Below are 125,816 nucleotides of genomic sequence, written 5' to 3' on the forward strand. Positions count from 1 at the left end.
CTTCTGGTGGCCTACCATGGAGCAGATCTTCAGGAGCTGGTGGACACTTACCTCGTCTATTCTCAAACTGCAGTGTCCCATCAGAGTCCTGCATATCTCCTCCAACAGCTTCCCACAATGCCCATAGTCCCACATCTCCTTTACTCACTGTCATTGTGAGTGTTGATCATTTTATGGTTGTTAACAGATTGGACTGGAAAAGAGCCTGAGAAAGAGATGCAGACAGTGACAGAGAGAGGGCTGGGTGGGTCGGTGGGGGAAGACAAACAGTTACAGACCATTATATGGAGATACATATACCAGGCTGAGGGAACTGAATACGCTGAGATCCGCAATTCAGCTCGAAAGCAGTGTGTGTGTGTGTGTGTGTGTGTGTGTGTGTGTGTGTGTGTGTGTGTGTGTGTGTGTGTGTGTGTGTGTGTGTGTGTGTGTGTGTGTGTTGTGAGAGTGAGAGTGAGAGAAAGGAGGGGGACAAAGAAAGAGAGGGACGTTAGAAAACAGGCAGAGAGAGAAAGGCATGCAGACTGTGGTAGAGAGAATTTTCTCCTCTCCTCCTTCTGGCCAGCTGCTGTCTACCCCTCTGTTCATCTTTCCATCTCTCCTCCATCTGCCTGTTCGTCCATCCCATCTCCTGCACCGCTGGTACATGACAGATCCACGGGAGGATGTTGAAGTTCCGTGTGGACAGGAGAATCAGGTAGGTGGAGGGAGAAAAGAGGAAGTGACATGCAGAGCTGGGGTTAGGATGAGATGCAGAGAAAAGAGAGAGGAGGAGGGGAGGCTGATGGAGGAGTGGACGGCCAGAAGCTTGGAGGTCAGAGATGACTGCAATGCAGTGCCAGCAGGAAACCTTAAGCCCTGCAGTGTCTGTATGGCTGGTGTGCTCAGTGGTATGTAGCATTCTGTCTGTTGGTGTTGGATATGAACTTCTGCTGTGGGAGAATAATCCTGTTTACAGTCACAATGTGAGGGCTTACCTCCCATATGAGGAAAAAAAAAAGCAGATCTCTGTAATGTAAATCATTTGGTATGAAGTCTTAATTTTGGGTTTGGGTAAGGTTAGAATCATTTTAGGCTCACGCAGATAATATAAGTCCATGTAGTGTACTGTGAAATGATTAGCCATAAATGTGTGTGTGTGAACCACGTGACAGAGTCGGGTGGTGTGTCTGGATGGTGTTTTATACAATGACTAAATAACCAGCAAGAACAGCTGTTGGATTTTGTTTTCTTTATGATTTTACTACCACATCCGTTGTCAGTAAGCCACTGGAATTAATGTGACTGCGTCTTTTCCTGTCATTTTCTGTTGATGCAGGATTAGTTTTTACCTTTTATCTTTTTGGCTGAGGTTGAGTATGAGGTTGATGCATGTGTAGGGTTGAACAGTTTGAGAAGAACTGTCTGGATAAATTTTCAAATATATTGCATCTTACCAATACCCGGTATTTTTGACCTTGTAGAGAGCTGAACTCAGGCTCCACATATTTGCTTTTTTCTGTACTTAGCTGCACAGTTTTATCAAATTATTCAGAAGTGCACATTGTTTGTGTTGCAAGTCAGATAAAAATCTCATTCATGTCTAGTTATAAAAAAACAAACCAAAACAATGTAGTTCCTATTTATTAAAGGATATGGACATTTTACAGTTATGAAAATTTAAAAGTGTTGTTGTGTTTATTGTTAAATTGTATTTTCACACTTTCATTTCTATACTTTCCCAACTCTGAATATAGGAAGTCCAGATTGAGAACCTTAAAAGTGAGGTGCATTGGGAGTTTTGATGAAATGTTAAAAGTCAAAATCGAGTTTTTGGAAAGAAAGACAAACACATATAAAGGCTTTTCGCATCGTTATTCTTCTTTACAATTAGTTTCTAGTTCAAACATACAGGGTGTCCCAAAAATATATACACACTTTAAATAATTGTAAACTAGGTGTTTATTAGAATTCGTTTAATTTTCAACATGTAAAATAATTTACAAACATCATTCTGTTGTTTTGTCACCACCTGTTCTCAAACTGATGTCCGTTCTGGTCCAGACACTGCCGACAACGTGAAGCGATGGAACAGCACACACCGTGAAACAGTTCCTTGGTATCTGTGTGCATTCACGTTCAATGGCTGCTCTCAATTCAGTGACTGTTGCAGGTCTCATTGGCAGACTTTGTCTTTTAGGCATCCCCATAAAAAGAAGTCTAACGAAGGAAGAAAGAGAACTGGAAATGTTCCAGCGAAGTCCAAGAAAGTCTGTGCGGCAAGCTAGTCGTGAGGTAGGCATTTCAAAATCATCTGTCCATCGCATCATGAAACGTCAATGGATAAGCTACATTCCAAGATTAGTCCATGCTCTTAATGATGATGATCCAGACTGAAAAGTATTGCGAGTGGTACTTGGAACGATGTACCGAAAATGCAGACTTTCCCACAAAGATTGTGTGAAGTGATGAAGCCACATTCAAATTAAATGGTTCAATTAACTAGACTTCTTTTTATAGGGATACCTAAAAGACAAAATCTACGCAATGAGACCTGCAACAATCACTGAATTGAGAGCAACCATTGAATTTGAATGCACGCAGATACCAAGGGTACGATGGCATTTTAGGGCCACATTAATTTTTTGTTTTTAGACTTCGAGAATAAAGTCGTAATATTATGAGAATAAAGTCATAATATTACGAGAATAAAGTCGTACTTCAATAAAGTCGTAATTTTACGAGAATAAACTCATAATATTACGAGAATAAAGTCGTAAAATTACGAGAATAAAGTCGTAAATTTACGAGAATAAAGTCGTAATATGAGAAAAAAGTTGTAATTTTACAAGAATAAAGTTGTAATATTATGAGAAAAAAGTCGTAATATTACGAGAAAAAAAGTCATAATTTTACGAGAATAAAGTCATAGTTTTACCAGAATACAGTGCCCTGCATCATAAAAATGAGACCTGTGGAGCGCTATGTGAAACTATACTTCGGTATAGGTTTTACAAACAAGGAGATTCTTCAACTTTTGGCCCACCTACATCACATTATTATTAGCATTAGAACTTTAAAAAGAATATGCAAAAAAAATGGGCCTATTTCGGAGGAAGAATCACACAGACTTGGAGGAAATCGTCTCTTTCGTCAAGGAGGAGCTGGCTGGTACTGGGCAACTGCAGGGCTATCGCTGGATACATCAGCGGGCTATTCAGAGGGGGTTTGTAGTATCTCAAGAAACCATCAGAATGGTAATCAAGATTTTGGATCCAGATGGAGTGGAGATACGGCGGGCAAGGCATCTACGACGTTGGCACTACACCTGCAGAGACCCCAACGTCATATGGCATATGGACTCCTACGATAAGTTCAAGCCTTATGGCATTGCTATTAATGGCTGTATTGATGGGTTCAGTCGCCACATCATGTGGATGGAGGCATAAACAACTAACAGTAATCCCAAGGTAATTGCTGACTATTTCATAAACGCTGTGACACGCATTGGAGGCTGTCCGCAGCGGCTGAGAGCTGACCTAGGTACTGAAAATGGACACGTCAGAGACATGCAGATCTTCCTGCGGAGAAACCACCCGGATCATCATGCGGGAGAAGGGAGCTTCATGTACGGGCGCAGCACAGCCAATCAACGTATAGAGTCGTGGTGGGGGCTCCTGCGCAAACAAAGCGGACAATTTTGGATGGACATTTTCCAGACCCTCAAAGATGACGGACATTTCAGTGGAGATTTCCTGGACAAAAACCTCGTACAGTTCTGCTTCCTAAACCTCATCCAGGTAGGCTACAGTGTTGGAAGACCTTTCACCTTTTACATACTGTAGGGTCTTACAAATAAACTTTGAGGGCTCTTTTCATAGACCTGGCATCTAATGGGTAACTCTTGATTACACAAAGACAAAGATTCGAATGCGTTTGATTAACTGTTTATTTGCGAAATAAGCAGCTTCTGCATTCAATCTCATGAGATGATGAGCTAGAGACTCAGCTGACCAGAGGAGGACGGCTCTCCTCAGGCTCCTTCCTTTTCCAAAAAGCAGTCCAAGCGCACAAGGAGGAAGAAGAAGGAGACGCATTTAAATAAAATGTATTTGTTTCATGAGTAATCTTGTATCTCTTAACTGAGTAAATTGTGGCCAGAACATGAACGAACTGTCGGCTAATACTCACATTTAAGGCCTGAGCTGTGCAGCAGGTGGTCTCTTCCGTGTGCTCTGCTGCTCTGTTTGCTGATACATCACATGCTGTTCAGCCTCTCTCTGTCCTGTAGTTTCTCCTCCGTGAGGTCAAAGTAACATCCACGGCGTAAAACATAAGAACTACATCACACTTCCAGCTGCCGTCAGGACAAACGTCTTTGATCTGACGTCAGATGTGACGGGACCATTAATATAGATGCAACTGTATACGCTGGCACCGACGGCAACGTTAAATAGTGGTTTCTGTCATTGTTTATCGCCCTGAAATGAGATGGCGAGCTTTCAGCGCACCTTCGGCGCACTGTTTTGGCACTAAATTTCCACTGCGCAGGGTGCTCAAAGCTGTGCTACCCTGAGCTGCGTCACGAAAATAGAGCCCTGGTTGTTTATTTTGGTAGCAGTGGTTGCATTGTCATTCGCCTGTCATTCTAATTGTCACAGGATGAACTTGATGAGGTTGTCAGAACATGGAATACACACAAGATAAGATCGAGGCCTGCACATGGTGTGGACAGTGGACGGCCCATTCTCATGTTGTCTATGCCACAACTCTACAGAGCAGAGGACAAACTCCAGACTGTATCACCTGAGGAAGTTACTCTGCAAGGAAGAGTGCACACCCAAGGGACAGTAACCCTGTGATGAGACTGTTTTTGAGCTCTGCATTCTCCTCATGTGTGAAAATGGTTGGAACCCTCCTGTGGATGCATACAGTGCCATTGATCCATACTCATTTTTAAAAAATGAGATACTTGACAATATTTAGATTCTTTGACATGGCATTGTAGCATTCCTGTCTGAATTAGACCAGCTTTCCAACTGATGCTTTTCTTTTTCTTTATTTTGATATTCAAACACATTGTATGAGTGGTTACCACTAGAGCATGTCCCATCCCATAATACTGAAGGACTCTTATTTAGGCTATGTCATACTACAGCAGCCCTACGTGTACAATTAATACCAGCAAAAATCATTTGCATTTTGACCCATAATGGAGAAAACAAACTGTCGTATACAATTAATACATCAGCTTAAAATGGAAATAGGCCTTCTCATGCAAAGAATGTCAGTAAGTAACAGAGTTTACGCAAACAAGTTAATGTATTTTTCTGCCACTACTGAGGGAACATTTGAAATGCTTAACAAATGCATATTTTCATTCAAAATAACTCAAGCACATGATGTCAGATGATGTCAGTAGCCTTAATGTTCATTGTGACTTTTCTTGTCCCTCCACCCTGTTTTGTTCTCACTTGTTTTGTCACATTATTGTCACTGTGAATCCATCCTATTTCAGTTTTTCTTGTCTGCTGCTTTGTTCTACTTTCTGTGCTGTTCGATGTCTCTGGCTCCTCATCCTCTTTGTCATTGTTCTTTCTAACTTTGAGTTTCTGTCTTAGTTTCTCAAAAAGACTCTGTTTCCGCTTTGATGAGTTTGTGTTATGCTTGCAAAAGTTGAACAGGGCAACCCTATCTCCATATGATGGAAGATAACTGGCCAGTTGTGCATCTTCCATGAGCAAGATGACCTCTCTGTCAATCTGTGAATAGGGAAGGGACAGGTCTGTTAACTAAAGATGTGAGAGAACAATGTGAGAAACAAGAAACTTAAATATGTCCAGTAAAAGAAAAACATGCATCAGTTGCTGTGCAAGTGTTCTGATGCAGAGTTGTATGGTATATAACGCTTGTTATCAGCATAGTAGTGATCACTCCAGCTAAAAAAGTCAATGTCGTATTATACAGCTCTCCTCAGTAATCCATTTATGTTTCATACTCCAGATAGAACAAGCATCAAGATAGTGCTTCAGTCAGCTTGTTTAACCAAACACTTTGAGCAAAGTTGCTCACAATTTGTTTTACAGATTCTTACTAAATCAAGTACTATTCATAATTACAACATAGAAACCAAATTCTATGATTTGGAAATGCTGCAATATGTCATTTGGAAATAACAAATATTGCTTTCAGTCTAGTTTATGGAAATCAAACTTCTTAAGGTTAATTTTCTTGGCCCCTCAGAGTTACAAAACAAGACTGGCTGTGGGACTGTTTTATTTTATAGTACTATCAGGACAGTACCTTTTGCTCTTCAATCAAATTGACTGTTTCCTCTGGAACACCTCGACCTCTCAAGAAAGCTACAATATCAGACTTCTCTGTCATCCTGGATTTGCAGAATAAAAAACAGGGAAGTTAAAATGAAGTAAAACAATGAGCAGCTTCCTGTAGGCTACTCTTGACTGACTTCTCGGAGATTCATTCTTATTCAATCAGGATAGTACGACTTTATTCTCGTAAAATTACGACTTTTTTCTCGTAATATTACAGCCCGATCTCACGAGGATTCGTGAAACTGTCACGTAAATTTTTGTTTCGGTTTCGTGCGCACCAACACGATTTCGTCATGTTTTTCGTGCCGCTCACCACGAAATGCACACCAATGTATTTTAAACGGCGGACTTTTCGTGCCACTCAGAACGTATTTCAAAAGAATGGCTATATTATATTTTTAATGTAAAACCGTGGCGAATCCAACGCTATATTTTGCATGACATCGTCCCTAAACATAACCCTAACCATAACCCTAACCATAACCTAACCATAAGCCGGTGGTACACTTACCAATTTGCATAGGAATTTCAAGAATGTCCGGCGGCCGGCGGCCGCAAACGCGATCACACAAGCAGTATACGCCGATGGACAGCTTAGATCGTCATGAATCCGCCGGTATAAACCACTTTCAGATGTGATTACCACAGCGAAAAACATTTCGTGGTGAGCGGCACGAAAAACATGACGAAATCGTGTTGGTGCGCACGAAACCGAAACTAAAACTTATGTGACAGTTTCACGAATCCCCGTGAGACCGGGTTGAATATTACGACTTTTTTCTCATAAATTTACGAGTTTATTCTCGAAGTCTAAAAAAAACAAAGAAAGTCAATGTGGCCCTAAGACGCCGTCGTACAAGGGAACTGTTTCATGGTGTGTGCTATTCCATCGCTTCACGTTGTCGGCAGTGTCTGGACCAGAACGGACATCAGTTTGAGAACAGGCGGTGACAAAACAACAGAATGATGCTTGTAAATTATTTTACATGTTGAAAATTAAACGAATTCTAATAAACACCTAGTTTACAATTATTTAAAGTGTGTATACATTTTTGGGACACTGTATATGGCTGATTACCCCAATATTACAGCTTTCTACTGCGTAGTGTTGAACACTTTTAGATTGCTTGAGCAAACCTGTAGGTGAGCTGGTGTGCTCAACCTGCAGCAACGTAATTTTGAGAGATGAATGTTCAGGGGTTTAATCAGGGACCACAGATGGACTGCAGGTGATATCAGGTTTTCCATCATGAGTTGATCAGTATTGATTGACTTAATAAATGACAGCACTTTAATAATGTCAACAAAATAACTAAATGTTCTTTATTTATTGAAGTAAGTGTACAGATCAAACATATAAAGCATATATCTGACCTTTGTTCAAGCAGGAAGTCCCTTATCAAGTTACAGAAATCAAGCATGAAAGAAACTGACAGGACAAAAGTAAAGAATGTTGGAACAACCAGGGAATTTAGATCCACAAAACAAAATTAGAATGCATTCAAAATGTAAAGGTCAAACAGTTTAATCAGTATTCATCACAAGAACAAGGTAGAATTTTTTATTTTAATGTGCAGCTTTATTTGGTAACCTCACTGATCTTTTAAAGTTCTCAGGCATCAAGCATCTACTGCTAAACATACTGCACATTATGATTTATATAAATAACAACAAATGGTCAACCAGATTAAACAAATCCAAATATAATGATGTAAATAGGGCTGGAAATCCATATTATCATAGTTTATAGTGGTACAAAGTCACATTTTGCATCACTGTCTTAATTTTTCAGTTCAGTAGTCCATTAGTACTGGTCCGACAGTTTTACAGAAGAAAGCTTTAGAAGTCCAACTTTTATCCCAACTGTTGTCCCAAGAGGTCCTCCAGGCAGATTCTCTACTAAATCTGCATCAAAGCCAGTCCTTGGTATGAGCCTTTGTTCAGTCTGGGTCTTTTACACGGTTTATAAAGGTCCCTAAACTTTCTCATATTCTTCCTGTTTGTCCTTCAGTATAAAAGTTACTCTCTCCAGTGGAAAGTTTGACATCATTTGTCCTATCCAGTAAGTAATAGTCGTGACTTTTTGCCAGAACAGAGCTGGCTTTTAGCATTTAGAAAGCTGCAGTTCATCGATCTTTGTTCATTTATATCATATTTATGTTGTTATGGATTTACACCAAGTAGAAATAGCTTAGCGTCCAATGAGATTCTGTTCATATAATCTAAAAATAGACCTCTTCCCAAAATGTTTTCATCTTACTGCACTGCCAGACACAGTGGAACATGGTACAGACAGACTGAAGACCAGCTGTCACTCTATGCTGACGATGTAATTTAGTTTATCATGAAAAACTAATTCCAGCTCTACTACAGTTAGTAACAATATTTGGTGATATATTGTGGGGGTTTATTTTACTTTATTTTTTATGTCTTATTTATTTTTTCTTTTACTGTTTTTTTTTAATCTGTGAAAGATGCTATATGAACTTTATTTACTGATTTACTTGATATTTCAGGCTATGCCGTAAACAAAACCAAATGGGTAATATAACTTTAACGTCTGTACATTTAGTGCATATACCTGGTATATTTTATTGAACTGATTTAGCTTTGAAGGAGTTGCGTAAGTTCATATTATCCAGTTCTGATGAATTCATCTGAGCTGCATGTTTGCTGTGTAAGTATGAGCTGCAGCACAGGCAGATTTCCACTCCTCTGCTGAAATGTCAGTTTCCACATCCTCGTTCCAAACACACAGCTTATTCTGTGAGCTCTCAGATGAGCGAGATGTTAGCACATTATAGAATTCAGATATGATGCCCTTTTTAGCTGTCCTTTGTTGTCCACGTTTCAACAAATGTCTGTGGGGGTTTGGAAACTATATTGTTTTGATTTGGATTGATTTTAAGAGGTGTTTTCTGTTCAGATGAAACCTGTGCTTCAGTTGTTGCAAAGACATCATGTCATCAGAATTTGATAGACAGAGATCTTGGATCTTTAGAAGCCCAGATTTTAAATGCAGCATCAGCTCTTCCTGGTGTGAATGACTGGTTGTCCCGTATTGGACTGTATTGTGACAAGGAATCTACTTCTTCTAGATATTTTCTTACATCATACCAGATTTTTATCATGTGTCAAACTATTAGTTTGCTGGTCTGTCTTTTTAGATTGGTCACTGTGTCAGAGTACAAGTACATGAGTACACTAGAAAAAATGCCCCTCTCAAAACAAGGGGAAAAAAAAACTTATTTCAAGGAACTTTTACCTTGAAATAAGTGAAAAAAAAATCTGCCAATAGAATAAGTGAAAAAATGGCTTGGTAAAATTTCTTGAGAATATTGAGAGCTTAAAATTAGCTGGGAAAACATGATTTAAGCTCTAGTTTACCAGGATTGTCAAGCTTAGGTGTCTTAAAATAGGCCAGATATGCAAAAGAAAAAGTTCACTCAAAAATAGATTTTTGCTTTCATGTAACCTCCTAATTTGAGATGTTTTAACCCTCCTGTTGTCCTCATTTACAGGCACCAAAAATATTGTTTCCTTGTCTGAAAAATTATTATTTTTAAAAATCAGCAAAAAAAAATACCTCAAATTTCTGAAAATTTGCAAAACCTTCAGGAAGAAAATTCCAATAATTCCTAAAAAAATTTATTTAAAAAAAAAGTCTCCCAAATTTGGAAAGAAAATTCTTGTAAATATTTTTTAAAAATGAGTAGAAATTTATGAAAAAAATTCTAAAAAAAATATCAAAGGTGATTACACACACACACACACACACACACACACACACACACACACACACACACACACATATATATGTAAAACTTCTGATATTTTCTTTAAGACTATTCACAAAAAAATCAACCAAAATCATCAACTTTTGCTGGATTTTGGTTGATTTTTTTGTGAATGTTCTTAAAGAAACTTTTTTTTAAACCTTTCTTGATTTACACCAAAAAACGTTCAAAAATGTGGGTTTTTTTTCGCATCATTTGTCTGATTTTTTGTCATTTTGTGTCTCATTTTTATTGTTTTTTTGTCTGACTTTTGTCATTTGTCTTGAGTTTTTGTTGTTTTGTTTCCCACAAATGTTGAAAATGTGGACATCAGAAGTTTCACTGTGAACATATATTTTTTTTCTCGTTTTAAAACTTTAAGACGAGTCAATTTGACCCTCAGGACGACACGAGGGTTAAACTTACTTCGAGTTTTCTTGTAAAATTCAACTCAAAACAAGATAATTTCAAGATTGTTTGACTGAACAAGATAGAAATGTCACTTGTTAAGTGAGTTTATCTTAAATCAAGGGGGATGAGACATTTTGACTAAAAATAAGACAAATAGACTTGGTAAGATTTTGAGTTTTTGCAGTGCAGGAGCAGGTGGATCCAGAGCTGCAGCAAAAGAGCACAACTGGAATGACTAGGAGATCAACACAGAGTAAAGACTGTAAAGCAGGTTGTGTCTCACAGCACTGAGAGGTGAGTGGCGTCCGGTTATGTTGCAGAGGGAGGAAGCTTTGATTGGCTGTGCTTCCAAGTGCTCCTGAACCAGCTGATGATTATGATGAGGAACACCTGCTGCTGCAGTGATGTCATGGAGGCACCTAGAAAGGAGAAAGGGGGAGGAGAAAGGGAGAGAGGGCACTAGAAAGAGCCAGCAGCTCTGACATCTATTCTGTTCTATTCTAATATATTTTGCTGATTTGAACACGATAAAAACAAAAAAAAGGAAAATCTTTCAGTCAAATACTGTAATAGAACAAATGGCCATTTATTAAAACATAGATTTTTGTGGACATATTTACAGCTTTGACATCTTTTTCTTTTTAAAAATCCTCGTTGTATTATTTTGCTGTGTCATTGAAAAAGTAAAGAACATTACTGAGGTCTAATCTGAGCCGCTGAGTTTCCAGACTTTATTTTCCATAAAGATGCAGCTTCAGGACATTTGCTTCATTCATTGGGTAACATTAGGTGGTTTGGGAATATTTCTGAGAGAATTTGGATTACGCTGTGAGGGAAGAAGGATTTAGAGAAATGTGAGCTGCTGCATTCACAAAACTCTGCGTTCAGCGCGTCATAATTTCCCTCCCTCTGTTCAGAACGGATCAATAGCTCCGTACAGATCAATAGCTCTCCATTAAAATGCAAATTCCAGCTGCTTCTGAGTCTCCCCTCATTCTCTGCCTCGGTGTGTTTCGGTTCAGGATAATCCATCGCAGGGTGAAACCGGAGTCAGAGCCGACGTCAGCAAAGAGGCTTCACTCCAAACAGGAAGCTCCTTATCATTTACTCTGGGATGTGACTTTTGCATTCCAAACTTTTGAATAAAAGCTAAACAAATAAGTACTCACTAAACTAGAATAAAATGAAAATATTCAGGAAAGATCTTAAGTTTGAGTCATTTTCATCAGTTTTGTGAGGAAAGAAGAACAAATACACCCTAAATTATAAGAAAAATAGCAATAATAATACTGAAAGAATAAAAATGCAATTAAAAAATCTACAAAATCAATCAAAGCCACTCTGGAAGCACGACTGAATTAAAATCTAAACTGTTAACTGATATTTTATTGTTCAATTTAGAAGTGATGCAAGTGTTAAGAGGTATACAATAAAAGGACACTCTGAAAGGTGCAGTTTTGTTTTATTGGGGGGGTCCACTCCTCTTCAATGGCTGTGTGAAGTTACTGGATATTGGCAGGAACGCTGTCGTATATGCTGATCCAGAGCATCCCAAACATGCTCAATGGGTGACATGTCCGGTGAGTGTCCTTTTATTGTGGGCAGTCTAAGGCACACCTGTGCACTAATCATGGTGTCTAATCAGCATCTTGATATGGAACACCTGTGAGGTGGGATGGATTATCTCAGCAAAGGAGAAGTGCTCACTATCACAGATTTAGACAGATTTGTGAACAATATTTGAGAGAAATGCTGATATTGTGTATGTGGAAAAAGTTTTAGATCTTTGAGCTCATCTCATAAAAAATGGGAGCAAAAACAAAAGTGTTGCGTTTATATTTTTGTAGAGTGTATTGCATGTGATCTTTCTATACGCTGAAAAAGGTATAAATTAGGGATGCACCGATGCATCGGCTGAACATCGGTATTGGCCGATGTTTGCCTCGTTAACTGCCATCGGCCATCGGCAAATAAATATTACATTCGCCGATGGCAGTGGCTGATGATTATATGTTGATTTACATGTGGCATGAACGCCGTGCTCGAGAGAAATTCTTTTTTTTTGGAGATGTAATACTCTGCCGAGACAGAAGAGGGCACCCGCACACTTTTCTCAGTAGAGTAAAGTAAGAAGATGGCGGTCGTGTGGTAATACTTTACAGTCTCGGAGAAAGATCAGCATTATGCAGTTTGCAATACGTGTTCCATCGAGATTTCAACAGGGGGGACTGTTAGAAAGTGATTTAACACATCAAATCTCATTGGACATTTGAAAAGCAGGCATGAGGCGGTGTACAGGGAGCCGCCAAGAAAGCGACCACCCCCGGGAAGATTCAGACTCTAATTGACACGTCGTTTGAGAAAGCCAAACAGCTGCCTCCAGACAGCGCCAAAGCGAAACAAATAACGAACAAGGTGATGGAGTTCATCGCTTTAGATGACCAGCCTTTCTCTGTAGTGGAGGACGTGGGTTTTCGAAGTCTGATGAAGTTTATGGAGCCACGCTACACGCTGCCGAGCAGACGTCACTTTGCCGAGGTCTGTCTCCCCGAAATCCACAACATTGTGGCCACACACATTCATGAGCTACTGGCTCGTGACATCACTGCAATCAGTTTTACCACAGATATATGGAGTTCGGATGTAAGGCCTGTGAGCATGCTTAGCCTCACTGCACAGTGGATCGATAAGGACTTCAACCTGGTGAAGGCAGTGTTACACTCCCAGGAGTTCACAGGTTCACACTCAGCATCTGCCATCTCAGAGGCATTTGAGAAAATGTTCGAGACGTGGAAAATCGACAAAACCAGAGTGCATGCTGTCGTGAGAGATAATGCTAGGAATATGACGAAAGCTATGATGGACCAGCCCGGTCTCACGGGGGTTCGTGAAACTGTCACGTCAGTTTTTGTTTCGGTTTCGTGCGCACCAACACGATGTCGTCATGTTTTTCGTGCCGCTCACCACGAGCGAAACCCGCTGTGGTAATCACATCTGAAAGTGGTTTATACCGGCGGATTTATGACGATCTAAGCGGTCCATCGGCGTTTGCGGCCGCTGCTGCGGCCGCCGTTTCGGCCGCCACACATTCTTTAAATTCCTATGCAAATTCGGCGGATTCATGACGATCTAAGCTGTCCATCGGCGTTTGTGGCCGCCGCCGGGGCCGCTGCTGCAACCGGATGTCTGGCGGCTGCAATGGCTGCTGCGGCGGCAGCCGCAAACGCCGATGGACAGCTTAAATCGTCATGAATCCACCGAATTTGCATAGGAATTTAAAGAATGTGCGGCGGCTGAAGCGGCGGCTTCTAACAGTCCCCCCTGTTGAAATCTCGATGGAACACGTATTGCAAACTGCATAACGCTGATCTTTCTCCGAGACTGTAAAGTATTACCACACGACCGCCATCTTCTTACTTTACTCTACTGAGAAAAGTGTGCGGGTGCCCTCTTCTGTCTCGGCAGAGTATTACATCTCCAAAAAAAAAGAATTTCTCTCGAGCACGGCGTTCATGCCACATGTAAATCAACATATAATCATCAGCCACTGCCATCGGCGAATGTAATATTTATTTGCCGATGGCCGATGGCAGTTAACGAGGCAAACATCGGCCAATACCGATGTTCAGCCGATGCATCGGTGCATCCCTAATTTATACCTTTTTCAGCGTATAGAAAGATCACATGCAATACACTCTACAAAAATATAAATGCAACACTTTTGTTTTTGCTCCCATTTTTTATGAGATGAACTCAAAGATCTAAAACTTTTTCCACATACACAATATCAGCATTTCTCTCAAATATTGTTCACAAATCTGTCTAAATCTGTGATAGTGAGCACTTCTCCTTTGCTGAGATAATCCATCCCACCTCACAGGTGTTCCATATCAAGATGCTGATTAGACACCATGATTAGTGCACAGGTGTGCCTTAGACTGCCCACAATAAAAGGACACTCACCGGACATGCAAATTCGGTGGATTCATGACGATTTAAGCTGTCCATCGGCGTTTGCGGCTGCCGCCGCAGCAGCCATTGCAGCCGCCAGACATCCGGTTGCAGCAGCGGCCGCGGCGGCGGCCGCAAACGCCGATGGACAGCTTAAATCGTCATGAATCCGCCGGTATAAACCACTTTCAGATGTGATCCGGCCGCTGTTGTGGCCAGATGTCCGGCGGCCACAATGGCGGCCCCGGCGGCGACCACAAACGCCGATGGACAGCTTAGATCGTCATGAATCCGCCGAATTTGCATAGGAATTTAAAGAATGTGAGGCGGCCGAAGCGGCGGCCGCAGCGGCGGCCGCAAACGCCAATGGACAGCTTAGATCGTCATAAATCCGCCGGTATAAACCACTTTCAGATGTGATTACCACAGCGGGTTTCGCTCGTGGTGAGCGGCACGAAAAACATGACGACATCGTGTTGGTGCGCACGAAACCGAAACAAAAACTGACGTGACAGTTTCACGAATCCCCGTGAGACCGTGTTGGATGGACAGTGGTCTGGCTAGTTTTGGCTGCATGGCACACACAGTGCAAATGGCAATCCATGACGGTGTTTTTTTGCCAGCGCAGCCTCACGGATGTTGTGGCTATTTGCCGAAAAATCGTCGGCCACTTTAAACACTCACCCCTCGCCTATTCGCGTCTCCAGGCTGTGCAGGTCCAGTTGGGAATGAAACCAAAAAGGCTACAGCAAGATGTTTCCACTCGTTGGAATAGTACATTTTATATGATGGAGAGCTTGCTGGAACAAAAGTGCGCACTTGCTACATATGCCGCAGACTATGACCTCCCGGCCACTCTCAGTGCACACCAGTGGCAATTAACTGAAAACTTTATAACACTCCTCTGCCCGTTTGAACAATTGACAAGAGAAGTTAGCTCATCAGAAGCATCAGCTGCCGACGTCATCCCCTCTGTGACAGCCCTGAGACGTCTTCTGAGTAAGCAGGCTGACACAGACCACGGCGTTAAAACAACAAAGACCTCATTATTAGAGGCTGTAAATAAACGCTTCGATCAAATCAAGTGTGATCCCATGTTCTGCATTGCCACCTATTTGGATCCCAGATACAAGGATCGTTACTTTGATGAGGATGTTAAACAACGCGCTCGAGAAATAGTTGACGCACACCTGTTGCCTGCTGCCGGTGCCGAGGATGGGACGCGCGATGGAGAGAGCGCATTTCTCCCAGAGCGCAAGAGGCAACGATCCGACAGAGCAGGGCCCTCCCTGCATGATATTTTTGAGGAGATTCTGGAAGAAAAGGGACCAGCGAGGCCAAGTACCTCTGTATCCCAACAACTGGATATTTTCCTGGCAGAGACCCCTATTCCCAGAGGTGAGAGTGCACTCGGCTATTGGAGAAATAACCACCTACGTTTTCCAGAACTCGCACAAATGGCACGCAAATACCTTTGTGCGCCATCCACCAGCACGGAGAGTGAGCGGTTGTTCAGCTCTGTGTCACATGTCTTGGATGAAAAGAGAAATAGGCTTTGCTGTGACAAGGCAGAGATGCTTATCTTTGTAAAGAAAAACATGTATCTTACTAAGAAGTAGGCCAGAGATACAGCAGGTGACTTATATGTCATTAATGTTCAGAAGTGGAGGTCCACTGTATGGGACTGTTTTTGTTTTATAAAGATGCCCCATGTTCCAGCCTGTGAGTTCTGAAACACCATAATGTTTTATTCTGTATGAGAAATACACAAGGTGAAAGATAGCCCTATTTATGTTTGTATTTATGAATAACAATTTATATATTTTCCATTCATTTACACTTGATGTATTTTCATTTTTCACAAAAATATTTTTTATTGGGTCATGAAAAAGATCTTCTCATTGAGTAAGTTTTTGTTTTATTCTGTATGAGAAATACACAAGGTGAAAAAGAGCCCTATTTATGTTTGTATTAACGAATAACATTATTTTCCACTTGTTTTTACATTTACACTTGATGTATTTTTATTTTCACAAAAACATTTTTTATTGGGCCATGAAAAAAATCTTCTCATCGAGTACGTTTTTGTTTATCAGGCTAAAACCACTCAAATAATTTTGTGGGCAATGTAAGTACTGAAACAGTCTTTTCATTGATTAGTTAGGAGTCCAAGAGGGTTTTTGAAAGTTATTTTTCAGAAAAGAACTTGTCATGTAAACTAAGGTTAATGTCAACCAGAAAGTGGCATTAAAGGTCGTTTTTGTTTCATAAATTGGTCTGATTGAATTTGTGCTCATTCAAGGATAGTGTGATGAAGAGCTGAAAGACTTGTATGTTTCTGTGACACAAAAGAAGGAATAAATAACAAAAAAAAAACATCGGCCATCGGCCAAGTTGTTATGTTAAACATCGGTATCGGTATCGGGCCAGAATTTCACAATCTGTGCATCCCTAGTATAAATGCAGTCATGTTTAAAAATACAACAGACAAACACTGCACACAGCAGATGATTCTCTCACAAAGTTTATATATTAAATCCAGGATTTATTAAGATGAATGTAAAAAAAAAAGGCTACATGTCAGATCAGAGCAGATTCTAATCAGCTCATCATGAAACTATCTAAATGTTCAGTGGCATTATTTTTAGGTTAAAGTGAGGGAGCAGGTTTTCATTCCAAATGACACACACAGAGGGAGACTTTTTAAATGTATTTATTGATCATAACTTGCTGAAAAGGTCAAAATGTGAAACAGTTAAGCAGCACTGTAATAAGAGGACACTTTGAAAATCACTGATCTGTTCAAATGTCCTGACAACGTATTCTAAGTTCACAAGACAAGGAAATACAAAACCCTTCACCTGACAAGTACAAACCACCAAATAAAAAATAAAATAAGAAAAAGTGCAACAGTTGTGACATTTACGTTTGAGCTGAAACTGTTTCTTGTAAATAAATCAAGTACAGAAAGTGCAAAAAGGACAGAACGCATCATTGGTTAGATATTTTTTCATGCTTGCTCTTGCAAACAACAAGCTAGGAACAAGTTAGTATGTTAGTTCTCACGAAAACTTCATTCACTGCAAAAAATGTCGCTCTCAAAACAAGAAAAAAAACTTATTTCAAAGAACTTTTACCTTGAAACAAGTGAGAAAAATCTGCCAAAAGAACAAGTGAAAAACGGCTTGCTAAGATTTCTTGAAATAAGATATGATATTTAGAATATTGAGATCTTAAAATTAGCTGGGAAAACTTATTTTAAGCTTTATTTTACCAGGATTATCAAGATTATCAACGTTACTTTTTGTAACATTGTAATGTTGTGATGTTTTTATTGTGACCTGCTAAGGGACTGCAGATGGAAATTTGCTTAAAGCTAACTCTAGTACAATGCATTAAATGGAAACATTCATGTTTAATATTGTACATGGTCCCTTTTTAAATAAACTGATAATAATAATAATAATAATAATAATAATAATAATAAGAGGATTAGGTGTCTTAACCCTGCTGTTGTCCTCATTTATGACACCAAAAAAATATTGCTTCCTTGTCTGAAAAAAAATCCAAAAATTCAGCAAAAAAATTCCCCAAATTTATAAAAATTTGAAAAATCTTCAGGAAGAAAATTCCCCAAAAGTTTCATTTGGCAAGAAATAGAAATATATAAAAAGTGAACATTGTAAATATTTTCAAAAAATGAGTAAAAATCTTCCAAAAAATTCTTAAATATCTGAAATGATTCCATATATATCAGTAAAGCTTCTAATATTTTCTTTAAGAACATTAAAAAAAGAACATTCAGATTTTTTTTCCGAATGTTCTTAAAGACACATTTTTGAAACATTTTTTCCATCAAAAAATGTTCAAAAATTTCCCAAAAAATTTAGAAAATGTGGAAATTTTAACTTTAAAAAAATTATATATACACACATATATACATATATATATATATACATATATATATATGTATATATATATATATATATACATTCCACATTTTCAAACTACAAAATGGGTTAATTTGACTTGCAGGATGACACGAGGGTTAAATTTATTTGGAGTTTTCTTGTAAAATTCAACTCAAAACAAGATAATTTCAAGATTGTTTGACTTAACAAGACATTTAAGATGCATTGTCTTAAAACACGTCCCTCTATCTGCTGAAATGTCACTTGTTCAGTGACTTTATCTTAAATCAAGTAGGATGACACATTTTGACAAAAAAAAGACAAATAAACTTGGTAAGACTTTGAGCTTTTGCAGTGTTCTACAATAACATCACCAGAGGAAACTTTAAATGTCACTGATCCATTCAAATGTTCTGACAATCTACACTACTGGTCAAAGGTTTTGAGACACCTTCTAATTCAAATAAATGAGAACCTGTCTCAAAACTTTTGACTGGTAGTGTATTCTAATTTCAGTCACACAACAAGAAACACACAAACCCTTCACCTGGCAAATACAAACCACCAAACTGGAAAATCACTGATGAATATGGTCTGATCACAGAAAAGCAAATTACAACAGACAGTTTAGATGAATTTCTACAAGTATGAGTATGTGTTTAGGTTGATCTGTTGTCTCTCCAGGGTGTGTCAGACGCAGATGAAGTTGAGTTTGTCTTGACAGTCCCAGTTCTCCCACAGTCCCTCTTTGGTTAATGCTCCACAGCGCTTCCTGACTGGACAACGGTGGTCCTCACCTCCTTCTTGGGACCAGGCCTCATATTCCAGAGGGTCGCCGTTCACCCACATCCAGCGGTCGCCCAGGAAACGCAGACCCATCCACACCCGCTCACTGACGTTCTTGTGCTTGATCTCATTGTTGTCCAAAAGCCCGTCGTTCTCAGAGAGCAGACTGGGGAGATCAGTTTGCTTCTCCCTGCAGTGGCTCAGAGCGTCTTCCCAGGACATCTTCTCCTCCACCGCAATCACATCAACGCAGTAGAAACTGTCAGGGAATATGCTAATGCGATCAAACCATTTCCCATTCGGAATCATGAATCCGTAGTTCTCAAAGCCCGGGTTATTTGGTTCTCCAGCATTCCAGTTGTCGAACGTCACGTGTCCTCCTCCTGACCACTTCCATGCGGTTCTGTTGTTGGGATCTTGATAAAGGCCGATCCATCCTGGGGCAAGTTCTCCTCCTGCAGCTCCTACAAGCTCGTCTATCTCACTCTGACTGTTAAAAAAAGACAGATCGGTGTGATGTTGCCGACAGTAAGCCTGAGCTTGAGGCCATGTTTCAGGCTTTTTGATAAAAACGTGGTTTCTGATATCTCCCTCAACGACAACACAAAGGCAGACGAAGAAGAAGAAGACGATTCTCTCCATGGCTGCTGCTCTGTAACTCAAACTGAGAATGTTATCTGTTGCTGTCGCTTCACTAAGTGTCATTCAAATCAGTTCAGTAAATGACTTTGCATGGCTCCGTCTTGTTAACACAAGCAAAACATATTCATGGTTGACTTACAGGATGAGAAACCAGACTTTGAAGTGTGTACTAAGATAACAAAGCTGCGTTGGAGGTTCATCTCCATTCTGACAGAAATGCATGTGGAAAACAATCTGGATGTCCCTCGTGTTGTCAAAAATGACCCGGCCACTAATAGCATAGCAATAGCAATGATTCAAAAGATGTGAAAAGACATGAATTGTGTAGCTTTCCATTCTATTTACAGTATACACTACTGGTCAAAAGGTTTGAGACACTTTCTAATTCAAATGAATGAGAACCTGTCTCAAAACTTTGGACCAGTAGTGTACAGTACACTGTTGTTTCCCATCAAAAATGCATTTCAAGCTACTTTCTGTACCTTTCTTAGGATGTACAAGTACTATCTGTTGCTGAACAAATAATGTTTACACACTGCAAAAACTCAAAATCTTACCAAGTTTATTCGTCTTATTTTTAGTCAGAATGTCTCATCCCACTTGATTTCAGATAAATTCACTAAACAAGAGAAATGTTGGCAAGATGGAGGGACTTGTTTTAAGACAAGTCAAACAATCTTGAAATTATCTTTTTTGAGTTGAATTTTACAAGAAAACTCAAAATAAGTTTAACCCTCATGTCTTCCTGCAGGTCAAAATTGACCCATTTTAAAATTTGGAAATGTGGGAAAAAAATTTAAAATTCACAGTGAAACTTCTGATGTCCACATTGTCAACATTTTTGGGAAATTTTGGAAAATTTTTGGTGAAAAAAAATGTTAAAAATGTTTCTAAAGAACACTTACAAATCTGAACGTTCTTAAAGAAAATATTAGAAGTTCTACTGATATAGATATATATGTAATCACTTCAGATATTTTTAGGATTTTTTGGAAGATTTTTCCTCATTTTTTGAAAATATTTACAAGAATTTTCTTGCCAAATTCGAGGGATTATTTTAAAATTAAACCTTTAAAGGAAACTTTTAAGGAATTATTGGAATTTTCTTCCTCAAAGTTTTGCAAATTTTCAGGAATTTGGGGATTTTTTGGGGTTTTTTTTTTTGCAGAATTTGTGGATGTTTTAGACAAGGAAGCAATATTTTTTGGTGCCTGTAATTGAACACAACAAGAGGGTTAAAACATCTCAAATTAGGAGGTTACATAAAAGCAAAAATCTATTTTTGAGTGAAAAAAATAGACATGCTTCTTTTTTAGCATGTCTGGCCTATTTTAGGTTAAAGCTTGACCATCCTGGTAAAATAAAGCTTAGAATAACTTTTCCCAGCTAATTTTAAGATCTCAATATTCTAAACATCACATCTTATTTCAAGAAGTCTTACCAAGCCATTTTTCACTTGTTCTTTTGGCAGATTTTTCACTTATTTCAGGGTAAAAGTTCCTTGAAATAAGTTTTTTGGTCTTGTTTTGAGAGGAGCATTTGTTTCAGTGTAGAGGGAATTCCCACCGGCTGCTACACGTTTAGGTCACGTGATTCCGTGTCCGTACGTAACTTACACATGTAAATCACACACTTGTGCTCAGCGAAAGTTTAGGGAATGAACGGTCTCGACAGAGTACTGCCCTCTCTGACTGCTTTACTTGTTCTTATTGCACACTACCTTAATGTTACATCTTTTTGTGGTTGCTCATTTGGAGCAGTGCTGATTGATCCTAGTTTATCATTTCAGTGGTTGTATTAGCACAGGTATTGAGCTAAGGACATAGGTTGCTTATATTTGTGCACTTTAAAATGTTTCCTTTTTTTGCACGTCACCTCAAGCCTGAAGCATTGTTTGTAGCTCAAAGAAACATGCAGTTTTCAAAATTGTACGGTATAATTGCCATATTGTAATAGACTCTTTGTAATAAAGTGTGAACTGTTATCTAAAACAAAATATACTGTATATATTGCATTTTTTCCATGACTTAAGTTGAAGTAATTTCTTATTTTGCTCAGACAATGTTTACATTTGAAAGCCTTGTTATATTAGAGAATGCATCCAATGGGGCATCACAATAAAATCAGGCATGATGTGTTAATTCCACCACAGGAGATATGTGATGTTACCTAAAATCAGTGTCCTCCAGCAGGTTTACCAGCCTCTGGTTATTTATTCGCAACATCATCTCCAGATCTGACGCTTATACTTCAAAGCATCGTTGGATGTCTCCAGTCTTTGTATTTTAGCTCTCAGTGTAGCCGTCTCATCTTCCACCATCGACATCCATAGCTGTGTTTGTGACACTCTTTCAGCGCAGTTCTGTATCTCACCTCATTTCAGTAAAGACCATCATTATTCAATCAAATTTAGAGAAAAACTCAGATTTCATGTTGTTAATTGCCGTCAGCATGGTGTCGGTTTCTACACCTTGATCTTCTATCATAGTTAGCTCACTGGGCTCCACTGCTAGTGCTAAAGTTAGTTAGCTTTGCTTGCTTCATCATTTTCCTTTGGCTGTTTACTTCAGCTCATTGTCTTGCTGATACACACATCTTCCAAGTGGATATGATGCAGTTTTCTTGCAGACTGCATCATGTTGTCCAACAGGATTTACTTTGCTGCATTTGTTTCACCACCTAACTTCTGCAAGCCCTTTAGGGTCTGCCACCAAGAAGTGGTCTCACATCTAAACTGATTCCCTACAAGCTTAGTTTTCAGTGGCGGTTTTTTGCACAAGCCAACTAGGCGGCCGCCTAGGGCGGCAAACTCAAGGGGGCAGCATGATGAGGGGGGGGGATCATTAAATACAATTCCCTTCATAAGCACGCAGCTGAGTAAGCATCCATTGACACTCTGATGGTGTCACGTTACATAACAAATGGCGCCCTCTTGAGGTCAAGACTCAGAGGTGCACCCTCTGCTCTCTGACCGACGAGACCGTCCGCCACCCTCTGGCGACAGGTGGTGGGGGGTGCGCGGCTGCGGTGGAGACGGCGAAGACGGCCCGATAGTGTATGTATTCCAGTCCCCCCCCCGTAAACAGGAAAGGCGAGAGGGGTGCGTGTTTACCGGTGACTGGCCGCGACAGACTGACTTGCCTAGGGAGTCAATAAGACTAGAACCGCCACTGTTAGTTTTGGTCTCATCAGACCAAAGAACCTTCTTCCACTTGACTTCAGAGATTCATATACGTTCTGGTGAACTCTGGTTGAGATTTTGAACAAACTGTTCCAACACTGGCTGCCTCTTTGCCCCTCTCCCACAAAGCTTTGGTGACTAGAAAAGACTTATGGGTGTTTTGGTGGCCTCCATCACTAGTCTCTTTTTTGCACAATAACTCAGATTTAGAATTAGGTGAGTCATTTTGAAGAGAAGGATATTCATTTTATGTTTTCTATTTATAATTTATTGATGTTACTTTTCAGAAATGTATCCACTGACATTAAAGAGTTTCAAATTAAATTGACCACGATTCAATGTTTAACTGCAATAAAAGGTGAAAAAATTCCAAGAGAGTTTACTGCTTTTTAATGAGCCACGTACATATCTATTCAAAATAAATATCACTCCTTTCTAGTGTCAGGTGGAGTTTGTGTCCACAATTATCTGTAACTTTTCTAAACCAGTGAAGCAACATTCACTCTCTTTGCGCTGTGATTAGCCAGTCATTGTCCTTATAGCTGCTGCTGTTCTGATAACAGAGGAATAGAACAGTACAGGCTGGAGATGGAATCTGACGTTCTTATAAAGACGCATAATTGTAATTATTGAAAGATACAAAGTTCTGCATTGCTGGCAAACAAATACTTTTTGAGCAGTTCATACCGAATGTTTTGAAATATTCATTTTTGCATTCTACTTTCTATGTCAGGTGCAAGTTGTTGTCAGTCATAAAGGAAGCAGCTTTAATAAACACTTTAACTTTAAAAATGGAATGATGCTGTTTCTTTAAGAAGGCAATGTAAAACTAGATACAACTGTTCAGTTTTTTTTATTTCTTTCACTGGTCTTGAGAAACTTTAATTAACTTCAGTTAGCTGCAGTAAGGTAAAGGCCTTACTTAAGGTCTTTTATGAAAAATGCTAACAAAATATGTTTTGCCATCTGTGCAGTCTCATATCATCTCTACTTGCACTGTTCTCAGTAGTTGTGACACTTTCCATGTTGAAGAATTGTGTCTCATTCTGTTTGAATTGTGGTTAATTAGATGACAGACGAGTGTTTTCATTTTGGATGCTCAAGGCTATTCTCCATGCACTTAAGAGTATTTGTTTCACTATATATCAAAGTCATTCTGACTGTTTGCATTTACTCTGTGTTCTGTAACACATTCTACAAATGTGATGCTGGAACTAACTGGAACTGCCTTGTTTCTCTTTAACATCTTGTGAAATTGTGGTTAATTGAGTTCCCTGAGTGGTGGAAGAGTTGTGCATCTATTTTTACTTGTATTTTACAGGCTACTTGTAGTGAATCAAACAGAACCCTGGAGCTGTCCTGTTCGTCCTACCAGTAGTAGTGGATCATCCTGCCTGACTTTCCCTGTAGCATCCACTGCAGTACAGACATTTATAGATTATCCTTTAGCAGCCAGGCCTGATCCAACCACACACAGTGACACAGACACATGCATGCATGTTGTGGGAATTCAGGACATACGGTACACATTTACAATCAATCACTGGTTTCAAACTTGTACCATAACATGGACAAAATATCTTTATCTTCAGTGTAGACGAACTGAACTGAATCACCTCCTGAAATGACCTGTGCTGATAACTGACTGGTCTTGTAGCAGCTCAAACTGCTGGGTTCAGGCAAAGCAAGTTCAAGAGTAAAGCCAAACAATTAAAACGATCTAAATGTCATAAAAAGTCATTTTTACCTCCAACATTTAATGAGGAAACTTCTAAAATGTCTGGGATGGTAGCCCAGGAGTCATGAAGAGCATACACTGTTCAGTCATGTATGGCTTCAGTGATCATGCGTGTGGCCATGTACTAAACAATTTGGTTAAATTAATCTTTTGAACAAATCATTTTAATGATCTGCTTCTAGAGATTCAGGGCAGAGCTGCTTTTCACATCATTATTTCACATTTTAACAAACATAATATGGAGGCATTCTGTCAATACATTCTACATGCAGATTAATTGAATGTGAACATCATTTTGGGTTGGATTAAATACGCTCTGTTGTGTTTGTTTCAGACACTGTGTGATGATTTAAATAATTTTCTAGTGATTCTTGATAGTTGTTTATCAAATGCCATATTGTAACCAGATGCAAACAAAGGACTTGCTTGTAAAAACCAACTAGAACGTCACACATTCAAGCTAAAAAAAAAAAACATCAATTCCTGTTTGTCTGATTTTTCTGAGTCATTCTGTTGTCCACTGTCATTGCACAAAATGCTCGTCTTATTCATGTGTGATAGAGAGGCAGATGCCACACAAGACATGCCAACTTACACACAAATATACACAAAAGCACACACACATCCAGAGAGCCTGCGGATCCAGAGCTGCAACACATGAGGCAGAAGGAGCTGAGAGTTCTGTATGCTGTAAAGTCAGTGAAGTGAGGACTGAGCTGAGGCGGGCAGAGAGCTGCAGTGCAGTGATCAGCTCGTCTGGTGCATCACCATACTTAGCCATGTCATCAGTAATGAGGCGGCTTGGTGAGCTGTCTGACTGAGAGCAATGTCAGGTCTTTTCTTCTTTCTTAGCAATTGTCAGGCAACTTAAATATTAATATTGATAATCAATTAAAAAAAACTAATTATGAATGAAGTACTTACATGAGTAGTTATATTAACCAGTAAGAAATACAATAATTTATAAAGAAATTATTCAAATTCAACTCTAAAATACTGACTTATTATTCTGGCAGGGTAGTTTTTATTTCTAAATGGCAATTCGGAATGTCTCTTTTTGTATGTAAGTTTTTTAAGTGGCAGTAATTTAATAATGTCATTTTTCATGACTGCTATTGTCACTGCCCTTTCGGCCAATCACACACCCCTTACTTAAACTAGCACGACTTGACTTCAACAATTTCATAGTTTGACACAGCTACAAGGGACTGTGTTGTTGGGGGGGGGGGCAGTCCTGGACAAATTATGAATTTGTGATCTGAAGCACTTGTGGATGACTTTCCTTCCAGAGGATTGCATTTGTTAAATAGCTTTTTGAATCCCTTGTTAGGCTTGCATAGACAGCCAGTTATTTCTGGGTTTTGTTTGTTTGTTTGTGTGTTTGATTGTTTTTGTCCTTAAGGCATTACGAAGACCACACATTTCAGTAGCGAAGAGAAGACAAAGTTAAATGCAAAAAAAGGAGTGATGTCTTGAGGTGTTGTTAAATAGAAGTCTGATGGTGAAAAAAAGACATGTTCATCATTAACTGATGACTGAAATGGTAGATAAAGTTGTGAAGCTGTACTTACAAAACTGATATTACCTCCTTCTCTGTTGGTAATCCAAATCAAAATTTGAAACATTTTAATGACACCCTGTGGTGTCATCTTGAACTACTTCCTCCTAAAAATGTTAATCTTATAGGACAAAAAGGGTCCAGTTCAAGGATCAAACTCTGGACCTTGTGGTTAGCTCATTATGATCCACTGTATGGTAACCTATCCCTTCTTTGTTCTTCAGTCAACATGACCCCAGTGGACCAGCTGGACCAGCAGTGAGCCCAATCCAGCTGGAAGAGCCTACACCAGTACACTTTTATCTACAGTAAGTGGTCTTTAACCAGAACCAGAACCTACCAGCAGTTATACATTTCAGTTATTAGAAATTTACAGTTTGCTACATTATACTTCTTATTATCAAGTATATGATTTAACTAAGTTTAATCTTAAGTTAAGCTACTTAAGTTAAATGACATTCACCAGAGTTAAGCAGTTTGCAGGCAAGTACCAGAGCTGCACCCACTCTGGCAGCCTATTGATGGCATTTCTTTATGCCATGGTAATTATTTAGCTAGAGGACAAGTTTTTACTCTGCAAGAGGTTACCAACTGTCCATCTCTGCTGCGCTCGCTTGTGCAAAGTGTGTTTTTTGTGTGCTCAACTGCGTGTGCACAGTTGTCAGGTTCATTTATGGTTGTAGAGTAGAGTGAGTTCTCTCCTCACCATCATTGGGAGCGAGAGTCTAAAGAGAAGTTGAAGAAGTGTGTGAAATGTTCTGTGGAATCAGAGCTGAGTTTTAGTGTAACCAGAGAGCCCTCACCAGATTCTTTTCCACCTTTGAAAAGTAAGGGCTAGATTTGTGATGTTTTATTTTAAACACTGTCAATACAATATTTTGTGGTATTTAAAAGCACTGTCAATGCCACAGAGTCCCAAGGTACTCTAGAACAACTTCATCAAACTTTAAAATCCATGTTAAGAAAGTATTGTCTTAAATCTGGTTAGGGGACAGTGTGATGGGTTCTTCCATTTCAGGTGTTTGCCTTGAGAGAAATCACACAGAAAACTGACCCATGGTCTTCCTCATCTGAACCGATGTGATGTTTTGTTGTTGGACCTCTGAGCTAGTCATGGATTAGTCATGACCAACACTACGTTCAAGTATAAAGTTGGCCATCAGTGGAATTGGTAGCAGAGTGTCTTAGGTCAAAGGTTGATGGTTGACTTTGTGGTCATATTATGGGACCTAATGTCTTGGATACTTGAGTGAAGAGAGGAGCGGAGCTGTCAAAGGATCAGATGTGGTGAGTTGGATCAGACGGTGGGAAGAACTGTTGAAACAGACTAGGGTCTTGTCAGACAGTATAGGGAACACTTTGAGGAGCTTCTAAACCTGGTCACCATGCCCACTTAGGATGCTAGACGAGATTCTCCTGGAGATGCTGGAGGCTTTGGACACTGGTTTGCTGTCATGGTTGACATGCCTCCTCAGTTTCACATGGAGGTCAGGGACAATGTCTGTGGAGTGACAGATGGAGATAGTGGTTCCCACTTTTAAAGAGAGTGTCCAGAGGGAGTGCTTCAGTCATCAGGGTATCACACTGTTCAGCTTTCCCAGAAAAGTTAATTTCAGGATGCTGGAAATGAGTCAGAGACCAGTTGGTGAACCTCAGATGCAAGAGGCAGAATGCGGATTCCATCCTTACCATGGAACAGCGGACCAACTCTTTATCACTGCAGAGTTGTTGAGGGGATCAAGGGAGCTTGACCAGCAAGTCCACATGTTTTGATCATAATGCCTCGACTTCCTCTAGGGGTTTGTCTGATGTCCTACTGGTAGGAGACCCTGGGGCTCAAACTCATTAGAGGCATTACACACGTGGACAAAATTGTTGGTACCCCTCAGTTAAAGAAGGAAAAACCCACAATTCTCACTGAAATCACTTGAAACTCACAAAAGTAACAATAAATAAAAATTTATTGAAAATTAAATAATCAAAATCAGCCATCACTTTTGAATTGTTGATTAACATAATTATTTAAAAAAAACAAACTAATGAAATAGGGCTGGACAAAAATGATGGTACCCATAACTTAATATTTTGTTGCACAACCTTTTGAGGCAATCACTGCAATTAAACGATTTCTGTATTTGTCAATGAGCGTTCTGCAGCTGTCAACAGGTATTTTGGCCCACTCCTCATGAGCAACAGCTCCAGTTGTCTCAGGTTTGATGGGTGTCTTCTCCAAATGGCATGTTTCAGCTCCTTCCACATATGTTCAATGGGATTCAGATCTGGGCTCATAGAAGGCCACTTTAGAATAGTCCAACGCTTTTCTCTCAGCCATTCTTGGGTGTTTTTGGCTGTGTGTTTTGGATGGTTGTCCTGTTGGAAGACCCATGACCTGCGACTGAGACCAAGCTTTCTGACACTAGGCAGCACATTTCTCTCCAGAATGCCTTGATAGTCTTCAGATTTCATCGTACCTTGCACACTTTCAAGACACCCTGTGCCAGATGCAGCAAAGCAGCCCCAAAACATTACTGAGCCTCCTCCATGTTTCACCGTAGGGACAGTGTTCTTTTCTTCGTATGCTTGGTTTTTGAGTCTATGAACATAGAGTTGATGTGCCTTACCAAAAAGCTCCAGTTTGGTCTCATCTGTCCAAAGGACATTCTCCCAGAAGCTTTGTGGCTTGTCAACATGCATTTTTGCAAATTCCAGTCTCGCTTTTTATGAGTTTTTTCAGCAGTGGTGTCCTCCTTGGTCGTCTCCCATGAAGTCCACTTTGGCTCAAACAACGACGAATGGTGCGATCTGACACTGATGTACCTTGGCCTTGGAGTTCACCTTTAATTTCTTTGGAGGTTGCTCTGGGCTCTTTGGATACAATTCGAACGATCCGTCTCTTCAATTTGTCATCAATTTTCCTCTTGCGGCCACGTCCAGGGAGGTTGGCTACTGTCCCGTGGGTCTTGAACTTCTGAATAATATGAGCCACTGTTGTCACAGGAACTTCAAGCTGTTTAGAGATGGTCTTATAGCCTTTACCTTTAAGATGTTTGTCTATATTTTTTTTTCGGATGTCCTGGGACAATTCTCTCCTTCGCTTTCTGTTGTCCATGTTCAGTGTGGTACACACCTTTTCACCAAACAGCAGGGTGACTACTTGTCTCCCTTTAAATAGGCAGACTGACTGATTATGAGTTTGGAAACACCTGTGATGTCAATTAAATGACACACCTGAGTTAATCATGTCACTCTGGTCAAATAGTTTTCAATCTTTTATAGAGGTACCATCATTTTTGTCCAGGCCTGTTTCATTAGTTTGTTTTTTTAAATAATTATGTTAATCAACAATTCAAAAGTAATGGCTGTTTGTGATTATTTAATTTTCAATAAATTTTTATTTATTGTTACTTTTGTGAGTTTCAAGTGATTTCAGTGAGAATTGTGGGTTTTTCCTTCTTTAACTGAGGGGTACCAACAATTTTGTCCACGTGTGTATATATCTCATTTTGCCTGGGAATACCTTGGGATTCCCAAGGAGGAACTGGAAAGCATTGGTGGGGGGAAGAACATCTGGAATTTACTGTGTAGCCTGCTTCCATCGCAATCCGACCATGGATAAGTGGAAGAAAATGAATGAATGGATGGATGGATGGATGGATGGATGGATGGATGGATGGATGGATGGATGGATGGATGGATGGATGGATGGATGGATGGATGGATGGACATTTAGCCCATTTCATCTAGAGTCCCAAGGTGCTGTAGAACACTTTCATCAAACTTTAAATAAGAAAGTATTGCCTTGAGTCTGTTAGAGGGTGGAATGAGGGTCTTCCATGTTTGTTTGCTTTGAGAGACACCACACAGGAATCCACCAGCTGCAGTCCTGCTGATATGGTCATTGGTAACATGTTCTGTGGTCTCCTACTCTTCCTAAAACGGAGAATAATTAGCAGAGTCACCTCAAATTGAACATAACAAGGAAGGTTTTGTCAGCAGTTTCCTAGAGCATGAGAGAGAGCCTGAGCCTGAAAAGTCTTGATTCTGAACTTTTAAGCATCTTCAGTTTTGGTGCTGCTTCCATTAGTTGGATACAGCCTACAGACTGAGTTTCTTGACAAACACACACAGGAGTTATGTAATGCAAACCCCTGACAGAAAGAAAAAATCTTGAGTCTTCCTGCAGCGTTTTCTGTGTGAAGCACCTCCCCTGTGTTATTCGTCTGATGATGAACTGTTGGAAACAAGTTGTTCACTACAAGTCGCTTGCTAAATAAATTCAGATGTGTTCTGTGAATTTTATTTTACTTTGTTTTTGTCAAGTCTGACTTGTCTGAGTCCATTTATGCAGACATTATCCATTTGATAGAGATTTTTTTTCATTTTTTTCTGATCATCCTTGTCCACTTTAGTGCTGTTTTCTTCTTTTGTCACATCTAACCATTTCCTCCAGTACTCAATCCTCCTGCAGTGTTTGCATTACTTTCAAGTGGCTTATGTTTCATGTGTTGGCTAAATGCCTATCAGGTGACATGGTTACCTTCTGTTTGACATGGTCTGAGCTCTTACAAACACTGTTCCTCATTTTCAGTTGTCCCTGTGAGGCCTCTCTCACTGTATATCTCTCCCAATGTGCATTTGCAAAGCTACTGTCAGCTACCTTGGTAAGCAGGTTGGCCAGAGGCCGAGGCAGAGGGGGGTGCTGGTGCATCCATTAGCAGCTTAAGTGCAAGAGGTCATTGGACTTCCAGTTGCTTTATCAAAAAGGGCTGCTTTCTGGGAATGTGTAGATACTGCCATAGTTACTGTAAGAGCTCTGAAGTGGTGACTCCTTTCACAAGTTTATTTGGCTGTCTGAAACTATTTGTGTATTCTCCTGTTCTCCAGGTTCCTTTTGACTCTGCTAGGATGTGATTGTTTAGTGGGCCAGTCCTTGCTGCACTGAACTTTTCACATCCTTTTAAATTTTAGGTTGTTGCTAGTAGCTGTGGTGCAGGTGCTGTTCCCTGATCAGCAGGGCATTGTCATAAGAAAGAACTGAAAAGGTTACTGCAGAAAATGGAAAATACAGAAAAACAATACGTAGACCATGATAGAGTAGCTCTGGTACCACGTGTAACATCTGTGGAGACCCTGAAGAAGTTCACTGACACTTAGCTTGAGAAGAAGAAGAAGAAGAAAGGGATAAATTGTCTGAAATCAGATATATGAAGCTTGTAAAAAGTTATCCAAGAATATCCAAAGCTGTCTTTGTTGCTAAAGGGGCTTCTGGTACTGAACTAAGGGCATAAATACTTTTGTAAATTAGATTTCCGTTTTGGAGTTTTGCTAACATTCTGAGGACAATTTCATTGTTGTTATGAGTTAGTAAGAGCAGATTAATGGTGAAAATGTAAATTTTAGTAATATAAAATTATTATTTATTGTATTTACGGTGCTATTAAGTTTGCAGAGCTGCAGGTCATTTTTCACATGATCAGTAGAAGTCCTTTGTAGTTCTGTTAATTGGTGCTTTCTCTGGTGATGAAGGTGTTCATAGGCTATTTATTAAACTGGAGCAAATTAGATTTCAGCATAGAGGAAAGGCTACACCGACAGGCTAATAGAAAATCTGTGTTATTCTGTTCAGGCACTGTGGTGTGGATATGAATGGGAAGGCAAACGCTGCTGCTGAGATCCTTCATTCCCAAAGTGCAAGTATGGTGTCAGATGTGTCTCCAGAAGCCCAGTCTTACACTCGGGTAAGACACACACACACACACACACACACACACACACACACACACACACACACACACACACACACACACACACACACACACACACAGGATTTATGCATCCTTAATGTTTGATAAATGTTGTTTAAATAATTGAATAAGATAAATAAGCTCTCTTCATTGACTTCTCTGCTGACCTGCAGATGGCTCGTACTCCCAGAAAGGCAGCCATGTTTGGAAAGCGCTCCAACTCCATGCGCAGGAATCCCAAAGCAGAGGTTACCAAACAGGGATGGCTGTACAAGCAGGTAAAACCTTTTGTTATTAAGATTTACACAAGTGTTAAGGAAATAATGGAAATTGTAGAAGAACAGGAATTGTGGAATTGTGGTATTTTTGAAGGTTCAGGGTCCTTTCAACACCTTTACTTTGAGCTCTTGTCCTTATCGTTATAAAAACTAGCCATGTCTGCTGTAATTAGGTTTTTGTTTGGGCTGTCCAAATCCTCTGTCATTTGGTTTAAATTTTTTTTTGATTTTAGATTAACTTATATAAAGGAAAAAATCATACAATGAATTTGTTTTTACCTTAAAATTGTGGCAGTATTTTTTCAACGTATATTTTCAGAACTGCATGACTTAAAATAAAAAAAAAACCTTAACTGAAACAAATATAGTTTTATTTGCTAACATATGCACATGCAGCAGCTTGGTGGCTGAGGAACAAACTGGACCAATGTTTTTTCCCACTCCCTGCTAGTGCATAAGAGACATGGGCATGGCTTGCCTTTTGACCACATGTTTTGAATCATTGCAGTGAAACAAAATTGGATATATCTTTTATGAAGCTACTAACTCCAGTAATTATTTTGCATACTAATTCAGCTTGAACTGCCAACAGTTAACAACTTTTTTACTTAATATTTTCTGCTACTCTATTCACTTTTGTCCAGTACTACACTGAGTGGGTACGTTCTTATGTATGTGTTTGCATGGCAGCTAACCAAGATGATAAGTAAATAGGACATTGAAGGTGGTTGGTTGTTCAGTACAAGTAGTACTGATGGTCACAGTCTTGTGTTTTTTATGCCTCCAACATGTAACTGTCACAAGGTACACACTATTTCACTGCAAATGCAAGGACTTTGATACAACACCCTCAGTGGCTTAAGGACTTAATCACCATTGTTTTGCTACATTTGGTGATAGATAGTGATCTAATAGACTTGCTCACTTTAACAAATAAATTAGATTTTTTTATGACTGTTGCAATGATTGTGGTGCATTTTCTGTATGTGGTGAAGGACAAGCATGACCCATAAAGTTTATTATTTGATTAAATGTGTTGCACAGTAGGAGGAAGTATATCACAGCCTGATTCTCACCTGTTGTAAAAGGATTTAAGTGTCTCATTCTGAAAAAATACTGATGATGTTGATACTTTGTGAGATTTAAAACAATGATGACAGAGGTAAAGATGATGACTACAATGCTGACACTCTGTGTTCTGTGTGTTTCCACAGGCCAGCAGTGGAGTGAAGCAGTGGAACAAGAGGTGGTTCGTCCTTACCGACAGATGTCTCTTTTACTACAAAGGTTTGTGTTTCATTCTGCTCCCCAGCTGCCTCTACGTCTAAGCTTTTCAGTTTAAACTGTTTTTCATACAGACCTTATCTATATACCTCTACTTTACAACATATGTCATCAATCAATCAATCAATCAATCACACAGTCAATCAATCAATCAATCTTTATTTATAAAGCACTTTTCATACATTAGAAATGCAGCACAAAGTGCTTTACAAAGAATAAAACGCAGAGAATAAAACACACACACACACACGCACACACACGCACACCCACACGCGTTTACCCGAAGAACCCACCCCCATTCCTACCCCCCCATCCACCCGCCTAGATAAAATACAAACATAGCAGCATGGGTTGGCTGAGCACAACCCCATCTTGTAACACTTAACATAGTAAGGTAACAGATAACCCAACAATCCAAAGCTTCCTTCGAAACCCCTTTCAGCAAACACTTGACAATGGTGGGAAGGAACCGCAAAAGAAAAAAAGAGAAATTAATTTAACAGGAAAAATAAAGACCATGACAGAAAAAGGCTCAGGAAGGGCGGCCTTCTGCCTCAACTGGTTGGGGTGAGGGGTGGAGGGTGTGGGGCAGTGGTTGGGGTGGGGATAGCAGTATAGCAGATGGAGAAGAGATAAACAGTACATAAGAGAAAAATGAACATTTTGGACATTGATAAGGCAGACATTTGTAGCTCCAGATCCAGAGACACCTGCAGAGAGGGCTTAGGCTAGGTTTGGGCTGGGGTTGATCCAAAGTAGGAGACCAGGAGAGGTAGAGTTGACCAGTTGCGCCAGGGCTCCTGGGTATTAGGGGCAAGGAAGAAAAAGATTAGAGAAAGTGACAGAGTACTGTTCTCATTCACGCTCATTCACACTGTGCTTGTCCACACAGCGCAAGTAACAGTCAGAAGAGGTAGCACCACTGAAATTCTAGAAGTCAGATGGTACCAGGTTGGGTTAGTAACAGTTCAAACCACATTAAGCTGCTTCTGCCACCCATGCTGTGTGGATGGGGGCATTATCAAAGAGCAGTAGCAATCCAGCTCAAAGCATTCCGCTGCGTTTTTTTCTTTGATTGCTTCTAACATTTGAGTTTTTGTTGACAGTGATATAAGGCTTTGTAGCACAGTTTTGTTCCAGAATAGGAGTTACCACCCTTTTATCCAGGTGAGGCAGAAAACTTTTTGGAATGCCTTTGTAGATTGGAGCTAAACAACTGAAAACAGAATGAGCAAGAATTAGTTGTACGTAACAAGGTTATAGAATAAACCAATAAACAGAGGTCAGGGATTAGCAAGACATAAGATAACCAGGCCTGTGGTTGGCACCTACAACAGAGAGATGTTAACTCAAGCAGGGAAGATACCAGACCTGAACCTTACCTCACTGCTGGACAACAAAGTTCAGAAGTCAACTCTGCCTATTTACCAACTGAGTCAGAATCAATTATCAAAAAACTTAAAGAGCTGATGGGGATCAAGTCAGGAGCTAGCAAAGAGGGCAACAAAGCTCACTACTGGGTTTGGGAGCTAGTCAGAGCCATCAGATCTGGCAATAAGCCTGGGCTGGGATCCAGAACTGAGTGGAGCCAGGCATGAGGTTACAGAGCAGAACAGGGCAGACTTGGCCTTAGCTCGAGTGTTCAAGCTGGGTAAAGATCAGAGGCAGTGCCTGAGGCTGAACTGGTAAAGACAGGGCTGGCAGTCAGTTCTGTGTAGACCTTAGATGAGCCCAGGCTTGAGCTGGCTTGACTGGAAGGAGTCTGAATGCTTCCTTAAAAGTGGCAGGAGGTAGGAGGTAATGCACTCTACTGCAGAAAGAGGATGAAGGTCATCTGACTCTGATTTGGGGCAGGTGAGGTCCCAGTACAGGAGTGATGATGGCAGACGTTAGAGCAAGACGGGCTTTGGCCAACTAAGGAGCAGACTACAATACCAGTTTGGACACACCTTCTCATGGTTGTTAGTTATTTAAATTATTTTCTACATCACAGGTTTATACTGAAGACATCAGAACTATGCAAGAACACATATGGAATTATGTTGTCAACATAATAAATCAAAATAGGTTTATATTTTAGATTCTTTGGCTTTGTTGACAGCTTTGCACACTCTTGGCATTCTCTCAATCAGCTTCTTGAGGTAGTCTCCTGTTGGCTCCTCTTCCTTCTATCTGCAGTCCAACTCATCCCAAAACATCTGGGTTGAGGTTGGGTGATTGTGAAGGACAGGTCATCTGAGGCAGCACTCCATCACCATGCAGAACCACACGTTCAGAAACCATCCACTCACTTTCACTGTATCTCACAAAGACATGGTGGGTGGAACCAAAGATCTCAAATCTGGACTTATCAGACCAAAGCCCAAATCTTCACTGGTCTCTCTAATGTCCATTCCTGGTGTTTCTGGGTCCAAACTAATCTCTTCTGCTTATTGCTTTTCCTTAGTAGTGGTTTCTTAGCAGCTGTTGGACCATAAAGGCCTGATTGGTCAGTCTCCTCTGAACAGTTGATGTAGAGATGTGTCTGCTACTAGAACTCTGGGTGGCATTTATCTGGGCTCTGATCTGAGCTGCTGTTAATTTGTGAATTCTGAGGCTGGAGACTCAGATGAACTTCTCCTCAGCAGCAGAGGAGACTCTTGGGCTTCCTTTCCTGGGGTGGTCCTCATGAGAGCCAGTTTGGTCATAGCACTGGATGGTTTTTGAAACCTCACTTGAGGATACATGTAAAATTGTTGAAATTTTCTCAACTGACTGATCTTCACATCTTACAGTAATGATGAACTGTTGTTTGTTTTTGCATAGCTGATTGGCTCTTGCCATACTATGGATTACAACACTAGTCATATCAGGCTATCCACTGTGTACTAACCCCACCTCTGCACAACAGAACTGATGGTTTCAAACTCATTAAGAAGGCAAGTAATTCCACAAATTGACTCTTGACAAAGCACACCTGTTAATTCAAAACCTGGACACTGGACTAGTACTGTAAGTGTTAGCTAGTCCAGGGACTGAAGAGATGTAAGTTGTGATTCTGGTCAGTGGTGAGGCTGAGGAGCTGAGCAGCCCTGGTGATAAGGAGCTGGGCAGCTAAGATGCATGTGGGAACCATTCTTATTTTTGGAGGGCTTACCAGAATATGACTCCTAAAGATGTTGGGGGACAAAATCTAACAGGCTTAGTGCTAGGTAGCTAGAAGCTAGCATGCTGGGAGGATGGCTTGTTGAAAGTTGGAGGTTGGATGACCTAGAAGCTGGGCCAAGCAGGAGCCTAGCAGGCTGGGGTGACTCAGAATCTACAAAGACAACAAATACTGCCACAAAATGGAGGGAGCTGACAGGTTAATAAGAGAGAGAGGGATAACAAGGAACAAGTAATAGCAAATGAATTCCAGCAGACAATCACACAGGCCAGAAAAACAAGAACAAAAACCAAAACTAACAGTGGCACAAGAGGGAAGGGATCTTCCATCTAAAACAGCAAATAACCTAGAAAAGAAAAGACAAACCCCAGACAGACTAATAACAGATAAAAGCTAAATCAAATGCTTTATCAATGTTGTATCTTCTGTGTCAGCCGATGTAACTCTAACCTCAAACTGACGAATATTGATACAACTGACACAAACTCACAACTAACATTTCAATGTGTTGGCTGCAGAAACGCATAACAGTGATATGTCCACGACCATGTCCATTTCTTCACCACAAACACTGCAATCAACCTTTCTTTAAACACTCTTTCGGCAGTACCTGTCAACCCGTACTGTCTGAAAACCAGTTACAGAGGAGTTAGAGTCCTGAAAACACTGGTGCAGCCATGTCTGGGTGAAGCACATAACGCTGCATTCACCACAGTCCTGCTGTGCCTCATCAGCACCCTGAGCTCGTCCATCTTATTCACCAGGGCAGTCACATTCCCCATGATGGAAGAAATGCTTTGTCTTTTCTTTTTGCTTTGCGTATGGCTCTGGCCCTGTACCCTCAGCATCTTCACCAATGCAGTAAGAATTAGGATATTTCTCTCTTTCATTCCCTGCAACCTATTTTCTTTATTGAATTTGTGTTTTGTATTGATGTCAGTGTAAATGATGGGGAAACCTTGACTGGAATGGTTTTACAAACCTCTATCAGTGTTTTAGTAATGCTGGATGGATGCTATGTCTTGTGGCATGGTCATGGTCTTTTGTGACTTAATGGGGTTTTGGTTATACTGAGCCTTGCTTCCACCTGTTGTTTGAGAGATATTTTTTAGAATACCAAAAGTCAGAGAAAAATAGGTTATGTGTCTATGAGCTCTGTAAATAATTACACTACCTATAATTAAAGGATTTCGTTTTTTGTGCATTTTGTCTTCAGCATTTGAGAGCAACATATCAGTTTCCAGCTGTGTAGAATCAACAGTTCAGAATGCAGATGCAGTCGCTGTCAAGTTTCATTGCTGCTAATACATTTCCTCTTGGAACAAGAAGAACCTAGGGAGCAATGTGGGCATGATAGGAGGTAAAACTAAACACTAATGCCTCTAAAAGGATACACCATGTCTGTTAAGGCAAGCTCATGAATTGACGGCACAGTGTGCCACTCTCTCACAGCAGGTCAGCTCTTTCTCTCACTGCAATCATCCCAAAGAAACAGCATATAAGACACATCGTTCAAATAATGTGGTGTTTCTTTAGATAGTAAAAAATATCAGTGTTTTAAATGAATGCACTGAACCACACAATCCACAGCAAAAAATAACTGTGATAAATCAGATAGGATGTTTAATTTTTTGCACAATTTGAGCAATACACCTGCATTCAAAATAGCCCATCTGAAACTGAAATCCTGGTGCCTTGCCTGTCAGTGAGGGTTTATTAAATATGAATATGAACACAGCACACTCTCATGTGCATCCTAAAAGACAGGCACACAGAGAGGACTGGTAAAAACAAAGACAAAAGTGCACCCCTGGACATTGTTGTGATGGGAAACAGCCAAACTGGAGGATTTGCCAACATTAACTGCTCTTTTCAGGTCTTACCAGAGTGGAGTCCAGGTCCAGACTTTGTTTCAGTCACTTCAGAGCTTCAACTGTTTACCTTCTGAGTCATGAGTAGGTGGATTTACTCTTTATGTTTGCACAGGTTGCATTTGGTTCTGCTGCAAGGGATCGGGCTTGTCTTTCTAATATTTTGCAGACTCCTCTTTCATTCATGAATGAAACCACAACTTAAGGAATATCAGAAATGTTCTTTCAACCGTATTTAATTTTTCCACAAAGTGGCATTTTTGTCTGCATTTGTGTGAGCGGAGAGGACATGGAGCTGACAGCAGCCTGGTTCTGTTCTCACAGCAGTAGATCTTTAAAACATTACAAGAAAATTATAATTTTTAAAATCTCTCATAGTTATATGAAAGGACTATATCTTAGTCACAGAAAAAAAACATGTAACCTTTCATAACTTCTTTAACTTTTCGATGTAGCTGTAAACATTTTCCCCCTTATATTTTGAGTCACTGTAATTGTAATAAATTAGTTGAGGTTTAATCAGTGAAGAATCAAAACCAAATACAATGCCATAATTCATTTCTACAAAATTCTGGAATCAGTTATTTTCATCCATGTCTGTGCGGTATGTATTTCCTTGCTAGTGAAAATAGGTGGTATAGCAGTCTTATGCAGACTGCAAAGGATTGTTTTTCTGGTCAAGTTCTATAGGATCAATTTCACTGTAATCAAGCAGGCAGGCAGGCAGGCAGGCAGACAGACAGACAGACAGATGGGCAGGCAGGCCGGCAGGCAGAATCATAAAAGGTCTTCAGAAGGGCTCCCTGCACCCTGAAGGACTTCTGTTTCCTGATCAGGTGGAGTCTGCTCTGACCTTTCTTGTAGAGTACGTTGGTGTTGAAAATCCACTCCAGTTTCTTGTTTAAGTGAACACCCAGGTACCTGTAGGAGTCCACAATCTCAATGTCCATTCCCTGGATGCTCACTGGTGAAGAAGAAATGTATCTGTTCCTGCTGAAATCCACCATCAGCTACTTGGTTTTCACTGCGTTGATCTGGAGGCAGTTCATCAGGCACCAGTCCACAAAGTCCCGGTTAGGTTCTCTGTACTCCTCCTCATCTCCATGAGGTCGATGATTGCAGAGTCGTCAGAGAACTTCTGAAGATGGCAGTTTGTGGTGTGATGGGAGAAGTGTGCTGTGTAGAGGATGAAAAGAAAGGGGGCAAGGACAGTCCCCTGTGGGCCCCCGTACTACAGACCACAGTGTCGGACACACAGTCCCCTGTTGGCCCCCTACTGCAGACCACAGTGTCAGACACACAGTCTCCTGTAGGCCCCCTACTGCAGACCACAGTGTCGGACACACAGTCTCCTGTAGGCCCCCTACTACAGACCACAGTGTCGGACACACAGTCTCCTGTAGGCCCCCTACTGCAGACCACAGTGTCGGACACACAGTCTCCTGTAGGCCCCCTACTGCAGACCAACGGTGTCGGACACACAGTCCCCTGTAGGCCCCCTACTGCAGACCACGGTGTCGGACACACAGTCCCCTGTAGGCCCCCTACTGCAGACCACGGTGTCGGACACACAGTCCCCTGTAGGCCCCCTACTGCAGACCACGGTGTCGGACACACAGTCTCCTGTGGGCCCCCTACTGCAGACCACGGTGTCGGACACACAGTCCCCTGTGGGCCCCCTACTGCAGACCACAGTGTCGGACACACAGTCCCCTGTGGGCCCCCTACTGCAGACCACAGTGTCGGACACACAGTCTCCTGTAGGCCCCCTACTGCAGACCACAGTGTCGGACACACAGTCCCCTGGAGGCCCCCTACTGCAGACCACAGTGTCGGACACACAGTCCCCTGGAGGCCTCCTACTGCAGACCACAGTGTCGGACACACAGTCCCCTGTGGGCCTCCTACTGCAGACCACAGTGTCGGACACACAGTCCCCTGTGGGCCCCGTACTGCAGACCACAGTGTCGGACACACAGTCCCCTGTAGGCCCCCTACTGCAGACCACAGTGTCGGACACACAGTCTCCTGTTGGCCCCCTACTGCAGACCACAGTGTCGGACACACAGTCCCCTGTAGGCCCCCTACTGCAGACCACAGTGTCGGACACACAGTCCCCTGTAGGCCTCCTACTGCAGACCACAGTGTCGGACACACAGTCCCCTGTGGGCCCCGTACTGCAGACCACAGTGTCGGACACACAGTCCCCTGTAGGCCTCCTACTGCAGACCACGGTGTCGGACACACAGTCCCCTGTGGGCCCCGTACTGCAGACCACAGTGTCGGACACACAGTCCCCTGTGGGCCTCCTACTGCAGACCACAGTGTCGGACACACAGTCCCCTGTGGGCCCCGTACTGCAGACCACAGTGTCGGACACACAGTCCCCTGTAGGCCCCCTACTGCAGACCACAGTGTCGGACACACAGTCCCCTGTGGGCCCCCTACTGCAGACCACAGTGTCGGACACACAGTCCCCTGTGGGCCCCCTACTGCAGACCACAGTGTCGGACACACAGTCCCCTGTGGGCCCCCTACTGCAGACCACAGTGTCGGACACACAGTCCCCTGTAGGCCCCTTACTGCAGACCACAGTGTCAGACACACAGTCCCCTGTGGGCCCCCTACTGCAGACCACAGTGTCGGACACACAGTCTCCTGTGGGCCCCCTACTGCAGACCACAGTGTCAGACACACAGTCCCCTGTAGGCCCCCGTACTGCAGACCACAGTGTCGGACACACAGTCCCCTGTAGGCCTCCTACTGCAGACCACGGTGTCGGACACACAGTCCCCTGTGGGCCCCGTACTGCAGACCACAGTGTCGGACACACAGTCCCCTGTGGGCCTCCTACTGCAGACCACAGTGTCGGACACACAGTCCCCTGTGGGCCCCGTACTGCAGACCACAGTGTCGGACACACAGTCCCCTGTAGGCCCCCTACTGCAGACCACAGTGTCGGACACACAGTCCCCTGTAGGCCCCCTACTGCAGACCACAGTGTCGGACACACAGTCCCCTGTGGGCCCCCTACTGCAGACCACAGTGTCGGACACACAGTCCCCTGTGGGCCCCCTACTGCAGACCACAGTGTCGGACACACAGTCCCCTGTAGGCCCCTTACTGCAGACCACAGTGTCAGACACACAGTCCCCTGTGGGCCCCCTACTGCAGACCACAGTGTCGGACACACAGTCTCCTGTGGGCCCCCTACTGCAGACCACAGTGTCAGACACACAGTCCCCTGTAGGCCCCCTACTGCAGACCACAGTGTCGGACACACAGTCCCCTGTGGGCCCCCTACTGCAGACCACAGTGTCAGACACACAGTCCCCTGTGGGCCCCCTACTGCAGACCACAGTGTCGGACACACAGTCTCCTGTAGGCCCCCTACTACAGACCACAGTGTCAGACACACAGTCCCCTGTAGGCCCCCTACTGCAGACCACAGTGTCAGACACACAGTCCCCTGTAGGCCCCCTACTACAGACCACAGTGTCGGACACACAGTCTCCTGCCCTCACAAACTGTGGCCGGTTGGTGAGGTAATCCAGCAGCCACATTGTGAGGTGAGAGTCCACTCCTGTCTGCTCCAGCTTGTCCTCAGAATGTGGGCTTAAAGGCACTGGGGAAATCATAAAACATGATTCTCACAGTGCTCTTTGTCTTGTCCAGGTGACAGAACTGATACAGAGCTGCCTGACAGCCTTAAATAACCATTTGCAGTATTCCAGCAAAGCCAGGTCAAAACATGCTGCGATCAGAGTAGAACAGAAAACAGAACAGTCCCGTTAGCATTAACTGCTGCACTTTCTTCTCCTTGTTGCTCATTGACACATTTCATGTTTCTCCTTGTATTAGCATGAAGGAAAATCCAATACAAGCTTATGATCATTTGATAAACTTTTTATTAATAACACGGCGGTGTGCCCGTTCTTTTATTTCCTTCTATGCATGAGGCTTGCTTCTTCATTCTGAACACGTCGGCTTTGTTCCCGCCTTCCCTCCTCTGCCTGTCCTAGCTGTGTTTTGGTGAAAAAAGGGTTAGAAAGAGGAATGGAGAGAAGAATGTGTAACAGAGTGATTTACCACTGCGATTGCTATGGCAGTGAGGACCGGGAGACAAAAAATTGGCACTTTTTTTTTTTGGCACTTTCATTGTCTGGACTGAGCCTGAGGACTGTCTCTGACTCCTCCAAGGCACAGCTTGTTCTTGTAGTTCATGTTTAAAATGGGACTCTCGGGCAAATTGCATATTATTTCAGATTTTGGAAAATAAAGAAAAACAGGTAAATACAGTCCCCACAGCAACCAGGTGCTAAAATTTTTTTTTTTTAATGTTAATACACTCAGTTTTCAACAATATACACTAAAAAATGTTGTGTAATGATAAAGTACATGAACAGCTCCTCATAAGGAAAGTTCTATTTTTACAATGTGTACACTCAGCATGGTAAATATGTTCTGTTTGTTTCAGGTTCACTTACTTTTGTGTGGTCTAAAAGTTGCTTTTCTTGGTGATGTTGATTATCTAGATGATTTATGGCAATAAAGTTCTGCTCAAATATTTATAAGTGCTAATTAAAGTCCCTCTCGGTCATGAAGCAAGATCTTAAAAACATGTCCCTGAGTATTAATTTCTTATTTAGAAGCTTATTCCACAAAAATAGTTCATGTCTAAAGCTGGCTTAGATGTAATTCCACCGTGCTGCTCCCCAGTCTGCAGCCTGAGCACACCAGCTCCCTGCAAATGGTTGAATGTTTCAAAACGACTTTATGCTGTAATATTGGAGTAGTTCAGTGTTTGAAGCAGAAACTGATTAATGAAGAATAATGAAACAGGAAGTATAAAATGACGTTTCCTACATTTAGCCCTTTGAACATAGATCCTGTTTTTTGTGCTTCTGTCACATTTTTACTCACTATTGGCTCATTTTTCACAGCATAATAAAGTACTACATCTCTAAACAGAAACAGCACGGATTTATTTGCATTTTTTAACAGAATCTAGTTCCTGCAGGAGCAGAGCAGATTTGGATGTAAGCAGGAGTTATTTATTTGACAGACAGGGACAGACAAAAGAGTCTTTCTGAAGAAAATGTCTAATATCAGTTGACTCATTTAGGCTCATTAGGACAAAACGAGATGGGTTTTTTTTTTTAATCATGAATTATCAATAAAATACAAGTCTTTTTCACTTTCAGCTGAGGAAGTCTATCTCTGGTTTAAACATCATATCAGACATGTCCAAGTAAAATGAAAGTAGTCTTTGTTTTTATGTGTAATATTGTCTCGTTAACAGCCTCAGTTATCCTCATCAGTGATAACAGTTAATGCAGTTTCTCTGATATTTATGGGATTACAGAGAGAATTTGGATTTCTACAGACTGAAATCTTGTGTGTCTGTCATGTTAAACTGACATGATAACACATTCGATGCTCTCTGTCTGGTTCTCTGACTGATCAGATCACTGAAGCCACTGCGGCCTGTAGAATGTTTGTCATTATTTTTTATGTAAAAAAGGCACAATAGAAAACAGAGAAAATAATTTTTTTGAAAGGAGCCATATCATGCAAACTCCAGTTTGTTTCCAATCATAATTACTCACAGCCAATTTGTTTATAGACTCACCAAATATGAGACCAGGCCTTGTTTCTTTTTATTTCCTCATAGATTAATAAATGTCTCTGCTTTTTAGGTTTGTCGGCAGCAGGATAAGCACCACCCTCAGCTGGCTTCCATGGGTCCTCTGGACAAATCTAAAATATCAACTGTTCAAAGTCCTTTACAGAGGCTGTGACAACTGTTTTCAGCCAGTATTTTCTTAATAGAAATACCCTAAAGCACAGGTCCCATTTGCCGTAATTTATAGGTATTATACGTTGGTTTACAGCTAAATCATGGACAAACCTTTACTTAAATGTGCCTGTAAAGCCAGTTGTAAATGCTGAGGGTTTCCTACAACAATGTCCTGAGTTATGATGAAAGATTCTGCAAGTTCAGTTGCCCAATGGGAGGCATGTTTCAAACTGCAGGATTATAATTACTAAGTTGCTTGAACACTTCCACTGAAACATTTAGACATGAATCACACCGATTTCTAATGACTCACACTGAGGGCATTTACCCTGTGCTAGGAAGAAGGTTTATGGAGGCTAACTATCTTTAGCATGCTAACTATCTACTGAAATGAGACTTTGGGGTTGTTTTTCATTACAAATGTTTGTGGAGCATGGACCAACTCAGTGTGGCTGAACCACACCAAAAGCTCAGCTAAATAGCTCAAATACGTCCATCATGTCTTCTTGTTGATATTTTAGTTTCTGATTCTTTTGTTCAGCTGAGCAGGTTAGTGTTCTCAGCGTTAATGTCCTGGGTCAAAACACAGTGTCTCACCCTCCTACAACATTTTCTCCTTTTTATTCTCTTCAGCAGTGAATCATGGTCAATGTAATGAGGTTTTTGGGCAAGAATTTACCCTAAAAAAGATCATTTCATAGCAAGTGAAAACAGATTGAAATTGAAATGAAATAAAAATGTAAAATTAGCAGTTGCATCAGCACTCACCCTTTTCACCCTGGACGATACACCTACAAAATGATGCATTTTCACTACAATTAAAAAAAACAGTCAGGTCAAGGTCATACACCCCAAAAGGCACATCTACATTACCAACAGGCTTAGTGTGCGCAATATGAATGAAATCCCTCAACTCGTTTCTGAGCTATGATCTGGAAACCAAAAAATATTTGAAGTGCCTCACTATGACCTTGAAAATCAGGTCAAGGTCATGCACCCCAAAAGGCACATCTATACTACATAGAGATGCCCTGGGTGCAATATGAATGAAATCCCTCAAGTAGTTTCAGAGATATGCTCCGGAAACGAAATGCAGACGTACGTATGGACGAACGGACAAAGGGACGAACGGACATACGGACGGACGGACGGACGGACATACGGACGGACGGATGTGCCCACGCCAATATCCCCCTCTGTGCCTACAGCCAGCGGTGGATAAAAATGACACCTGCAATGCTCAGAATGTTAGTACAGGAGGTCAAGAAAAACCCAAACATTACCACCAAGGCTGTCCTGATGATTCTGACCAGTTCTGGTACCAACATATCAGAGCAAAGAATCCAGTGAACACTGTGCTCCATCAACTTTACTTCTTCAAAAAGACAAACAGAAGCTTCCCTAACCTTTGCAAAAGCTCAGCTGGACAACAAAAACAGGTTTGATCATCAGTTCTGAGGTTGATGTTTAAAGAATGGACATGTTTGGACACAGGAACAGAGGATGTGGACGCAGGGAACTAATGGATGAGTGTTGGCAAAGAAGCCTTCTAACCCTTTGAAGAGGAGTGGTTCAAAACCCCTTGTAGCAAATGTTAGAACTGTTTGATTGTTGTGGTTTCAAGTAAAGGCTTAGCAAATGACTACTGAGTAATGGTATAAACAAATTTGGACATATTGTATTAATATTTATATATTTTAAAACCCTGAGAAATATTTTACGTCCATTAATAATGTCTCTTGTACATCGTCTTTGTTAAGATTATTATGGTTTGTGGATCCAAAAGCAGAGCACAGTTCAGAACAGTTCTTTTGCAACAAGTGGTTTGAATGAAGTCAGAGGTGACAACACGGTCTCACGGGGATTCGTGAAACTGTCACGTCAGTTTTTGTTTCGGTTTCGTGTGCACCAACACGATGTCGTCATGTTTTTCGTGCCGCTCACCACGAGCGAAACCCGCTGTGGTAATCACATCTGAAAGTGGTTTATACCGGCGGATTCATGACGATCTAAGCTGTCCATCGGCAAACAAAAACTGACGTGACAGTTTCACGAATCCCCGTGAGACCGGACTGGAGGTGAATGAGCTGGACTGACTGTCTGCTGAGCGTCTTCATGCATTAGTGGTTGTCAGAGAAGCTGCTGCAGGCTGGAGGAGCTGACTGGTGTGTGATGAGACGGATAGCTGACTGAAATTGAGCGTGGTGTCTGTCAAGGTGAGTGGCTAGCTGGCTGTTTGGATTTGAGCTGAGCTGAAGCAGGTCAGCAGCTGCATGACTGGAAGAGACTGAACCAGAGGCGCAAGATCCAGATCAAAATTAGCAGTTAGCCATGACAACACTCACACATAATCAGACAAACAATCAGGCAAGAAATGAAGAGAAGAGCTGTGGTTTAAATATTACAGAGGCTTCATTGGTGGATAGATTTCAGGAGCAGGTCTCCCAATGCCCAGACACACAGAAAGAGCAGCAGGATCCAGTGGGAAGTCATTCTGTATCTGTCACACCTGCAGAATCACAGTTCAGCCTTTCCTTCCACCTGTTTATGACTATTTCCTCTGAGTTTATGAAATAACTGCAGCAGGATCCATATTAGTCTCCTAAAGAAGGAGGAGTTGTGTACATTCATGCAGAAACTTTGTTAATTATTTATTAGTGCTCCCTGATATGGAGAGCACTAATCTAATCTCATGTGAATGACAAATATGGTGTGTAAACCGTGGTATCTCTGAATGAAGTCACATTGAACCTGAACAGTGAGTGAAACCTGGATCTGGAATCCAACAGGACTGTCTGACTGACTGCTCTGACTGGAGGACTTAAAGAGGAGTGACTGACTGCTGGAGGACTTAAAGAGGAGTGACTGACTGCTGGAGGACTTAAAGAGGAGTGACTGACTGCTGGAGGACTTAAAGAGGAGTGACTGACTGCTGGAGGACTTAAAGAGGAGTGACTGACTGCTGTGTGCGTCTTTATGCTGAGTGACTGGCAGGCAGGCTGCTGTTCATCAACCACTATTATATGCAGTATATGTCAAAATCAACAATATTTATGGATGACTGGCACTTAATAAGATATGTACATGAAAACTAACAGTCAACATTTATATCATTCAGCTTTCATAGTCTTCCAGTGTCAGAAAATTGGATCATTTTCACGTTTTCATGTGAAAGCAGCTGTAAGATCAGAGAAAGACTTCATTTCAGTTGGACCAGTGTACACCTACAAGAATGTGAGAAGGGTTTTTAAAACAGACGTCAACTGTGAACACTCTGGATGATGTGGGGACAACGGCAGCATTAAAAAATGTAATAGGACAAGAACACTGTCAATCTCACATGCTGCATTCTGATTGGTTAGTTTATAAGACGGAATGATTTCAACACGGAGAACAGCAGGCCGGAGAACAGAGGAGAAAACCACCACAGACCTCAGGAAAAACGGTAAGCTACGCCTGAATGTCATTTCAGTCAAATGCTGTAACATGCAGAAGGTTTCTGCCTTTCTAGAGTCTGATACGTTTTGAAGAATCGGTCCAAATAAGCTACAAGTAGTGAAGAAGTAAAGGCTGCAGTACGGATATGTCTGCCTTTTCTAAAGAGGGATTTGACTATTACCAGGCTCACACTTCCATTAGCTGGATTATGGCAGGAAAGCTGACCGTATTCTGAGCAGAGCAGCCATTTCACTGGAGTGAGACCATTTGGACCATTTCTCTAGAAGCGTCACAGCTTCATGAGCTCCAGCCAGTAATTACAGAGCCAGGGTATTCTTAGGATGCATGGTTTTCTTGGGCATGTTGTCAGTAAGCAGGGTTTGCTAAGAAAATACAGAAATCCTCTCATGTGAAAAGTTTTGAAACAGCATGAAGCATTCTTTTGTATTCTTTAAATTCTACCTTTTCTACAACAACTTAATGATGCAGTTAACTGATAACTTTACATGTTTCAGCAGAGCACCCAGCAGGACGTGTCAGAAAGAGGAGGAGGAAGGACAGTCACACCAATGAAGAAGATCATTTTCCCCAAATGATGCCCAAATGCTACCTGAATCATTGCTGTTTTACTGGTCAGCCTTTTCCTCTTGTTTTTTTTAAATTTTATTTTGTTTGATGTTATTAAAACTGATTGAAGCCCAGAGAAGTCGTCTAACAATAGTTTTGCCGGTTAAATATGTCCGTAATTTCCTCACAAAACTTCTTTTCTAAATTCTTGGTTCCCACAAGCGATTTGATGGTAACTGGAAAAGGAAAGAGGAGCAGGTTTGTGTATTTATGGTCAGAAATCACTTTGTGCAGCTTAAACTTACATTCTGAGTTAAGAAAGTTAAAATGAACACATTGACTGTTTAACCACTGAGAATTTGCTGTAACTGTGTTTTCTTCTATCCTTGCAGCTCACACTATGTGCTGAGTAACACTGGATGGAAGAGCAGTGGCTGAGAAAACTAAGGTCCAAAAAGGACGCAGACTGCATGAGGACTGAAGACTGTATATTCATGAATGTGGCACCTGAAAAGGATGACATTTATTTAGATGGCATGGTCAAAAAGACCTGGTAGGAAAATGCTGAACTGTTGAATGTCGTGCATCGCTCTGCAGGTGTTTTCTACCCTGTTCTAAAGTCACAGTGTAAGTTTGTAAGTAGTGTGATTAAGTTCTATGAGCACTTCTTTGTTCTGCAGTGGAACACGGTGGTTGTATGAGATAAAATGGAGCTAGTCTGAAGCCATATGCAGTCTCTTCTTTCTGAGGACATCACCGTTGTCAGAACTGTTGTCAAACTGATCTCATCATCATCTTCTTCACTGTTAATGTACTTTATGAAAGCTTCCCATGTGTTGTCGGGTGAACATTTTCATAAAAGTCTCATTTGTTTCAGCATTTATAAATGTGTTCTTGATTGTTTATTATTATTTTGAATCTATATAGATGTACACATATAGTAGGGGTTGAAGTCTTTCACAGTTCATTTTTGAGGCTGTAACTTGAGCTACTGTTGAACTGCACTGGGTTCTACTAAGAGCTCTTACTAATGTTTTCTCAGATCTTTTAATATAAATAAAATGGACAAAATATTAGGAACATTCTTCAGTAGAACCCAACGTAGTGTTCCATTATACTTGTATTAGTTTTGATAAATTAGAACAGATGACCGTGTCAGCGTCTGTACTGAGGACCAAATAAAACAGGTCCTAAGGTGTACGGAAGCTGCTTTGTTATTGGTGGTGGTCATTGTTCTATACCTTATTCAGACTGGGAAATCAGATTTCACAGTCTGATTTTTCACATCACCTGGCTATTCATTTTTTTAGGAACCGTGACACTGAATGTGTTTTTAATATCCCCCTTCCACAGTGTTTCTAACTGACCATAAGAGAAGCGCTTATGAATCTATAAAGTAATGCAATTATTGAGAGATTTTATACTTCTGAATTCTGTGATTTGTGCTTTGGTGTGCTCGCTGTAGCTGCATGCTAGAGTTTATAGATTATGTTCTGAAGTTTTCAGGTGTGTGAATGGGTATTTAAACTGGATTATTCACTCTGAGCAGTTTTTCTGGATAGAATCAAATGGTCCTTTTCAATCTGGTCCGTTTAGTGGAACATGGTCTGCACTCATGCACAGCAGCACCTTTTAAACTCTGCAGTGGGCTTTTATGCTGATTCCCCCTTTCACACACACTCATGCCCTGAGGTTAGAGGAGTTGCCAAAGTGCTTTCCAGCCATTTAGGATTCAGTGTGTCTTGGCTAAGGGATGGAGGTGCTGGAGCTGCTCCTCTAACGTTTAGTGGACCACCCAGAGAGAGATGCCAGTGCTGGTGTTAAATGTCATGCTAGCAGTGGACCACCTGATTTGCATTTATCAACAACACAAGCAGTTTATAAAGTATCTTTAATAAATCTAGATAATAAACAAATGTCAACGTGCGCTGGGTCCTGTGGGTTCGGTCTTGACTTGAAACACTTGCAACCATTAAATTATTGTTCCCATGTGCTGTGAGCATCACACATGGAGCTTCAGTCAGCTCTATCAGACACAGACACATCAAACCAGTAAAACCGTATACTTCAGATCATTTCACCAGTAAAGATACCACAGATTAGCCAGTTTCAGATTTCCCTAGATGTGAAATGTCCTCGTTCTCTGTTTCACGTTGTCTGCTGCAGTCTTTTATTCCATCTTGTGACTGTGTGCCACTCATCTTGTGTGAGGCGTTGTGTTTTCTGTTGAGAGAGTCTAACAGAATGCATTTTCATGGTTCCAGTCGGAATTTAAGACATCAGTAAATGACTGAAATGTGTACAGGAGGCACAAGCAGGACAGAGGCACAAGGTTTCCTATGGGTCAGTAGATAATTGCTCGACTTTTTGTATCATAGTTGACAACTTTGCTGTTTTCAGGCCTAAAACCAACATGTAACCAAACACCACATGGTGTTTTAGAGAAAGATTCTCCTAAATATTATATATGCAACTGAGTAAAATTGAAAGTTATTTCTAAAGATATAGTAGAAAACCTGGTGTTTTTGGTAACTTAGTTGAAAGAGATTTAATTTGTTATTTTTTGTTAAAAAAAAAAAAAAATTAATATATTGCCAAAAAAGAAATATCTGTCATGATTATCTCAACTTAATAAAAAGAACACAATCCAAACTGTTTCTGAATCAGCTCATTTATTATTGTTTAGCTCATTAGAAGGTGGTTGGTGTTAAATTCAGACGGTTAAGTCATTGACATTTTAGTGATATCGAGACATTTTTTTTGTATTAATAAGTGATTGTTTCCATAATAAATAATGGTGGAATTTGTAAAGACATGATCATAATGAGCATAAAAACATTAGGTTTTTTTTTAGCTTTCAATAAAAATGTATGCAGATATATCCCATGGACTTTAAAAGTCCCTCATTTATAGATTGACCAGGACAATTTTTGAGTTATTTTGGACAATTTTTTTGCCAATTTCAACAAGTTTTGTCAGCTTGGATCTTTTCTCATCATTTTGGATAATTTTTGTGTCTTTGGGATAATTTTTGAGTCATTTAAGATAAATTTCATGCCATTCTGGACTAATTTTCTGTAACTATAGACCATTTTCAAGTCACTTTGGACAATTTTTGTGTCATTTTGCACAAGTTCTGATTCATTTTGCACAAATTTTATGTCAGTTTGGATCATTTCTCGTCATTTTGGTTCATTGTTGTGTCGTATAATTTTCGAGTCATTTAGGACAAATTTCATGTCATTGTGGACAGGTCAATATATAATTGTCGGACTTTTTGTGACATAGTTGACATTTTAGTGATATCCAGTCATTTCACATTAATATGTGATTGTTTCCATAATAAATAATGGTGTAATTCGTTGAGACATGATCACAAAGAACATAAAAACCATTAGTTGTTTGTTTGTTTGTTGTTGTTGTTTTACTTTTAATAAAAATGTATGCAGATATATTCCATGGACTTTAGAAGTCCCTCAGTCATATATTGACCCGGTAAATGGTTGAAATGTGTCCAGAGACAGGAGCAGCAGAGGCAGAAGGTTCCATCCCTGTTCTCCTGTTGTTCCTCTGTGTACAGTGAGGGGCTGAGCTCCTATTGGTGCACACAGCAGCAGGTACTGATTCCTGCAACACTGAGTCACATGGCTGATCATTATCTCACTCAAACACAGCACAGATCTGCGTGTTGTATGATTGCACAAGCCCTGCCCCCTCCCTCAGAGCTCTCTCCCTCCCTCTACCCCCCCCCCCCCCCCCTTCTCTGCTCCTTTGCCCTCCTTTGCTCTCTCTGTTTCTCTCTCTCTCTCACCCACACATGAGCAGCCAGTGATCCGCAGCGCGAGTGTCGCTGCTCGGCTCGGTTCTGGATAGAGGAGGTAGGAGCACACAGATCCCTTTTCAAGCTGCTGAAATTTTCATGCGTCCCTCCATTATGTCGTCAGCACTGTAGCTCTCATATTTATCACCGCTGGACCTGCATGTGTGGGAGCGAGCTGCCTGTCCAGGACCGTAATGGATGTCTATTCTAGGAAGCTGTCACTGGGAGGAGAATCTCATGTCTGAACAGTCCCGCTTTCTCCTGCAGTCTTTTCCCAGAACGCTCAATGCTCGGACTCGGGCTGTAATTAGTATTTCACTCGCACAGTTCTTGTAGCAGTGCTGTCGATCCTCTGATTCCTCCTGCTGTCCTCACTCCGTCCCTGTCCCTCTCCACAGATGAGAAGGAGGACTCGGTGTTAGGGAGTCTGCCTCTGCTCAGCTTCCGGATCGGAGGAGTTCAGTCATCGGACAGCATCACCCGCAAGTTCGCCTTTAAGGTCAGTGACATGGTTCTTATGCAGAGAATGGTGGAACTGTAACTGTGTGTAACCATGACAGAGATGCACTGTCCTGGTGATAAACACAACACAACACTAGACTACACAACACAACACAACATCAGTGAATCTGACTTCCAGTGTGCCAGACACACATTACCAGCAGGTTCTAAGTAGAGACATGAATTGGTTCTTTGTGGTTTGTGTCTTGTGTATCTTGGCAGAAAGCGTTGTGATGCACCAACAAACATGTCTAGAAAAGTTCAGCTCAGCTCGAAGCATTTCAGAGTTCTGTGTGATGGGTGTGTTATGTAAAGGCTGCAGCGTTTCCTCTCACATCTGAAGAATCTCTTCAGCAGTACGACTTCTTACTTCTTATTTCTGATGTTGTGATCTGGTCCTCGGTGCTGTGGCTTAGTGAAGGAGGTTGTTTTGGTTCTGGCTGATAGACACTGAGCAGCTTGATGGTGGAGTCACATCATGTTATTTAAGGTTTATTTATAAGATATGAAATGGGCTGCATGGCGTATTGTTCCAGCTCTGACACTGTAAGGTCAGGAAACGTATCTGAGACACGTCATGCTAAAGTTTCATCTGGTTTGGTACAAAAGGAAACACATTCTCAGTTTCATATTTTCCCTGACTAATCTACAGAAGAAATCTGTCAGATAAAAACATACTGTACTCTGGTTTTTCTTGGATACACTTTGTATTTCAAAATAAAACTTTATTTACCCGATGCAGACTTTGTGGCCTGCAGGCTCCACATGTAGTATCTGATCATTTCAATCAGCACCACATCACTCTGTATGAGTGCAAAGTCAGCTCAGAATGCCATTAGAAGCAAAAAACTGTTTGGGATACGTTGCCAGACAAATGTGAAAAGTATCAATGAAAAGCACAGTAGAAAATAATGTTTCACCTTTTATAAAAAGTGTTTCACATCTATGGATTTGCACTTCCTTTTAAAATCACTCTAGAATGATTATTTCTTTCCAAATATAATAACTCATTTGGTGTAAATCCTTGTACTTTTCTTAATGCAATAACTGACACATAAAATAAATCCGTTTGTCATTCAGTTTTCCCAACATCATGCAGCTGTAATGTAGAGTCCATGAGAAGTCATCAGTGATGGGAGACAGACCTCAGATTAGAACCACGGGTTCTGGTGTGCTGTTCTTATCTTTATTCAGCCGTTGTGTTCTTGTTATATATTTAGTATATTTTGCTGCTGATACCGCTTTACATGATTTTGTTGACATGAGCTGCTTTTTCAATCGCATCCTGGACTTTGTTTGCCTGTTTCTGAACGTGTGGTTGATAACGGTGTCATGAATTAACAGGCAGGAACATTCTGACAGTAACTGGATTGTGCGCAGAATTTTATTTTGGCTCAAAAGGACTCAAACACATTAGTAAAGAATCACATCACTGCTGACATGGGTATGACTGAATTTAAACTCTGTATTTAGGAAAAACCTGAAAGAGAGTGTCGTTGCAGTCTGAAGAGTCAAATTAAAAGCCAAAAATAGATGGAATGTTTTGTGATTCAAAGCCACATTTCCTCAGATCCTGAATCACATCAGCAACTCTGACACAACTGTTCCTCAGAGCTGGATAAATGTGAGACGGTGAGCCTGTAATGTAGGTTATCTCAGTGAGACTGTGCTGAATAAAGCTGTATATAAAGCGGACAGTCGGCCCCGTTTCCCCTTCAGCATCAGGATGAAACACACACAGTGACAGCTCTCTCTCTATCTGCCTGCCTCCCTCAGCTTGTCATGATCACTTTTCTTCACTTTTTTAGAACATCCAGTTCTTTCTGTTCTTGTTTTTCTGCACATGCCCAGTGCAAAGTCCAGTTCATGTACCCGGCGTGTGTCCGTACACGAACACGTGGACATGCACAGGTTCTGCACATACACCTGCAGTGGAGACCAACTGAGCAAATACACTCAATGTTGCTTTGTCTGCTTGCCAAGTTGGACACAAGTAGGGCACTATTTGTTAGCTAATGTCCTGACTAGACGCTCAGTCTGTTTACTGTCCATTCCCTCTGCTCTGTGGGACCATGAACCTGACAACTAACAAACTGCAGCGTGTAAAACATTTGACAGCGATCAAATATATTAATGTACATTTTCAAAATTCTGTCACTTAAGTGCCTTAAGATTAAAGCTCTAAAAAAATACTGGAGAAACATTAAAGAACAGTGAAATATCACAGAGGAATGTAACATAAAAGAACTGAAATTCATCTATTGAAGTGATTGAAACCAACACTCATTGTGCCAGAAGCTGCAGTTCCATCCCTTCACAGCAGCAGCAGTCTCTTCCTGTTCTTACTACATCATTGTTAGAGGAGCTGGGATAGCTAGGACTCCTGCTCAGTACTTCGTACACACTGCTTAATACTTCTGTTTTGCATTTGTTTCAGATTTATTGCATTTGTACTTTAAATCATAATACCAACCTAACAATTCGAGGGAACAAATTGAATCCTGGAAAAATGGAGTTGAGTTTTAGAAGATTTAAGTGACAGCAAGCTTTTATGGACTCTGCAAGTTTGTGCTAAACCTGATCACCTGTGTGTTTCCCAGCATTATATTCTTGAATGTCATGAATACATAAATGTTCACTGAGGATTGGACTGGATAATGCACATTCAGCAGGAAGTCACAGTTTTAATTTCTTAGCTTTGCAAACATCCTTGGATGACACCAGCTAACTTTGATGTGAAGGTAAACACATTATTTATTTGTACCACTTCTGATTGTGTATTCCTGTGTGGGAGTTAGTAGGACTGGTTAGATAGTGTAGCTATGAGTGACAGTATGAATAGATCATGTCATAACGAGGTGCGTTATGGATGCTGACCAGTTAAAGCAGAGTGTGTGTGTTTCCTAGGTGGGCTACGTGTTGTGTGTTGGCTGAGCTCAGGGTTTCATAGGAGTTGGGCTCAGAGTGTCTGTGCTCCTGTCCCAGCATGTCTGCTTCAAACCTGTTGACTGATTCTTGTCCAACCACTCATGTTCATGAGACGTTTTAGTGTGAAATGGCCCACAGAGCTCTCTGGAAACCAGTTAGTATCAGAGAACCTACTGGTAATGTCAGAGAATGGCCAAACATAGAAGATTAGTCCCGTAGGAGCCACGACTAAACCAACATTTTTGTCTCATCTACAAATCTGACTATTTATCTTAACTCCTTTGGTCAGTTTTCCTTACTGGGTCTGTATCGTTATAATATTAGTGGATATGACAAGGATTTAGAAAACATTTAAATCTGATCTTACTAAACAGAAAGTCCAGCTGAATGGTTTGCTTACATGGGAGAGACGTCTGCCCTTTAGTCATGTTGTTGTCTGCAGCTCAGTCAGAGAGCTGTTCAAACCTGCTTAACCTGTAGATTTACTACCTGGTCTGCAGAGGCGTGGCCCTAGCCAGGAGACATCTAGAAAAGAAATGTTTTTGTCCAGCTAAAGGTTTGTTATGTCTCAGTGTTCAAATCAAACCAAACTTGTAATCCAAGTTCTGAATGTTACCATTACAAATCCTAATGTACAGCCTTTGAGAACTTTCATTGTCCCAGGATTATGTCTCCAGAATGTGTTGATCCAAGCACCTTAAAGATAAAAACAAACCCAACATGTATAGTTTCTCACGACTTGTAGCATTAAATACCTTTCTGTCTTTACCCCACTCATAAAGTAAATCATTGAATAGTGCTTTCAGGTACGTGTGACTCAATAGGCAGAGTCTTAGAGTTACACCTATGGGTGTGTTGTGTCTCAGTACCTTGGAACGTAGCCTCTCCCTTCCTGAAAGCAAATAGAACAAAACTTCTCTTTTTGAGCTTTCATGTAGCTTTCTTTTCACATCGTGTTATGTAACTGGCATTACATTACTAGCTGCTCTTCAGGACAGATTTAGTGCACAGAGTCAAGTCCATGTGTTTTATGTCCTAACTTAAAGAACATGATGTTAGGCAGCTGGTTTTAATGTTTTAAAGTCAATATTGATATATTTCAGTAAATGTAAGGCCAGGAGAGCACAATAAGAATACTGTCAGTCAGATTTATAGTGTATACTTTTAACTTTGTGTTTTATTATTTTTACTGAATTTAAAAAGTGCGTGCTCGGTTAACTCACAGGTTTTAATGTTAATGGTGAGCCAACCCAGATTCAACTCCAAGATTCTAGCATTAGTGGTTTGAAGAACATATATTACATAAAAGCCAATTCATACTCCTTTTTCTTTACGCCTTCATCGAGTCCACGAGGAGCTACTAGGTCACCTCTACATGTCCACATAACGTTTGTGACCACATGGATTATACACACTGCTAGTGTGACAACTGTGCATGCACCACCACAAAAGCTGGATGTAAGGAGAGGCTGTGAGAGTAGGTTCCCAATAATCCACAGCTCTGTAATTCATCAGTAGAAGAGCTGTAATTTAAAGAGCCACCGCTGGACTCTGGAGGTGCTTTGACTAGAACATGCTTTCTGTTGACAAACACTGTGGGAAGTCCCAGATTCTCCAAAAACCCTGTGTTATATCCAACCAAGAAGTGACAAACAAAAAGGAAACGTTCTCCAGTGGCAGGATAATCTATAGCCCATGGCTACCTGGAGTATTCAGTCTGTACTCAGCTGCTATATTCTTTAAAGACACAGTCCCAACCAGCAGCGTTCATGGTAGCCCCGTGTGTGTTTCTGTGTTCAGTGTGAGAGTTAGTGTGACTGTCTGTGTTGTAGACCTACATGTACCCTACAGCATGTGTTTTATGTAATGGACAGAAGAGTTCACATCTGTCTGCGTGGGAAAGAAGGAACCATGACCTGCCCATTAGGCCAACACCATTCACAGTTTTTTTCAACTCCTGTATAAAACACCTTCTCTGTTCATCTTCCGATGCCTTTCTGTTGGCCGTGGAGGGACTGAGCATGTCGTTGATTTGTTGTATTATTGTGTCTTTGATTTAGTGTGGCTCTATACTGAGATGGGTATTGTGTGTAAATGAGGTGATGATTGAACATTAGCTAAATTGACCATGCATGCATGCACAGTGCCAATGTTGTGGTATCAGTGTGTTTACACATCCACTACTCCTACAAAGTAAAACCAGTGTATGAGAAGACAGCCAGGGTAACATTTCAATGTCTCACATGCTACTGCTTCAGTCCAGATCACTGGATTGATAGCATTTTCCTGCAGCTGCAAGCAGGATGATCATACTCATACATGCACAATAATACATGCACAATACACAGTTCCTCATACAAGTTCAGACAGAATAGAAACTCTGTGCAGTATTTCAGCATCAGAGCACTTGAACTGCATTAATGTGTAGTATATTAAACCACACTCATGCTAAAGCTATAGGGACACATAAACAATTCAAGGGACCACAAAGCTCCTGTTACATGGTTGCCTTGGCAACATGCTCAGTTCATTTCAAACTTTTTAATGGGAAACAAATTACAACTTCTATCAGCTCAGGGCACTTAATGCAGCAAGGCTAACAACGTGATTATTAAGACCTCTCAGACACAGAGAATGAGGCTTGTCTGTCATATAAACTGATGTCAGTGAGACATGAGTCACCTTTACTTTATCATTAATCACAGTACATACAGCAGCAATAGAGAAAGTCACAGGATACACGCAACGTTTGTCGTACAGGCCAGACTGGATAGTACAGCACGGTGTATATGATCCAGTCCCACACTTATAACTCAGAAGACTAAATCCAGACTAACAGCAAGCTTATTAAACAATCTGAACAACTGATTTTATCTTTATGTTGGGGATCATATCTAATAGATCTGACCAAGTAACATTGCTGTAGCCACTTTTATAAAATGGTGATCGTGGTGCTCATTTAGACATGATGGCAGCATCTTAGTAGAAAGTTAGGCCCTGCCTGAAAGGGGCTTTTTAAGAGAGAAACCCAAGAATTCTCCTTTGAGATGCACTAGGCAACAGTAGGCATAAAACTAATCAGAAAAAACTCTGGCAGACCAGACTCAGGATAGATGACTGTCTCTCACAATGAGTCATGGTGTGAGGAGAGTGGAGACAGAAAAGATCAGCACAGACGAGCAACAAACAGAGATACCCATCTAGAGATACAGGAGAGAGACGAGACAGCAGGACCTCTGGGAGACAGAAGACATAATAACATGCCGTATTAATATTCAGAATAATAACTTGAACCGTATAGAACCTTTAAAAAACAAAGTTTCAAGGTGCTTGACAATGAAGTCCAAGACCAAGTTTTATATAGCACATCTAAGACAACAGCAGCTGCTGCAGTGGAGGCTAGCTGCTACAGTGGCGGCTAGCTGCTTCAGGGCTGGTGGAGGCTAGCTGCTGCAGTGGGAGGCTAGCTGCTACAGTGGCGGCTAGCTGCTACAGGGCTGGTGGAGGTTGCTGTTGTAGTGGAGGCTAGCTGCTACAGTGGAGGCTAGATGCTACAGGGCTGGTGGAGGCTAGCTGCTGCAGTGGAGGCTAGCTGCTACAGTGGAGGCTAGCTGCTACAGGGCTGTGGAGGCTAGCTGTTGTAGTGGAGGCTAGCTGCTACAGTGGAGGCTCGATGCTACAGGGCTGGTGGAGGCTAGCTGCTGCAGGGCTAGTGGAAGCTAGCTGCGACAGGGCTAATGGAGGCTAGCTGTTGCAGGGCTAGTGGAGGCTAGCTGCTACAGGGCTAATGGAGGCTAGCTGTTGTAGGTCAAGTGGAGGCTAGCTGCTATAGGGTTAGTTGAGGCTAGCTGCTACAGGGCTAGTGGACGCTAGCTGTTGTAGTGCTAATGGAAGCTAGCTGCGACAGGGCTCGTGGAGACTAGTGGCTGCTGTTCTGATAGAAGGTAATTGCTGCTGGGTTAGTGGAGGATGAGCATTCTAAACATATTTAAAGAGGATACTGAGTTTGCCTGCCTGAGATCCTCAGGTGGAGAGTTCCACAGCCGAGTGGGCCAAACAGCAAAGGCCTGGTAGTCTGTGGTGACAAGTCGAGATTTGAGAAGCATCAGCTAGGCCCTACTGGAGGATCTCAGGCAGTGCAGGCTCATAGAGTGTCAACAAATCACAGTTAAAGGCAGAAGTCTGACCGCTCAAGGCTTTAAAAGCAGGCTGTAAAATGTTAGTAGGGAGGTTAACCTCTTAAGCCCTGGGCATATTTTCAGAAAAAACGCCTAAAAAGACATACCCAAAGTAAATGAAGAATTACTCCACTATAAAAAAGTTCATATGCATGTTCTTGGTATCCTTGGACATCTGGGGACTTCAGAGAATGTATTCCTGGTGTAAAAAATGTTGTGTCTGTCACTATGCCTGAGTAAATTGGAATAAACCAGAGGAGAAATGACAGAGGATAACACTATGCCAACAATGATTCCATGCAGACAGATTGCATTGATTACCTTCAACAACTCATTGACTACATATTTATCAAATCTGATAGAATTTGAACAAAGGGCAAAGCCTCCACACAGGTTTTAGTAAGGATACCACCAGCACTCAAGGATACAACACTCATTTTGGCACAGTTTGGCACACTTTGTGCCAAACTGTGCCAAATGGATTAATTTTCACTTCCAATGGAAACTAGCTGGAAAATACAACTTATGTCCATTAGACTAGTATACTGTCATCTACTGGAGCTTTGGATATGAAATTTACCTTGTGCCTCATCAATTTCTACCATTCTGCGCAATATATGTATATTTATATATAATATAAAATAAATCAAACAACAAAATGTATCATTTTGTCTCCATATGGAGTAGTTTTATGAAAACAATGTGCAAGAGGAAAACCAAACAATTAAAATTAGTGCAGTTTCTGTCAGGAACAAGGCAAAGTGACACATTGCACTTTGAGCAGTACACAGGTGTCTTCATGTCCTTGATTTTGTAGCCCAGTATCTGCTTTGCTTTCTCCCTCTCCTTGGCTGCACAGACCACACACTTCCTGCGGTCCTGAGTGCCAGTGCTCCCTCTGAACACGGGCATGCAGGTGTTGGTGAGGCTTGGGCAACCAAAGAGGGGAGTTTGTGGCATCTCGCGTGCACCCTTTGTCACGGCGCACTGCGAGGCATTTATGCTGCTACCTTTACGCAGGGTTTTAATCTCTGCTGGGTATTGTAGTCCATAGAAAGTTTGGTGTCATTCGATTCAGTTGCTTCTCCCCTTTCGAAGGACTACAAAAATGGCCGCACTACACTGTGTTGTACGATGATGCAAAGCATTCATTTCCTCAGATCGCACGTTTTAAAATCCGCGGATTTCACACCATCAAGGTTTAAAATCATCTGTAAATACTAACGTTTGCACTAAAATGCACATCCGAGCTTATTTTTGACCATTAGAGTATAAACTTTGATCAACAATTGAAAGTAAACACAGTTGTCCTGTTTTACTACTTTTTTACTGTGTGTATTACTTCCGGGATTTCTTCGGCCCACCCGTGGGCCGACCGGGCTTAAGAGGTGACTTTTGACTTCAAATCATGATGCAAAGGTCCACTTTGGTATGGAAGTACCTTAGGGTCATTCAAGTAAATTTATCCTAAGACACAAGTGAGATCACGCTTTGGCGGCCATTTTTAAAATGGCTGCCAAATTTTCTGTCTGTGCAATGCTTGTGAATGGTCTGACTCCTCTGTATTTCTTTAAACCAATCACAGTCATCTTTGTTGGAGTTTTAAAAATGGCCATCAAAGCGTGATGTCACTTGTTTCTTAGGATAAATTATTTGTATGACCGTAAGGTACTTCCATTCCAAAGGGGACCTTTGCATCATGACTTGAAGTCAAAAGCCAATTTTTTGGGCTTAAACTCCCTACTAATCCTGGACTTCATCAGTGGTTCTAGACTCACATAACTGCAATATAGAATGGTCTGACTGCACTGCTCATCATTGTTCTGCTTCTTTGTTATGTTTATGCTGAATTTATTACTTGTTTTTTTTTTTCAAGATAACACTGACTTTTTGCACATCTTGGCCTCCGTACCAGTTGTTTTTCAGGGCTGAAATAGCTCAGCTGGCAGAGTTTAAGACTGAAGATCTAAAGGTCCTGGGTTTCGGCAGGAAGGAGGAGTTTTAGGAACAGAAAGTCTTCAGAAAACAATGCCAGAATTAAATGTTCATCTAAAAATGATTGGGTTTTCAACAGCTGTTCTGTCTGTGCAATGCTAGGGAATGGTCTGACTCTTCTGTATTTCTTTAAACCAATCACAATCATCTTAGTTGGAGTTCAGCCCAGGATGTAGTGATGGTGTCCCTTAAATATAGTGACATAGAATTGTTTTGGTGGGATGTTTTCCTGGTGGCTAGCATCTCTTAGCTCTGTTGGCATTTGGTCCGTCTTAAAGGAATTTGAAATTAAAGTTTTTTAAATGCTGCTCTATTTTTTGCACCTCTTGGCCTCTGTAGTCATAATTCTGCAGGCTGGAATAGCTCAGTTGGGAGAGCGTTAGACTGAAGATCTAAAGGTCCCTTGTTCGATCCCGGGTTTCAGCAGAGTTTTAGGAACACAAGGTTGTCACAGTACACCTGAAAACTGTCGTCTCATTAGCTAACGACGCTCTGCCTGAGCATGCAAATCTGAAGTTCAATCCTGGACTTCATCAGTGGTTCTCGACTCACATAACTGCAGTATAGAATGGCCTGACTGCACCTCATCATTGTTCTGCTTCTTTGTTATGTTTATGCTGAATTTTTTACTTGTTTTTTGTTCAAGCTAACGCTGACTTTTTGCACATCTTGGCCTCCGTACCACTTGTTTCTCAGGGCTGAAATAGCTCAGCTGGGGAGTTTTAGGCTGAAGTTCTAAAGGTCCCGGGTTTCAGCAGAGTTTTAGGAACACAAGGTTGTCACAGTACACCTGAAAACTGTCGTCTCATTAGCTAGCTATGCTAAAGCTAATGACGCTCTGCCTGAGCATGCAAATCTAAAGTTCAATCTTGGACTTCATTAGTGGTTCTGGACTCACATAACTGCAGTATGGAATGGTCTGACTGCACCTCATCATTGTTCTGCTTCTTTGTTATGTTTATGCTGAATGTATTACTTGTTTTTTAAAGATAACATTGACTTTTTGCACATCTTGGCCTCCGTACCAGCTGTTTTTCAAGGCTGAAATAGTTCATTTGGGAACGCGTAAGACTGAAGGTGTAAAGGTCCCTAGTTCAATCCTGGGTTTCTTCAGGAAGGAGGAGTTCTAGGAACAGGAAGTCTTCAGCAAACAATGCCAGAACTAACAATTATGTGGTTTCCAACAGCTGTTCTGTCTGTGCAATGCTAGGGAATGGTCTGACTCTTCTGTATTTCTTTAAACCAATCACAATCATCTTAGTTGGAGTTTAGCCCAGGATGTAGTGATGGTGTCCCTGAAATATAGTGACATAGAATTGTTTTGGTGGGATGTTTTCCTGGTGGCTGGCATCTCTTAGCTCTGTTGGCATTTGGTCCGTCTTAAAGGAATTTGAAATTAAAGTTTTATTAAATGTTGCACCTCTTGGCCTCCATAATCATACATCCATCTACAGGCTGGAATAGCTCAGTTGGGAGAGCGTTAGACTAAAGATCTGAAGGTCCCTGGTTCAATCCCGGGTTTCAGCAGAGTTTCAGGAACACAAGGCTGTCACAGTACACCTGAAAACTGTTGTCTCATTAGCAAACAATGCTAAAGCTAATGATGCTCTGTCTGAGCATGCAAATCTGGACTTCGTTAGTGGTTTTCGACTCACATAACTGCAGTATAGAATGGTCTGACTGCACCTCATCATTGTTATGTTTATGCTGGGATTTATTACTTGTTTTTGTAAAGCTAACACTGACTTTTTGCACATCTTGGCCTCCGTACCAGCTGTTTTTCAGGGCCAAAGTAACTCAGTTGGGAGAGTGTTAGACTAAAAATTTAAAGGTCCCTGGTTCAATCCTGGGTGTTGGCAGGAAGGAAGAGTTTTAGGAACAGAAAGTCTTCAGCAAACAATGCTAGAACTAAATGCTCATCTAAAAACTTCTGGGTTTTCAACAGCTGTTCTGTCTGTGCAATGCTTGTGAATGGTCTGACTCTTCTTTATTTCTTTAAACCAATCACAGTCATCTTAGTTGGAGTTTTAAAAATTGCCGCCAAAGCGTGATCTCACTTGTGTCTTTGGATAAATTTATTTGTATGACCCTAAGGTACTTCCATACCAAAGGGGACCTTTGCATCATGACTTGAAGTCAAAAGCCTATTTTTTGGGCTTAACCTCCCTACTATTTGGTCAATTCCAAAACTTACAGGTAAGCAGTGAAGAGTGTACTACAATCTTTGTATGTTTTGCTTGCAGATACCAGTATGAAGTGCATTACAGTGGTGCAGTTTGGAGGAGATCAAAGCTTAGATAACCGTTCTAACTCTGCATGGGAATGGAATGACCTAGTCTTGGTTAGTTTTCTCAGTAGTATGTTAAAAATAGCAGGGGAGATCCCAGTGGACAGAGAGCAGCTAATGATAGCTAAAACATCTGGACCAGCCGACTGAAAGACAGCTTTTAAAACGCATGTGGGCCTACAGTCTTGAAGGCAGGTGGATGTTTTAAACGTACAGTGTGTTCAGGGCTGGCAGAGAACGGGTTCATGTTGAAGGCACACATGAATTTGTGTCGATCTCTTCTGGGTCAGCGCAGAGCTGCTGACAGATGTTTGCTATTCTGTTCATAAAGTAGGTTAAAAATTCCTCACATCTCTCTGGGGAAGATTCAGTCCACAGAACCAAGCAGGTCATGGTTTTAAAGAAGAATCTGGAATTGTGACCATGTTTAGAGAAAAAGTATTCCTGGATTCTCCGACATGATGATGAACATTAGATTGCAATAGTGCATGAGGGCTGAACGAGAGGAGCGGTGTCAGGTATGAACCACATCATTTAACCAGAAAATAACAGCAGAGTCTATGTCAGATAAGCACAGCTGGACCAGTTTCAGGTTCCATACAGATCAGATACACAAGAACAGAGTGAAGAGCAACGCAGCACCGTGTGTTCTGTGCTTTACAGCGTAGATGGGAATGTCTCAGTTGTTACTAACTTTTTCATTTTATTTGTTGAACTGATGACAATACAAACATGCACTTCAGGGCAACCCCCCCCAAAAACACTTCTTCTTTCACATTTTTATAGATTAAGCTGGTTCTGATTTCAGTTTGACAAAATAAAAATAGACTAACCCATAAACTGGTATCCAGTTAAACCTTAGTCAAACTGGGGTAAGAAAATCTACATTCATGTAATATTTGCTTGACAGACATTCTGTTCTTTGCAATTTAAACAGAGGTGTACATTCTCTTACTTTGCTTTTACCAAATAACCTTTTAATAGCAGTACAAAACACATAGTGCATTTCCCCACAGATCTTTAATCTTTATCCTTTGTTTTAAACTCATAGTACGTATTTAAATAATTTCATGTGCCATTTATCTTGAATAACAGATTTCTGAAAGCCCCACACCTGAAATGAAAGTGCACATGGATGAGAATGCAAATTGGATTACAACATTTTCCTTTTAATTTCTTCTCAAATAACACATATGTGGGAAATTATAATGGCATTGTGGAATTACACTGTCAGATTTAAATGGTGGTGTAAATAAAGTCTGCTCTAGGCTTCCATAGCTCTGTCATCCATCCGCTCTTCATTCCCATCATTCATGATTTCTCAGCTCTATCATGCTATCATGGACACTTCCTTCTACCATCATCGCTCCACTGCTTCCTCTTCTCTCCATACTTTATTTTCTCATTTTATTTCTTATCTGGTTATTTTTGTTGTTGGAGGCTTTTGCTTCTTCCTTTCATTTCTCCTTTCTGCTTCCTTCTCACATACAGGATCTTCTTAGTTTTCTTCCAAAGGGAATTTATCGTCATGAACTGCAGCTGATATTTCTGTGATTTTAAAGAAAGGAGATTCAGGAGATAATGTTGATGTTGGCCATCTTTCCTTTCTCCTTCATCCGTTCTTCTCTTAATGTATGAACAAAGGAAGGACGACAAAGGAGAGAGGCAGCCCGCACACACACACACACACACACACACACACACACACACACACTCTTCCCCTGCCTGCCTCAGTTGCTAGGTTACCGCTGCCTCTTACTATACAGCCATTTCAGGCAGTTTCATCACCTCGTCACTGCTGGAGGTGGAGTCTCTCACTGCTCCACCGTGGAAGGAAATGACTCTTGTGTGTCTCAGTGACATCATTTCCTCCTGCTCCTCCTGCTCCTCCTCCTTCAGTCACTACTCCTTTACTGAAGTACACCTGACCTGTCAATAAACTGATAGCATGATTTCTATCACCACTGACATACAAGAGCACAAATTAAATGTAGAAGTAATTGTTGATAGAAGCAGTCACACTGTTGTTATCTTCGTTCTATTATTAATATACTACTAGTAGTAGTATTCATGTTTTTGTTTTGTTCTCTTCTGTTGTTCTTCTGTGTAATATTGTGAATCTAACTGATTGTTTGTTATGCTGTTAAATAACGTTATTGTTGGTCTGAATTTATTTATTATTGATATTTTTATTAATATTGTTATGATTATTCTTGTATTTATTGGTAAGAGTAATAGTAGTTGTAATCAGCAATGATTTGTCTACATTTGTACTTTTAATACTGAGGAAAATCTCACAAAGTATAAAACTACAGAAATGAAACTTAATGGATGTTCTATTGTGCTTCTAATACTCTGTACCAACAGCGCCACCTTGTGGTTAGTCTCCAGTGTTTGGCTGAGGTGGGTGTGGTTGGGCTGCTATGAGGAGGCTGCTACATAGAAGTATAATTCTGGTTTTATGTCAGGTTGAACTCGGTTGTATTCACATTTTAGCTTGTTGAAATTTGAGTTTATTTTCGAATGAGGAATGTTCAGAATCACAAATATCTCCAGTACTGTGAACTATGAAGAAATGAGAACTGGCAGAGAGCAGACCTGGGCTGAAACGGGTCACATGGTCCAAACGTGATGCAATAGCACCAAAGAGTGGCCGATTACAAACCAGCAATGCTGAAAGTTTCCACATGCTTCTTCTCTTGCATGCTTCCAGAGATCAGTTGATCGGCTGGTTGAATCTGAGACTGATCTGACTGATCAGCCTGTTCAGGTTGCTGTACGTGGGACGCTCCATATCCAGGTTTCTACGACAGATAGCATAGATGTCCTCGTGCTCCAGGGTGGTGTGGGTAAGCTGCCACAGCTGCAGCAGCAACACACTCTGCTGTGGAAACTGTCAGCATTTAACCTGCGTCTTCCCCAGGAAGTGCTCTCTGATTTAGTGAAAGAATCTTCTTTTTTGATAGAAACAGTTGAAATGCAGTCACATTAATAAGTCCTATGGTGTTCCTACAACTCAGAACTTAGATGGAGTAATGTGGCACCAGATCAAACTCAGTAAGATCTGATTACGACTAATTCATAAAGCTGTCCAGTATTTGTGTAAATAATAATAATAATAATAATAATAATAATAATACATTTTGTTTCAAGCGCCATTCAAGGAACTCAAGGACACTTTACAAAGAAATAAAAACCAACCTGGATTTTTTTACTACATTGCATTCACACTGCAGTGTTTTTTAAACAATGAATACAGTTAACTCAATTGCAAAAAACCCAACAAACTCGCTAACCTCTGACAGTTTGTTTATGAACAGGGATGGTCATTAGGTACAGTGTCTCACTCTCAAACTGTGAGTAGGGAAGGAAAGTGTGTAAGTAAAGCAGCTATTTCCATCAAAGTGCTTGTTCAGACTGTTAGTTTAGACCATGTGGCTTTGTCTTGTTTTCCCCAACCTCCCATGCCTCCCATTTGTTCGTTGGTTCATTTTTCTTGATGCAAGATCAGTCAACATGATAGAGAAATCCCAGTTATATTGACTCTGCTATAGAGCAAGTTTAGGAGTTTGAAAAAGCCGCTTAGAGATCTGGTCTGCAGCAGTTTTTAGGCGACTGATTTGGTCAAACTAATGTCAGCAGAAATCCCAGCATTGACCAATGTGGTTGGCTTCACCCGTTTGTAGTGTTTTGGCTGATCGGTGTAGATTCCTGTTCTGGCACATGTCATGACGGATACACGAACGCTGCATCTGTTCCCACAAACAGCACAGTGTGGTGTATCAGGAACATTAAAGCTGAATGTTTCCATTTTAAATGTTTATAATAAATGCACTCAGTTTGTTCCATTATTCACATTTGAAGAGTTGGGAAGTGCATAACCTCAAATCACCATTTTTCATCCTTTACAGCTGCATGAACTGAGCCTGTGTGATTCAGAAAATGAAGCTAATTTGGACAGAATATGTGGGGCTTTGAAAAGTCAACAAAACTCCTCATTGTAATGCAGTTTGAAGGTCATGTTCAGTAAAACAGATCTGCACTTTTGAAGGAAGCATTTCAATGCAATAAGTTATAGTAGTTATAAGTTAATGATGAATTGTATTTGAAAGGTTTAGATTTTTGAATCAGAAAAATGCTGAGTATTTTCAGTTGGTAGTGTCTTTCTCCACCTCGTCTGCTGGTGTTCCCCGCTTGCTTCTGAGATGTTCATGTGAAGGTGTTCACGTCTCAAAGGAAAACCCAAAAGTTTTAACTCGTCTTTTCAGAGTTCCAGAGCATCCTAGTAAAATTCCTGTGCATCTTATTTATATGTGAAGTCTGTGGTGTTTCCAACCATGTTTCCTCTTCTTACAAGAATACAGATTTAGACCTTAGCATCATGCTAACCAGCAGTGACATGACTATCCATCAGCTCCCTCCTTACTGTCTTCTCTCTCTGCCACCTTCATCCACCCCTGAGAGCTCCGCTGGCCTTGGCTCTGTCCTGTAGTGGTTGAAAGTAGGTACAGTGTTCATGTTTTCTCTCCTACGCTGTCGCCCGTTTTGTCTGCAAAGGATGCACGATTCTGTCCGTTATGTGTAATACTGCATGTCTGCATGTCCCAGGATTCATCCATTCATCATCCTAGTCTGGTACTGTTTGGGTTGTTCAGTTATTGACTGCATGTTAACTTGGTTGTCCAAATGTACACACTGCAGTGTTGTTATTGTGTCTTAATGCCATCTGTATAAACCTTACAGTGTTTTAGTGTTCCATGGTACATAAGAGGTGAGGACATTTAGGAATATTGTGATTTGTAAGAGACTCTCTGAGTGGACCTTCAGCACACTGTCAATCAAAGGATTATCCATGGAAAAGATTCACAGATACAGTCCAAGCTGGAGTCTTGAATAATCTATAAACTGCATGAGAAGATCAATCTGCTGAATCTGATGGGATGATGAGTATGACATGCACTGACTGATCTACCTGTCTGTCTGGCTTCTTTCTTACCTTGCAGGTGTGGTTGGAGGCGGAGGAGGAGGAGGAGGACTGTGAGGACGGGGAGCTGAAGGGTCCTGTGGTGTTTTGTATGCAGGCAGAGCATGCAGGGACCAGGACGTATTACTTCAGCACCGACAGCCATGAGGAGCAAGAGGAGTGGATCAGAGCCATGAGCGAGGCTGCAGAGGTCAACACCCAGCCAGCACACAGGTACACAACACACACACTCAGAGGTACACAGCACACACCCAGAGGTACACAACACACACACAGAGGTACACAACACACACCCAGCCAGCACACAGGTACAGAACACACACACACAGAGGTACACAACACACACCCAGAGGTACACAACACACACACACAGAGGTACACAACACACACACAGAGGTACACAACACACACCCAGCCAGCACACAGGTACAGAACACACACACACAGAGGTACACAACACACACCCAGAGGTACACAACACACACACACAGAGGTACACAACACACACACAGAGGTACACAACACACACCCAGAGGTACACAAAACACACAGGTACACAACACACACACACAGAGGTACACAACACACACCCAGTCAGCACACAGGTACAGAACACACACACACAGAGGTACACAACACACACCCAGAGGTACACAACACACACAGGTACACAACACACACACACAGAGGTAGAGAAAACACACACAGGTACACAACACACACACACAGAGGTAGAGAAAACACACACAGGTACACAACACACACCCAGAGTGTGCTGGACTCATTGATTTAGCTGATGTATTAGTTGATGTGTTGAGGGATTTCATTTATTCGACTTTGATGCCATCTAGTGGTGCTATCTGAAATGACATTGTGTTGTATTTTTACACAATTTTAACATCTTTCATTCATCATGTTAGCCTAGCCACGCTATCCCCATGTTTCTGACGGCACAAGGGTCTAGGGAAGCTCGACAGGGAGGGAGGCGGGCTAAAAGGTTGTCTATCAAATCCCTCTGCAGCAATTGGGTAGGTATACAACCAATCAGTGCAACGAATAGGCTGATGGAGTTCCGAGAGCACCGGTGGATTGTGGCTAAGTCCCATTAGCTTCCCAACCAGCGGAGCCGCGGAGCCAACTGGTATATTAAGGATTTGCCATATCCCGTCGGCATAAGTCCAAATACGTCTTTCTTCTCAATGAAACACTTCAGTGCCGTCCTTTGTTTATCTTTCAAGTTGAATTTTAGCTTCAAATCTTTAAGGGCTGTGGCCAAAGCCGAGTCGAAAGATAACTGTTTATTGTGCGCCGGTTGTTTCTGTCAGAATCGTCACGCCTCTGTCGTCACTTCGTTACGCCCGCCTTCTGACTCTACACTTCATGGTGATTGGTCCGGCCAGTTTTAGGAGAATCCAGAGCCTTAGAGATAGTAAGAGTTGCAACACTCATGCTCTGGCAGCGGGGCGGTCACGTGGTTCATGTAAGCCTGAATAGTTCCAAACAGGCAGCACTGTCATTTCCTTCTATGGGACTGAGAGCGGCGATTTCACGATAAAAAAGGAATAAAATCACACCTCCAAGTACTTGTTTGATTATTAATTCATTGGAGTATGTATGTAAATGTCAGTTTTACATTTTGAGCCGTAAGGTGACATATTAAAGACACTTTTGGGGTTTTGGAGGTAATGTTTCACATTCGTGTTAGCATGGAAAATCGACTTTTACACAGAAATGTAACATGATTGAAGATGTTAATTTTTGCCCAGCTGGATTATTGTATTTCCAGACAATGTCTATATTTCTCTGATTCACTTACCTGTAGTCTGGGATTTATTGAAAAGCAGAGTAACAACAGTCCATTCAGCAGATAGTGTCCAGCCACTTCTGATGAGGCAGGAGTTGACTCACTATAACCATTTTAAGACATACACAAAATATATATTCAAGAATAACAACTCATTATGCTTTGATGAATGAAATAGTATGTTTTATTGACCATGGGAGAAACAATGAGGGTCTTCGTGTCTTCAGTGAGGGCTCTCGGGATACTGGCAGACAGATAGATACGATAGATATTAATAAATATATTTGTTAAATACTTACAAGTATAAGTTTATGCATTATAAAGGGTCTCATATAAAGGACGTAGTCTTGACCATTAAAAAGAGGTAGCGATGTAGCTAGGTAGCTTTCAAAGAAGAGCTAACAAGCACATGGCGATGCCTGAAAGTCGGTCATCTGCTAATATTCACAAATACACATAAATGTATGCACCACAAAGGGCTTCTGATATAATATAAAGACGTTAAAATTAAAAAGAGGTAGCGACTCATCAACAATTAATCCGTCAATATATCCCTGGAGATAACTTCACAGCTAACAGCAGAGTCGAGCTAAAAAAAGTAGCAGAAATTCGGTCGTCTACCAAGATAAAAAATGTATATAATTGCACTGCGCAAATACAAATAAAGCTCAGCATATGCATCATAAAGAGCCTCTGATAAAATATAGGCAGTTGACAATTCAAAAGAGGTAGGCATTTCATCAACTTACCTCCACATATACTCAACAACCTGCAGTGCAAATGAACGGTGGCTATCACTGTCGAAGCGGTGCTTGGAACTAAACAAGCCTCCACAACCCGGAAGTAGACCGGAAGAAAGCGTACAACGGCACCCTATGGGAGTGTCGCAACTCTTACTATCTCTAGGGCTCTGGGAGAATCCAGCCTCGAGCCTTATGGAGGGTAACTAGACCCACCCTGGCAGAGAATTAAATTCGTTGCCGTGGGCTGTCTAGCGCGGCTAGGCTATCATCATGTATCTATTTGATAAAGAATTGACATTTCTTCTCCAGTTTTAAAACTGAAATAATTATTAGCCCCTAATTTATTCTAAGCCCTAGCTGCTCCTACAGATGAGCCTTTAGGGGTTTGTTCCAGGCGTTGATCACTGAGGAGCAGTCTGATTTATGTTTGTTTATTCATTTGGATCCCCATTAGCGACAGCATAAGCTGCAGCTATTCTTCCTGGGGTCCTAAAAAATTACAATGGCATACAATTCTAAAAATACAATCACTCAATTAATCAAACAATAAAATATTTCACATTTAAATCAATCAATTAATCAATCAGACAATAAAATATTTCACATTTAAATCATACTGTAGTTTAAATAAACAAGTGTCATCATAAAATGACACTGAAAATTACAATAGCAAACAACAGTTCTTCGTTCAGACATGTATTTCAACAGAGCTGGTGATTATATTGCAGAAAGAAACTCTTTCAGTGCACTTTCGAATTTTAAATCATTTTCAATTGATGTAATCTCTTTGGGAAGTAAATTCCATTCTTTCATGCCTCTCCAAGCAAAGGTTCTTTTTATATAGTTGTTTAATATTTTAGGTAAAGTAAATTTGTTTGCAAAGGCATGTCTGGTTGGATAGGAGTGTATGTCAGAGCTTAACATTAGTTTTTGATAAAGTGTCAGAGGAGTTTTTGTTAGAAAAACCTTCCTACACAAACACAGTATAGAATATTTAAGTCTGTCCTGAACCGTTAGCCAGTTTAATTTTCGATGCATACTTTGAATGCTAGTATAATAATTACAGTGCAGCACAAAACGTGCTGCTCTATTTTGTATAATTTGCAAATTTTTAATATTATCTTTGGTGCCATTAGACCATACAGTTGGACAATAATCGAGGTTTGACAATATTAAAGCCTGCACAATCACTTTTTTTATTTTGGTTGTCAAGAAATATCCATATCTTCTGATCATAGAAATCACTCTTCCCATTTTGGCACACGTTGTCTGTATGTGTTTTGACCAAGATAATTTATTGTCAATTGTTATCCCTAAAAGCTTTGTTTCATTAACTTGCTTAATTACAGTATCTTTTATTTTAATATTTAATAGAGGATTTTGATTAAGATTGACTAGAACCTATAATAATACGAACTGTTTTGGATATATTCAGAACCAGTTTGTTGTGGATAATCCATTCAAAAGCTGTATTTAACTCTGCCTGTAGGACACTGTTTAATTCTTCCTTAGTTGATGCTGATGTGTATATTGTTGTATCATCTGCATACATAACACTCTTGGCCTTAGACAAAGCTAGGGATAAATCGTTGGTATAGATACTATACAACAAAGGACCAAGGCTGCTTCCCTGTGGTACTCCACATGCCAGTTTTAAAAAATCTGAGTAACAACCATTGAAGAAAACAGCCTGACTTCTATCTGTTAGGTAGTTGTTGAACCATGTGGTTGCAGTATCATCAAAACCATAGGCCTCCAATTTCTCAATTAAAATTTTATGGTCTAGTGTATCAAAAGCAGCTGAGAAATCTAGCATTATACTGCCAACTAACTTCCTCTCCTCAATGCTTGTCAGCCAGTCGTCTGTCATAACAGTCAGAGCTGTAGCAGTTGAATGCACTTTTCTATAGGCATGCTGATTAGGAACTAACAATCCAAAAGTACTAAAATAGCTTTTTACTTGTTTGTATACAATATTTTCCATGATTTTACTAATTGCTGTCAGTAAACTTATTGGCCGGCTATTTTTGCCGGATAAAGGTTTCTTTCGATCTTTTAATATTGGAATTATTTTGGATTTTTTCCACTCTTGTGGGCAAATTCCAGTAGTGAAGCTTAGATTTATAATGTGAGTGATAGCAGGCGCTACTAGATCAGCTGTCATCTTCAAGAAATTAGCGTTCATTTCATCAACACCAGGTGGTTTAATTCTAATACTCAGAATCATTTTTTCAACTTCATTCACCGTTACTTTTTGAAATTTAAAAGTGCAATTTTTGTCCTTCATTATTTCGTTTTGAATGTTTAGGTGCGATGAAAAATTAGCATTTGGCATTGCTTCTCTACGTGCATTTACTTTATCAGTAAAATTATTATTAAAATAATTTGCTATACTCACTGCATTCGTTAGAAATTTACCATCAACTTCAATGAAAGTGGGATTAGACTTTTTCTTTCTTCCAGTTAAATCATTTATCGTATTCCACATTTTTCTGTAATCATTCTTATTATTTTCAATTTCTTTCTCATAATACAATTTCTTTTTTGTCCTGTTGAGTTTAGTAACATAGTTTCGTAGTCTTCGGTACATGTTCCAATCTTCTAAGTTACCAGTTAATAAGGCTGTTTCTTTAGCTTGTTTTCTTTGTTTCATGAGTTGCTTCAAATCCTATCCAACCAAGGTGCATTAATATTTTTTACTGTGAACCTTTTTAGGGGTGCATGTTTATTTACTACATGCATAAATTTCTTGTTAAATTTACTAAGTGCATCGTTCAAATTTTTTTCTGCAAATACATTAGACCAACTTAGATTTTTAATATCCCTCTTAAACACATCCGGATCAAAAGTTTTAAAAGATCTTCTGTAAACGATTTGAGGTCCCACCTTGTTCATTTTAGTTTTTCTAACTGTGATAACTAAATTATGATCACTAAAAGATACTGAAAGTGAAGTAGTATTATAGCATAGTTCTGGAACATTGGTAAAAATGTGGTCTATACAAGTTGATGGTACCATCATTTCTCGAGAAAATTCTTGTTGGTACTTTAACTAATTGTACAAGACCATTTGCAGTCGTAGTATCACATAATTTTACTCTCATTGAACAGCTTTTGGACATCCAATCAGTATTTAAATCTCCCATGAAAAATATTTCAGACCCAAAAGTGCTACAGTAAGTCAACATCTCAGTTATCTGAGTCAAATATTTACAATCTGCACTTGAAGGACGAGAACAGCATCCAGCCAATAGAGGTTTTGCATGCGCTAAATGCAGTTGTATCCATATGACCTCAACATCGTTCCTCATCAGGTCATCCCTGATTCTCACAGGTATATGATTTTGAACATAGAAAGCCACACCACCGCCATATTTATTTCTATCCCGTCTAAAAATGTTGTATCCTTGGATATTCAGTTCATTATCATCATATGTATCATCTAATTTAGTTTCAGAAATAGCAAGTGCATTTAGACTCTGGGACTGTAAAATGTTTGCAATTTCTATTAATTTATTCTTAAGGCTATTTATATTAATATGTCCAATTTTAAAACCTTTAGCCATCATTGAGAATTTCTAAACATTGACAGCGTTGAGTGATTTTTAGGGATGGTACTGCGGGGATATGTGACTAATTTATCATAACGTAGAAAAGCTGTCACCTTTTTCACGAGCTTCTTTCAATTTTGGTAGTAATTCCCTTCTCTTCCTCTTTACCTCATCTGTGCAGTCTTCATTGATGTGGATCTTTGTTCCTTTAAGATTTCTTGCTCTTTGTAAGACTGCTCCTCTGTCTTTGTTTCTAAGAAATTTAACCATAATTGATCTGGGTCTTTGATCATTTTCTGATGGCTTTCCCAATCTGTGTGCCACTTCTAGTTCGATATCTCTTGGAATGAGCAATTTCTCTGTAAAGATTGTTTTGACTTTTTTCTCTGCCTCAACCCAGGTTTCTCCTGGTGATTCAGGTACTCCATCAATTACTAAAATGTTTTTTCTAGTTTGAACCTCCAGGTACTCCAGTTTGTCAGAGACAACTAATAAACTGTCACAGACATTTGACAAGTCTGACTGTAAGGAATCACTGTAGTTGATTTGTTTTTCAATTTTTGATTTGATGTCATCAACGTCATTTTGTGTGAAGCTTAGGCTTGATTTTACTTCTTGTAGTTCTTTACTTAGCGTATCTATTCTTGTATTTGTGGTCTCAATAATGACTTTCACAAATCCTTTAAAATTCTCCTGTTGTTGTTGTAATAAAGTAGTGAACTTTTCTTTCTGTTGCCTTAGAAGTTCATTTACCTGGACAATAGATACATCATCTTCCTCCGATTTTTGTTCTGGCCCTTTTTTAGGCATTTTGTCTTATTTTTGTGGAGAACTTTACAACTTGTGCCAATAAGCTCCACAAACAATCTTTATAGACAATTCCAGATGAGACTCGGCAGCCTGATGGTGTAGAAGCCTCCGGGTGAAGCTAGACAGCCTGATTTATGTTTTTAAAGAGAACTGAATATATTTTTGTTCCTGTAATCTTTATTTGAAAAGAATACTCCAAACAAATAAAGTGCCTTTTTATGCTCTGCCATTCTTTTTTCTTTTCCTTGAATTTCACAGAACAAACGTGGACACCACAGCTGATCTCACCATGGTGACCAAGGCTCCAGACTCACGGACACAACAGCATCCACACCCACGAAACCACAACGACACCGACAGCGACCTGTCCCCCCATCCTAAGACCAACGGGGTCGACAGTCTGGAAACACCTCCTCTCTCCACCACTTGCTCTGATCCAGAGGGAAACACGAATGATGGACGAGAAAGAGAAGCAGGAAGTGGAGACGGAGTGGGAGGTCCTGGTCCTGACCGCGCCTCTCATCCAAATGGTTGGAGCAGCTCCGGCCCTCCAAACACTGTGCCCCACAACAGCAACAGCAAACCCCCTCCACCCAGGAATCACAGTGGACACCGAGCCACTCAGGGACACCCAGAGGCAGGAGTTACCTCTTCACAGAACCACAGGGATCAGCAGGAGAATGTAGTGCTGAGGAGGGGCTTTGTGCCGAGGACCGCCCCAGAGAAGGTGGCCCAGCGGAAGAGCTCCATGGCCCAGTTACAGCAGTGGGTCAACCAGCGGCGAGGGATGGCCTCTCAGGAGGACATCAACAGGTACATGAGTGGAGAAGAAAGGAAATACAATAGCTGTCTGTCTCTAGACGGCTTTCTTCTGTTCTTCTTTGCACTGAGTGTCAAACTCCTGTGGTCATGGTCAGACTGAACACTGATGCTGCTCCTGAACTATAAATCATTTACCGTCGTTTTACACTGACACAGGGATCATTTCACTACATGCAAGTCTTCTTCCACTTGCATTATCCTTAATCCTCATCAGGGTCATGGGGGTGGAGTCTGTCCCAGCTGACTTAGAGTGAAGGTAGGAGACACCTGGACAGGTAACAGTCTGTCACAGGGCTACACATGGAGACAAACAATCACACTCACTCTCACACCTACGGACTTTTTAGAGACTAATTTAGAGATGCCAGGTCCAGACCAGGACACGAACAACCCACTGAGCACCCACTGCATTATTATTATTATTATAAGTCATTGTGGCATTCATTTTCTTTGGACATCTCCTTTTTTCAGATAAAAATGTATTTGTGCTACCATACTAGTTCTAGAGAGGCTACAACTGATTCCGTTTCTAGACAGTTGTTCATGTTGTTCATGTCCAGAACAGACTCATGGTTTACTGCTTTGATGCACATGGACAGGATGAATCCACCCAGTTTTATAGAACTTTCACATGGTACTACTTAACAATCCCGACCTGAATGTTGTGTTTGTGCATCAAACATCCTCCTGTCATCCAACAGCAGCTCTCAGCTCTTTAACTGGTATTCCATGTCTAAGCTTCTTACGCCTTCAGGTTACCCTCAGAAATTTACCTTATGGTATATTTCCGTTATGTGTTATCAGACATTGGGCCCCCTGAACAAAGTTTGAAGTTTAGTCTTTGCCTTAGCCTCGTCTTTTTTTTTTTAAAAGAAGCAAATCCAGATAAGTCTGTCCTTCTGTTTTCATGCTTGACAGGGTGTTTTTCTGTGTTTTCCAGCCCATCTCGTTACTACCCAGTAAACCGTGGGGTCTTGGCTGACTACTATGGCTACTCTGGTGGCCCCCAGTATGTGGACGAGTACCCTCTGTACCCACCAGGGGTCCGACCAGACAGCATCTGCTCTGTGTCTGCTGTGGGGGGGTACGACCGACGCTGGACAGTTGAGGAAAAGCGGCGCTCTCTGAGGGATGGTTTCCATTCCCTGTATGGACCACAGGTTCCCCATGACCCCTGGGGCTCACAATACTACGGTGGAATGGAAACGTCCATGCGGCGCCTGTCCATCCAGCCCCGCTCCAGGTCTGTGCCCAGGTCACCGTCCTCGTCATCGGGGGGCCCTACTCACCGGTGCCACCCAACTTTGCCTCTCCGGCTCGATCGCCATCAGCTCGCTTTGACCGGTTTCCAGGGAGGATGAGGGAAGACGTGATCTATGCCGACCCGTCTGTCTACGGCCTGAGACGATCCCTCAGTTCACCAAAGGTGAAACAATCAGTGTGTGTTCATTTTTATATGTAGAAGGTAACTGACTCCACAGTCTGACACCTTTCTGTCCTGAAATCCTAAACTCTATGACAACTTATGGGATAGCTTAACTTCATGGGAAAGGCTTCCTGAAAATGACACAGAAGATGTAGATGTTAGGGTCACTGCATCTCAGATCAGCACACTTACAGCATTTCTGCTTGACCATCTCTGATTTACCTGAAAAACAGACATTCATGAAGATATTTGTAAAAAGTTTAGATTGGTATATCAGATGCTGGCCTGTCAGCCCACTTTCTGCATGTTTTTATTCATTAACATCTGAGTCTATGTTTGGGTGACACGTCTTAGAACCAACTGAAAATAGTAGATAAAAAATACTTAGTCCCTAAAATGAAAATGAACTTTTACAGCTGATTGAGCAGGTATGACAGGCTGTACCACAAATGAAAAATGTTGCTGAATGACTGAATCCCAAATGGAAAGTTTTGCATTTTTTGGTACAACTTGTCATATCTGCTCAATCAATTCTGAATGTAGCAAAAAATAACTTAGTTTGTGTCTTCTGAGAAGGAATGCTTTCAAATATCAAGCATTGTGTAGCTGCTGTTGTGCTGATGTGACCCCAAATGATTCAGAAAATGTCACTGGTTGATTCTACATCACATTTATTTTGGTCAGTGTGTTCAAAGGTGGGAGCTGTCATGATGGCTTTATTTCTGTGTTTTTTTAACTCATCTATAATTGCAGATTATTTTAACTAGTCCAGTATTGTACACACATTCTGAATCACTGACATGATGAGAAATAACAAGGAAAACTGTGATGAAAGTGGGATGATGAGCAATTTCTTAAAAAAAAGACAAACAATGTAAAATGTCACTGTTCACCACTTTAATATTCATAGTTTTTGATCAAAAGTCTGAGGGTACAACAGATGGTTGTGCAGAATTCATCTGAAGGTTTAAGATGGAGAAAAGCAGATCTTAGATATGTTACTGAGGATTAGAATGACGGCTCAAAATCAAAACAGAAATGAAAAAATCACTCATTTTTAAGCACGTTTGATAAAAAGTATGGCCTTAATACCCTGTCAATAGCCTTTAGTATAAAAAGATTGAACAGGGATGAACGAGAGATGAGAGATTAGTTGTGTTTTATTATCCTTAAACCATTTTTGTCTGACTCCACTCTCACGAGTCTCATTCATTCTTTCTTCCTCCTTCTTCCATCTGTCCCTTCCTCCTTCACTTCCTACTTTCCCTTCTCTGTTCAGTATGACTTCCCTGGTGATAGAAGATCCTTAAGCCAAGGATTATACCACCACAACTACCCCGTATCCCCCTCTATCCGCAGTAGAATGGTATGTACTACTGGATATCACAGTTTTTAGGTTGCAGGGCTTCATCAGTGGGATGTGTAGCGTTGCTTTGCAGCTACAGTCACTTCCAGGGTTTCTTTTGCCCCTCTGCAGTCTATCTGCCCTAACCCTGCACATGTCACTCTGCATCTTGATGTTTTTTCCAGACTTTTCTTTCTTCTACTCCACTGTGCTGTTTTGTCACTAACACTGCATGAATGTGTGGTCATCATGTAAGAGAACAAGGACTTCATGAGTTCACTGAAAAAAACAGTCCTATGAAGTGAAACAGAACAGGAGACTGGAAAACAATTTATGACAGACAAACTGTGCCAGCAAACTCCATCATTTATTTACTATAACATTTAAATCCATGACAGGACAGAGTAGAGCCCTGATCAGATGATTCAGGATGCATTCAGATGAGACCGGCCCAGCTTGTTGGATGTGAACTTGAATGCATCGTCCCAACCATGAAGCACACAGGTGGCAGTGTGAGGATGTTTAGTTTTTTTCTCACCTGTTTGATCTGAATGTATTCTGACTGGACGGCTAGTTTTACTGTTTTGCATTATTTATGCAACTAAAGCAGTAAAACTGCTTCCACAGTTACTACCTAATAGTTATTAATATTAATTATTGCTTTAGTGCCAGCAGTAGCTCTAACAGACGGTGTATTAATGTTGATAATATATCATTTAGTCATGAATAGTTACAGCTTGTCCACAGTCAGTTCAGTTTATTTCAGTTTTATTTCTGCAGCACCAATTCACACAATAAGGTGAAAACCTTACAAAGTTTAGACATAGAAACACAACAAATGTGAAGTTCCCTCTTTACTGAAAAGGACAACAAAAATGTGAGGCAGATCCGGCTCAGGAAAGGCAGACATCTACCTCAGCTGGTGGGGGTGGTGGAGCAGGAGAGCAGCTGGAGAACAGACTAACAACACATAGAAGAACAGCAGAGGAGGTCAGTGAGTGCAGATCAGAGACATGTAGCTCCAGACAGGATTAAGCACAAAAGACCAAGAGAGAAGTCAGGTGTTGCCCTATCTAGAACATCACATGAAGTGACTGAGACCGATGAAGGCCTGGATCAAGCTAGCGAGGAACAACAGTGAAAGCAGCAGAGCAGGAGTGACCATGGCTGAAGCTGCAGTGTGATTGGCAGATTGGTTGTGCTGCTTTGCTTTGCTGCTGTCTTCTCTGAAAGTCTTCTCTTTGTACAGTATGTGTCTGTGTCATTTCCATGTTTGTCCACACTGCTGCTGCTTGGCTTAGGAGGACATATTAGACCTTCAGCTCCAGCGCAACCTGGATTACCTAGACCAACAGGTAGGAGGACTGCACACTGTGGTGTTTGTCCTGACACGATGTACATGAGCTGTATTACTCAGAGGAGAAACAGTCAGTCTGACCTGTCTGCTGCTTTGGTCTCCCAACAAAATCTCTGAATGCTTTCCCTTCTCATTATTTAGTCCTGCTGCCGGAAGAGAAAAGCGTTCCGGCAAGAACGGAGACAGAGCATCACTTACACTCAGTGCACTTATGCAGTTTATTGAGGACTGCTATGAAAGAAGAGAAGAGTAATTGTAGTTTGTAATAAGTTGGTCCCAGTATGCCAAAGATTAAAACAGACTGCACCATGACTGTTTAGAAACATGCTTCAGTCTGTGTTTGTATGTCAGAGGAGATAATGAGCCCAAACAATCCTCAGACTGTCTCACTGAACCGTAACTCTTCAGTATTTATAGGGAAATAAGACTGAGTAAACCACTCATTGCTGATATGACAGGAAGCTCTTTAGAACATTGTAAAAATCATGCTGGGATGTTGTAGCTGCTGGAGTCCATGCAGCTCCAGCACATGCTGCCATTCACACAAAAGAAGCAAAGTTTCACTTAAATAGTTCAGTAAGTTCATTACAATAATACAAAACTAATACAAAACGACACGTTTTCAAAAGTGATTTCAAAATTGTGAATCTATGCAGAAAACGTGGCGACCTGCTGAAGGTTGGGTTCATTCCCACTGTTACTGAAGGTGGAGTAGTGAATGAAGGATGAAGCTTTGCCTTGACTTTGCCTCTCAGGAAGCGTTTCTACCTCTTCTGGGTTGCAAATAAATCCTTCCCAGCATCCTCTGTTATCTCTTTGGCATTTGCTGTGGATGCAGCTTTCAAAGTGTCTTTCCACTTCAATAAACAAACAAATGGATTAAAGGTAGTTTACTGCAGACGTAATGAAATTAGGCCATTTTTAATCATAGCATCATGTAATGTATTGTTATATACCAGAAACAAACGTGCTATCTGAAATTTCTCTGCAGTTATTTATGCAGTTAAACTTGTAAATGTCATTTAATGAAATAATCAGTGAACAGAGAAAATACACACACATGAGCTAACTCTGCTTAGACTCAGACGGATATGAGTCACCGTGATGACTCATAAAGTGGTGTGGTATTATGTGAGGAAAGCTCTGCAGGATGTTGATTCAGTGTGTTCATTCACCAGAATCCTGCTCTTGGCAGAATGTTTGAACTGTTGTGTTTAAAGTTAAACTCTACATGTCTTTCTTTGCCGGTGGAACAGGTCAGATTAAACCCCCGGAGGCTGAAATGTCCAGAATATACCCCTCCAGACTAAAATACAGCCCATGTGCTAGTAGATTATATCAACCAAAGGAATTTTATCTTCATTCAAGCACAAATCAATGAAATAAGATCAAAACATTTTAGACAAAACACACTATGAGATACTGTGCTGATGGTTTATTTATGGAGCACAAATCAAACCAGTCTTAATGTAAGTGCAGTACAAAGGTGGTATAAATAGACATTATGCTGAAAGCAGTTAGACAGTAACAACTGAAATGTTGATCTTAAATAATGCTTTGATTTCAGCATAAGTTTATCTTAGTATGCAGTTCAGTTTTTCTTTTGATGGAAGCTTTTTACTAGTTATGATCTTTCATCATGATTTGCTTGCTGAGCATATCTCTTTGTAAAAAAAATAACTTAACAAGAGTTTAACATGCTTAATCTTCACAGATCATGTTAAACTTGGGCTGTGCTTTGGCTGGGGGTTAATCTGTCCCGTTATAATCAGAGTCTTGTGTTTAAATGTGGGATGAATGTAGTGAATGGTGTGTGGAACGGTGGATTGTTTTCCTCTCTTATGAAAGAACTGCTGATCTTTGAGGCTTTCTAACTGAATGTGGCTCAACTGTTTGATTCATGTTGATCATTTGTCCAATTTTATTTTCACAGGTGCCTCCCTTCCACGACGTCTACAGCAGAGAACTACATCCCACGCTGAAACTCAATGAGATTGAAACCAGTGTAGGAGACTTTTCATAGCTTCCCACGTTTCAAACACAGTGCATGGCCAAAAGAACAGCCCTGTCTGCATGCTTTAGCAGCTGCCAGCTTTCTACTTCTTCCCTGTCAGGGCCATAAAGGAATTATTTTGCCAGAAAACGTGTTTTGAGACATTTTTGCAAATTTATCAAAAATCTAAAACTACAATCTTCCAAGTATGAAAGTATTCAGATGCTTTGCTCTGGTCTGCTGCATCCTCTTCACTTTCATTTTCATTGAGATGTTTCTAGAACTTAATCCCACAATTCACACCATCTACTCTCTCTTAACCTCAGCAAGAAGTATAAACACATTGAGGCATAGCAAGGGTGAAGGTAGGGACAAGATCAATGAATAAAATCATTTCTGAAGCCTTGAGCATTCCCAGGAGGAGTGGTCTAAATAATTGTGAGATGGAATGAGCTTGGAAGGTCACCGGTCAAGCTGAGGAACCAGGAGGGCTTTAGCTAGGAACCTGACCAAGAACACTCCGGTCCTTCTAACAGCTTCAGGAGTCCTCTGGAGACATGAAAGAAGCAGATCTATGTAGAAAAACAATGGAGCCCACCAAGCTCATCCCCTGGCAGGGAGCTGAGGAAGCCAGATAACTGTGAAGACATGCTCTATAGTCCAGCAGCCTGAGACACGGGGTGACACTTTATCTTTTAGTTTGACAGAGAGAACAGGGCAAAGCAGCTGTAGAATCATTAACACTGTTGAGCTGTCAGCAAAAAGTCAGACTTCCACATGTTTCTCTTTTGCTCTCTACTGTTCAACAGATATTCATCTCTGATAATGCAAGTTTGTAAAATGCCTTCCTTTATTACAGTGTGTTAAAAAGTATTTATCCCCCTTGGAACGTTTCCTCTTTTATTGCTTTTCAGCATCACATCATAGTTAGAATGCTGCTCTCTATCTGAGAGTGAAAGAAGGAGGATGTTCCTGATTAAGATACTGTAATACTTTTGGCCTGATACTGTAAGCATTTACCCATATAGATATTTTATTGTAGGCCACTCTTTCCTTGTTTTCGGCTTCTTGTTTGGTTTCTGCAGAACACCAGAAATAATCACACATTGTCTCTTATGTGACACAGAAACTCTTGGGTCGATTGTGTGAGCAGAATCAAATTCTGAAAGATCACGAGACGGTTGTCCACAGACTGAGAATGGAAAAGGTACAGCATGATCCCCACCATCACGTAGCATGTGTTTAAGAAAAGCTCTGTGCTGTGAAGCTAGAAGCTGTGGTTTATACAAACGGTGATTCTTCAAACTTCTCCCAGCAGGAGGTTTTGTCTGGTCACCCAGCTAATAACGTCCATGTTAACGTTTATATTTGATGCCGAGACGTTTATGCAGAGTTTAGTTTCATTATATTGGCTGTTAAATCACAGTGCGCTCTTTGACAGCTGCACCTTGTTAAAGCCTATCTCTGGGTAAACGTATGGAAAGGATCTGAAACACAGAGTGGAGAGCTGAGATTCTTAACCTGCTGCTTTAGTTTAGGAAAAAAGTGTCAAAGCAAATTTGAATAAATTCTGTTTTGTTTGCCATGCTTGCTGTTCCAGGACAGCCTGGAGGAGGCGCTGGTGGCGACTCATCAGGAGATGGAGCTGTACCATAACCAGCCTCTGATCATAGAAAAGCTGCAGTTCAAGAAGGAAACTCAGCAGAACCAGCTCATTAACATCAGAGGAGAACTCTCCCAGGCCTCCAGTGTAAGGCTCTCCATCAGTTATCAGTCCGATCTGTGATCCAGTGTCATATGTTTGACACTGGAGAAGCTGCTCTTCCTCTGGCTTGTATTTCCATCATGTGTAATCTGGTTTTATCACTAGTATTGTTGGTGATTGATGATTGGTGAGTCGTGTCAAACAGCAACAGCACAATTACACAACCCGAGAAGTTTGGCACTAAGACATTAGCAGCAGATCCTTTAAGTTCTCTAAGTTTGAAGCTGGATTCACTGTGGATCAGAGCTGCTCCAGCACATCCTCCACCACCCTGTCTGTGGTTTCCACCCATCTGTAGGAACCCACTGCTCCTGACCAGCAGCATTTCAGACGCTGCAACCCACTTATCAGGCAGGGACTGGTCAGAGCTTGTTGCTAAGGAGTTCTGTTCCGGTAACATGACAGACATGATATGCATTTAGGTGGTGGTAATGGTTTAGCTCCAGAGTCCATGCTGGGGGATTCTGTTGTAAACCCATCCACCAAACGGTAGCACATCTCCAGATCTACCATCAAATACTATAGCCTATGACCAGTTGTAAGAAAAGGTCATTTGAAACGGTATTTGCCCTCCAAAGCCCAGAAGTACATGTCTGCATAATGATACTGAATGGAAAACAGAAAAAGGGACTGTGACTTTGTGGAGTTCTGAAGCACAAACTGCATGTCTGCGTTTAGTCGTTACCTTATATGTTGTTTGTGTCCTAAAGGATTGAGGTTTCTCTTTTCTTTCATGCTTGAAATGCATCAAAGTCTTTTTTATTGACCAACATTTGAGTACCTTTACTAGATAACTTTATACTTATTCTTCATAATGAATGGGCAGTATTACTTCATGCATTTCTTCCTTCATTCACGTGTTCTAGACTGAACTGAACACAGATTTTATACGCATTTCTTCACAGGCTTTAACCACCACTCGTATGGAGTTTGAGGCATTAGAGGATGAGGCCAACGCCATCCATGGAGATTTATGGGAGCAGCTTAATGCAGGAGGACAGGTAAAAGGTCACAGTGTCTTCACACCTGTTTGTATGGGAATGGGGAAGAGTGTTTTACAGGAAGAGCCAGGAGTACAAGCCAGCAGTGACAGTTTGTGTCTCTGTCATTTTACGTTTTCATATAGATGCTTTATAAATTATAGACATATTTGGACAAGCACACATTTAACTTTCTTTGCTTACAGATAAGGGTAATCTGCTTCAACACAACCAAAAGAAATATTTATCTTTTTAATAACATGTTCAACAAAACCAGCAGGACCCCTGACATGGATGAGGGTATTTGCTCCTTTAGCAAAAACAACGTCTTGTAGACATTTTGTGTTATCCGTCAGCCTCTGACGTCAGCTTTCTCATTGTTTCATGCTAAATTCCTTCAGCTGTAAGATATCTGAGGGTTTCCTACATGTAGTCCACGTTTCAAATCCTTTCACAGCACATTTATGAAATGCAACGGCAGGCTTTCATTTCTTGACTCCATAACCGTCCATTTGTTAGTTTTGTGCCATTACTTGGTGAATTAGCATAAAATTACTGTCCTGGTTAAAAGTACTTCCAGCTTTCAGACAGATGACCTCTGGCAGTGAGGCAACAACAAAACAGAACACTGCAGATCCAGTGAAGACATTTTGGGGGTTTTGACACATTTCTTTAATCAAACAGTCTGTCCATGGCATGTATTTCCTGGGGAAACCATTTCTGGACAAATTGTCAGTCCTGTCAAACCTGCACCTCTTCTAGATGATTTTAATCACTGACCAGACTCATAGAAATGGACAGCGTTTTTCCTGAAGGCATGAGAGCGTTCTTTAGATGATGACAACCCTAGACCATAGACGACAAAGCTTTGAATGCATTAAACTCCATCTGTTTCTCCCTCAGCGGGTTCTACTCACTGGGCCATAACCTGACACCTCTTGTGTTTTTAAATTATTTCAGGAATATGACTGAACGGTGTCAGTTATGTGTGTAATTTTTTGGAGTATATCTCCTTTTTCAGACACAGTTTCAAAGAGGACCCATACAATATAAATGTTGCCAACAGTTTGTCAAAGGGATGTTCTTGGGACTACTGAAAATAATCCATAGAACTCAGTTTCCTCTGACGTATTACTTTGTCCTGGCCTTTCTCCAGAGTGAACTAGTCCGTAGACACATCCAGAAGGAGTTTTGGAGAGTCCAGGATGTGTTGGAGGGACTACACAAGAGTAACTCATCCAGAGGCACTGACACAGCCAAGCATAGAGGTGAGCAGTTAGATGTGGAAAACAATGAGATGTTAAATGGAAATGCTTGTGTCGGTGTCACGTGTATTCTAATGACTACCTCTCTCCTCCTCTTGCACAGTGGCCAGTGGTGCTTCAGGCTCCTTTAGCACCAATAGCCCAGCCAGTCCCCTGAGTTCAGTAAGCCTAACCAGCCCACTCAGCCCCTTCTCCCCAGTGCCCGGCTGCCAGGCCTCCCCCAACAAACAGCTGGGCGTGGAGGTAAGCACCGGACACACCCAGCCAGGAGCCATACCCAATCCAAAGCCCACCACAGGTCCATGCTCAGAATCTAGAACCAACCCTGAGCTGCATAGAAGATCCAGCTCTAAATCTCCTCCTAAGTCATGCCTCATGCCTCATCTCAAAGCTGACCCTAAACCGAGGTGTGGTCCTAGAAGTTCCAGGGAACCTGACACAGCTCTGCATGCAGAGTACTTCAGTTACCATCCATGTGAAAGCTATGAACACACCTTTCCTCACTCTACCCCGGCTTTTCATAACATAAGTCAGGGGAGAATGGGGAGATTAGATCCTGTAGTAGAGGAAATGGACCACAACTCCAATAGCAGAACCAGCTTTGAGCAACCTTTATATCCAGACAAAGCCAGAGCCAGAGAACAGATCAGCTTTCTCCCGTTACAATACGATGAATCCAGATACACCAAACAACATTCACACGTTTGTTGGCTAAAATCAAACTGCAGCAAAGAAGTCAGGAGTGGAATCAGAGAAGATGTATTTCCAGATTCCCATCCATCACACTTTTCAGCTAAATACCACGAGGGCCACAGAACAGCGTCCTCTAAAAGACGTCTTTCTATGCCTGAATCTCAGACCCTGCCTCTTCAGGACTCCTACCAGCCTGAGGTTTTATCACTTCGCTACAGCCCACATCTTTACACGCACTCACTTCATTGTTCTGGAAGCACTCGGCCTGAAGCCCGTCACCATCAGCAGCTAACTCCTCACCCATTACGTCAGCCTCGAACATCTGTGAAGCGGTTTACTTATCCAAACAGTCAGGGAGAACTGGACATGGATCCAGTGATCTGTCTCATAACACAGCCTGATTCACAAAGTGATCATTCAGGAAAAGTGTTCATGCAAACTCACCTTTAAAGAAATCCATGCAGCACTTCATAGATATTATAGTTATAATTCTAGTTTTCTTTCAGTGTGTGGTATATTTACTCAGTGATGAATGAAGTGTGGTGACTTTTGCTGTGAGCCTTTCATCTGTTTAGAATCTGTCAGGCCAGGTATTTGATTTAGCACCTGGGGATTTGCACACTGAACTCCTTAACATTGAAGTAAGACCCATTTCACAGAATCATTCCCATGATTCCTTTCTGCTCTGCACTTTGCCTGGCTTATTGTCACTTTTCCTGATGTGCAGCACTCTCTTCCTCCTATCCTTCTCTCCTTTTTCCTCGCTCCCTACTTGCCCTATGGTGATCTAGGAAAGTGTTCCCCCGAGGCCTCCCCTCCCCAAGTCCTATTACCCATTAGAGCCCTCCCCTACCTTCCCGCCCTCCGTCCCTCCCCTGCCTTTTGACAGCACTGTCTGGTTACGCAGCTTGGGCATCGATGATGGTTACCTTGATGGTGAAGATTCTCACATCAGAAAGGTATTTAGGTGTTTCTGCCCCATCCTCCCTTCACCCATGTCCAGTCTTATCTTCTGAAATCATTATTCTGAACTCATAAGCCTTAAAAATGACATATGCTTGTCCCTTTTCACCCGTTCATCTTGCCATGCCTTGTGTCTCCGTATTGGTGTTGGACCTCTCACTAAAAACATGTCAGCTGCATGCTGTTGTTTTTTTGTTTGTTTTTTGGCATAGGGTGTTTCAATCAAAAATACACTGCAGTTGCATTCATAGGAATTTAATAAAATAAGCAACATTTAGCATTTAACATGAGTCCTGGTACCTGGTGAAGAGTTATCCTCTTGTGTTGTGTCCTGGTAGCAGTGATGCGCTCATGTTAATGCTGAATTAAATCGGTGGAAGGGAGATGTGCAGGGACCGCCTTCACCCTCCTAATACAACCATCCACTTCTGCTTCACAGCTGGAATAAATCCTTGTTGTAACTCTTGTAGAGCAATTTATTTTCCTGGAGAAATAAGAGTTAGTTTTGTTCTCTTATGTTCTCTTTTTTCCTTCTCAGACCAACAGTGTCAAAATATGTTTTAACTGCTCTACAGAACAGTAAATGTACAGATCTTAGTGAGTGAAGCATGAGATCTCATGAATGTTTGTGTGATCAGCCCTTCCTGTGTCTGTAAGCAGTGTGGTGTTTCTGCCATTACAGGCTTATTTGTGCGTTTCACTTCATCGCTGTACACAACAAGGCATCATGCAGTGTGCTCTGTTTAACGTGTAGTTATGGACATGTGCTGGAGTTTTTCACCAGCTCTGGTTTAATGTTGACATGACAATAATATCTCTGTATTACAGTCAAAGTTTGGACAACAGAACGATATCAGTGACATGCAGGAGGCGCAGGACAAACAGTCTGCCACCAATAAAGGTACGGCGACCAGTTTCAAGCTTCCACAGAACGATCATAAACGAGCATTTACTCCTGGGACATGTGGACAGACTGATCACACTCATTTTACTGACATTTATAAATGGTAATTTTGTCTTTTGGTGTGTCCATTGCCTCATGGTGTCTTTGGATATTCATCCACATAATTATAATCAGAATTGCTTCAACACAAAGCAAGTGCACTTCTCTTTTTGTTCCTTGATGTTTTGTTTTATTTTGATGGTTTTGGCTCAGAGCTCATTAAATCAGAAATCCAGTGCATTCAGTTATTTTAATATTTTCTAAAATGAATCAAGAAAAAGGCTTACAATACAGAAATGTCCTGCTTTTGAAATGAATGCTTATTTATACAGACCAGTACTTGGTTGGAGCTTCTTTACCACAAATGACTGCATCCCTCCATGGAGTAGATCAGCCTGGAGCAGCCCTCAGCTCATCTGCTTCCTCCTGACAGCATCCCATGTTCACATTTATGGGGTTCAGGTCAGGTGAGCTGACTGGCCAATCATATTCAGTAAGCCTTTTGCTTTTTCTAATAGTTTAGTGGGCAGGCACTGAGTCCTCGGCATCTTCAGAAAGTCAGCAGACAGAAGCACAAAGTGCTCTAAAATCTGCTTTGGATTTAAAACACAAAGGACCAACACCAGCAAATGGCAAGACACCAAAAACCATCACAGACTGGAAACTTCGCAGCAGACCTCAAACACAATAAGCCAGACAGAGTGCAGTCTGCTTTGGGTATCAGAACTGAGGAAACGTGATGAAAGAGATGAAAAAGGTCTTCATGAAACAAAAAGAGAAGCCCAGCTGCCTTTTACTGAAGCACTAAGGATTGCCTCATGATGTTATGTTTGCTAAATCCCATCCTTCTTTCCACTGCTTATGAGCTTATTTCTTTTGTTCCTTGCTAGTTGGCATTGTTCCTCCTCGAACCAAGTCCCCGACTGATGAACTGCACAGGAGTTCTGCTGGAGTTTTCCAGTCCAATGGCAGCAGGTCCAATGGAATCTTCAGGGTAGGCCATCCCGAAGCACAGAATCCTACTAGATACTATAAATAAATACTTTTCAAACAAAATTACACTTGGAAATCAAACATTTATGGTATCTGAACACTTAGACTGTCTGTCGTCGTTATCAGAGGTCTGGCAGTAACCCTTAATCACTGAAGCTCAGGTGCTTTCCAGTGTTTTCAGAGAAGTTACAGGTCAGATAGAAACAGACATACAGCACCTTACCATGACATCGTACCACTCGGATTAAAAGCACACGAACACGCATGCTGAAATGGCTGAAGGATGGGATGCTGATATTCAGTTTTGAGATGTTCCTCATGATAAGAACGTCTGGAGCACATCAAACAACGCCGACATTTATGTGACCACTAAGTTTCACTACATAATACCTTTTGCCAAATCCTGGCTGTCAGGAGGAACAGAGAACCTCTGCTGTGTTCTTATCATGTAAACTGTGAAGAAATACCTCAGCTAAAAGATGACAAGGATTACGTAATATACCAAGCTTCAGTGAACAACAAAACATCGGTGGACGACTCCTATCCCTGCTCTGCAGGACTGAAAGATTTAGGAAATCTTTTTTGCCATCAGCAATCAGACTGTTTAATTCAAAAACAAAAAGATAAGACCAAACAATTGAATTTCCCTTCGGGGATCAATAAAGTCATTCTATTCTATTCTATTCTATTCTGATAAGTACTGAATGTAAGCAGACACACATTAAACTTTGGGTTAGGGATGAGGGTTACAATGATTTTTATAACTTACTGAAAATACATTTCTGCCAACAATAAAAATGTCAGAAAAGCACAGACATCAAAGAAAAGCAGCCGAGAAGCACTTTAAGAGAATGACAGACAAAATGACCAACTGCTACATGAAATCTGTTCCCAGGAGTGTTTTAAACTAAACTAATGTTATATGATGGAACACAAACCCTTCAGGATTATTCAGCAAGCTGTCATTACGAGGCTTCATCTGAACACAAAAGGAATAACAACAACACAGAGGACAGAACATCTCTGTTTAGTTTCTCTGTACACCATCATCAAGCTGACCTCCTGGCTGCTCACTGAGACGCTCAGCCTTAGTAGTTACTGTGCAATCGAACATCAGACACAAATAGACAATGAATAAATAAACATGATCAGCCGTGTCAAAGGCGACACTGATTTCAAACAGGACTGAAATTGTGCCTGAAATAATCAGTTTTTTTACATCTGGTCACAGGAGCGTCCAAAGAGTGCCGTGTTTCCTGCTGAGATTAAGTCAAAGATGACTGTGGAGGAACAGAACGAACGGATCCGCCGAAACCAGAGCAGCTCTGTGAGGGACAAGAGGCGCAGCTTAAACCTCTCCAGTGGCCAGTCTCCAGCCAACTACAAAGTGGTACGATCAAGCATTCAGCAGAGTCTCAGCAGAGTGTTGATCCTCCATGCTCTGCATCTGACAGTCACGTTTTACAACTTTACCACCTCTAATAAACTTCTGAACAGAGTTATTGTGTTGAAGAAACGGCTATATATTTATGTTTAATTTTAAAGGTAAAATACGCTGGACATCTTCCAGTAAAAGTGTCATGTGCTCAATGCAAAAAAGCTTGCTGCTAACTTTGAGCAGCAACGAGTTAAAGAAAACTTCTAAAAAGTCACATAGAACAGGACGTTCATCGCTGAGCCTGGACATGGTTTGTTGTGTGTCTGTCTGTGAACAGGTTCGTAGGCGGCTAACAGCCCATGAAATCGACATTAAAGACTTGGAGGCAGCCGTACGAGGTCAGGGGCAGGAGTCTCCACGGGACGAAATAGCCCGTCTGAGACGTTCAGAGGCTGAACCAGAACACTACGACATCAGCAAAGAGGTGAGATTAGACCATAGAAAGTTTACAAATTAGCATTAAGACTTTACTTGTGATGGGTTGTATTCATATTGCAGTGCTGCAGCTTTGTAGATCTGTCTTTGTCTTGACTGTATTGTCTAACATGTCGTCTGTCCTGCTGTTGCTTTCTGGAGATTCGTGTTTGTCTAACTTGTCACAGTCATCATTTTTTGATGTTTCTGTGTGTTAGCCTGACATTTGTGGCTGTTAGCTGTAGAGCTTGTGGATTCAGAGCGAACACAACGATATGAACGACAGGACAGACCATCAGGATCAGATCTGAATGACTTTAATACTCTCTGTAGAGAAACTGCTTCACAAACAGTCGCTCAGATGGAAGCCATTACATCTTATAAGGACAGACGAAAACGCCTGTCTGTAGCATCTGGAGTCTGACAGGAACTTTACATTAATATTTGCCCGTTTGTCTGGGACACATTTTAAGTTAAAAGTCATAAAACAAATACAGTTATTACTCAGCTCTTTAGTGGAATAAATAACTGTTAGATTTAGAATAGTAATTTAAAACAGAAGCATTGCGACCCTCGATACGTCTTAACTTACATTGCCTCGACTGATTTTGCTTCAACTTCACCATTTCATTGTTTACAATCACACATTGGCCTCTCTGTAGTCCTTTATACAACACTTTGGAGGCTGCTGCATTGTTACTGAAGTGCCTCTGAGTATAAAGGGCACTAGAGATACATCTATGACAAATTTGATCAAATGCTAGAAGAACTAACTAGAACTACACTAAAGCGAGCAGTTTCATGAAAGGTCAAACACACAGAGCACCAGTCACAGTTAGACTGATGTCTTCCTGCTCCACTGGTTAATTCAATTCAATTCAATTCAATTTTATTTATATAGCGTCAATTACAGTCAAATCGTCTCAAGACGCTTTACAGAACCCATATGCCTGACCCCCAGAGCAAGCCCAAAGGCGACAGTGGCAAGGAAAAACACCCTTTTAACAGGGAAGAAACCTCGAGCAGAACCCGGCTCTAAATAGGGGGGACCCATCTGCCTGCTGGCCGGGGGGGTTGAGAGGGACAGAGGAGGGCAAGGGGGAGGGATGGGAGAAGAGGGAGGGGTGAGAAAGCAAGGAAAACACAACACACATTTGAATACATGCATGACAGGATATGTGACACAGACAAAGTATAAGCTAACATTGAAAACTGACTCATAGTTTACTCTTATGATGTACGGCTCTGACATTAAACATACTCCTTATATAGCTAGCAGTAAAATTCAAACAGTATGTAAGTTAGCATAACAGTATATTGAAGGCGATGCAGAGTTGACTCGTGGAAAAAGGGAATTGGAAGCAGAGGGCTGGTGGAAGGTCAGTAGCAGCATCCCACAGTGGACATGGTGGAGACTGGACCAGCTGGTGGAACATCGACCGCAGATCTGAAGCATCCAGCTCTGGGACCAGGGACACTCGGAGAAATAGCACAGGGGGAAACAGAGTGAATGTACTGCAATAACGGTATACATATTAAATGTAAAGGTAGATAGAGAAGGGCTCAGTGCGTCAAGAAAAGTCCCCCAGCAGCCTATAGGCCTATAGCAGCATGACTAGGGGCAGAACGAAGGGACGTCCAAGAGGGGGTCAGCTGTACAATGAAGACACAAGCCGAACCTCTGTGGGTCACCCAGTCAGCCCCAACTATAAGATTTGTCAAAAAGGAACGCTTTAAGCCTGGTCTTAAAAATAGAGAGGGTGTCTGCCTCCCGAACCCAAACTGGGAGCAGGTTCCACAGGAGAGGCGCCTGATAACTGAAGGCTCTGCCTCCCATTCTACTTTTAGAAATTCTAGGAACAACAAGTAAGCCTGCAGTTTGAGAGCGAAGAGTTCTACTAGGATAATAAGGTACTATCAGATCTTTAAGATATGATGGAGATTGGTTATTAAGAGCTTTATATGTCAGAAGAAGGATTTTAAATTCTATTCTGGATTTAACAGGAAGCCAGTGAAGAGAAGCAAGTATAGGGGAAATATGATCTCTTTTGCTAACTCCTGTCAGTACTCTCGCAGCAGCGTTTTGGATCAACTGTAGATGTTTGAGAGAGCTATTTGGACAACCCGATAATAAGGAATTGCAATAGTCAAGCCTGGAAGTAACAAAAGCATGAACTAATTTTTCTGCATCACTCTGAGACAGAATGTTCCTGATTTTTACAATATTACGCAGGTGAAAAAAGGAAGTCCTACAGACTTGCTTTATGTGTGAGTTAAAGGACATGTCCTGGTCAAAAATAACTCCAAGATTCCTCACAGTAGTACTGGAGGCCAATGTGATGCCATCCAGAGTAACTATTTGCTTTGAAAGCGAGTTTCTAAGATGTTTGGGGCCAAATACAATGACTTCAGTTTTGTCTGAATTTAGCAGTAGGAAGTTAAAAGTCATCCAGGTTTTAATGTCCTTAAGACAATCTTGCAGTCTAGCTAACTGATCAGTTTCATCTGGCTTCATAGATAAATACAATTGTGTGTCATCTGCATAACAATGGAAGTTAATACAATGCTTCCTAATAATATTGCCTAAAGGAAGCATGTATAATGTGAAAAGTATCGGTCCTAAGACAGAACCCTGAGGAACTCCGTGATTAACTTTAGTCTGCTCAGAAGAGTTATTGTTGACATGCACAAACTGGAACCTATCTGATAAGTAGGATTTAAACCAATCCAGTGCTGTCCCTTTAATGCCAATTGAATATTCTAGACGCTGTAATAAAATTTTGTGGTCGATTGTGTCAAACGCTGCACTAAGATCTAACAAAACAAGTATAGAGACTAGTCCATTATCTGATGCTATGAGAAGGTCATTAGTAACTTTCACTAGAGCTGTTTCTGTGCTATGATGCACTCTGAAGCCTGACTGAAACATTTCAAACAAATTATTCCTTTGTAGGTGTTCACACAATTGATTTGCAACTGTTCTTTCCAGAATTTTAGAGAGAAATGGTAGGTTGGATATCGGTCTATAGTTAGCTAACACATCTGGATCTAAAGTGGGCTTTTTAAGCAAAGGTTTGATGACAGCAACCTTAAAAGCCTGTGGTACATAGCCTGTTACTAGAGAGAGATTAATCAGATCTAACATTGAAGAATTAATTAAAGGTAAAATCTCCTTGAAGAGTCTAGTTGGGATAGGATCTAAAAGACATGTTGATGGTTTGGATGTAGACATACGACGGTTACATACGATGAAAACGATATCACTGCCATTTTTTATTTAGTTTCTCAGTGTGTGTTTCTGTTCACCATGTTTGTTCCAGCTAATGGCTCCTGACAAGGTTCTGATCCCTGAACGCTACCAGGATCTGGAGAACAACCCTCCTCTGAGCCCCGAAGAGCAGAAGGAGAAGCAGAAGAAACTAAAGCGGATCAAGACCCTCATTGCCAAATCAAAGTACAGTTTTGACACACACTTAGATCAACTAATCGGTTTTTGACACTGCTTGCTTGAACCTTGTTTTACACTCTGTCAATGACACGCTGTCACCAGGTGGAACAGTGTGGCACTTTGTGTGTGTTAAATGTAGAAAAGGCCGTACGCATGTGGGCAGTGACACATGTTTGTTTTTCAGGGTCTGTGCTTCACCACGTTCTTTCATTCTTCTTGTGTTTCCTCTGTGGCACTCCAGTCTGTACACTGACAGTCAGTGCTTCCATCCCAGCAGACAGAATAATGTGCACGCAGGTTTCACAGCTTACATTTGGAGGATTAAATGAACTTAAGCCTATTTGAAAACTGGGAACAGCAACTTCAATTCAAGGAAAACTGATAGTAACCCATTAATCAGATTCTGCTTTTCTTTCTGTTTCTGAGCTTCCTCTTGTTTACAAAGAGAACGTTTGTGTGTGAAGCATAACTGACATCAGCTTAGCCGTGTGGTGACGCCACAGTCAACCCATCACAACAATAAAACGCTGTAAATGTTAAATGCTCTGCACTTATACAGCACCTTTCTGCCTTTGTGGCACTCAAAGCGCTTCACAGTGTGTTTCTCATTCTCCTATTCACATGCACAGACACACCAGTGACAGAGCCGCCATGCAAGCAGCCTGCACTGGGAGCAGATTCTGGTTTCTTTGTATTTACATGCCCTGTCATCCCTGTTCACTGATGGGCAGCTTGCAGAACATGGTTCCTTTCCTGGACGGTCCAGTGGAGGGTGGAGCTCCAGCCAGCTCCCAGCAGCAGCTGCAGGAGCAGGAGAAGTGGATTGAGATCTCCTGTACTCTGGCTGCCGAGGCCTCTCGTCGTAGCCGCCTCCTCTCAGGTGAGACTCCTCCCACATGGCGTCACCACAAAGAACCTGACAGTCCTTACATCCTTTAATAGCACAGCGGGATTCAACCACTCTTTTATTTTAACGAGCTCAGTCGGTGCTGATCATATAATGATGGCGGTCAAAAGTCATTGTTGTGAGAACGCTCAGTTAGTTTTGCATCCTATTACTGTATTAGCCATTGTAGTTGAATGTCTTGCACTTTTTCCATCACCGGTTCAGTCGGTGTCTTCCTGCCTGCACTCTGATCACCAGGTGTGATCATCAGTTGTTTTTTTTAATGCACAGAAACAGACGTACTTCTCTCCACCACTGTGGCTGAAGCAGTAGCTGCCTGTTAGACTCTCAGCTGGGATAGATCAGCCTCCATGACCCTAATGAGGACTACATGGTGCTCTTTTCCTGCCTTAAACCTTTTGTTTGAAGTCCTGGCTTCTCTTTCCTGACTGAAAATCAAAATAGAACACGTTTACGTAGTGCCACCGAGCAGCTGTCAGAATGAGCAGATTATTTACAGCATGCTGCAGCTCTGTGCTGTGTCTCTCTGCCTGTACATAGAAGTCAGGGATAGGGTGTGTAGCCAGTGTCACCTTGCTGAAGTGAAGCCAATCAAAGTAGACAGAGGGGTTTAAACTGGCAGGACTTAATAAGGAGCTTTCAGACAGAGGCTGAGAAGAGGTTCTGCAGTGATGTACATTCTGGGAAAAATACTGAACATTATTAAATGTGTAGACATGCTGCAGTAGCCACGCCAAATAAAGGTGGAAAGCTCTAAATGAGCAGCTGGGAAATCACAGCTAAAGATCGATGGTGATCCTGGTAAACCAGAATAAAGATGTTTGAGTGAACAGATTCCTTCTCTCCACCTCTGTGCTTCACTGTCTCGTTGCCTTTCACGTCTTGTTCTGCATTCCACTGTTTCCATGGTCACCATCACCAGCCCCATCCACTGTCATTCCAGCCCAGTGTGCCTCCAGCCCCCCCGTCTCCCCGACCAGCCTGGTTCCTACCCCCTCCTCTGCTGACTTTCCCAACTCCGCCGACATCATGAAGGTGTGAGTCCTGCAAGGTGAGTCTGTGTTCACGAGTCCTCTCTGTCCCTGTGTTTAGGCACCAATCTCACTTTCCCCTGGGATGCTGCTCTCATGCATGACTCTTACAACATGTTTGTTTGTAGGTTTAAAACCTGCTGATAGCCCACAGTGGGCTGAGAGTTTCCTGAAGAATACCACCCTCAAATTAGTTTCATGACTAAATAGAGAAATATTTCACTGAAGGTAAAATTCAGAAGAAACATTTAGTGTGTTCCACAGACTAGTGGATATGCTTAGAAGTCTCAAAGCAAAAGGTTTTACTGTAAGTACATACTACAAGTGAGCCGTTACTACAGCGGTTACTAACGACTCAGGATCCCTTTTATTTGACATGATAATAAATAATAATTATTAGTCATGAATGATCTTCTTTTCTTTGCCTCTTTCAGTTCAAGGCCTCGCTGCTGTGAAGTTTGATGGAGCATCTTTCTGAGGATTCACTGGAAAAACTGAACGATGAAGATGACTCAGACTTCTAGAGGCTGAACTGATGCAACAAAAACATTCAAAGCTGTCAAAGGATGTTTCGAGGAGGCAAGAGCACGTTCAAAACCCAAGTGATGCTATTAAGACCTGTGACTTAATCCCCCAAACATTTCTATGTCATTTAGCTCAGGACATACTTAGAGATTACTGATGAACTATGCTGATGGTGAGACGTTTTGCACTCATAATGTCAAAATGTCAGCGAACTGAGGTTTTATGTTAATCAGCTCACAAGGGAACACTGCATACGAGAGGTCCACACTGAAGAGGAACAAGGGAAGGCACAACCAAGAAGAAATGTTTGAGAGAGCAAAACTCAGTGAGGCTGAAGATTCTCTGGGCTGCTGAAGGCTTACAGAGACTGTTCATTATCATCTAGTTTCCTTAGAAGCAGTAAAAGTACCAGTTAACCACCACCGATGGCTTGTGAGGGCCAATGAGGGTCAGGGCTTAGTGACAAGCTGTGTGTCCAGACTGACATATTCTGACAAGAGTTTGTTAAATTGTACGTACGCTCCAAATAAAGTCACTGTGATGCCTCACTGTGATGCCTTTTTCAGGCAGAATGCCAGCCCCACATAACCTCACACATCCCACACATCTGATTGGGTCAAACGTAACGTCACCTGGATCACTGCTCTGTCACAGCAAACACACTGGAGCACAGGTTTTGTTGTGAGGGAGAGCTGAGGATGAATAGCGTCATGGAAAACGTTGCACAGCTTTCCACAATCCTGCCCTGTCCAGAATCAGAATACAGAAAACACTGTTAATCCTCCCCTCTCTGGTCCCTGTCTGTGAGGCTGATTCTTGAGATTTTAAGAGTAATTCCTCCCTGATTCACCCCAAAATAACGTTTAGAGGAGTACACGGATGTGGGCTTGTCAATATATATGTTTCCTCATAAAGTGCAGCTGTTGAAACTGTTCTTTGTGTGTTAACAAACTGTTCTTTGTGCGTTGACAAACTGTTCTTTGTGCGTTGATAACAGGCATTTCTATACCTTTGTCTGTAGTCAGTGCTGTAGGGTCTTTGGCCAGGGAGGTTAGAAATTGTTTAACTTGCCACAGAATCCAGTGGAATTGGCTGTTCTTGGAAATAATGAACTTGCTTTGTGCTGTGTTGGCTCTTTCACTGACTGTCTACACATACTGTATATAAGTAATGTATGATGGGTGTGAGGGAAGTGAGACTAGAAGTGACCTTAGAAGACCAGGTAGTAATGATGCAGCCATTTGTGAGGAATTATTTACCGGAAACATACTGTACTGTGTATCCCCACAACATTTCATTCCATCCAGTCATGCAGTGCCATAAGCCTGAAATATGTGTTATACACATTATGCTGAATAAAAGTCCTTTGTAACATATGGTCCTGTGAAAATATACCCCATCATGGAAGCTGTTGTCTGTTTTGACGTATGTGGGCGATCCTCTACAATGCAGTGCCTACACAGCACAAAGAAAATGTGTTTCTCCAACTGTTAATTCAGATTAGCTTTTCCAGTCATTATTCAGCAAAGATCTAAAGATGTCGTGTTTTTCTGAGGAGGAAGTAAGCAGGGCCTCAGACAGGTTCCCCGTTCAGCAGAAACACTGCTGTAGGTGTGTAGTCAGTCTTAACATGGACTCACTGAAATGTTTGACAACTCTTGCATGCAGAATTCCTCCATGTGCAAAATGTGTGGTCATTTTCTAGCATGTGTTGGTTCACCCACAACATTTCAAAGGGACTCACGTTTGGACTTTGACTGGATCATTCCATTATCCTCCATTGTTTTCTGTTTGTTTTTAAGCCATTCTTTGGTGGTTTTGCTTATGTGCTTTGGATCATTGTTTCATTGGAAGATCAACGTCCAGCTGAACTTTTGGGCATGCTTGAATTTCCTAATTTACAATATGAGGATTTTCTTTTTTATAAAGGAGGTGTATGAAGATATGGATAACTATCTATCTATCCAGCCGTCTGTCTGTCTGTCTGTCTGTCTGTCTGTCTGTCTGTCTGTCTGTCTGTCTGTCTGTCTGTCTGTCTGTCTGTCTGTCTGTCTGTCTGTGCTTATCCAGCTTCTTTTGCTCTTCCACTCTTCGATGTTCCAGTGACCTGCCTTGTAAAGAGTGTTAATACCAGATTCTGAGACCATATGTGACAGAAAACGGAGTTTTATACAGAAAGCAGTCCACAGCTCTCACAACGCAAAAACAAAACAACAATTTAAGATAATACTTCTATTTTTTCTTGATTTATTTTTATTTATTTTCAGAGAGAACAAGCGTTCAACAGAGGAGGTACTTATTTTTTTAGATGCATGGATATACAGTGTCAAGTTGAGAGGTTCAATTTTTACACTCAATTTCACAATGTTTTGCATTTTTCACAAGCAAGACACTTTTATTGCTGTAGAGGATGGCTTGAAGGAGCAGAACATAGATATTTTTGAATTAATTGGAATCTGATGTGTTGTGAAACGACAGCCAAAAGGCGGTGTCCAATATTTGATACTAGATGTAGCATTTGTAAATGATGAAAATAAAGAGTATGTACATTATATACATTGCTCAATGTATATAACATTTTGGATTTCAGAAACAGTATATCCTGCTATCTCATAACTATTGCTACTTTGGGGAAAAGAGACAAACTGCTTGAACTATGCAAATGAATAAAATTAGACAAATAAATTGCTTGCTTTCAGAAAACTTTGCAATAAAGTGAATGTATACACATAGATGCTTATGAATTCATCACAGTATTTTGTATGATAAAACATGTCTCACTGTCTGGAATGATAATATATTTACTGTTCTTATTTGAATCCACTTGTTGATGAAGTTCACTGCCAAAAACACTACTGAGGTTAACTGTCTAGCGTGCTTGTTACTGATAGGCTCCTTGAGGATATTCTACTGTCTTTGTTTTATAAAACTGTATGTCTGAATGAATAAAGTGTAAAAGCAAAGGCAGCCTGGATTCTTTCACAACAAATCTTGAATGTATTTGTGTTCATGATGGTTTACAGAATTCTTGAAGCTAAGTGTCTACCTGAGGTGAGTGCTGGGTTTGGATTTTAAACCCTCACAGAGCAGAGGTGGAGCCAGCTTTCCACATCTGTTCTCCACTTTTGCACAGCTCGCACCACAGCTCAGGAGAAACTTAACTGACATTTGGTTAAACAGCCACATCAGGTGTGCAAACACATGATTGCTTTATTGCAGACACACCAATCAGGTTTGAGCACTATAAAAATGCAACAGGTGAGTTCACCTGCTTTCCACCAAAATGGAAGCAGCCAGAGGAAGACGAGTGAGGATGAGAGGAGGAATCCGTGGAGGACGAGCAGGAGGTAGAGGCAGAGGACGAGGAAGAGGAAGAGGAAGACCTGAAGCAGGAGGAGGACACCCTCAAAGAAGAAGAGGACCAAATTTGTCTAATGAGATTCGAGCAACACTAGTTGATCACGTCGTGAATCATGGATTGACGCTGAGGGAAGCTGGACTAAGAGTTCAGCCAAATCTTAGCAGATTTACAGTGGCATCTGTCATAAGGACATTTAGACAAGAAAACAGGTATATAAAAAAAAAGTCAACAGTTACAGTAATCAGCTGCTTGCTGTATTGTATGCACCATACCGACACTTTTGATACCTCCTCCTGTGTCATTTTACAACAGCTTACATGTATTTTTTTTCTACATAGGATTGAGGGCCGAGAACGACAAGGAGGAAGGGGACCTATACTCACAGCAGAGCAAGAGACAGACATCATAAACATGGTTTTGGCCAATAATGCCATTAAGCTCAGAGAACTTCAAGCCAGAATGATTAGTGACAACACCATTTTCAATAAGGTCCATCAGGTCTCTGACAACAATAGCACACATCCTGAAAAAACATCAAGTTCACATGAAACAACTGTATCGAGTTCCTTTGGACAGGAATTCAGAGAGGATCAAACAGCTGCAGCATGAGTATGTGGAGGTCTGTATTGTTCACTTTAACACTGTGATGTTACTGCACATGTAATCATTTTTACATGTACATTTACTGCATACTAGACCTATGCTGAACTACACAATGTTGTCTTTCACTGTATTTCAGAGAGTTTTACAGATGGATGCTGAGGAAATCCCACATGAATTCATTTACATCGATGAGGCAGGGTTCAGCCTCAGTAAAGTCAGAAGGAGAGGCAGAAACATCATTGGCCACAGGGCTATAATTACAGTTTTTTTCGATTGCTAAAACACGTTTTTCAAAACTGTACGTTTTTTTCAAAACTGCACACACAGAACTCCAAACATCACAGACAAATTGCTAAACCCTTACATCCCCTTGCAAAACAACTCTGCCATCAAATCTCTTAACATGTTCACAAAATGGAACTCGTGTTTTCATTTGGTAAACAGCCATATTTTCACATGACACACACATACCATTCATTGAATAAACACAACTAAGCTTTTGGCTGAACACTACCAAGCAAGTACAGAACACTGTAGAGCAAAACTGAAAACACAATTATAGAAATGGAACACACTGAATTAATGCCCCCTTCTCTCATAGACAAACAAAACATCACACAAATTTTCAGACAAAACATTTTATTTTTAAATGTTTCCCCCCATCCCCCCATTCAAGCATAAGCATCATGGGGCATCATGCCTCCAGTTTCTGTCTGGCCAGAGGGCCTCATCAGCATCGCAGGCGATGTCCTCAAGGTCCAAACAGCGCTGGAAGAACCGCCTAGAGTGCCGCATGAAGCCCTGACAGGCCTCAAAGCCCACATTTCCACAAGCCTCCCCCATTTCCACAAGCCTCCCCCATTTCCACAAGCCTCTTCCCCCTCTTCCTCCTCTTCCCCTTCTCCCTCTTCCACCTCCTCCTCCCCCTCGTTCTCCTCCTCTCATTCGTACCCCTCTCCTTCTCTGACTGTTGTCTCTGTTCTCCATTGCTCATCAAACAAAACAGAGGGTCAAGCCTCCTTTTATGCTGCAGTCCTTGATTGCAAATTGCTCGCCAGACCGGAAAGTTTAGAGATTTGCATATTTGTGTGTTGTGGATTGATGCTTTGAGATTTTATGTGAGAAGTGTGTGCAAACCTGAAAATTGTGTGTTGTGTTTTGACAGCAAGGTGATGTGAAATTGACATCAGAGTGTAAAGAAGGAAAGTTAGAGTTCTAATATGATAAGGAAATCTAAAGTAGTAACAAATTGAGTCAAGCGATTGGGGACAGAAGTAAAGGTTGTGAAAATTGTGTCTAATTTTTGCTTTTTGTGTTTTAGCAATCGAAAAAAACTGTAATGTCCCAGGGCAACGTGGGGGTAACATCAGCCTTTGCGCAGCCATTTCCCTGAATGGGCTCCTCCACCGTCATGCCAATATGGGCCCTTACAACACAGATCAAATGATCAGATTTTTGGACAGATTGCACAACCTCCTCTCAGTAAATAACCAAATGCACCAGATCCACTACATTGTCATCTGGGACAATGTGTCATTCCACCACTCTGCTCTGGTCCACAACTGGTTTCAGCACCATCCACTGTTTACAGTCCTATACCTTCACCATACTCTCCATTTCTAAACCCCATCGAAGGATTTTTCTCGACATGGCGGTGGAAAGTTTATGATCTCCGGCCCCAGACTCAGATGCCCCTCATTCAGGCCATGGAAGAGGCTTGTGACCAAATTGACGCTGCAGCTGTGCAAGGATGGATCCGTCATTCAAGACGCTTCTTCCCACGTTGTCTTGCCAACGAAGATATTGCCTGTGATGTAGATGAAATTCTCTGACCAGATCCAGTGAGGCGAAGAGATGTTTAGTATTTAATTTATTTTACTCAGCTTTCTTTTTGTTTTCTTCATTTTCTTTACATATTTTTAACCTGTACTGGTAGTACAGTATTTTTATTTGTCTATTTTGTGGGTTTACAGTGTTGGGACATGTTTTCTTGTGATTGTCTGTTGACTGAATGTGGTTATATGAAGAAAATTAAATCATATTTTCAAAAGTCTGCAGCACTGATCTTGTGATGTGTTTGAATTTACTATGTTGTGTATTTGCACTTTCTCTGTGTACTTACAGTAATCTATTCACTGAGAGGTCCAGAGGTAGAAGTGCCAAAAGTGTTTTAAGTTAAACACAGCAGTGTGTAACTGGTTCAAACAGAACTAAGCCTGATGAAATGTGTGTGTTTCATATGGTAACATAGTATGGTTTTTATAAATGTGTTTCATTTTGCACAGGATCTGAAGTGTTTTCCATATTGTGTGTGTGGTTGTGCTAATTGTGTGTAGTGTTTTGAAATTCCGAGCCCTGTTTTCAAAATCATGTTTAAGCAATTGTAAAAAACTGTAATGACACAAAAGCAGTGAGCACTACAATATACACTCTACCAAGCATTTTAAAAGGACACTTACAAAATCTAATTCAATCCAACTGTCATGATCTCTGCTCCAGCTCCTGTTTCTGTCCTTCATTCTCCATTCTGGTCTCTCCTTCTTCCTCCTGCTCTTTCTGTATCTCTCTGTTCTGTTTTGATCTGTCTCCCTTTGGCTCCCTCTGTCTGTCATCTCTCTCCCTCTTGTCTCTCTCATCCCTGTGTCTCACTCTCCTTGCTGTATGTATGTATGTATGTATGTATGTATGTATGTATGTATGTATGTATGTATGTATGTATGTATGTGTGTATGTATGTGTGTATATATGTGTGTATATAGGTATGTGTGTATGTGTATGTGTGTATGTATATATGTGTGTATGTATGCATTTTTAAAAAGCCAAACTGAAATGACTATGATTCTGTATAGAAAAGCAATAAAAAGGGGGCATTTTTAAGGGTGGATGAATTCTTTTAACAGGCACTGTACCTCCAGGAGAATATTCTGTGCTTGATTCAGAGCCATAAAGGGCTTCTTTCTTGTACTGGGTCATTTTCAGTTTCCTTATTTACATATTTCCTTTTACCGACAGAAATTAAAGCTGAGATATGGCATATTAATATTGTGTGTAATGTATTTTTTACATTTAATATGCTGAGGTATTGGTTGTTACATGTGTTTTGTTTGTTTTTTTCCCTTGAGACTACAAAAGCCCTACAGATTGTGTCCAGTAGTTCCACAGACCATAAAACAGAACATCAGTTCTCTCTGGAAGTGTCATCCAAAAACTGTAGAAAGTGTTTCAGACTGAAAGAATTGAAGTGAAGTACTATAAACACAAGAACCTCCAACTTGTGCAGAACTGTAAGAACTATAGTTAGTTACAGTATATTTCACCTCTGAGGATCCATCAGTCATGACTTTTAATAGCAGTATTAAGATGGCATTAAGACATGAAATATCCCTAAATGGTTGATGACATCACTCAGGTAGTCGCCCTTTACCTAAAGATCCTCAGTGGTTAATGTTCACCTCACGCTCTGATAACATCATCGTGCAAAGGTCACAGCTGAGATATGGAGTTGACTCATTTGATCTAGACAGTCACAAAGAAACAAAGTCAGCAAGCAAGCGAGGAGAGAAGACGTCAGGGTTTACTATGGAGGCCATCACAGACTTCCAGAGTAAGTCACCTTCTATTGTAGAGTGTTGAGGTAAAGCTGTAATCATGACTCATAGAGTAAATGCAAAGGTATGCTTTTAAAAATGCTGTATCTCTCGGTAAAGCAGAGCAGGATTTAAGTATAAGTTCTGTATGAGGTATGTAGAAGTTTATGCCTGAGGCTGGCACTTCAACCAAGTTAATTATTTGTTCTTATGTATTATATACACTTTACTGATCCTACAAGGGGTAATTCTCTTTTTGCATATCCCATCTTTATAGGAAGCTGGGGTCAGAGAGTAGGGTCCTTCATCAGTATAACTTATTTAGTTTGGTTCATGGTTTTGTGGTGCTGTTAGCATTTGAACCTCCAGTAACTTTTCTGATTTGGGCACTGAAAAAACACAACCCATAACTGAATTATAGGAATACTATAATGCTGCTATATTAGAGTGGCTACTCCAATAAGATAGTCATAAACAAAAGTTTACATACGTGTAGAAAAAGGTCATGTGTATTATAGCAGTCTTGAGTTTCCAGTGACTACAACACTCAGTTTTCTGTGATGGAGTCATTGAAACCTATGAGTCTTTCTCACAAGAAAAACAAAACTTTTTGATTGAACATAGCTCTTCTAGAAATATGACAAAAACATACAGGTCAAAACTGTACAGAAACAACCTAAATGATCAGTTCAGGTGATGAAGAAAGAGGTGTTAATCAACGTTTCTTGGTGGCATGGCCTTTTCATCCAGTCAGGTTTTATTATCATCCACATTTCATTTTGTTGTATCATTGGTTTTTAAATTATAAAGTGAAAAAGGATGAGTTGTCACTTTGGCACATCGGCTGTATCTTTAGCGCCTCTGTGATGTTTTTGGATGTTTTGGAATCTTGGAGCTGAAATGTGGAAAATCTCTTCTTTAAATCACTTCACACAACTCAGACTAGCTGCTGGTGTGTGTGTCCATTTAAGTTAATATCTCAGTTCAAACTTGTGGAAAGGAGAGGCTTGGACTCAAAACAGACCTGTAGATTTGAAAGTTTTATCTGACAGAATTATAAAATAAGAGCCCAGCATAAGTCAGACTGCCCCTGTGTGTAGCTATGGCTGCTAAGGACATGTGTGACTCTAGATCCATGACTTCGCTGCTGTCTACATATTGCCTATCTCTCTCTGGTTATAAAACTGACTTATATGGAATATATTGTCTGACACATGTAATTTAAAGTTTGCAGCATGTATTGGCAGTTGGAACAGTTGTTTTTCATCTGAATGAGCTGCGATTAGTTTTGATCATCATCATTCCGCCTACAGCTGAAGCGATTCCTCGAGTTATTCGAGTAATTGGATCACTAAAATGCCTCGAAGCTGCGTTTAACCACTATATACTAGACCCTGGGTCACTAACTGGTGGAGTCCAGATCCAGACTCCATCCTATACAGACCCGGACGTACAATCATTAAATTAAGAGCGGATTTTAAATTAACTTCTATTTTAACTGTAGTGTTCACGGCATGTAGCAGATCAAAAGTTGTTGATATTCAAACTAATGTGAAAGTTGGTGTTTACAATAAATATGATGTTATAAGAGAACTGAAAATTGAAAAAAAGAGCACAGTAAAAAAATCCTCAGTTCTGAAAACATCAAAATTCATCCAGAGCTTTTAGCAGGACTTCATTTTAAGCTGAATAAATTGTGAGACGGTGCAGCAGCATTTGTTCTTTAAACCACATCTCTACTTTCACTAACACTTCATGTATGTGGCGTCTTTTATTGGACAGGAGCTTAAGGGAAGAAAACCTGTTAGACTCCATGGTTTGGGAGTGTGCATCTCAACTCAACAGTCCTAACTTCCCCCAGAATCTGCTCCTCAGCTTTGCCACCCAGCACCAAGTGTTTTGAAAGCTTTGCAGCTCTCTGAATGTTGGAGAGGATTAAATGACCCTTATGGAGTGTGATTATCCTGTCTGTTAGCATATCTATTCACAAATAAAATCCCTGTGCTCTTTACATGCTATTGTAAGGCACATGTAAACATTTGATTTAAACTTTTTGTGACCACACTCTTGGTGTAATTTTCTTACTGCTCCTGTGTATGTTTGTCTTCCAGAGGTTGCTGTTGGTGTGATGGGATTCGGTTTATTTTTTCTGCTCTTTGGCGTGCTGCTGTACTTTGACTCCGTCTTGTTGGCCATTGGGAATGTGAGTAGTCTTTCTTTGGTCAGCCTCTCACTGGCCCATATTAGCAGTCACAGACAGCATCACAGGTTTACAAACTGTAGGAACGGTTTAGAGGTAAATATGAATGAGTTCTTTAATACTTCAAGTCATTGAACTCATTGTCTGTATAAAGCACTGATCAGTCCTGCTTTAACTGGTGGAGTAGCTCCTAATTACAGATGTCAAACTATAACTTAACTGTAGTCCAGTGAGATGTGCCAGAAGTTTTTCCAGTTCAGTACAGTGAATGCATTTTATGACTGGATTAACAAAACTAGGTTCAGTTAAAAGATAAATCTGGAGACAGAGGGCATACAGCAGAACCAAAGTGTTACGATGTGTTTAATAACTCCTGTCATGTTCTGTAGATCATGTTCCTCACTGGTCTGACGTTCATAATCGGCATCAGGAGAACAGCCCATTTCTTCTTTCAAAGACAAAAGTTTCGAGCTTCTTTTTTCTTCCTGGGTGGCGTGGCGCTGGTCGTGTGCCGATGGCCCGTCATTGGGATGCTGGTGGAGACTTATGGCTTTGTCCTGCTTTTCAGGTTAGTGTTTCTGACACAGTAAAATGAGCATTGTCTTCAATAATATTAATGGTAATGTAGTTTCTCAGACATCTATGATGTGCAGGTGAAGAAGAAACATCCAGCATCCATCTAAGTACTGGATCACATCCACCAACAGCCTCATCTGACCTACTCTGACTGTCATGTCCTGTTTCCATCCTTGTGGAAATAGGACATGATGTGCCTTCTTCTTTTTACTTTTGGCATTCAGATACATAGCCTGTCCCCTCTCTATTTCTCACTCTTCCTCATCTTTAATGTAGTAATTACCCTCCTGTCTGGTCACTGGGAGCTGGACATTTTTTTTGCAGCTTTTAACAGTTTCTGTCCCTCATCTTCAAACAGCTGCACAATGCCAAGCTCCATCTGTCTCTTCTCCTTTCGTCTCTGTCCCTTCTGTCCTTTCTTTTTTCCTGCCTTATGCATAGACACCAGCACCGGCATTGTTTTAGTCACATCAGGGTTGAGAATCCCTTCCACTGGTTAAGGCTTATCCATGTCAGTCCAGTGCTTGTTCCTTTTTCTACACATCTATAGCAATACCTTTGACAGCAGAATTGTTCTTCTACAACACAACTTTCCCTTTTCTTCTTTTCACTTCCTGTTTACTGTCAGCTTGTTCTCACTTTCTTTTTCTTTCTCCTAATGTCTTCCCTTTACTTTCTCTTAGCTACCCTACAAACTGACACTGCCATTTTCTCCGTCTCTTCCCCAACTCTCATACATCCTAATTAAATACAGGAAGAGAAGGAGAAAACAAAAGTTCAATGTCATGTGATCACTCTAGATCCTTATAAACTATGGAATAAACAATTCAGTGAAGTTTGTCCACATTATCTGCCAACATTTGGGTTGTTTTAATCTGCCACAGTGAGTGTTTTCCCACATATTTCAACAGGGACTACTAACAGACACACATCTATTACACCCCATCATATCAGATCCCTTCCTTTTCACTTACATGCATTCTCTCAGGTCAGACACTACAATAATAATAATTCTTGTTGCTGAGATTTTTTATAGGCTATAATAAAATTAAAACAGTACACTTGCATTTAATTGTGTAATGGTTGCTAGCTTGTTGAAATGGTTCAGTAGTTTTTCTGTATTTCGTGTTGTATCTGCTCATGTAATTAAATGGATTCATGCTTTGTCTTCATCTGCAGGTCTTTCTTTCCCGTGGCTTTGGGATTTGTGCTGTCAGCCGTGAATATCCCTTTCCTCAATTCAGTATGTTTTGTTTTTTACTCAGTAGATTAACACTAAATAAGCTCCACAAAAACAAATGAGAATGTTACTTTTTCTGTCAGTTTTTCTCCAGCAGCTCGTCCATGGTGTGAGCAGTGAAGGAGCCGACTGCAGAGATCACATACTGCTGATGAGCGACAAGGTACGTTTTATCCGTTTGTCTCCTGGCTATAAAAGACACAAGCAGAAACAAAAAAATCAAGCCGTTTTTTCATTTTGAGCAAAAAACAAAAAAAACAGAAAACGGTTCGTTTTTTCGTTTTGAACAAAAAACAAAAAAAGAGGAAACGGTTGGTTTTTTCGTTTTTTCGTTTTCACCCCCAAAATGAAAATACGACTCCATATTCCGTTTCATTGGTGGGCGGGGCTTCGGAGCCTGCCAGTGCACAGTAAAGCTCCTGCCCATCACAATAAAGCTCTTGCGCTGGCATTCATAGACAGACTGACTTTCATTGTATTGCCTGCCCCCACTGCACTTCCCCTAACTCTGAATCAAAGCAAGTCGTGTACACAGTAATGACAGTCATAACCAGTGGTGTAGTCTAGTTTTTTCTACTGGGTATACTCCAACCTCATAAACCAAAGCCAGGTCAGGTTCTCATATATGTGCGCGTGCACTCACACGTCCACGCGTACACACACACACACAGCAGCTCCTTTATTTCAAACTACCAATTAGATACTTATAGACATTATAGCGTCAGCAGCTCCTCCTCCTGCCATCAGGTAGAGCTGATGTTTCCTCTTCATCAGGTAGACCTGATGTTTCCTCTTCATCAGGTAGAGCTGATGTTTCCTCTTCATCAGGTAGAGCTGATGTTTCCTCTTCATCAGGTAGAGCTGATGTTTCCTCTTCATCAGGTAGAGCTGATGTTTCCTCTTCATCAGGTAGAGCTGATGTTTCCTCTTCATCAGGTAGAGCTGATGTTTCCTCTTCATCAGGCTCCCTTTCCTAAACTTTAACCTTATCTCCAGCTGTAGTGTTCCCTAAAGCGGCAGTATTCACAGGACAAGCAACAGGCTTATTAAAACACTGAAATGGTTTCATTTAGCTTTGCTTTCTTTTTCTTATTTTTTCTCCACTGACTGATGTTGGGTCATTAGAAGTTCTAGACTCATGTCCCTCTTCTTCTAAGCCAGGGGTATTCAGCTAAAATTCAGAGAGGTCCAGTCAGCAAAGGTCCAGAACATCATAATGTCTAACTTGAGTTACTGTGATGTATGCTGATGTAACCTGGTAGTTTTATTAGAGTCTGCCTGTAATCAAAAACTGACCGTCAAATAAATTCAGTACGGTTCAAAAACATTTTGACATTTATTAATAAATAACTTATATATAACAGTATATCTTAGAATAAAGTGCGGAACTTAAAAAAGCATGACTGAACAACCTGAATCAACTTCTATACATCTTTTACAATAATTAAATCTCATAAATGTAAACATTTGAACACTTTTACATTTTTGTCTGTCTCATATCACTCCCCTAATATCTCTGCAGCTTAATGGGAGAACTGAGCTGCTGCTTGTTTGAGCCGTTCTCAAAACATATTTTGATTATGTTCATAGTTGAGAAAGCTGCCTTACAGCTGTATGTTGAGCCAAACATGGTCAGCATGTGACCACAGTCTGTCCTCTAGAGATGTATAAGGCACAAAAGATACGACTCTCAGAGCCGATGCTTTGTAGTGAATCTGAAGAGCCGACTCCTAACGTATTTAATGGAATATGGAGTTTAACACTGTCCTCGCAGAAAACATGTTACTGGATCCTAGATTAAAGAAGCTTGCCTTCAGTGACAACAGAGCTGTTGATGAGACACTTCAGAGAATAAGAGCAGCAGTCTGACACCTCCACCATTAGAGGACCAAGTGGAGGAGGAACCTCAAACTTCTGCTGTGTGGAGCCTCTTTGATGGAAGAGTTACAGGAGATGATTCAGGAGAAATCCTACAGCTGATGTGGTAATGGAGGATCATATCTAGAGGAAGCCCTCGTCCAACCAGCAGACAACCCACTGAGCTGGAGCAGGACAAGGCCTCAGTCTGCCCCACCTGGTGAAGGTGATGGAGGAGAGACAACTTCTTCCATCTGAGAGAATCTTCTCAAAAACACAGCAGATATTCACTGAAAGAAGAAATGTATCAGCCCATCCAAGCTCAGCCATCTGATTTTTCTAAATGTCAGCCTGCTCTGAGGACATTTATACTGTTTGAATACTGAGTCTGGTTCTGGTTCTGTTCTGGTTCTGTGGGTTCATGTGCAGAGTTTTGTTCATTTATTTTTGTGCAAAAAAGTTTGGTTGAAATAATAAACAAAAGCAAGAATACCTGTTTTTGTAACAGAGCAAATGTACAAAATGAGTCAATTATAAGGCTTCTCATAAAAACACTGAATGAAAAAGAGTTTGTCAAAACACAAATGATTCATATTTGCCAGGTTAGGATAAAATATGAGGCTACAAAGAAAAATAAATTAGGAGCCGTTTGGGAGCCGAAAGAGCCGGCTTTTCTTTGGAAGCAGTGCCAAAAGCTCTCTGAAAAGAGCTGAACTCCCATCACTACTGTCCTCTTTGTCCTTCATCTCTCAGCTGCTTTTTGAAGGCAGAGCTGCGATGCGATTCAGCGACGTCATTGGCTGAGCAGCGTCACGTGGGATGCCTGAACTCGTACATAATTGGTCTGTGCGTTTCTGAGCTGATAGACCAATGATAACACTGGAAAGCTGCACCGGTAAAATAGAAGCGACCTGCCAAATTTACACCCGTATAGACGGCGTCTGGGTCCAGATCCAGACCGCGGTCGACCTTCAGTGAGCCCTGTTCTCAGCCAGACACCTTCCCCCGTCCCATCCAGCTTCACCGCTTCCTGACACAGAGAAAAGTGAACGTTATGTCAAAAAAACATACTGATACATGTGTTTGCGCATTTTTAAGTGGTTATATGGAAATTCGGGACCTTTTCTAGTGGGTATAAGGCGTATACCTGCGTGTTTACACCCGTGGGTATACGTATCTTTGCGCATTTTTAAGTGGGTATACAGAAATTTGGAAAATTTTCTCGTGGTGGGGTGTATACCTGCGTATCACGTCGACTACACCACTGATCATAGCTACATGTATGACGTTTGTAGCAAAAAAATAAAAATAAACGCGTGAAAATCAGTTTAATATTCAGAGTTAAGATGGATTAAATGCGCTGTCAAACAGCGCTGAGTGGAGCGGCTGACCGGACCAAGACGGCGGCCATATTTCTCGCTGCGCAGCACCCCGAGCGGCGTTGCGCGAGCAAAGCACATTGGGAAATGCTAAATTAGAGTTATTATTTCGTGAGCTTTATTGTGATGGGCACCACACCGGCGGGCTCCGAAGCCTCGCCTACCAATGAAACGAAATATGGAGTCGTATTTTCATTTTGGGGGTGAAAACGAAAAAACGAAAAAACAAAAAAACAAAAAAACGAACCGTTTCCTGATTTTTTGTTTCTGCTCGTGTCTTTTATAGCCAGGAAATGAAAAAACGGCTTGATTTTTTGTTTCTGCTTGTGTCTTTTATAGCCAGGAAACAAACTGATAAAACGTACCTTGTCCGCCTGTCAGGGCCCTCTCCTCATCCCTCCCCACCTGGCATCCCAAACTAACCCCCTCCCTTATCCTCTATCCTGTTTTCTCTCCCTGTCTGCTCTTTGGTCTCCCATCAATCCCTATTCCCCTGTTTTCCCTTGTAGGACGGCAACCGAGTAGAGCTCGGCTTCACAGCTGTCTCTACTCGGGTAATCAATCTCCTCCTCGAGCCCCGGGCAGCTGGAAGAAATTACCCTGATCACTCACCTTGCAATAAATACCGGTTCTGCACTCCACACCCTGCCAGATTGTTGAAATATACTGCTCAGTCAGTTCACCTTCTCGCCTCCTGAAAATCTGTTGTGCATTTAACGTCGTTACTAACGTTTTCTCTCCTGCCCTCTTCCAGAACCCGCTGCCCCGGAGCCTCCCTGCCTGGAACCCTTACCCGACTCTCCCCAACCCATTCGGCACCAGTCCCCCTCCCATTCGGATTCCCCGTTCTGCCTGGACCCCCTCCTGAACCCCCTTTTTCCTCCCCGGCTGCTGAAGCTGCAGCAGACGCCGTCAGCTCCCTGCCCTCCGGCTCTCCTCCCGGAACATTACCGGCCAGACACCATCAGCTCCCAGCCTCCCGGAGCCCCCCCCACCAGAACTTCACCGGCAAAAACACCGTCTCCGCCTGACACTCCTCCTCAATTCCCCCCGGATCGTCAGAGAACTGCCTCCTGCCTCCTTCGCCGAACTCCTAAGTCTGGCCGCCAGGGATCCTCCCCGTCATCCAAGACGCTCCGGCCCCCGCCCGGACCACAGACCACCGCCGATCCCCGGCTCCAGACCCACCCGGCCACATTCCTCTGCTCTCCGCATTCCCCGTCCCTGCGCTCTGGTCCCTGCATTCATTCCACATTCATCCTCCCACAATAAATCCTTGCAATTACTCCGGTTCTGGTAGTGGTGCTCTCTGTGTTGGTCCGCCCAGCCGAGCCCGTGACACCGCCCCTGACCTCCTTGACTAAACAATCAGATTTTCTGAAGCGAGGTTAGAGCTACTCCAGGACTAAACTCAATAATAACTCAAGCCTTATGAAGGTTTGATTTCAGATTGATGCTCAAAGAAGACTGGTGACTTACTTGGACTATGTCAATGAAGATTAATGAGCATCATCAGCTGGACAAGTTCTTGTCAACAGAAGTGACCCATTGCAAAGGTTTTCTCACCTTCTGCTTGGATTGGATACATTTTCACATGTAATCAGCAAATGTCTGTTAAAAATAAAGAGTATATTTGGTCTTATATGTTGCAGAAACAGCCATGGTATCCAACATGAGTGAGCAAATCACATTTATTTCACAGATTCATGAATTAATGTGACTTTTGTGGGAATTCCATCTGTCTCTCCTTCCTCTTGATTTCCAGTGATTTGCTGTATCTTCATTTTAATTGCATGGAACTTCTAAATTACTTGAATTTATAGTAACTTTCCACTGTAGAAATGGCTTTTTGATGAGGACATCAACAATGTTTTGAAATGTTGCTAATCCAATATCTTGCATCCTTATTTATGTCTAATTTGTTCAATCTATGCGCAGACAGAAACATAAAACCAACTATTTTCAGTTTCAGTGGGAGTTACGTGCTACATCCACATCTTAGCTTAGTATTTTTCAGTGTTTTTGCTCATTCACGAGCTGCCTCCCCTTCTCTCTGCAGTCCTTTCATAAATTTTGAATCCTGCTCTTCCTGACCCTCCTGAACCTGCAGCAGCTGTCACTTTGTTTGCTTTCACAGTCAGACGTTTTAAGTGGGACATCAAACAGAGAGTCGCCGTTTGTTGTCTTTCTGTTTGATACTTTTTGCAGGTGTACCTTCTCTTTTTGGGGAATTAAAGCACAAGAAGCTAAAAGTTAACGGAACAACGTCATCCCTTGATCTGGGTCCATTCATCCCTATTTTATCTTTTAGACTATTACAAGAACAAGATATCAATGAATTTTGCAGTTGTCATTGTCTCCATAGGGTGAATCTATTAAGTAAGTCCAGAGCATTCTCACTAGTGTGACTTATCTTGCCTCTCCAACCTTTCATATATCTGTTTGAATCTACTTACTACAAAGGCCATAGTGTGACTTTATCATTGTTTTACCTTATAATGAACTAATTAAGCTAATTACACAAACTGCCCACATGCAAGTCCAATCTAAGCTAAACTGCTGGACAGAAAGTAGTCCTAGTAGTCGGTAGAAAAAACTTTAAAACTTTACATACTTGGAAAGAATGTAGTATTTTGCGCAGAATAAACTTTTTAAACCTTTAGTTGTTAAGACACAAAGTACTTTTTTAGGTTCAATAACCTATAAATCGTCAGCACTTCAGTACTTGGAATAAACCTTTAAATTATATAGACTTTAAAAAGCATTTTAGGGGAAAAAAACTTAAAATTTTACAAAAATCGATAGGAAGTAGTTGGGTGGAATAAACCAATATAACTGATTTATATAAATGAGCTTAAAATTGTCATATTTCATTGTAGTCACTTTATTCAAAATGTTAAAAAATGATGTGTTTTGCACTTATTGAAAGTTGTATAAAACCAAAGAATTCAACTGAGAAGCCATGACTGACTCAGGCCAGTTGTGAGCAACAACCATGTGACTAAAATCCAGACACTTTTTGGGTGAACCTTTCAATTCATTTTCAATACATTTTATTTACCAGTTCAATAAGAAAAGTAAAGACAAAGTTATAGAGAGAAATCCAACAAATCCAAAGTTTCCTTTGGATTCCCTGTCTGAGCAAGCACTTGGCGACAGTGGGGAGGTAAAACTCCCTTTTTCAGGAAGAACCCTCCGGCAGAACCAGGCTCAGACAGGGCGGCCATCTGCCTCGACCGATTGGGGTGAGGGTGAAGGAGAGAGAGAACAGGAAAAGTGAAAAGAGTGGAATCCTGTTGCAAAGACCAGGCCTTCCTCTTCAAGTGTGGGAAGCCATGTGTTAAAGACGCTTCACAGTGAAAAACTGTGACAGTGAAAGACACTTGACAGTGCTGCTCAGTCCATCACATCGGACACAGAGCAGCAGCAGAACGTCTTCTTTATCCAAGAGAAGACACGTTGGAAGCAGTTCTTCTTCTTCTTCTTTGTCTTTCTCTGCTCCTTCTCAGTGACTTCAGTGTCTTCATCCTCATTACGCTCCATGCCGTCCTCAGTGTCTTCAGCAGTGTCAGCATCGTCACTGTCCTCATACTCACTGCTCTTCAGGTCACTGTCCTCATCAAGCAAGCCTGTCAGGTTAATTCTGTTTTCAGGGTCTGCAGGCTTAACCATGATGGACAGGCTGGTGGAGGGTCTAGATTCATCGCTAAAAAAAAAGGAAACATACACTGTTGGGTTTACATCCGACAAGCAGAGAATGTAAACATGGAAATCAACAAAAGTCCATATCAGTCTTTTGTCACCGGCTGGGCTGCTAATGTCTCACAACCTGTGTACAAAGTAAATAGAAACACACTTACCAACTGCTGGTGGGGGAGCTGCTGCTGAGGTAGCTTTTGGTGATAAAGGGATGCTTGAGGATACCACTGGGGGTGATTCTGTCGTCATCATCCCACTGAAGCATCGCCTTCAACAGCTCGATGCACTCCCTCCTCTCATCAGCCTCTGCTGGGTTGTCCGTCTCAGAGCACACCTGGTGCAGAAAACATTTTGAAAGTCCAACAGTGGTCAAATCACCTTCCGCCGTGAAATGTGAATACCATAAATGAACGGGACTTTTCAGCAACTAGCTGCTGCTTCCTAAACTACCTACCGTTTTCATTTCATCCAGAGAGTCGAACGTGTAAACTGTGGGGTCGGAGTGGACGAGATCGGTCCCAAAATAATCCATAGGTGTCTGAAGGAAGAAAACAATGATGCTTACTAAAGTCTTTATCTTATTGAGTGAGTAAAGGTCAGAGGTAAAATCACAGTAGGAGTATTGTACCTTCAGCCGCCACCAATCATTTGGCATTCTCTCAAAAAATAATCGTGATCTCCGGCCAGCATCGATGAGATATTGCGGCGGCAGATCCAGCAGATGGATCATGCGTCGGAGCTGCAGACAAAACATAACACCATGTTAGACCTGAAGCTAATCCTGTCACGGCTTCTAATGTGTTTCAGCTGCAGTAATTTACTCACTGTCCAGTATTCTGAGTCTGATCCAAAGAGACTATCTTGAGTCATCATCCTGGCCATCACGCAGCCTAACGACCAAACGTCGATGGCCTCTGAATACGGCCGGCCCAGGAAGATTTCTGGAGCTCTAAATGTGGAAAAAACATCAAATGAAGATGTGACACAGTAGACAGTAAGGAGACAGCGCTGAATTAAAGATTTCTCAATGTTTAAAAAGTATCAGTATTTCATACCTATATGCAAGTCCTTGGCATAGCTTTCCTGCCCTGGCTTTGGACCTGTACTTGGCCAAACCAAAGTCAATCAGCTTGACCCTGAAGGGCTGCTTCACGCGATCCACCATCATGATGTTATCCTCCTTCACATCAGTGTGGATTATGCCAGCACTCTTTGTTGTTTTCAAAGCTCCAGCCAGCTGCAAGTAACAACATTTATCAGGAGTTTGTTAAAGAAATCTGTCACATGACAATAAAAGTAGAAGTTGTAAAGGTTCCTGAAACACCGATGTTGATTCTAGCACCACTGAAGGAGAGAAATATAAGGAGACAATAGAAGGTCACACCTGCTGGATAACTGTACGGACGTGTTCCAGTGGCATTGGCTGTGGTAAATTCTCCACATAGTCCCACAGGGTGATGTCCAGTTTTTCAAACACCAGGAGCCGCGTATTTTCTACGAAGATGTCTCCTTTGTAGTCAATGATGTTGGACTCCTTTGAGGTGTGGCTCATGAGCTTTTTCAGGATTTTCGCCTGTGGAGACATAATATGATTGCTGAGCCACATAGTCCAATCAGTTCTTCTCAACAACTAAAAAGTACATAACATGACCAGTACCACTACTCAGAATCTTGTAGTGGTACCACCTCTTTTTCAAACAATATCTTTTTTGTGTCACTGTTCAGCTGAAATCAGTGTCCTACCTCATGGTCAAGATTGTTCCTTTGGGGCACCTTTATAGCCACGTGCTCTTCAGTGTTGTTTTTCACACATTCCAGCACTGTTCCATAGCTTCCATCTCCCAGTTCTTTCACCACCGTGTAGCCTGTTGGGACTTCGGAACGCTGCCTTGAGGAACTCCCCTCGGAGGAAGATGAGGATGAGGATGAGGATGAGGATGATGATGAGGATGAACTTTGAAAGTACATTTTTGTCTTGTCCCAGAAGACTGAAAGTGAAACAGACACAAAAGAGAACCATAATCTATGGATGTCTTGTTAAACCATTGGTAATCTACCACGCTGTTGTGATCTCAGTTTTCAATCATATTTGCTAAATATTGAACCAATTATCATAAAACAACAGCACTGAGTGTTACAACCTGTTCTGAATTGTGTTATAAGACATATTGGACAGTACTGCAGCAAAACTACATGGATGTTTCCTCAGAAACTCCAAAGTGTTTACTTCATTAAACAGAAGAGTGGAGTTACTTACTTCACAAAAGTTTGGTTATCTAGATTTTGCTGAAATGTGGATGTCTCTGAGTTTGGTGTGAAGCTGGTTTCACTAAACTACTCAATAAACGAATAAATAACTCAATAAAATACATTGAAATGGTGTCTCCACTCAGAGTTTTTGTGTTTGGCATGAATTCTAGAATGCCTTTAAAAACTATTTAAAATTTCTCAGGATGGTTTAATTTTGAAAATGGCATGTTAAATGACCAAAACTGGCACTGTTTTTCTCATCTATCTGCACTTAATAACTTATAGTGACATATTCTGAGTAATGTTGTTATAAATTGTTGAAATCTCTCATTTGTTAGAACATTTTCTGCTTAACTGTGTCTCATTTGACAGATTTTTCTCACATAAAATATATTTCAAATATATTAAAAATGCTAACTTTTAGAAATGTGTTCAGCATTTTTATTCACAAATCAAGATATTTGAGATCATTTTTTTAAAGCCTGTTTATCCACATCCAGCACATTTTTAACATATTACAGGCATTTGAGGTAATGTTTAAATGACAGTATCTCAAGAACTAATACAGATAAAGCATGATTTTTTTTATGGTTAGTTCTAGTTTCAACTACAGGACAAGTCGATGAAATAATCTCTGATAGCAGGTGAATTGAAATTTAAAAAATAATTGAAATTGTCACTGAAAGTCTCATCTTTGAGCACACATTACCCCAAAAAACAATAATGCAGAAATCATCCAATGATATTTTCTGACACTTTTGTACTTGCATGCCAGGATAATCCAAAACAAAGCATGCAGAATATTTTTTTATGAAAAAGAAAATGTGATGAACTTTAGTAACTGATTGAGCAGATATGACAAGTTGTACCACCAAAGACAAAAATATTGCTGGATAGCATAATCCAATTTCATTTTTGGATTCCATGTTGCAAGTTAAGGAAACAGAATGAGCTATTACCTTACTTATTACACTTACTGAATTAATTTACTTATCAGAAAAAAGTGACCTTAAATCTTGCTCACATCAACACATCAGACTATCATTTTATACTCCAAAAATGAACATTTCCCAGTAGAAAAATCCCAACATATCTATGCATTTGGTCATGGTTGTATCAAATTATTCCAAGTTTGAAGCTTTAAAACCAAATTTTGTCTTAACAAAAATGTTTGTCCTGCTCTTTACAGGAGTTGGTTTTAGTTATCCAGTTATGACCAAACCTGAACACATCACTTCCCTTCCACGCTGCTAAGATCTGACTTTTTAATAACAAGATGTTAAAAATTACAAGACAAGTACAAAACTGAGTGTTACATCCTGTTCTGACTCATGGATTTCTTTACAGATTGGACAGAGTTGTAGAAAAATAGATCTTAGAACTGCCTTCTGAATGTTTCCTCTGGTGTTTGCTTCATCAAACAGAACAGTGAAGTCACTTACCTCAAAAATGTTGGCTTCTTTGGACTTTGTTGAAAGGTTGATGAGTTTAATCTCGATGTCTTGCTAATTTCAAGTAGTCCTGTTGTCCTGCTGAAATCCGTAAGACACTGTCCCCAACTGTCTGCACACTGACACTTATATGCAGCATGAATTCTAGAATGTCTCATTCTGAACTATTTTTAGGGGTGTTCATTCTGCATAGAACGCATTGCATATCTTGACAACGGTACTTCAGATCATGCTCAAACTTGGTAGGGGTATTACAGGGGTCCTGAGGAAGTGCAGTGGGGAGTTTGAATCAGATTGGATGAATGGTGGTGTTTTTTCGATGCAATGAAATCAAGGTAGTCACATTCTGACAGCAGTCTCAGCACTACTTTGTTTAAATGTAAACAAAGCAGCAGTTATTTTTTAAATTTTTAACTGTCATATTTACTGTAAAGAAAGCACACAGTGGATGGGTTTGGGTTCATGTAAAATGCTGAAACACTGGTGTAGTCATTGTATATGAGGAATATGGTTTTCCAAAGGGAACAAACTTGGAGTTAGTTGAGCCTTTGCAGAAAACATGTTGGGGGTAAATTGTGCCATCAATTATGTCGAAGTAAAATTTAAATTTTACACCTCATATAATGTAAGATCTGTCTCCATTTGTTCATGTATGACCCTGATGGGCTGAAAAGTCATTCTGTGGATCTTCATCTGCCACCTGACGTATGAACTTCCCCTTCTTTACTTCTCCTACAGCTCTCTCCAAATCCTTAAGAGAAGCTGAAGTCCTGTCTGTCTTCCACTAGTCTCAAAATTAAAATGTCACATAATTTTGGTTCTAACATGTCCATCCATCCATCCTCTATACACCGCTTTATCCTCACTAGGGTCATGGGGGGTGCTGGAGTCTATTCCAGCTGACTCAGGTGAAGGCAGGGGACACCCTGGACAGGTCACCAGTCTGTCACAGGGCTACATATACAGACACACAATCACACTCACATTCACACCTACGGACAATTTAGAGTAACCAATTAACCTCAGCATATTTTTGGACTGTGGGAGGAAGCCGGAGTACCCGGAGAAAACCCACACATGCACAGGGAGAACATGCAAACTCCATGCAGAAAGATCCCAGGCCCAGGCCGGGATTTGAACCAGGGATCTTCTTGCTGCAAGGTGAAAGTGCTAACCACTACGACACTGTGCAGCCCTAAATATTGAACCAATTATCATAAACAACAGCACTGAGTGTTACAACCTGTTCTGAATTGTGTTATCAGGCATATTGGACAGTATTGCAGCAAAACTACATGGATGTTTCCTCAGAAACTCCAAAGGTTTTACTTCATTCAACAGAAGAGAGGAGTTACTTACTTTACAAAAGTTTGGTTATCTAGATTTTGTTAAATTACTAAAACTGGCACTGTTTTTCTCATCTATCTGCACTTAATAACCTATAATGACATGCTCTGATTAATGTTATTATAAACTGCTGAAATCTGAAATTTGTTTGAACATTTTCTGCTCAACCATGTCTCATTTGTATAATTTTTTATAGCACAAAATATGGATATTTATAACTGTATTTGTATATTTTTATTAATATCAAGTAATTTCAGATAATTAAAAAACTCAAAAGCCTGTTTATCCACTTCTGGCACATTTTTCACACATGAAAGGCATTTGAGGTGATGTTTAAATCACAATAGTATAATATTTGAACCGTAAGGGAATCCTGAAAGGAAAATCTCAGTTTGTTCTCAAATCCCAAATAGACCGGTGTCAGCTTTGAACAATAAAAACAGACTTCCACCCTCAGAATGTTTATACATGTCTCAGAATGTTCAGACAGTCGGATTTAAGAGGCAGATGGAAAATGTCACCAATTGATCTGTCCTTAATAACTCCGAATGAGGACGCCTGGAAATTGCTCTGCCAAGTGACACATGCCCTGCTGTTTCCAAATGATGTTGTGCTTTGTAGGATTTCTAGACGCAGTTATACATTCTTCTTTGGGGAGTAAAGCTGTGAAGTGATGTGATTCTGACATTTGGAGTTTTTATTGTTTAGAAATTGACTCAACTGAACTGAACTGAACTGTGTGAACAACTAAAGGTTTAAAAGGCTTATTTCCACCAAAATACTACTTTCTCTCAAAATATGTAAAGGTTAAAAGTTTATTCCACTCAAATAGCACTCTCTGTCTTAACAACAAAGGGTTTTTTCCCCAAAAAATGGTGTTTTGTGTTCAAGTATGTATAGTTTTAAAGGTATAGTCCACCAATATACAACTTTCTCCTCAAGTACTTAAGTTTTACAGTTCATTTCATCCAAATAGTACTTTGTCTTAATGACTAAAGGTGAAAAAGTTTGTTACCCCTCAAATGCTTCTTTCTCTCCAAGTATGTGATGGTTTAAAGTTTATTTTACCCAAATAGCACTTTCTGCCTTAATAATTGTGGTTTTAAAGGTATATTCAACTTAAAATATTACATTCTCTGCCAGTACTTAAAAAGGTTATTTCACCCAAATGTTGACTTACACTGTAAATAGTTCTTCAGTGATGCAGTTCATATTACTTTATTTCACAAAGCATATCTGCTCCAGTAAATCAATTTAAATTTTGTTTTGCGTTTCTGAAAGTTACAGATAAGTAATTAGTGTGAATATTCAACTAGCTTAAAATTTTCTATCCCAAAGTTGATTTTACTGAACCTATCACAAAATTGATTTAAAAAAGTCAATTTCTGAGCGTTTACCAAAACTACAGCTTTCGGACACGCCCACATCCTGCAGGACGAAGGAACGTGTCGGGGTATCATTCAAACACTGGCGCCTTCCTTTGGTTGACTTGGTCTTCACAGAGAAGCTACAGACATGTAAGTAACCGTTTTCATTGCTCAAAAATAGGTTTTACCCGAATGAAGATGAGCCTGCTTCAATATTCAATCCCGACTTTAATGCAGAAGCATGGCTTGTCTTGTTTTCCCACTGTGTTAGCCAGTAATGTTGCTTAATGTGATGTAGTGAAAAACGGCTAACCTTACAAAGTATATTTCGTAGACAAATGAGGTTTCTACTATATATTATCCTCAAGCGTCGTCTTCATGATCGTTTTCTAGTAGGATTATAATTATTTTTTTATTCTGTTACTGCTACTGTTGTTTATTTTTTACTGCTACTGTAGAAATTCCAGCTAGCAGCTAGCTGTGCACGGGGCTAATGCTAACATGCCAGCTAATCATTAGCAGCGCTGTTTGTAGTTCCTGTTCGATTCTGTACGGATGGCTATACAGATTCAATTTCTCGGGCTCTGTTAAACACCGTTTTTGGAGCTCCGGATAGTGAAGCTAATGCCAGCAGTGCATGGTGACTGGTGGCTTCAACCGGGAGCATTTCTTCTAAATCGCTGTGACTGCAGAACAGCTGCAGACTGGTGGTGTCTGAGCGCTGAACGCACACTCAGACTGAGTACGTGCTGCTGTTATGGCAAAGAAAATGACTAAACGCAGTGTGGGACCTTCGTCAAAATCCTTGGTCGTCCGTACAGCAAATTACGGACGACCAACTCCTGCCAAATCCAAATTTTTGGTAGTCCGTACAAATTTCTGGTCGTCCGTAATTATTTTTTTTAAGTTGAAGCAAAAAATAAAATTGATTAAAAAGTCACTTTTTAAAAAATCTTTAATTATATCTTGTGTAACTTTAATACTACACTCCAGTAAGACTTAGATCATCATCCTGACATTGTTATGATCACTTTTAATATGGCAACTCTACAGAAATAACATTGAAAATTTAAATGTAGCATCAAGTCCTCCAGCAGCACTGAGATCATCATCCTGAGATCATCATCCTGAGATCATCATCCTGAGATAATTTTTAACATAACAACTATGTACATTATTACTAGTATCATCTATCTAACATTGAAATAAACTTATCTCTGATAAGCAAATTTGAGATATTATAATATCATCATCATCATACCAAGTCTATATATCTTCATATCCAATACTAATATCTTCATATTATCATTAAATAGTCTCTCTGCCCAACAAGAACAAATATGACTTAGACAAGTTAGCACAAAGTCTCTTAGCACAAAAATATCACTAAAATGTCATACCAAAAAAGTCCTAAGACCACATCATCCCTGAGAATATTCCTTGATAACAAAACCCAAGCGTCTGCCCTAATAACCTTTGTGATCCAAACTGAGACCTGTGTGGAGATGTGGGAATCGCACCTCCAAACATCAAATAATAAGAAAAATCGGAAATGAAACTCTTAATAATCCATTATAGCCCCCTCTGTACTGTCATTCAATGATCGAAGCGAGACCCCTAAGGAAAGTTGGGAACCGAAGCAATAAATATAAATAAATGGTTAGAGTCGGAATCAACATCGCTCAACATCCACACGAACCCCAACCGGAAACTGAAACCTGCGCGAAAGCGATGCACAATGACACAAGATGGCGGCCTCCTGCAGGTTGAGAACCGAGAAGTTATTCGTTGTTTTAAATTGGTAAGAAATCATTGAATATGACTTTCTGAGCGGCGGTCGTCCAGGCGGACGAGCAAGAATGTAGATATCGTAATGACGTGTGCGCGGGGCTAATGCTAACATGCCAGCTAATCATTAGCAGCTCTGTTTGTAGTTCCTGTTCGATTCTGTACGGATGGCTATACAGATTCAATTTCTAGGGCTCTGTTAAACACCGTTTTTGGAGCTCCGGATAGTGAAGCTAATGCCAGCAGTGCATGGTGACTGATGGCTTCAACCGGGAGCATTTCTTCTAAATCGCTGTGACTGCAGAACAGCTGCAGACTGGTGGTGTCTGAGCGCTGAACGCACACTCAGACTGAGTACGTGCTGCTGTTATGGCAAAGAAATGACTAAACGGCAGAAAAAACAGCTCTCCCATGGATAGGGAACGGCAGGCATAGGTGTGGTCTGTGGAATTAAAAAAAAAAAAAAATTCTAATAATCCGAGATAATGGATGTCAGATTTGCATGACCTATTATCATTAAAATGTACACAGGCTTGAAATATTTTACTGCCCATCTAAGTAAAATAGAATATATAAAAGTATAATTTTCAATCACATTATTAAACTAATGAACTTTTCGCAATATTATTTACTGAGATTCACTGGTAGACTTTTAATCCACTTGTTATATAATAATATTTTTATCAGTTGTTTCTTTGCATTGAAATCCTTTTTGATGTTCTTGTTGCTTCTTCAGAGACCTTCGGATCAGAGAAATACAACCCAGAAGTTCTGTGTCAACATCAGGTGCAGCAGTTTCTATTCCTAA

General features: G+C 41.0%; 2 protein-coding genes, 1 long non-coding RNA gene and 3 other non-coding genes across 6 annotated transcripts; 5 read left to right on the forward strand and 1 right to left on the reverse strand.

The window, feature by feature from the left end:
• The first annotated feature begins 517 nt into the window (after nt 1-517).
• Nucleotides 518-101,266, forward strand: plekha6 (pleckstrin homology domain containing, family A member 6). The gene is given in 27 exon segments (XM_051947998.1): nt 518-697; nt 26,493-26,576; nt 31,895-32,006; nt 32,186-32,290; nt 33,505-33,577; nt 52,614-52,714; nt 69,108-69,301; nt 76,254-76,808; nt 77,758-78,085; nt 78,088-78,243; nt 79,523-79,609; nt 80,890-80,943; nt 82,879-82,950; nt 84,065-84,145; nt 84,539-84,688; nt 85,609-85,704; nt 86,840-86,951; nt 87,052-87,191; nt 88,433-88,600; nt 89,433-89,505; nt 90,438-90,541; nt 91,772-91,930; nt 92,256-92,402; nt 95,713-95,846; nt 96,572-96,720; nt 97,691-97,798; nt 98,213-101,266. Coding segments are annotated over 26 exon segments (3,564 nt in total). The 5' UTR covers nt 518-665; the 3' UTR covers nt 97,789-97,798; nt 98,213-101,266.
• Nucleotides 62,171-62,243, forward strand: trnaf-gaa (transfer RNA phenylalanine (anticodon GAA)). Its single transcript has one exon. It is a non-coding gene; the product is annotated as a tRNA-Phe (tRNA).
• On the forward strand, nt 63,272-63,344 carry trnaf-aaa (transfer RNA phenylalanine (anticodon AAA)). Its single transcript has one exon. It is a non-coding gene; the product is annotated as a tRNA-Phe (tRNA).
• trnaf-aaa (transfer RNA phenylalanine (anticodon AAA)) lies at nt 63,604-63,676 on the forward strand. Its single transcript has one exon. It is a non-coding gene; the product is annotated as a tRNA-Phe (tRNA).
• Nucleotides 101,267-105,744: 4,478 nt separating the features above from the next.
• Nucleotides 105,745-110,038, forward strand: golt1a (golgi transport 1A). Its single transcript, XM_022218817.2, has 5 exons — nt 105,745-105,871; nt 107,966-108,057; nt 108,444-108,622; nt 109,810-109,873; nt 109,954-110,038. Exons 1-5 carry the CDS (start codon nt 105,847-105,849, stop codon nt 109,981-109,983), a joined length of 390 nt encoding a protein of 129 aa, XP_022074509.1. The 5' UTR covers nt 105,745-105,846; the 3' UTR covers nt 109,984-110,038.
• Nucleotides 110,039-117,260: 7,222 nt separating this feature from the next.
• On the reverse strand, nt 117,261-117,737 carry LOC127533971 (uncharacterized). Its single transcript, XR_007941869.1, has 3 exons — nt 117,631-117,737; nt 117,434-117,544; nt 117,261-117,343 (listed from the first exon to the last, which is right to left on the reverse strand). It is a non-coding gene; the product is annotated as an uncharacterized LOC127533971 (long non-coding RNA).
• Nucleotides 117,738-125,816: the final 8,079 nt, after the last annotated feature.

Source organism: Acanthochromis polyacanthus, chromosome 5 (genome assembly GCF_021347895.1).
Source record: "Acanthochromis polyacanthus isolate Apoly-LR-REF ecotype Palm Island chromosome 5, KAUST_Apoly_ChrSc, whole genome shotgun sequence".
NCBI classification, from domain to species: domain Eukaryota; kingdom Metazoa; phylum Chordata; class Actinopteri; family Pomacentridae; genus Acanthochromis; species Acanthochromis polyacanthus.

Excerpts from the sequence above, each read along its gene's own strand:
- golt1a (XM_022218817.2), top strand. The coding sequence starts at position 105,847 with ATGGAGGCCATCACAGACTTCCAGA. Across the intron at positions 108,058-108,443 it reads TCTTGTTGGCCATTGGGAAT|ATCATGTTCCTCACTGGTCT; the intron begins GTGAGTAGTCTT and ends CATGTTCTGTAG. Across the intron at positions 108,623-109,809 it reads GGCTTTGTCCTGCTTTTCAG|GTCTTTCTTTCCCGTGGCTT; the intron begins GTTAGTGTTTCT and ends CTTCATCTGCAG.